This window comes from Lagopus muta, chromosome 17 (genome assembly GCF_023343835.1).
Source record: "Lagopus muta isolate bLagMut1 chromosome 17, bLagMut1 primary, whole genome shotgun sequence".
In the NCBI taxonomy this organism is placed as follows: Eukaryota; Metazoa; Chordata; class Aves; order Galliformes; family Phasianidae; genus Lagopus; species Lagopus muta.
The window spans coordinates 11,975,517-12,116,208 of record NC_064449.1 but is presented as its reverse complement, the minus strand read 5'-3'; the positions used below and the strand labels follow the sequence as shown (position 1 = coordinate 12,116,208).

At 44.5% G+C, this 140,692-nt stretch overlaps 7 protein-coding genes across 10 annotated transcripts; 3 read left to right on the top strand and 4 right to left on the bottom strand.

Annotated features, from left to right (window-relative positions):
- Positions 1–1,834: 1,834 nt before the first annotated feature.
- On the top strand, positions 1,835–17,702 carry YPEL1 (yippee like 1). 2 transcript variants are annotated; one of them, XM_048964135.1, is made up of 5 exons: positions 1,835–2,181; positions 4,686–4,968; positions 11,152–11,195; positions 12,493–12,601; positions 13,341–17,702. In XM_048964135.1, the coding sequence occupies exons 2-5, from the start codon at positions 4,852–4,854 to the stop codon at positions 13,428–13,430; spliced, it is 360 nt and encodes a 119-aa protein (XP_048820092.1). In that variant the 5' UTR covers positions 1,835–2,181; positions 4,686–4,851; the 3' UTR covers positions 13,431–17,702. The 2 variants fall into 2 exon arrangements, with proteins under 2 accessions (XP_048820092.1, XP_048820093.1); XM_048964136.1 differs by lacking the exon at positions 1,835–2,181 and adding an exon at positions 2,828–2,957.
- Positions 17,703–26,031: 8,329 nt separating this feature from the next.
- On the bottom strand, positions 26,032–81,062 carry PPIL2 (peptidylprolyl isomerase like 2). The gene is made up of 20 exons (XM_048963856.1): positions 80,911–81,062; positions 80,775–80,824; positions 80,582–80,627; positions 79,897–79,959; positions 79,696–79,747; positions 71,478–71,529; positions 69,209–69,300; positions 68,660–68,749; positions 63,157–63,232; positions 61,704–61,864; positions 60,183–60,258; positions 58,883–58,989; positions 48,573–48,662; positions 47,906–47,939; positions 40,679–40,796; positions 38,213–38,269; positions 29,696–29,768; positions 29,482–29,544; positions 28,849–28,988; positions 26,032–27,298 (listed from the first exon to the last, which is right to left on the bottom strand). The coding sequence occupies exons 1-20, from the start codon at positions 80,940–80,942 to the stop codon at positions 27,205–27,207; spliced, it is 1,566 nt and encodes a 521-aa protein (XP_048819813.1). The 5' UTR covers positions 80,943–81,062; the 3' UTR covers positions 26,032–27,204.
- Positions 81,063–81,712: 650 nt separating this feature from the next.
- Positions 81,713–108,948, bottom strand: LOC125701591 (protein HIRA). Its single transcript, XM_048963854.1, has 25 exons — positions 108,576–108,948; positions 104,851–104,913; positions 104,033–104,143; positions 103,182–103,272; positions 102,562–102,656; positions 102,145–102,240; positions 101,015–101,175; positions 99,984–100,151; positions 99,345–99,458; positions 97,552–97,622; positions 95,134–95,239; positions 94,335–94,562; positions 93,901–93,986; positions 93,339–93,533; positions 91,802–91,972; positions 90,462–90,666; positions 89,669–89,773; positions 88,757–88,905; positions 87,489–87,650; positions 86,722–86,780; positions 85,916–86,021; positions 84,888–85,010; positions 84,235–84,398; positions 83,165–83,253; positions 81,713–82,612 (listed from the first exon to the last, which is right to left on the bottom strand). The coding sequence occupies exons 1-25, from the start codon at positions 108,610–108,612 to the stop codon at positions 82,496–82,498; spliced, it is 3,072 nt and encodes a 1,023-aa protein (XP_048819811.1). The 5' UTR covers positions 108,613–108,948; the 3' UTR covers positions 81,713–82,495.
- A 165-nt stretch (positions 108,949–109,113) lies between these two features.
- On the top strand, positions 109,114–111,408 carry MRPL40 (mitochondrial ribosomal protein L40). The gene is made up of 4 exons (XM_048964575.1): positions 109,114–109,204; positions 109,453–109,536; positions 110,414–110,569; positions 110,906–111,408. The coding sequence occupies exons 1-4, from the start codon at positions 109,179–109,181 to the stop codon at positions 111,213–111,215; spliced, it is 576 nt and encodes a 191-aa protein (XP_048820532.1). The 5' UTR covers positions 109,114–109,178; the 3' UTR covers positions 111,216–111,408.
- A 113-nt stretch (positions 111,409–111,521) lies between these two features.
- Positions 111,522–112,758, bottom strand: C17H22orf39 (chromosome 17 C22orf39 homolog). Its single transcript, XM_048964576.1, has 3 exons — positions 112,588–112,758; positions 112,341–112,508; positions 111,522–112,226 (listed from the first exon to the last, which is right to left on the bottom strand). Exons 1-3 carry the CDS (start codon positions 112,609–112,611, stop codon positions 112,101–112,103), a joined length of 318 nt encoding a protein of 105 aa, XP_048820533.1. The 5' UTR covers positions 112,612–112,758; the 3' UTR covers positions 111,522–112,100.
- Positions 112,759–112,857: 99 nt separating this feature from the next.
- UFD1 (ubiquitin recognition factor in ER associated degradation 1) lies at positions 112,858–118,844 on the bottom strand. Of its 2 annotated transcripts, XM_048964568.1 has the most exons (12): positions 118,717–118,844; positions 118,478–118,610; positions 118,105–118,137; positions 117,148–117,269; positions 116,684–116,814; positions 116,208–116,280; positions 115,453–115,521; positions 114,837–114,902; positions 114,490–114,537; positions 114,052–114,140; positions 113,892–113,973; positions 112,858–113,490 (listed from the first exon to the last, which is right to left on the bottom strand). In XM_048964568.1, exons 1-12 carry the CDS (start codon positions 118,717–118,719, stop codon positions 113,416–113,418), a joined length of 924 nt encoding a protein of 307 aa, XP_048820525.1. In that variant the 5' UTR covers positions 118,720–118,844; the 3' UTR covers positions 112,858–113,415. The 2 variants fall into 2 exon arrangements, with proteins under 2 accessions (XP_048820525.1, XP_048820526.1); XM_048964569.1 differs by lacking the exon at positions 118,717–118,844 and having other exon boundaries at positions 118,504–118,601.
- A 13-nt stretch (positions 118,845–118,857) lies between these two features.
- Positions 118,858–131,463, top strand: CDC45 (cell division cycle 45). Of its 2 annotated transcripts, XM_048964562.1 has the most exons (19): positions 118,859–119,336; positions 120,322–120,381; positions 120,672–120,764; positions 121,200–121,337; positions 121,869–122,012; positions 123,086–123,141; positions 123,601–123,649; positions 124,353–124,414; positions 124,720–124,770; positions 125,507–125,626; positions 125,998–126,129; positions 126,494–126,592; positions 126,848–127,009; positions 127,202–127,340; positions 127,722–127,805; positions 127,999–128,117; positions 128,414–128,490; positions 129,245–129,311; positions 130,450–131,463. In XM_048964562.1, the coding sequence occupies exons 1-18, from the start codon at positions 119,286–119,288 to the stop codon at positions 129,307–129,309; spliced, it is 1,701 nt and encodes a 566-aa protein (XP_048820519.1). In that variant the 5' UTR covers positions 118,859–119,285; the 3' UTR covers positions 129,310–129,311; positions 130,450–131,463. The 2 variants fall into 2 exon arrangements, 1 of the variants encoding a protein (XP_048820519.1); XR_007380402.1 differs by lacking the exon at positions 130,450–131,463 and having other exon boundaries at positions 118,858–119,336; positions 127,999–128,149; positions 129,245–129,270.
- The last annotated feature ends 9,229 nt before the right edge of the window (positions 131,464–140,692 follow it).

Genomic DNA, 140,692 nt, shown 5'->3' with positions numbered 1-140,692 from the left:
AGCAGAGATGAAGGCAATTCAGCTGTGCTGCTGGAAGGGGTGGAACCTGGCTGCACCTCTCCTACGTCCCATTTAAGTGCTACTGCCACTGAGGAAAGATCTCTTTCTCTTTCTTTGGAGATCACTCCTTGTGGAGCTTACTGTGAGTCTAAAACACCTGTGAGCATTTCCATTTTTGATTGGCTTTCCATCGTGATATCTTACTAAGTCTAGCCTTTGTACACCTATTGATTGAACACCCGTGGAAATCAGTGTTGTTTTTATTGTGATCTTCTGCTCATCGCTTAATATTTCTCACTCCTAATCCACAAAGAGAATAACATTTGGAACTATGAGAAATGTACTGTGGCATGGTACCCAGAACCTGTACATTGCAATATAAATATTAACTATTATTCAAAGGCTGAAGCAATAACTTCTGCAGTGTATATATACATAGTGGTATTTTTCAGTATTTTTCAATTGCATGGCACCTGGCTGGGTGGATGTGGCACAGGTCACAACAACAACTACACAACTGGTCATGTACCCTTTGACTAGGGAAAGAACGGGCAAATAAACGAGTCTTGTTAAGGGAGAACAGTAACAGGCCCCTCAAAATGAAGTGCAAGTTAAAAATATTTCTAACCTTCAGCTGGCTGAAGCTGTTGATCAACACACAGATCAAGATTTTTGTTGTTTCTGCACTACATCTGATTTGATGTGTTTTCTCTGCTCAGTTCTGCTGTTTCCCTGCTCTCTCTCCATTCCAGCCATTATTGTGTTGCACGCCTTCATCGTACGCCTTTACCACACACCTCATCTAACTCACTGGAGGCAGCAGGCACACGAAGCCTGCCGTGGTGCACTCTGAGGGGAAGTCGGGTCACTTCTCACCCATCTGCTTCTTGCAGGACTTCAGCTGCCAGCTCGGAGCTGCCATGGATGGGCAAATTGTACCTGGAAGTGCTTTCACAGGTGTGTGCCCCACGCCGTTCCACCAATACGCATTTCATTTTCACTGTGCAACAAGAATGACCATTAATTTGACTTAAGGGAAAAGCACGTAACAGCAACCAAAGTATAACATGGGAGTTACGTAGGTTTGCAGGTGTTGATATAGCCACTAACTGAACTGCAACGGATCCTAGTTGTTTAATATTCTGCGAAGTACCAAAAAACCGGTTACAACTTGGAAGAGGGAGAGCTGAGGGTGGGGAGGCAGGGAGAGAAGGCAGGCAGGAAGCGCTGGCGGTGCTGCGGGCGGGAGGCGCGGCTGGATGCCGCGGGCACGACCTGCGCAGCGGCGGCTTGGCGCGCTTAGCCCTCACCGCCGTGTTTTTACCCCCACAGCCCGCGCACTTGTCATCTCCCGGAGCTTTGCCTACTGTCATCGGAACTGAGACACAAAGCCCCAGGAGAGGAACGAAGGCTTGCGCTACCTCGCCTCGTTGCACCGCCTTCACTCTCCTGTCTCTGTAACACCCACAGAGCTGACAGAGGCGGTTCCGACCCCTCGGCGGTGCGGTGCGGTACGCACACTCCGTTCCCGCCGTCGCACCGCCGCACCCCGCGGTCCCTCAGGGGCCGCCCGCGCCCGGCGCGCGCCGCGCCGCTCCCGCTTCACCTCGCCTCGCGCCCGAGGCGGGGGCAGGGGCGGAGGCGCCGGCGGCACGCGCCCAGCGACCCGCGGAGGAGGAGCAAAGAGGGCGGGGCCGTGGGGGCGCTCGCCCCGCCCCTCGGCTTTGTGGAGAACGGCGAAGGGGGCGGAGCCGCGCCGGATCCCCCCCACCCCCTCCGGAGCCCCAGGGGGGCGGGCCGGAGAGCGAGGGCGCGCGCGCGCGCACGCTGATTGGCTGCCGGCGGCGGTGGGAGCGCGTTTAACGGCCGCAGCGCCCCCGAGCCGGGGGAAAACAAAACAAAGGCGGCGGCGCGGAGCGGTGCGCAGCACAGCGCGGCTCTCAGGATGCCTCGGCCGGCCCGCGGCTCTCAGGCGGGGAGACGCGCGCCGAGCCCCCGGCCCGGCTTATGACCCCCGGCCGCCGCCACGCGCGCACGCAGCCCTTTGTTTTCGCTGCCCCTCGCTGCGGGCCGGGCGGGAGGGGCCGGTGCGGGCCCCTCGGCGTCCGCCGCGTGGCGTCCGCATCTCAGTGCCGCTACGGGAGCGCGGCCCGCGGCGGTGCTGCGCCAGGAGCGGAGCCGGTGAGTGCTCGGCGGCGGCGGGGCCGAGGGCTGCGGTTGGGGGGGTGGGAAACGGCCGGGGCCGCGGCGCGTGGGGAGCAACTAAAGCGGGGGGGGGGGGTCGGGGGGAACGGCGGTTAGTGCGCGCGGGGCGGGGGCCGCCGGGGCCGCTCGGACGGGAGGAGGCGGCGCGGCGCTATTTATAGCGCCTGGAAGTGACGGCAGCGCCGCTCGCCCGCGGCTCCCGCTGCGGGGCGGCACTTTACATAACGGGGGGCGAAGCGGCGCTGGTGCGGGGCCGCCCGTGGCCGGGACGGAGCTTGTCGGGGCCGTCATCCTCGGGGCGGGGGGAGTCTGGCAGCCGGAGCTGCTCTGCCTCGCCGAGAGCCGTCTCCGTTGCGCCGTTTCCTTGCAGTCGGTTTCCGGACGGCGGCGATTTGGTAGCGCTCTTTTTAGCCCGGCGCGGGCCGCCGAGGAACGTCAGCATCTCGGCGGGCTTTGCGCCCTCGCCTCCCCGCGCCGCCGCCCCCCCGCCACGCTCGCGGGTGTTTGTTTACACATCCGGGAGCCGCGCGGGACGGCCCGGCCCCGCCCCCGGGCCCACAGACCACGCCCCGCGTGACGTCACGGGGCGGGGCCGAGGCGGCGGGGCGCCCCGCGCCGGGTGGGAGGGCTGCTGGGGGCGCCGCGAGTCCCCGCCTTTGCCTTCCGAACCGCGGACTGGAAGCGTTCTTCAGAACGCCCTACTCGAAAGTCTTTGTTTTGCTGGCTGAACTTCTGCAGGCGCTGGACTCACGGTGTGTGCTGATCTGAAGAGTCTGAGTCAAAAATATCATTGCGTGTGGCGTCTGTCGTCCTGAAACCCTGCCTGATTTTGTTCCTTTTCTGTGCGGCTAAACAGCATCTCTGCCTAATGTTGTCATGGAAACTGGGCTGAGTGCGACCGGAATTCAGGGAGGGAATCCAGGGGGGCTTCACTCAGCTCCCAGCGCTGTGTTCTGTCGCTGTCCTGCTGTCAGGGCAGTGCCTGCTGTCCTACAGAAGCCAGCTGTTGTCTGCACGTGCTGTGCAGCGGTCTTTCCATTGCAGTTCTAATTGGATGCCTGTTCTCCCAAGATAAAGCCATATTTCTTTAAATTCCTTAATTAATAATTAAGATCTGCCCTTTGTGCTGACTGGGTGAATGTCTCAAACCTGTTGTTGTATCCCTTAACATTTTGATGGCTGTCCTTCTGACCTGCGGATTCGTGCTTTGGAAGGTGGTTTGTTCCCGTTGCTCTGTGTTTGTGCACTGCACGTGTTCTCCTATGTGTCCGTTCCTGTAGCTTTATCTCTGTCTTTACCATTGCCTTTTTTAAGAAGGCTTCTTAGTCCTCTGGTTGTTGTGGAGAGTCATCTCTTGCTGCCTTAACTTTGGCTGTAGCTCTTGTGTGCTGAGCCTACTGTATGGGTCACTTTCTCAGGACTTCTTTAGAAGCGCAGTGACAGCTTCCTATAAACAGTTCCTAATTTGTGGCTTTTGTTATTTTTCTTTGTGCTAGCAGTGCTGGAATAGTGGTTAACTCTGCACTGTGCGCAGTTCACAGCTGATAAGTGTTTTGTGTGCCCATTTCAACAGCTGCGTCAATGCTGTAAATTCTCCATGCCACTTTCATTGCTGTGCCTGTGCTATTGACCTACTCTGCCAGTCACCTGATAGCTGGTGACATAAGTGCTGTGCTGTGTTCGTGTTTGGGTTACTCATTAGCCTGACACACATTGCGTGCTGGCTGATGCCCTCTGGCAGATCAGTGGATGTTATGAATATTTAGAATCTGTGATTTCCAGGCAGGCTTTAAAAGGGTTTCCAGCACAGCAGGAAGGCCTGGCCTTCTGTTTATGTGTGTAATTTTTCTTAAAGGTACACCAAGGCTTAAGAAAGCAGTTGCATATATTCTTTGAGTTCAGCTTTTACCCTCTGAATGGCTTCAGTAGTAACCATTAATAATGTCAGGGCAGTTGTCAAAAAGGACTCTGTCTAAAGGCACATTCTGCACAGGGGTGGGGAGGATGCACAGCTCTTGGCAAGGGTGGCAGCAGCCGGAGGAGGTGCAGCAGGGCTCCTGCAGGTGTCTGCTGTTTGTTTATTGCTGGTCGTAGCGAGAGTTTTCCAGGATACCTCGTCACTTGTTCTGTTGGAGCCCGCTGCTGACTTAGATAAATGATTTTCTGGTCCCCTGCTTTGTTGTTGTATGTAACTGCTGCATGCATTTATTGGAGCATACATGATGTGTTATAGAAAGTATTTCTACATTTGTATCTCCTTCACTGGAAATGGGGTGGAGTAGAAGCCACTGGTGGAACAGAAGCTGCTTGTTGCTCTGTTAAATTGAACTTGAGTTGAACAGCTTCCCTGAAAGAAGATGACTGTAGCACAGCCAGACATTTGCTCTTAAATAATCCTTAGTTTAGTGCCTAGTATTGTTGAGCAACAAGCTTACTGTGCCTCTGTAAAGCTGGTAACTTTCTGCTCTTTTCGCCTACAGGTTGTGACTGTTTCTCTTCTGTCATTTGTGTGGAAAGTGCCACACACACTCCAGAACAACAACGGCTTTTGCTTGCATATTCCAGTGTTTCTTTTGTCAGCGAGTTCAGCAAAGTTGTAATTCTTCAAGTGCCAGCCCTGAGCTGAGTGAGGAGCCACCAGCAGAAATGGTGAAAATGACAAAATCAAAAACGTTCCAGGCTTACCTGCCGAACTGTCATCGAACCTACAGCTGCATCCACTGCAGAGCCCACCTGGCCAATCACGATGAATTGATCTCCAAGGCAAGTGGTTGTTTACAGGCTTCACAAATAATTTCTCAAGCAAATTGGATCCCCTTGTGTCAAGGCTCCCAGTAGATAAGGGATGCAAATTCAGTGCACGCTTCAAAGCATCTTTCCTGGGTTCACTCCTGGGTCATAGGTGTTGTGTACTGAGGACTAGATACGTTCTGGGAACTTAGATATATGTCACTTAGTGACATATTCTCATACTTGCAGCCTCCATCTGCTGTCAGGTAGGTATTACCTGTGAGATGTTGTATTTCAGAAGTCTAAGGAGAACTACTGGAAGAAAGCATGGATTTCAGGAGGGAAATGTTCTGGTTATTCCAGGTAAAGGTTATTTGACCCATGGTCACAAAACTTGCTGTATCCAGAATGTTCCACTTGTTATGTCATCTGTAAACACTTTCTGCTCTATACCAGTCCCTAAAGAATACAATTAATGATATGTTCAGAACATTTGACTGTCTAAACTTGGAAGATATGTGAATTGTTGAAATGGGCTCGGCCTGTCCTTCACCTGTTGCTGGGAGAGACCACGATTTGTAATGTACAGAATGCATAGGAAAACCTGAAGTTTGGGGAAAATACCTAAGGGACTGGTTTGTTTTTTGCTTCAAAATAAGTTTGATGGATTTGCTCTTAGTGGTATCTGGAGGAAACAGCTGCTCTTCAGACATCTTCATATTAGTGCTTTTTGTATAGTTCTTTTGCAGAATAAAATTTTTAGTACCTTTGTAACTGACTTTCTCTGCCTGTTTTTAGCAGCAGCAGTCTGGTACTGCTAAAGAGATGGGAGTGAGCTGCCCCTTCAGCTGAGGTTTTCTTTGGGTGGGAGGAAAGTGTGCTTGTGCACTCACCCTTGGATTGTTATCACAAAGTACTTTCTCCGTTGTCTTTTGTGTTAGTAATACTTTCAATCTTCACTTACATATCAGGACAACTTTTTGACTCATAGTAATTGGTGACTGTTTTGGACTGCTATGTTGCTTACTCTTCTGCTCCGCCTTTGTTTTAGTCTCCTAAGCAATTACTTCCCTCAATTTAGTACATGTATGAGGCATAGAACTGTGAATTTAACTTCTTGAATAAGGAACAGTGAGCTGGCTCCTTGTCTTAAATAGAATGAGGAAACTATGAAATGGGAGAAGGTTCATAGTTTTTTCCACAGTGATTGTTCTTATTTCTTTTTAGGATCAGTGAAAACATGGGGAATTTGCAGATAGTAACATGAATGTTTGAATTCCACTTGTTTCTGTCTTGCCTTGAGTCTAACCTACAAGCTTCATTCTTCACCGACAAACAGTAGGGAGGGGTTGCATTATTGAATTTCAGATGCATACAGGAAGAATCCGCTTTGCTAGCTGTATCTCTTAAGATATAGATTCATCTTCTGAATGTATTTCTAAACACGTTTAATAGGAAGCTCTTCTTTCAGAGGACTTCAGGATTTTGTATGCTGACCGAATTGCTGCAGTTACTGCACACACTGGCTGCCTCCAGTGGCTTGAGAGCCTGGGTCAGGAGAATGCTGAGTAACAAACGTCCTGATGTTACAGCTCTAAAAATAACTTCAAATATTTAGAACTTGAAGTGAAAAGCACGTGGAGATGGTTCTAAAAAGTTGCTCTGATAGATCCGGGAAGTTTTGGATGAGGATTCTAATTTAATCCTGGTTTCTTTAACATCACAGTGTCATGCAATCATTCAGGTCTTGCCTGGCAAGTAGCTGAAAGCACTGTCTTATCTGCAGTATTGCGGAGATGGATCTGAGAGATGATCTGAGAGAAATAGTAAATGGAGCAAGTTTCTTTTCTGCCTTGATAATTGTTTAATCTGTGTCTTATGTTGCATCATTTTCTTTTAAAATCCCAAAGTGGAAAAAGAGCCCTGCAGTCTGTAGTGCCCGGTACTGTTCAGGTATCAGAGCACTTGCACGTTTCTGATGTGTGCCAACGATGCTGTTTTTATTACTGAGTAATAATTATTTGACTTGGGTGTATGTTTAATATAGTAATGGAGGGTCTGTCTTCACTTGTGATGTGAGATCCAGCAAATGAAAGGAAGCCCTTCCAAATGAGGCACAAACAAAACTCCTTGCTGTCCTTTAGTTTCTTTTTTTTCCAGTGTTATGGTTAGCTTGCAAGCTTTGCTTAAGGAAGGCACTGCTCATGCCATTCGCACTGGCTTATGCTGATGCCTTTTAATACACGTTAAGGTAGCAGTTTAGGTATTTTCAGTGAAGCATCTAATCTAATCCTGTCTGCAAGGAATGATTAATTACATTATGAGCTTTTTAGTAGCTTCCCTTCCCCCACCCACGCTCGTAGGTATGCCTGAGAGCAATAAATGCATGTTCTGTTTAACTGGTAGTTCCTTTTCTTCTGGGTGAAGCAGCTAATCGTGCTGTTGGAGCTAATTATTGTTTAACTTAGAAGCATAGCTTGTACCTATTTCTGCAGGTATGTACTAGTGTGTAAGCAAAACATTTCTAAACCTTCTTGACTACAAAATGAATTGATAACAGTTGTGTTAAATGACTGAAAAAAGTCATAATACCAAACAGTTGCTACAGTTGACCTTAGTGTAGTTCCTAAGCACAGTTTTTCTTATGATATCAGGCATTGTAGATACTTCCAGCTTAGCTGAAATAGAAGGTTAATGCTCTTGCAGCCCTGTAGAACTAGACATGTAGATTTTCTAGGGAGGGAGCAACTCATTAAATCAATGCTGTGCTACTAATTGAGGACCATCAAAAGCCAGATGCAAAGCAGATTTGTTTTAAATGAGAATTTTGGTTAAACTGGTAAATTGCCCAGCTTGTAAGTAACAACTGTGATTGCTCTGAGTTCTTATTGGTGACAGCTGATCACACCTGCTGCTGTCTTCTAATTCACCTCTCCTGGGTGAGGCGCATACTCAGGATAATGACAGTTCTAATAGGGCATTCTGCTTTGTTAGGATTTGTGTAGTAGTCCAGGAAGTGCTGAAGAGGTATTTTGAAGTCTGCATTTGCATAGGTGATGTTTGCTCTGCAGAAAATCGGTTTGTCTGGAGCCTGGCTGGAACAGTTGTGCCTGCCAGTCCTTGCACTGCCATTTAAGGTGCTCCCTTCTCTTCCGTTTGCTTGGAGGAGCTGACATGAGGAGCTTAACCTGTCAGCCTCTTACCTTTTGTATCAGTATGAACTGTACAGTGTCGAGTGTGAGAAACTTGATGCTGGTAAAAGCAAATGTTTGTGCAGAATAAAATCAGTCTGTTTGTGCAAAATACTCTCTTTTTAGCCAGGTTACAAGCTTAGCAAGCAGTTCAGCTGCCACTGTGAGCTGTGCCTACTGACAGGATGCAGCAAGAGGTAGAATTCTGATCATAAACCTTTCTTATGCCCATTAGTGGATGGGAGCCCTATTTGTTCATCAATACTGTCTGGTCAAGTGTGTGTTATGTGACAGATGTGTGCATTTTTGTGCTGTTTGAATACAGCTTTCAGTAAAAACAAACTCCTTAGCTATCCATGTGAACAGAAAAGTGTGACAGCTCAGCTCTGACAAATGGAGAACTGGATTAGAAAAAGGACAGGGCCCAGGAGTTTAAAGACTTACATCTTTCCAGTGCTTTTACTTCAGTCAGTGTATAGAAGTTCTGCATGGATGGATTGCAGAGCACTGAATGCTCAGGGGCACGTTGATCTTGTGGTAGGACACTGATTTTAAGGGGAGACTGCTGTGAATTGATCATACCCAAGTTTTGTATTTGAGAACACAGCAAAGCAAGCTGTCACAGGTTGTTCCAAGTCATCTCCTACTGATGTGAAGATGGAGTAACTCACTCTTCTGGCTGGACAGCAAAACAGTTGTATGGCATGTAAATACTGAATTTAGGCTCTAATCGTGTATGCAGGTGAGAAAGATGGTATCAGTCCATCACCCAGACTCTGCTAACAGGAGACCAAGAGAAGGAGGAAATGGAGGAATTTCTCAGGATGGGCTTTTCTTTTCCAGAACTGCTATCATGGGGAAAAGTTCTGTTTTGTCTTCCTTCAGAAAAATGCATCATCCAGAAAATTAGAAATGGCTGTTTCTGAGAGAAGGGAAAAAGCCTAGAAGAGTATGGTGTGTTCAGAGTAAAAAAAAATAATAAAAAAAATTGAAAAATATTTTGAAAAATATATCAGAATAAAAGAACAAAACACTTCTAACGTCGCAGTTTGTATTTTTCTTGATTAGAATTTTGTGCAGTATATGGAAGAAGAGGGGAAGGGCTGCTTTTCTGCTATTGCTGGCATGTTACTGCTGTCCTCCGTTTCATTTTGAGAAATGCAGGGTCAGGAGAGTGTTTATTAGGTGATGCTAAGTCACACCAAGTCAAGACTAAACACAAACTTGGCAGAAAAACAGTACGAAAGGTCTCTTGGCTGTTAATTTGTTCTGGAGCCTTTTTTCTTTTCTTTAGCAGCTAGCTGGGGCCTTTGAGGATGGTATGTGTAGTTTAAGGTGTGATTCTGTAGGACCAGCCAAAAAAAAAATCAATGTGCAATTTCATGCACACCAACTGCATGCATGTAAACAGGGGCAAGTTACTGTGCTGCAGGAGGCAAAGAGCGCGGCTCATTTGACTGGGGGGTGCGTTTGATCCTGGTGTAATCTGGAGAACATTTTGAATTGTAATTAAAAAACAACAATGCATATAAAGGAAGGAGAAATAGCTGCAACTTCCTAGCAGCTGAATTTGTACAGTGTTGTAACGAGGAAAAATAATGGTCATCGTTGAGTGTGTAGTTGTCCTTCAGCTTAAGGAGTGAAATGCAATTAGGAAACAAACACTGAAAGCTGTTACAAAAAGGTTCTGAAAGTTTCTTTAATTTCAGATGTGTGAAACAAGGAAGTGCTGTGATTCTAGGTTGTAGTGCAGGTTTAATTCTTTATGGTTAGGAGGGCCTTCAAAGCATTTTGTTTGCTTTATAAGAAAATTGTGATTGCTCAACTGCAGTTTTTTCTGACTAGTCTTGAAGCTGACTCAGAATGGTTCCTCCTTTGTTAGCAAAGCTTTTTTAATAGCATATATGGCAATAGATTCTGTTTTCATCTGCAGTAAGCATGCTTTGTTTCCGCACTGATTGTGGGACACGGCTCTAAACTTGAGTGCTGCTTATTCTGTGGAAGCCACAGACTGCAGGATCTGCACCATTCCTCCAGTTTGAAGTTTTAAGCATCTCGGGGGCGGTGCTGTGTTTTGCTCTTAATGGAGGTGTCAGGATTACTTTCTGGCAGAGCTGCTCAGGCTGTCCTCAGCAGTCTCTCTTTTCAGGGTCAGTCGTACCTCAAGTTTTACCTTTCACTGCATGGCATTAAACTTTTTTTTTTTTTTCCCCCTTACTTTTCAAAAAGCCAGACTTGCAGTTCTGGGTATTGGGCAGTGTACCTTTTCTCTCATCTTTGCTGTGATCAAATTAAAAAAAATCAATTTTCTAAATAATTGAGATTTCCTTGACTTTTAACTAGTTAAATATTAGCACTGTAAGCTGCTCGGTAGAATTTCTCATTTTAAAGGGAGATTTTATGGGTAGCTGAAGTCTGCATGTAGCTGCACTGCTGCTGGTGCTGCATACAGCAATCACAGTGGTGGTTTCCTTTGGTGCTGTATGCAGTGTGGCTTCAGCTGAACACTGAGCTCTTCTATGTACCGTTTTCCCTTCTGCGCTTTTTTGTGCACCATTCTGAGTTTGCAGTCAAGATGTGACAGTTGCTGGCGTGTTGCTAATCATTAAATTAGCACAATATCATCTGGTTTGATGTCAGATGCCTTCTGGTCGTGTCACTGTGAATAAGTGTCAGAGGCATCCATTGCAGGATGGACATTCTGCCTATGGTTTTTGCTTTCTGTTACTACAATCCAATTCTTAAAGTAGCTTTTGTTTCCAAGAAGTTCCCATGTTGCTGTACCATGGCTTTCAGAAGAGTTGGTGTTTGATCTTCAATACCAGCACTTCAAGGATTTTTGAAGCATTTCAGAACAAACGTGGGCAAAATGATTAACTTTCTCTGATATACTAAGATGGGTGAAGAAAACTGGGGGGGGAGGGGGAAGAGGGGGAAGGTTTTTTTTTTGTTTGTTTTTTTTAAATGCAGCTCAGTATTACTGATTTTTCTTTAACAAACCCAATGTTGTCTCTTTTAAATACAGTCCTTCCAGGGAAGCCAGGGACGAGCCTACCTCTTTAATTCTGTGTAAGTATGCTGTTACAGTTATGCACACTACCTACAGACAGTATTTTTTTTTTTTGTATGCTTCATAAGCAGAAAACAATAGCAATTTGCCTAAGTTCACTTTGTCCTGTTCTTTTTAGAAGCTTTCTTTACTCACTGGCAATGGTTATTAAAGAGCCACTGAGCTGATGAACACTCCAATGCAGATATTAATTTCTTACAGTTCAAGTAGTCCTGCTAATGGCTGAGAGTTTAGAGAGCAGAGTTAAGGAGAAGTTCCTTTTGTGTAAGTAAGGGTAGCATATTGAACAAAAGTTGCCATTCTGAGATAACCCAGAAATCAAAAAGTCTTGCACGACTGTGATTTTACTTTGGATGACTTTGCTGTCTAACATTTTCTGTCTCCTGTGATAGATGCATTTACAGGTTAATGTTCCAGTACTTTGTACATTGTAAGTGACCTTGAATATTGCAGACCTGCTAGAGGCCAAAGGTATCTGCAATTTGGCACTTTTAGGATGTGCCCTTATCATAAGATAAGGGGGAGTTCTTTGAATTTGCTAATGGATGTATTTTGAGTTTATAGTACAACAGATGGAATTTTTGTCTTTATTTTTATAGCAGCTGATTATGTTGCAGCATTTTTGGAAAAAGAAATGCAATTAAATGTCTTGGTGTATTTTAGGTCAAGATAATGGAACCCTAACTGCAAACTCCTTATTTGTAGCTGTTTAGCGAAGACTTCAGACTGTGACTCTGACAATAGAACAGCAAAATTGGCAACGTTTGGTCCTTTTATAATATCTAAAAACTTGGTTTAGTCTTGCCCAATCTTTTCTGCACAGACTCGTGTTCATGAAGAAGTATTCTGATGCAGTACTTCATGGGATAATTTGTTTTTGTAGTTCTGTCTGTTCATCGTGACTCAGTCTGCTGCTCTGTGGAGCAAAAGGAGATTTTGAGCCTTTTTCCTTGCTGCTGTTTTGGAGTTTGTTCTCAATTCTGATACTGGTGCTGATGCACTGATGCAGACCATCAGAGCCAAGGTCACACGCTCTTTTCTGAAGAAAAGCACAAAATTGGAGGGGTCTTCAGTTAGTGCTTTCTGCTCTGTTCTTAAAAGGTTTTGCTATTTAGCATGTAGCTGATGGGCGTAAGTGGGCATAACTGGCAGTGTGATGTTGGGGCAAATAACTTCAAAAACAGAAATAAGAACTCAAACGTTGTTTTTGTCTTCTTAAGAAAAGGGGAGTGGCAGATAAGAAAAGTGCTCTTCTGCAGTTAATACTGAGTCCTTTCTATTTTTTTTTCTTCCCAGGGTAAATGTGGGCTGTGGTCCAGCAGAGGAGAGAGTTCTTCTGACAGGTTTACATGCTGTGGCAGATATCTATTGTGAAAACTGTAAAACCACTCTTGGATGGAAATACGTAAGCAATGTATTTCTGGCTTTGCTCGGTTCAAACACAAGTACTTGAGCAGCCTAGATATTTAGTTGATGTTACTTGTCACATACAGCTGACAAAAACATAGTTTTGCTTCCTTACATCTACTGGAATGCTGCAACAGATGACTATTTGGATGACAGCAAAACTAGCATGAGGTATTGGTGTTATTACAGCTATGCAATACTGCTGTAATAGCTTTTTTCCAGTGTTACAGTGTATTCTAAAACAGATGGAAGAAATTGACAAAATGGGTCTTAATGGTCTTGATTTCAAAAGTCGGTTCATACAGCAGAAACATCTGATGTGATAATGGTAGCAAACTTTTTTTTGTTGCTCACAAGTAACATGAACTTGATTCTGGCTTTGGAACGTTCTGTAACACAGAAAACACTGGGAATGTTAGATCATGGATGTTGTAAGTAGGATTCTAATGAAATGTATTTTCTGATATCTAATATTAACCTCACGCTGTGACCTTAAGATGTAGAGGTAAGGATATGCCTAGAAATAAATGCAAAACAAGAACAAGTCACCATTTGGAAAACTTGTAGTTCACACAGGAAGGAGAGAATAAATACAGAGGAAAAAAACTTGCATTAGCATCTTCAGTTTTTGAAGTTGTTTATCTAACTTGTGTTTTTAATGCAAATTTGATGTTTAAATGCTGTATTTCCCCAACTTATTTCAGTATCTTGATTTCATTTTTTTTCTTCCTGTCTAGGAACATGCTTTTGAGAGTAGTCAGAAATACAAAGAAGGAAAATTCATCATTGAACTTGCCCACATGATAAAAGACAATGGCTGGGAGTGAATCATAACCTTTTTCCTTCTGTTTGGACAATACTCTGTGGGATGTTTTACAAAGACTAATGCAAAGTAAAGGAAGAGCTTGGCTAGAGTGGCCCTGAGAGTATCACTGAACTCTGAAACCTCACAGATGAGTAGTGTAGTGTAAGTGGCTATTTCAGGCCATGTTTGCCTTTTCTCCTTGTGTAAGTTCCCCTTTTTTGTACGTGTATTATTGTGTGAACAGTTGTTTTGGAACATTTTGGATGACCTTTTTCTAAACTCTCTCAAACAAGAAACAGTTCACTAATTGAAAATGGATTTTACTGGCTAGCATCTGTCTTTGACCTATGCCTTTAATGCTACCTTCTGCTGTGCATGCTCCTTGCCTAAACACCTACACTCCGATCCTATAGAACTTCTGTATCTGAGATGTCTGAAAGAATGTATGGGATGGGGTGCAAATTTCTTATATGTAGCAATTTCTGATGTATTGGCAGCGCAGGGGGTGCAGTATTGTAGTTACTAACTTCCTTTTAAAATTTGAGCGTACCACAACCTGAGTACATCTTGTAGGTGGGTTGGTTACAGGTGCAGTGCTCAGTTTAAGAGTATTTCAGTTGCACTGACTGAAATGAGCAGATCTTCAGTTGTTAGGATGAGTAGTAGAGGTTTGGTACCTTAATGAAATACCTTAGAAGGATTTTAAATCAATAATGCTGTAGAACGTGTTCAACTCAGACCAGCACATCCCCTGAGGAGTTCCCAGGATAGGAAGTTTATAAAGTGTAGCTTGCAAGATAAAAAAACAGAAAAATATATGCATCTTCTATTTTGGGAAAAGATTAGTTGGTGTATTAAAAAAAATTGGTACTGTACCTTTGCCAGTAACAGGGACTTGTGCATTGATAGAGTTCTGTGGCTGGTTCCATGTAACTGTGTAGTCCTAATGCACTGGACAAAGAGGTTGATATCAAGGAAACTCGTTGGAGTATTCTTCTGCTACGTTTGAACAAAAATATTTATTTTTATGTGAAATGGTCAGAGCCTATGAGATGAAAATTAGTGCATGTAGAAAGAGGCGGTAAAAGGAGGGAAGGGGGGTTGGACTCATTTTTTCATAAAACAAATTAACAAGGTAGTTTTTAAAATTTGAGGGCGGGGGGAAGGGGTTTCTTGGTTTGCTGGCTGAATCATCCCCAGGAACACTTTTATAATAAAAATTTATATGGAACTTACCCTCTCTTTTGATCTCCCACTATTTCTTAACTGGAACAAGTTAACAAGAGAATCTCCTAGAAGGTGTATGTATGCTATTAGATGTTGGTGTTTGTGCATGCACATTCTCAACTTTTAAAGAAATGCTCTACGTGAATTTGCTGACTTTGTTTTCAAGCTGAGCAGTCTCTGAAGACTGTTTGAGTTTTAATCCTCCTAATGCTCGTGGACAACGTGTTTGGGGAAAAAATCTTTTAACACTACGTGAAGACCTGAACAAGACAGAAGCCTTGCAATACGAAATTGTTCTCTTTCAAAAACATTTCTAATATGGCACCTGCGCAGTTCAGTCCGAGGTGCCATTGCTGCTGTCATGTTTTTGGGAATCTCTAGGCTTTCTGAATTCTGCTGCACTTTAGAAATTTTGTCATGCATGAAAAATATGCCAGTGGGTAGGGGCAATACAGATCTTCAAAACCAGCCTTCCAGTCCTTGTGGAGAGGAGTGAGAAGAGAATTCTCCCATGTGTAAACATTCTCTGCAGGCTGGCTAAACTGCATTCAAGACATTGTAATGATCTATCTATACCTGTGAGTTAAGAGTGTAGGAATTAGGGAAGTAGTTGAAGCTGTTGGGTTTCAGTCCAGAGACCTGAGGTGATTCGATCTGCCTGGATTTTGTGGCTTACTTGTTGTTACTTCATGCTCACAAATGAGGTCAGGCTTCAAAGTCTAATTGTAACAGTGTCTTTGATGCAAGATGGACTTTGGTGTTGCCTGTTTCTTGATGTTTTTGACTTGGAGTTCTTGAGACTTTTTTCCTCCACTGTAATGTCTGTTGCCAAAACAACAACAAAAGAAGCACTAAAACTTCTATCTGCAGAAGTTTGCGTTGGCTTCAAAGTCCAGTTGTAATGTTAGTAGTTGTGAAGACGCTTATGTGAAGTTTGTGCATCTTTGAGCTTCTTGTATTTCCTGGCTGCAGGCTTGCTGAAGTACACTGGACTGAAGGCAAAAAATAGCTGCTTTTCAGTAGAGAGTTGAAATTAGAGGAAGTATGTAAAGTATTAAAGATTTTTCTCTATAAAATCGGGGGTTGGCTCTCTTAGTTAATCCTGTCTGTAGTACAGTCCGATTCTTATTTAGAAATTCAACCTCTTTCTTCAGTGCATTGTTTATATTTTAGACTGGACTTTTTCACCAAAACCTTAATTAACTTTGATGCCAAAGGTTGAGACTTGATCGAGTGCTTTTAGCACATAGAGCTTCACACTACTGGCATGAAGAGTTAATGAAATAAATGTGACTTTTGTGGCTTTTAAGAGAACCAAACAAAGCAGTGTTCTTCTTGGTCTTTTAAGAGTGGATGCTTAGGAGTAGAACTAACACAGAATTGCTATTTCATGCTGCCGTGTAACGGTCGGTTGGATTCATTCTATTGAGAGAACATGTGAATTTTTCTTCTTGTGTTGCTTGGGCAATGTCAATGATTATTTTCTCCCCTGGTAAAGATGTAGAGTGTTCTTGTTATTGGTTTTGGTGAAAGTAGAATCCAGATAGCGATGGCTGCTGGCTGATGTGAAGAGGTCAGTCTGGTCACTGAACCCTCCAGCAGTCATTTGACAGAAAAATAAACTTACTTGAAAAAACATTTTACTAAAGCATTTCCCCTCTAACCAATTTTTGTAATATATTAAAGATTATATTTAAAGTTTGTATGTGTTTGCTCTCAGCAAGTTTACTTCCCCTCCAACTTGAGCACTTTTGTTACTTGTACTGGTTATTTTTATTGTTGGTCTTAACATTTATTTTGTATTTTGTTTTTTACAAACTGTAACAAAAAGCTTTTGTGAACCTTTGACTCTTGCTGGCTCTTTCTTGGACCAAATGAACTGACTATGAGCTGGCTTAGAAGAAATGTTCATTGGGATGCATAGGAATTTGCTAGCAGAAATGTACACGTATTGAAAGCTTTCTTCCTCTGAAATGCTCAAGCTGCGTCAGTCAGAAAGTAATTAATCACATGGCTGTGATGTGACCACGCTTCCAGTCTTGGTCCAAAATAATGGCTGGAACAAAGGTGTTCCAGGACTGACTGCGAGCACCAGAATGCTCTCTGGTCCCCCTGACCACCTTTTTGATTAAGGAGGGGCGGAAATTTCAGTTCAATTGCAAGTTTGCTGTGACTTAAGCTGCAGAACTTAGTGAGGGATTGCCAACCCATCAGTCTAACCACTATTGCTGCGTGCTCTTAGCAATTTACTCATCTAAATTGTATCTGCCAGTTCAAATGGCTCTTCTCCTTTGGTGGTTGCAAGCTGTACAATGACAAACTGTATCAACTGTGCTGTCATTCAGTCTTAGCTTCACACTAGCAAGGCCTACAGGTGTCAGTGTGAGCAGTGCACCCCTTGTGCTTGCAGTCTCTGGGAATCTGCAGGAGCAGAGAGGGAATACAGTTGATGAAATTCTTTAAACTTAGATCTGATCTCAGAAGTGCTGACGAAGTCATCGCTGTGCCCATAAACCAAACTCATCTGTAGCTCTTCCCAGTGTACCAGGAGTGCAGGAGCTCCTCAGTGCTGTGTCCCATCTCGGTGCACGTGATGCTTCCTCTGAGCAGTGCCTGTACAGAGCTGTTTCTGCACGTCATCTCAGCAGTCAGATGGCAACAGCAGCGCCCTGGAGAGTCACAGACCAAACGTCTGACATCTCCATTCTTTGCTAATGGAGATGAGTGGAAGAAGCTGACAAATTGTTGTTAAACTTTTTGGACGTTCTGTTGTACTTCATTTAGACTCGCGTTAAGCCAACAAGCGGTCTGAACACTTCTGTGAAAGGAGCGGAGGCTGCAGAGCTTCCTTCCAAAAGGACTGCTGGAAATGGTTTCAGCCCTCAAGCACGAGTCATCGGACGGCGCTGAGCTGTGCCTCATTGTTCCTCAAACTCCTTACAGTGCTTTCTTTTACAGGTGACATGGCTGTGTTGCTGTTTTGTCCTAGCAATACTGTACATCATTTGTTGTTTCACTATATTGTATCTTGAGGTATCACAATAAAAGCTTTCAATTGTTTTGTTGAGTTGCTTGCTGTTTTTTGTGCTCTTATTTTTTTGGTTTAGGTTCTTGGTTTTTTTTCTTTTTTTCCCCCCACTGATAATACCAGAGATGAAAGCCAGTGCTCTTAGTAGCTCAAAAAACTTGTGGGCATGGGTTGAATCTGATTAAGTACATACTTGTAAGATTGTCACTAAACGTGTGTTTTGTTTTTTTTCCTTTTGCTAATCTTTCCAGAGTTAAGATGCTTTCCTACTTGAGAGCTCCAGCGCAGTTAAAGCTAATCCGTGAACCTCATGAAAACAAAGCTTTTAAAGGGAGAATCAGCCTGCACACTCCAACAGCAACCCTCCGAAGTTGGAGGAGGGGTGGCTGTGCTGTTTGGTTACCTTGGTCACCTGGAGAGCAGAGCGGAACTCTGAGCACAGGCATTCGGTCTGTTCTTCCCTGCTTGGGCTGGGAGGAACTTCTCCAGTTGATGCAATTACAGGAACAGTTTTCTCATGTGTTTGTGGAAGACCCACTCTTGAGTAGGCAGGTAGGACGTGCTGTTGACTGGTCGTTAACAGGGCTTTTAAACAACAGGCTCTGCACTGATCTTGAAGGTGCTGTGCTTGTCACCAGCTGCTTGTTGGACATGGAGCTGTCAATTACTACAGAAGCCTCCTCAGTTCTCAGTCCAGCAATCCGCTTATCCAACTGTAATGTTCTGTGGAATGCTTTGGAAAGTATCCACAGTCTCACTAAAACTGAAGTGTATTGCATCAACCACTCACCGAGGCAGTTGGTCCATCGCCACAGCAGTGAGTTGGTCAGGTGTGGTCCTTCCTTAAGGCAGTGTGGATGACTCCTGCTTACCTTCCTGTCCTCCACGTGCTTTGAGACAAATCCCACAAGGACAGCGTGCTCTGAAATTCTCTGCCCATCCCCGCAGTGCATCCCCAGTGATCACTCTTCTCCCTACCTTGAGCATCCCATTAAGGAAGTCCAGTCTGTGGCACTCATGGGTTCAGCGAATGGTAACACCAAGTAAAGCAATGTTTTCTTCTAAAGATGAATCAGATGGCTGTATTTATCTTCACACTTGTCTTCGTTGATTTGGAAGACTAATTTTAAAAACTTCTCAATATTGTAGCAAAGGGCTATTGCAGTGATTTGGTTACTTTCCTGTATAATGCAGGTGTAGGATCGTCCTTAGACCAGCTAAATATAAATGACTTCAAAGGAAATGCTTTGCGTTAGACTTGCCTACTTTCACGAGTCGTATGTGTGTGTTAAGCACTGAAGTGTTAATGAAATGTTCCTGGGAGTTCTGTGAACTCCAAGGCAGGCCAAATGGTGTGGCTGTGATCCATGGATTATTTTAGGGTGGTTCATCAGTGGAGTCCATAGAATGTAAATAGAAAACGGTGGTTTGAATTTGAATGCTTTCAATGAAGTCAGAACTCGTTAGCCAAGAGGTGTGGGATGCGGAGGGGGAGTCAGGTTTTTATTTGGTTAGCTGAGTGTGCGGCGCTGCTGAGCGCTGGCGAGACGGCATAAATGTGAGCCCTGTAGACTGAGGTGGGGAATGAAGTAATTCAGTGTGTGCTTATTCAGTGACTGCAGTAATCCACTGCTTCATCTCACAAGTAAAAGGGGATGCTCCACATGAGAGATCAAACGTGCTATTTCCATCGTGAGGAAAATTGCCTGACCGCAATTAGATTGCAGGAAGAATTCTGAAATTGTGAACTCCCGTTTTGTCTCTTGCCAGCTGGAAAACATCTTGAGATGGATAGAAGTGAGCAGATGCCTTGTCTAGGGGTTGGGAATCTTCCATAAGAAGATCTTTTTGTCTGCTGAAAGTAGGTAAGTGAATACCTGTCCTGGTTGAGGGCTCTCAGTTGCGCTGTATTTTTAAGCACTGTAGCACTGCAGTGTGACATGCATGGCCTCGCTGCCAATCGTGGTTAGCTGACAAGGGAAGGTCACAGGTGGAGCTCAGCTTAATCTCTAAGTAGGGCCCTGGTGAGACAGCTCTGTCCACATGGGGCTCCTTCCTTTTTTGTCCCTTTCTCCACCTCTCCTTGGCTGTCCCAGCTGGTGCAGCATTGAGGACCTGAGCACAGCCAGTGGCTGCTGTTAGCTGGTGCTGCACCACGCGGTTTCCTGGCTATGATGAAGCTCTGCTGAGCCATATGACTGATGAGCCTTCACTAGTAAAGGCTGAGCTAGTCTGAGGTTCTGCCTTACTCATTTCTGTGCACTGACAGCAGCTAGTCCTTCATTCAGAATGGAGTTTGCATGCAGTCATTTATATATATGTATGCAAATTCCATCACAGCACGGCTCCTCACCTTTTACCATAAAGAAGGGTGCAAATATGCTTTAACATTCACTTAACATTTTAACTTTGTGACTCACTTAGAAATGATCCTTCTGCTTTGCTTTACAACTGAAGAAAGTTAACTTAGTTTTCTGAAATTATGTCTGAACAAAACCTCCCAGGTTGGGCCCAGGAGCTGATGGCAGTCCAGTGTTGTTGGATGAGCTTCTGGAAAGAAAACGTTTTCCTTGTCTGAATGGTCTGTGTGGCACAGACACAACACTTTGGTGGTTGGATGGCTATTTATTCTGCTAGCCCTTCTGTTCAGTGCAATATACGTGAAGATGCCGGCAGCCTTGTCTCTTACTGCAGAACACAGCCCGTTGTGGTTCTAGGAGAAGATTACAACAAAAGCATCTTTGAGTTTGGCTGTGCCCATTACTCAGCGCACAGTGGCTTGCTTTAAGTCATCCTGTTGGTTCTTTGTCCCTAGGAGCAGGAGTGCACCTGCACACAGTGCTGCTGCTGTGCTGCCAGGATGAAAGCGCATCCTTTCAGTGGGAGAACAATGGAGGTGTGTTTCTGGCTGCTGAATGCTTCTGGTTTTGTGCTTTGCGCTGGGGAGTGAAAGGCATTAATAGCCAGCTCTGCTAGAATTGTGGTTCAAGTTGTGTTTGCTTAAAAGAGAAGTCAAACAAGCTGTATTCTGCAGTAAAGGTGATTTAAAACTTACTGCTGTATCACAAAAAAGCAATACTCGCCCAGGGTGCAGCACTTAGAGTGAAAATTAAGAGCAGAGGTTCTGTGCACCGGCTGTGCAAACACCGCTTTTCAAAATGAAAACCCAGTAAAGCCAGGGATCTTGTGACACGGAGTGGGGCTGCCAAGGGTGAGATGATCTGATTTTGCAATAGGGCCCGGGCAGATTGCTACATCTGGAAAATGGGTTGCAGATGTAAACCATGTGCTGCTGAGAGCTGGGGGTGAGTGCAGAGCTCTGTGCTTCTCCTGCAGCTGTCCTGCTGATTGAGTGCAAGCACAGATCAGTTAGAAAGAAGTCTCATGAGGATTAGCACCCCACAATCCATCCGTCTCCATGCACTGCTTTATGGTGCCTGGTGTGGGGCTGCCAGCCAGGGGCTATGCTGGGAGGAGCAGTGCTTTCCCTGAGGTCACTGTGCTCTTTCTTATACTGCCCTGGCCCAAGCTGCCCAAGAAAATCACAGCCCAGCTTGCCCCTGCTCTGCTTCACTGTTTGTGTCCTTACAGGCCTGAACTAGTTATCTGTTTCCCACTGATGGTTAAGTGAGCACTGTTTTGATGGGCGTGTGGCATGCTCCACTTCTTCACTAGGTAGAACAGATACAACTGTAAATCTGCTTCTGCTTGCATTTTCCTTCCCTTTCTTCCTCTTTAAAAAAAATCTTCCTCCTTCCTGAATTCCCCACGTGATGTGAGATCCAAAGCAGCACAAGGTTGCTGTGCCTGCCTGTTGTCGCCCTGCCCTGAGCTGCTGGCAGTGCAGGCGGTTCTTGCTGCTCCCCTGGTGCTGAACTGCTGCCTCCATTCAGGTCTAAATACGGTGCTTTGTGACAGAAGGTTTGTGTGTGTGAACTGCAGCCCTGCAGTGAGGCCGTGCTCTGTGCTCCACACTGACACACCAGATGCAGTTTGTGTCACTGTAACTTTCCCTCCCTGTCTTCTGGTTCTTGCAGCACAGAGGTTGCAGACACAAATTAATGCCCTGTAATTGCCTACCCATAACACAGAAACAAAAATGTTTTGCAGCATTCTTTCAGTGTTTACTAAAAAGCAGACTTTGCTCTGGCAGTGCTCCCTGGCAGCCCAGCCCTCGCTGAAGGTTAACAGCTCCTCCAGTTAATGATTATCTCCATGTGCGCAGTGTTTCACAGCTCAAACATGTAATATGTGGCCGTGCGATGGCTGCGGCACCTGGCACAGAGCCTAGAGCACACAGACACAGCCATAGTGGGCCAGGGCCTGTCTGGAGTGAGCTAGGATCCCTGCCAGCTGGGATGTGGGGCTGTAGGGGACCAGAGGAGGACACGGGGATGCTCAGAGGTTGGAGCAACTCTGCTAGGGAAACGGGCTGAGAGCTGCAGGTGTTCAGCCCAGAGAAGAGATAGAAGTTGCTGATAATAACACAGCTCCTGGCCCCACAGCCCTGTCCGGCTGCTGCTGGAGTGCCAGGAGAGATTCCAACAGCAGCTATGGGGACCAGGGCTGAGATTGCAGTGGGTGCCAGGAGACAGCCGTCCCCCCGATGGAAATGCCACAGAGAAATGCAAAGCAGCACAGCTGGGGCACACACACTGCTCCTCAGGACGGGAATTTTACAGGCATTGTTTACCCTGGGCGCTGTGCTGGTTCCCAGCCTCCGACACAAGGCAGCGGTGCCAGCCCTGTGCCAGGCAGCTCTGTCTCCCTCATAGGGAACCTGCAGCTCCCAGCGCAACCCTCACCTTTGCCTCCCTGGCCCAGAAACCCATCTGTGAGGGCTGAGCCTCCAGGCCCGCGCCAGGGACTTGATCACAGCCACAACCTCCTGCACAGGACAACACTCCAGAGGCACACAGCCTGAAGGGTGCTGGGGCGGCTGACCCCCCTGCACAGCTCTGGGAGGGGGCTCTGTGGGGTGGGGGCCTGCAGCCAACACGCCTGTGCCCAGCAAACAGTGCGGACAGGATCCGGGCAGCAGACACCCTGGTTTATGCGCTCACCCATTGCTTTACTCCTGAGGCCAGGGCCATGGAGCATGGAAAAGCTGAAAAAGCCTTCTGTGGAACAGGGAGGGTTTTCTCCTACACACACACACATGCACACACACAAACAAAATCCTAACCCAAAATGTGTTCTGAAGGAGAAGCAAAGATCAGAAACACTGTAAGCAGTTGGAGATGAAGCACCAAAAATAGCATCCGAAGTTCCCTCTGCGCTCCCTGTAGGCAGCCGGCTCTATATTTGTCTTCACTTGCCCTTCTGCTGCAATCAATTTGTAGTTGCCGCTGGCGAGGAACCCATCTATTAAAAGCCTGGCTGGGATCTGCAGAGAATGCCTGCAATAAAATATTTGGCCATTTTCATAGGAAAACCCAAGTGTCTCTTGCAGATCCCCCAGCTGCAGCCATGCAGCAGCCCAATGCATGGGGCCATCGTGCAGCTCCGGCCGTGCCCCACAGCACTGCTGGCACCTCACCTGTGCCCCACCACGCTTTGGTGCTGGAGCCTCCAGCCAAGGTGCAGCACGTGACAAAGTCTAGGGAGAAAGATTTGCTCTGCAGCTGCTTGGAGGTCTGTGTGCATTTGGCATTTTCTGTCTGCTGGCACCTTACCTATCTTGGAGATTTGCTGCCAGCAGCGCTGGGGAGGCAACCTCCTCAGGGGTCCGTTGCACTTGTGGTCAAAACAAATGTTTTCTATCATCCCTTTCATCACGGGATGAAAGCACAGACAGAAATCACACAGCTGCTCCCTTGGTGGGCTGCTGGGAAGCCACTCTCACTGCCCCAGAATGCCTCCACCTGGGGATGTGGAGATTGGCAAAATGAAGCAACAGCACCATTAGCAGAGGGCTGTGCTTCCTGGAGGCCAGCAGCAACCCCAACCCTGCTGAGTGTGGATGGGGGCTCTCACACATGGGGATACTGCACGCAGAAACCTTCATCCCAAGGGTTCCACAGTACAGGATGGAGCCACCTCACTGTCTCCAAATCCAGCACAGAGCTCTTGGAGCACAGGCAGGGCGGGAGGCACGCAGCATGGGCAGCCAAACACGGCAGCAGAGAGGGGACCAATCCCACCTATGAACAGTGCAGGGAAGCAAGCATCAGGAGGGAGGGTGGCCATGCGAGCTATGGGACAATGCTGGCAGAAAAGCAAATAGATATAATTAACCATTAATAAATGGAGGCCGAAGATTAGAGAACATATCTACTATCAGAAAAGGGAGACCTTGGGAGGCTTTCCAGGGCAAGGGCTGACGACAGCTGGCTCTATGTTCCATGTGGACTGTGGCTGCTTTTCAGGAGCTATGAAGCTGCACGCTGCCAGCTCCAGCTGCTGTGAGTGCTCATGAGCCCTTTTCTGTGTGAAAGGGAAAATTCAGCTGCTCCGTGACGTCAGGAACACTGAAAGCTCACGTGGGATTGGGAAGCTGCCCTGGCACAGTGGGGCACAACGCAGACCCCAGGGCCTCAGCCTGCAGCCCAGCCTGGGCTCCTCAGCCCCAGACATGACCTGCAGCTGTTATCTGCTTGGCTGTTCTGAAGAGGGGTTGTGGTACACACACGAGTGCTGCTGCCACTGCTGGGGTTTGCAGGGGCACAGCAACAGTGGGAAACACTTCACTCCCCTCTGCTTTGCCAGAGGTTGAGGTCAGAGAACTGCACGTGCCCATCTCAGGGTATCCAGTGCTGGCCTCGCAGCACTGAGCCTTGCAGCAGCAGCAGCAGAATCCCTGCGGGTGCATCCCCACCTCTGGTCCCTGCCCCACAGCCCGATCAATTCCCCACTGCAATAAATCTGATTTACAAAGAAAGTGGAAACAAAAGATCCCAGCTATTGCACAAAGCCAAGGGGCCGGCAGCTGCCAGTCTCCTTCCTGCACAGCCCATGGCCCATGTTATCCAAAGCAAACAGTGCTAAGAAGGTGGGGGGTGTTGACAAAAGCCATGCTAAAATCTCTCCTCTAACAAGCATCAAAAGCAAAGAGAGCAAAAATCTGCTTGCAAACAGCACCCAGCACTGGAGTTCTGCACTAAGGCTGCCCAATTCCTGCCAGTCTTTTGGGGCACAGCAAGGACCGGCGCAGGTGCCCCCTGCAGCACGGTCCTGGCTGCAGAACCCTGGGAGCTGCAGGGCAGAAAAGGCTCAGAGAAACCTCTTCTCTGCTTTCTCTCAACTCAGGTAGTGGAAACTCTGCAAATGGCCCTGCAGTGAGCCGTGAGCACGAAGGCTGCACTGCCCTGCCCTGCACACCACCTCGTGTCCTGCCTGTCCGGCCAAACATTCTGACTTGTACTTTTAAGGAGAGCTTTGTCTCTTTGACCCTGCAATTTTGCTTATCAGTAGAAAAGCTGAAGTAAAAAACAAAACTCAACAAACCGACCAGCTACGCATACATCCAGGTGATGGAGGGAGCAGGCAGGTGGGGGTCAGGACAGAGGCCCAGGGCTGCAGTGCCCCACACTGGCCCACACTGCAGCCCCACGGGCGGGTAGAGCCAACAGCCACCGAGGGCAGGAGTTTGGGCAGGAACAGCTGGGAAAGCAGAGCCCTGAGCCATGGAGCTTCCACTGCTTAGAGCAAAGCTCCAAGGTTACTCTGCCTTCCCGGAATGCAGGAAGTGGTGGCTGCTCCTGCCTGTTGGCAACGGTGGGAAACTGTAATGAAATGGGCAGTGCAAGGCCGGCAGCCCCACAGCGATCAGAGACTTCTGCCAGAAACCTCCAGCAGAACGGGAAAGCGAGCACTTCTCTTTGCAGCCTGCTGCTGCAAAAGGAGCCCGTCTTTGTAGCACCTGCAGCACAGCCCCAGCAGGGCAGCAGTCCTCACCACACCACTTCCTTGTAATCAAAAGCTCCTTGCTTTCATAATAATCTCCATTCTAATCTATTATGGAAAACCATTTCACTCTTACGGAGTTCATTAAACTGCAACAGCTCCAGCAACACTGTAAATTTTGCAACTTTAGAATGCACTGAAGCAGATGGTGCATAAAAGGGATCGATACCCCTTTGTGAGGCAGAGGCCAGCCCAGGAGAAGCAGCAAGCTGCAGCTCAGCTGCAGGAAAGCACCACACAGCTCCTGGAATTGTGTCTGGCTTTGTACCCTGCAAACGCTGCAGAAAACCCCTGCTATTCTTTAAATGAATTTCAACTTCCTATAGTTTAACAAGGATGGAATCATATCCGCAAAGATCCCTGAGTTCCTCACAAGCATCTTAAAACATAGGAATGAATCATTTCCTTGCACAACAATTGATGCTGTAATGCTGTGATCCTGGAAATCACAGCTGAGGGTAAAACACAAGCATTCAAAAGAAAATAAAAGCATTTAATTGCAAAACTTGTTACCAAAACTTTTGTACAGCTATTTCATATAAGGGGAGACTTTAATCTCTTAAACCACTGATATCAATGTATTGGTTACAAAGATGACTACAAAACCACCTCCTCTGCCAGGAAGGGGAGGGTACTGCTCTGAAAACACCCGAGGTGAACTGAGAAGTCACGTTCAGGATCTACTGCGCCACCTGTAAGTGACAGTAACACAGGTTACATTTCCCAGGCTGGCATTTCTGCACTCAGTAAGGCCTTTTGTAAGCATCCTAACAGTGTGGCTATGTAAGGAAATATTTGAGATGCCTATGCAGGGAGCAGCCCTAGGGGATGGCTAAAAAAATGCTGTGATGCTGTTTCTGTTCCCACTCAACTGCTCCAGGCTGTCAGTTCTGGACCCAGAGGGCAGCTCTGAGGCAGGGCAGCCCGGCCCCCCAGCTGCCCAGGGGCTCCAACGAGGCCAGCTGCCAGAGGAACACACGGTGCAGCTGCAGCAGGCACACTGCTCGCTGCTCAGCCTCACTGCTTTGCAGGCTGCTGGAGATCACATGGGTGCAGACACAGCTCATTTCAGAGTGAGCGAGGCCCTGTGGAGACGGACAGCAGTCAGTCCAGCCAGGAGGCAAGAGGAAAAGATGGAATTAGTCCTTGCTGAGAACAAGCACAAGGCAGCTGGAAAGGAGAGGCAGGAGGCTGCAGCCCTCTTCCCTCTGCAGAGCCTTCCAGCAGCTCGGGCACTTCCCCAGCACACCAATCCATCTGGCAGACCCGGCTTGCCTGGAAACGGTTACCTGCAAATGAAGCTCTTTCACAATGTAGCTGTTGCAAGGCTGGGTTCTGCCTGAGCTGCTGCTGGCTGCCCAGAGAAAGGCTCCAGCTAATCCCCAGCAGAGCTGTGGTGTCTGCTCCCTGCTCAGCTGAACAACAACAAAAAGGCCTTCGAGAAAGATGCAGTTGTGGGAACGCAGATCTCCAGAAAACAAAGCCTATTAACCAGCCTTAACAAAGCAACAGTTTTCTTCGCAGTGAATGCTGGTGCCTTCCCTCTCCCCAGGACAGATTGTCTTTCGGGCTCTTCAGGGACACGTGGGAGGCCTCCTTTTTGCCGTGCTGCTCCAGTGCTGGGCTCTCCGCGCTGCTACCAGGAGCTGAAGTCCCCAAAGCCTGCACTCTTTTTCTCTTTCTTCGCAGCTGTGCTTGTCGAGGGCCCGTCATCTTCCATGCTGCGCTTCCTGGAGCCAAAATGAAAACACCCCTTAGGGACTGTTTGCTGCGCGGTGGGAGCGGGGCAGCTGGCTGCCTTGCCCTCCCTTAACAGCTACACCGGAGCCAGCTATGAATCAGAGAGGAGCGTGCGCCCTGGGCTGGCACAGCAGGGCTGGGGCTTCTGGCTGTCTGCAGGGATGGCTTGTGTCAGGCTTGGAACGCTTCCAAAAATGTGTTCAAAGCCTAGCAAGTTCTCCAGGTCAGAGCAGACTATTCAACAGCAGCACTTCTTTAGCACTGAAAGTTTGAGCCATAAGTGCTCCCCACACTTCTTACCCATGCTTGTGGTAGCAGAAGGATTTATGGGGAACTGGGTGTAAAGCAGCTGAGTCTGCTCCTTGTGCGTGGCATGCTGCACTCACCACTGCTATTCGCAGCTCACCTTCAGCAGAGCTTACAGCCCCATGGAAATTTTACACGGCCAGGTTCTGTGGTTTCATTGTCAGATAGCAGCAGGGAGAAGCCTGAGCCAAAGGGCTGCTGTGCCCTCCTGAAGGCAGGCTGCAGTGAGTGAAGGACCAGGAAAGAGATGTCCCTTCTGTACAGCTGGTAACAGTGAATGACAGTTTTATGCTGAACGTAATATTTTAAGGTCCAAGCAATATTCTGTAACCAAAACGTTTTACTGAGATGCACATGGAGCTGACCTACATGGACTGCCATATTTTTGTTCTCACAGTTACGCAAATGCCTGTAAGTCACACAGGCACAAAGAAGCTGACTCAATTGCTGTCCAAATCTGTGTACACACAAATACATGTCTGCCTTTATGCAGTAGGCAGACAGCAGTATTTTTGCAAATGCTGTTACAGAAGTCTGCTAAAAATCAAGCGGAAGGCATTCATTGTAATTTATCCAAAGCTGATGCTAGGCTGCAGCTGAGGCAGCATTCTGTGCTGTCTTTAGGTAAGCAAGAGATGCTGTCAACTCCGGTGGATGCACAAAGGGTATCTGGGAGCGGGTGCTTTGGGACAAGCCTGTGCAACCTGCCAGGTACCCTGAAGCTCCCACAGCGAGCCTGGGAACCTGCTGGCTGCACAGGAATCAGATCAGAAGACTGATGCAGGCTTAAGGCAGCTTCTTTGTGCTCAAGAAAAGCTGCTAAAGGAAAAGATATCCATGGGACAGTGGCCTTAAGAAATAGCTGGAGAAGGGGAAGAGACCAGAACAAAAGGTGGAGGAGGAAGTGACTTTTACAGTTCCTGCTTAAGAACTTCTGCATTGTAGACACATATCTACAATTGTGAAGTCTGCAAACACTGCTGAGGACCAACTCAGCCACGTTCAAGTGCTGGAAAAAAAAAAGCTCACAACTTTCGACTTTGAAAAATAACAACTAGAGGGATCTCCAACTCCTGCATAACAGAGTCTTTGCAAAGCTTGCTGGCACTAAGCAAACATCTGGCCTGTTCCAGAGCTCTAGCAGGTAGCACTGAGAAACAGCAATGGACAGGGTCAGCATCCAGCCGGAAAGGCAACTAAAACTGAACAAAGATCAGCTGGGCAGGGAACTTACGCTGCAGCCATGTTAATGTATTTTCCAATCCCCTGACGGTAAGTTTTAGGAGTCTGAACATCTTTCTTCAGTGGGACCACCTCAGCTTTTGTTTTGGCTGCTTCTTCTTCCAGCTGAACCTTCTCTCTTTCTGCAGCAACCTATGGGAAGCAGAGTGCAATCTGTTACAACAGCTCATCCAGAGAAAGGAGACCATGACTATAGTTCTTTGAAACTCTACAGCACTCTAAGACAGCAATCTGCACTGCAACAACAGGGTTGGCTTTAGGAAAAGGACCTCAACCTGCTGTCTGCAGCCAGTACAATAAAACTTCTCTTTGTCACCTCCACCCATAGTGGGCATTTGGAAAGGAAGCTATTGCTAAGGGTGAGGAGGGGAGCCATGCCAGACTGAGCTCCAAAGACCTCTCAGCTGAAACAGCAGCTGTGCTCCCTGTGCACAATGCAACCTAAGGAGCAGCTGTGCTACCTCACCTTGTGCTTGTGTGGGCCAGGGACTTCCACATGCAGGGGGAGGTGAAAAGAGGCACGGGAGAAGTATATGGTCTCCACAAGGGATCAACTGGGGCAAAAACTGAAGTCACTGAGCTTCAAAGTTCTCCAGCCTATCAGATGAGAGAAAGCCATACTCACCTGTGCATCTGCCTCCTCATACGGGTCTACAAAAACGGTTGTTGCCTGGATTCGTATTTCTTCCTGTGAGCAGAAGAGGAGAACGTTGACTCTCTGGTTGAATTGCAATGTCTGCCCCAGGTTCTGCTTCGGGGAAGCAGCAGCAGGGTGATCATGCTGTGCAGGGCCAGAGATGCTCGCTATCCCCACACAGCTCCCGTCACTTCCCACCTACCTTGGGACGGTCTGTCTTCGGGTCACTTTCCACGTTCTCCATAGCAGTCAGAGTCTCAAAGCCACCAACCACTCTAAGAGAGAAAGACAACTTCCAGCTGTCACAGCATCACTGGAATATTCCCACACTCTCACATCCAATATCATCACTGCCCACCCACTCTACCAGATTTTTATACCAACTGTGTTTAGTGGAAGGGCAATCAGCAACTGTATTTGGAAGACTTAAGATAACGTCATTCAGGGTGGAAGGTAAGAATTTTTTTTCCTCAAATCTGGGATTTAAGTTTAAACACAATAAGGAGAAGTCAAATATTCAGAGAGAATGCAAAGACATCTCCCCCCAGTGCGGCAGCCTTTTGGTGCACATAAACCAGCCAGATGGAGAAGGAGCAACTGTGGGCAGCTGCCTGTGCAAGAAAAAACAAATCCAATGCAAAACGGGTTCATTTGCTAGCTTTACATCCATAAATTTGTATCTCATTTGTTACTACTATGAGCTTTGAAAACTAAACCAGACTGGGTCAAGAAAGCAGATGTTTTCATTAACTTCCCATTTTTTGCTTGCAGCAATGAACCTGGGGGAGGCTTTGGGAAAACAGCAGAGCATCACATTGTGGACACCCCTCATCGTAGGTTGTCCTTAAGAGGATCCTTGGATGCTTGTTTTTCAAGACAACGTATCCAAACATTTGCTTTGAAACATTAAAAAAAGGCTGAAGACTTCTGGACGGTTGTTGGTGCTTTTTTCCTACCCTTCCTCACCCAAAAAAGAAGCATGGAACAATGGGAAAATTCCAGAAAAGGATATTTAGAAAGGATAAATGGGGTGATCCAGGTAATTATAAGCCTGTCTTCCTGGCATCTATCCCAGCAAAATAATGGAATAGTGGAGACAGGACATGATTGAGAAAGAAAGGAAATAAGTAACGGCAATCAACAAGGTTTTGTGGAAAACAGTCTGCCAGACAGCCTTCTATCTCTCAGCCACCAGATGTGGTTAATAGGGATAACAGCGTCAGCGGAACGGACTTCTGGAGGGTGCTGACATTTTGATGGAGAAACCAGAAGGATGCGAACACGGCATGCGTTAAATCAAAAACCCGCTGGCAGGTGTGAAAATCTACCTTCAAATAGGAACCACTGGGTCAGTGTTTTTCCAAGGGGTCCTGCAGGGATCACCTCTCAGTCCCAAGATATTTACTGGCTTAATCCATATCCCTGTCCCCAGTTAAATGTGAAAATGGCTATATTTAGAACAGCAGTAAATAAAGCCCGCTGATGCCGGGGGATCCAGAGCCTTTACAAATGCAGGCTGTAGGTGGACAACATCTGCGTTAACACAGCCAGGAACCAAAGCCACAGCCCATACGAACGTCTGTGGGACAATGAGGAGCAGCCCTAATCCTAAACAGCGCTGCTCCCGGAGCCAGAGGAGCTCAGGAGCTGCACAGTGAGAGGGCAGGGCCTGCTGCCCAGGGAGCCCAGGGCTGCTCCTCACTGCACCGCCTGGCTAACGGGCACTAAAGATGTCCAACAGAAAGATCCAGCTGCAGAAAGCCCTGCTGAGTTCCAGAGGCTGCTGCTAAGCACCTGCCTGAACAGACGCGGTTCCTGCAAACACTTTGTTGTTGTTTGAGCATTCCAAACTTCTCCCTGTTACCCAAGGGTGTGTCAATATTCTGTAATCAGGCCGTAACTTCTAAAAAAACACGTATGCAGGCTAGAACAGATGCATTCGTTTGCAGCTGGAGATATCGCATGGGGGAGCTTTGAGAGCAGAGGGGGTCTGACAGCCCTGCATCGGCTCCAGCAACTTTGTAATGAAAACTCAATTTCAAAACTCTCCTCGGGCCAATATCAGATCCACTTTTAATACCAGTGATTAACACACAGCCTAAGATACATTCACTGTATTTTAATTGCCCCTAAAGGAAACTTCTGATTTAATATTGGAGGATTTTCTAGCCAACAGCTCCATTCATTATCTGCCTGTGTGTTTCCATTTAATTAGGTTCTGATAATTTAAAATAGTCAGATCAGCTGTGCACAAGCAATTTAATCGAGTAATCCCTTAGCCTGTAGCTAGACTTCCCACAGTATTACCCCTAATGCATTTTGGCAATGCTCATGAATCTCCACTCGCCGTGCTAATTAAACATTACTGGGAATTCTTTGTCACTTGTACATTTTACATCAGTGGTAGATGTGGCACTCACAGGTCAGCAGTGAAAGAACGAGATACCACCTGCTTGACATGATTAGAAAGTGTTAGAAGACAAGGATATCATCCTCGGGATGGCTTGGTGGCTTTTAGATCCACTGTTCAGATGTCAACAATAATCCACCAGAAATTGCTAGTCAGCACTTCTCATAGGACCTTTGTTGTTTTACTGCCTCCTGTCACTTTTCCAGTTAGCAGTAAAGACTGCATTGAAATAAAAGAATCTGTATGACACTGCAAAGTTCAGACCCCAAATCAACTGCACTCACAACTGTGGATGTGTCCTGCAGGGAGGCAGCTGCCAGCACTTCCCTTCATCTGCAGCACCAGCAGCCAGCTAAACATGCCGGCATTTGGTGCTTTGGTGTTGGCACCCCCAGTGACAGGCTGGTCCTTTTATGCCAACCGATGCAAACAAAAGTCAGTCCTGGTTCCAGACAGCAGCTTCCCTTCATTTCATGTTCCACTTCTAGCAAGGGTGCTCCTCATTCACAAGCGCTGGCACAACGTTGTTCTCACCTTGCTGCAGCTGTGGGCCTGCACAGCAGGTCATTCACTTTCCTCCTTCAGCTTCTTTTCCCCAAACTGTGACAGAACTGTGTTCTTTCACACTCCTACCTCTAACGCTTTCCACAGAAAGTACATCCATGCACGTTGCAGCGTCAGCACGGTGAGCTCTCAATGTTGCTTTGTGTCTTTCCATACTGTGATAAAACTGCTCATAGAAATTAATTTGAATACAAGCCAGGAGCTGAGATGAGACAGCCCTGACCAGAAGAACTGGAAATAATTCCCAGGGTGAGTTTTGGTCAGGAACCCACGCCAAGGATCGGGCCCTGCTGAGGTGCTTCCAGAAAGGACGAGATCTGACCACACCGCACAGCCACTGAGAACTGGGCTACGCATCCGTCAGGAAACTTGTGGCTAGCTGCAAACAGTTCTGCAGAACTTTCTTTGATTTATCAAATGGAATGCTGGCACACACGTTGGCTCTCAAAATACGACAAGTCGTTACTGTCAAACCTCATGACGTTACTCTGCAGTGCTGAAAGCAGAGCGGCAGAATGCAGTGTGTCTCAGGGAGCACACCGCCATCGCTGCAGCAATTACCCCACAGCCAACAACCAAACCAGCACACCGAGGCACTTCTGGGGATTCTCTCCAGCCCCACAACACATGCCCTGGGACGTGGCCAAAAAAAAAAGCCTACGTAAGTTACATGTAGGAAAGACCATCAGATCAGTACATTAAAGCACTAAAAAACCTTCTAAAATGAGAGCAACTACTTAGCATTACTCAAATAACCCACTAACTTTGAAGAGATAAAACCTGCAGCATGAATAACTGTGAGTCTCAGCATGAAGAGCCCTGCAGACAGTTTTCATTAAGACAGAAGGTAAAGGCCGTGGGCTCAGCTGTACGTGCAGCAGTCATGGAGCACTGAGCACCGCTGCCAGCCGGCGGGTCAGCAGACAGGGGAGGCAGAAGGGCAGAACCGACTTTCCCTGCTGCACCGTTTGTGGCTCAGTTTGCCCTGCTGCACCGTGCGGCTCCGTTCCTCAGACAAGGCCACGCATGCTTTGTCCTAAACAGACCGTGCAAGTTTCTGTGAGGTTTAAACAGCAGTTCAGATGACAGCCCACAATGGAAAAGGTGACACCTTCAAGACACCATCCACATGAGAACAAGCAGCGAGACTGAGGGTTCGCTGTCTGTCTCCAGCAGATGCTGAACAGAGGAATGATGATCTCAGCAGTATATTTAGCTCAGTGTCCCCGTGACAGCTAGCTGTGCTTTTGGAGGAGCTTGACAAATGTTGCATTGCATTCACACGTGGGGGATAAGGTAGGTACATTTACATTTTTTCTGTTAAAAAAGTAATGAAAAACACGGTCTTATCTACGCGACACTGTTTTACTGACTACTGAGCTAAGCTAGCACTGGAAATCTTTGCATCTCAAATTTAGAGATGCTATTTAAAATCCCACTTCATGTTATGGCTGTTTTATTATGCAAACCAGTAACTTTGTCTGGCAGTCACTGCCAAAACCTCTGCATGAAGTGCAAGAGAAACACGTGGAGAAAGCTCCATTCATTTGCAATATGCCAAGGAACTCTCACAGCTACACCAGCATTGTTCCTACAGAGCACTGCAGCTCCCAAGCAGCCCCACAGCCATTCACACACGGACTTGCTTGTTCTCAAACTCTTTAAGGTACAGTTCCTGTGCCTTATGCAGTGCTGGGGTGGCAGTCCTCCAGGACGATGGGGTTTCCTGACCAGAGGACGAAACAGGAACAATGTCTGGGCTTTCTCAAAAAAATGAAACACCAAAGCTTTAAACCAGGAACAGAAGCCACAAAGAAACTCTGTTTTGTAAATACATTCTGTACTCAAGCTTATTTTTATATTAAAACAAAAGAGTACATGCATTTATATAGACAGAGAACAATATATACAGTCACAAACACACACACTCTCAGGACAAAATGTTTTCTATGTATACACCCAACCCAAAACGGAGTGAGCAATTCCAACCAGCCACAAGGATGTAATCAAAATACCTCCATCTCTCCTAAGGGATTAGGATGGGAAATGGGACACAATAATGGAAAGCAACGAAACAGTAAAGCAACCTGGAGAAGAGCATTTGGAAACCAAACTCAGCAGATGAACCTGGCGCTTCCCAGCTCAGCAGCTGTGGGGTGCACTGATCCATAGCACACAGAAACAAACACTGCACCACCAAACCATTCCTGGGTACCTCAGTGCACTGTAGCAGCTTTACATGGTTATCGCTTTAGAGGACAAGAGCACTAAGCAGGTTAGGGGATATTAAATGCAGTGATGCTTATCCAAGGGGAGTAAACTTTCTGCCACAAAAGCATCTGACAAGGGAAGCAGGAAAGGAAGAGAAGGCTGAGCTGAGCATGTCAGCTACTGACAGGTGACACTTCTTCCTTTGCTCCCTCTTTTGGCCTTCCTTTAATCTTGCTGCATACCTGCAGCCTGCGCTCACTGCCCCCCTTGTCCTTTGTTTCACCCAGTTTGGACAGCAAACATTTCTCCCCTCCTGCTGATCACAACAGTTCAATCACTTTTCACTATCATTCCAAACATGGACTTTCCCTTTGGTTTTGGAATGGGCTCCCCAGGATACCAGGAGGCATTTCATTTTATTCAGGGCATTCTTCTTCCTTGGTTCAAAAGAAAGTGCAAACTGTTGGTGAAAGGTAAGCTGAAAGGGCTTGGTGCAGTAACACCCTGCACCTGCGTGCACTCCGTTATCTCTCATGCAGCCAGCTGTCTGGCACAGATCATGTTTCTATTTCTACTTACAAAGGTCAGATGAACTTGGTGTCTGATCCACGGGAATTACGAGCCACTGGAGTAACAGAAAATAAAAATAACGCAGATATGATGCGCTCACATTGAGATTTTATAAGGCACGTCAGACACATTGTAAGGAATGCAAGTCTACGCCGGTGTTCCAGCAGTAGCGCATGCAGCTCACGCAGGTTGAACTGACCGCAGCACGGGCTGGGGAGCTCCCTCACACAGCAGCACAGAAGTGCAGCAAGGAGGACCTTCCCTTTGCAGCAATCACCTGGAAATACTTACTGTCCTTTCTCTGGATGATACACAAGAGCAAGCTCAAGACAGCTGCTCTACATTATCTGAGTTCCTAAACCTCTTACTAGCCAGCTAGAAACCAACAAAAGCCACCAGTTAGATTTCAAGTTAATTACAGCACTCTCTAAATTGGGAGAAATGGTAATTACTAGAAGTGGTAATTACTAAGTTAATTGAGGCAGCTCTGCTGGAGCAGGAAGTCCACGCAGCCTGTAGTGCACCTCCTAGGGAAGGCTTCCTTCTCTTACTCAGCATTTGGTTTTACTCCTCATCTATGCCAAATGATCTCCTTCAGTTTCAGTAACAACTGCCCTCATTACTGCCACGGCGGGCAGCACTCGTGTGACAAGATGCTCCCCAGTCCTCCAGCCCCAGAACTGAACAACCCCTGTGCGTGGGGCCAGGCCGTGCCTACAGAACTACAGCACTACCTACAGAACCTCGCTGCTGCAGCTGGCATGTTTGAGAAACACGTTGACAGCCAAACATCCAACTCCTAACAGCTGCTGCTGTGCAAACACTGTGCTTCAAACCAGTGGGGGCATGAACAACAGGCAGCTCTCAAGAGAAAGAACGTCAATGCTCCATCCCACATAAAAGAAAAAAAAAAGGGTAAGTATGAAATTCCTGCTGGAAAGTTCTACACAAATTACAAACAGGTCAAATTCTGCTCTCAGAGATTTGTATGTGATACTTATTAACACGAACCAAAGATGTACAGAAATGGTTGAGGTGACAGCTGAGTTCTGGGTATTTAGGTTTTACATTAACTGAAATAAGTAATCCTCAAGTCTATGTGAAAGTCACAACAGGCCAGTAAACAACCAGTTGAGACAGTCCAACGTAGCATTATGGAAACAAAGACTTCTGATTTCATGGGTTCTTTCTATTCTTATCCTTACATATCATTCCTAGATATGCTTTCCAGATATTATTGTACTCTACAGTCTAAGATCAGATACAGTCACCAAATCCTGGAAACACCCAGGATCTAAAATAGCAACTTCCACTAGAGATACAATCGCTTCGATCTTTTGGCTTTGATGGTTTTTCAAACAACAAATGAAGGTAAAAACAGCTGAAGGAATTTGATGACAGAATACAGACCTTAAAAGCTGCATACATCAGGCTCTTTTATTACATTTGTATGCCAATTCAATTGTTCAGGTGTTCAATCTGTAGATAAATAAGGGGAGAGTGGAATGCATCTAACCTGGCATCCTTACCTTTGTCATTCTTCAAATTAATCATTTTTTAGATGAAAGAGAATCCAGAGTAAAATTCACCCACCCTGTGTTCAGATGAAAGTGCCACTCTTTTCTTAAGTGGGCAGAGAAATGATTCTAAATCAACATCAGTGCAAAGGTGTTTCATTTGTATTTCAGCTGAGAATATCTGCAGCGCTCTGAAATTCTGGTAAAACCAGAGCATGCTGAGGAGACACTGCCTGAGACACGAAGGGCACACAGGATGCTCTCTGAAGCCATGCTGCATCCCAGACCGAGCAACAGCCACGTTTTCTGCAGAGCTCTACTAACCCACACAGACCTGGGGAAGTGGTGAGCTCAGGTTAACAGCATTATTATATCAGACTGAAGGGGATTTCTGCAAGGAGGACTCATACTGTAGCTTTAGTGTACCGATTTTAAGATATAGGTAACACAAATCTACCAATATATCCACTTTCAGAATTAGAATTTGCTTTATTTATCAGCTTTCACCAAAGGAAAGCTTGTCTAGGACAGACTTGAGAAAGGAAAAAGAATATATTCCAAAGGGTGCCATTTCTGCAGAATCAGTATCAGAACTAATGGCACTAACATAATTGTTTAAAATGAAGCCAGCTTCTGGCTCAAGAACTCCTGGCAGAGAAGATGGATTTAACTTTTACTACAGAGCACTACTGTGTAACATTCAACCGAAGCAAACTGTACATGCTCTGACTTTCAGTTGCTGCCTTTCACAAAGATAAAACCAGGAAAAGAATGCAACAATTCTTGATTATAAAGAGACTGTAAAATCCTTGGGAACTACCACCAAAGCAAACCAGAACAATTCCCCTTCCTGCCATTTGTAGCAGGGCATTTGTTAGAATAGCTGCGGCGACTTCGTAAATAGCATGTACCTGCAGCAGAGAAAGCAAGGAACGAACAAACACACTCATCTCTTTGTGAAATGCCACATGTCCTATCATCTATACCCCCACTTTTATCATGCGATGGCTCAAATGGAAAAGATTTTTGGAAAAGGCTTCTTCAAGAATGAAGCTCCCTCGCTATATTAGCATTGCTAGTATCTCATTTGTCTGTGTATACAGATACACACACACACATAGAAGTTACACCAATGATCACTGTCAAACATAACATAGTAAGAGTGAAAATGTTACATGAAGGTGATTATTTTTTCTTGACTCCCTAGACAACTACCCACAGAAAGGAAATAAGGTAATATGTAGTGATGGAAGGAGGGAAAAAAAGCAGAGTCTGATGGCTGGCACTGAATTGATACTGGCCACCTAATCACAACCAAGGGAACTGGATTGAGAGCAAGGATTTTGCTGCAGTTCAATTGCAAGAGTCAGCAGATTCCTCTCTCTAGATTTTGGACACACTGGAAAATACATCTGTTACACTGCTTCTCATGGTATCTTCCACTTACCTTCCAAACACTGTATGCTTCTTGTCCAAATAAGCACAAGAGCGGAATGTGATAAAGCTGGAAAGAATAAAAACAGGGGTTAGCATGTTATCTCATTGAGACTCAGCGATAGCCAGCTTAAAAACAGAAGGTGTATGGAACAGTCCTCTACAGAGACAGGGATCTCGCTTGCTGGGAGTCCCACTGGGTAAACACCCCTTAATTCCTCCGTTCTGTGGGTTTTGTCTTGGATTTGTGAGTTTGGATTTCTCAATTTGGTACCTCACCAACATTCCCAAACAGTACTCAAAACACACTGGTTTGCACAGTGTCCAAAAATAATGTGAGCATCTGCCTCCCTGGCCAGGCAGGCTTCAGAACGTTCACAGCAGGACAGTGACACATGGCTGCAGCTCAGTGAGGATATTTCTTGTACATGACTGGGAGTTTGTACCAGCAAATTCAGTCATTTAACACAGCAATCTTCTGCCAGTGTAAACTTTTACCTTTTTGAACACCTAATATTTGCAATTTCTTTTCCGTTGCATTGCCCTGTCTGTGATCCACTTCTCCTCTAGATGGAGCAGATTTGTGCTTCAGGTACAAACATGGCACTTAAAAGTGTCAAAAGTGAGGAAAACCTGTAAAACTTGGGTTTTTAATTTATTGGATTTTTTAACCAGGCAAAAGGGCATTTTTGAACATAAACTCAGTAACTGAAATACCAAATCCAAAACAATTCATACTACAAAAGCCTTTCTCTACAGTTTGATGCTTTGTTAGAAGACTTAGACTACAGGAGTATGAGACAGAGGTTTCCACTTCATGCTCTGCAGACCATAATAGCCCATGCTGGCCGGGCATGCAGCACTGGCTCTCCTTTCTGTCTCCATCTGTTACACTACATTAGAGACAGCTAAAAATACATAAACATCCCAAAAGTACTTTTCCATATAAGTGACTGCCTCAGGAAGTTATATGATTGCATGCAGGAGGGGCTGCAATCTGCTAGATAATCTATTAAAACATAGCTTGCCCAGAGGAAAGCTTTGAGATGCTGTACAAATGCAAACTCCCACATGGGGTGTATGTTACAACTTAGCTTTGTGCAAAGGTTCTTTGTCTCACTTTGTTCTCAGATATTCAATATGTAGACCATCAGTTGGTCAGTTAGATGCACTACAGTAATAGGAATTGTAATAAAAGAAACACCTGAGCAGCAGTAAATATGCAGAGAAAGCTTTGTGAATGTCACTGCAGTTAAGATAAAATTAAGGACAATGGAATTAACACCGGGTGCCAGAAGTCTCTAAACACTGCTTAGGAAGCTTTAAAAATATGGGCAGCTGGAGTCTTGCAAGGACTTTATGGGAACTTCATATTTCATATGCAAATTTTATGGAAACATACAATCACCTCTACAGCTGTGGATGATGAGACTCAATCCGGCACCTCATTCATGTGGTCTCTCTTGTATCTTGATCCCCCGCCTCTCCTTGTTAATATTCTTTTAAGGCCTCTGCTCTTCCCTAATTTAGCACCTGAGTGCTGGCAGCAACATTCAAATCCAAAATAAGCTTCACAGCAACTGGACCCTGCACACGTGCTCAGGCTTCAGCACGTGAGTAAAGCCTATTAAGGGCCTCGAGACAAGCACCTGTGCTTAGTTAAATTTAACCACGCTGCTGCATGGCGTACCGACCATACTCGTGCAGACCAACAGCAAGGCTCCCCCCCACCACCCCCAGCCCCAGCACGCAGAACTGCACACGCACACTTTCCTCTGAGGTTCCCAACAGAGGTACAAGTTTTTCTTAGAGAGCGAGGCGCAGTTGGCTCCAAGTGACGTGGGACATTTTCTAAAGACTGCAGGCAAACCTCTGTAACTCTGTCACGCTTAAAGTACGTTACTACAACTTCAATGTTTTTAAATCTCATTTGTTGTTCTTTCTCCTTCTTTCCTTCATTCATTTTGTCCCTCATTTTAGCCCTCCCTTTGTTTGGTACGCTGAACACCAAGTCCTTTCCCCAGACTCTGCGCTCCACCATTTTGAATTCCACACATAAGAGCAGTGCAGAACTGTTCTTATTTAGAAACGGGCCAGCAAAAAAAGAAGCATTGTTTCTAAGGTGTTATTGGTTCATTTCATTAAAGCCTTTCACAAAGTCCATATGGGACTAGATTTAAATAGAGTGGAAAAGTACAGTGATTTCACAGGAATAAGAATGGGGCTGCATAAGAAAAGATGAAAACTGCAAACCATGAAACAGAGAAGGCAAACTGATGATGCCACGAGCCGACAAGTTCACGCTGCTCTTAGAGTAACGGCAGCTGCAGCCACCCTGACTGCACTGTGCAACACCTAACAATATTTCACTTGACTGAACTTTAAGGAGCAGCCCAAAAATGTCATTTATTTTCTTCACAGCACAAGGCACAATATCTGGAGGGAAACAATAAAATACAAAGTGCAAGCGACTACTTACAACTGTGATTTGTTTGTGTTAGGTCCTGAATTGGCCATACTAAGAATACCACGCCCGGTATGGGACAAGTTGGGCTTGAATTCATCTTTAAATGGCTTCCCCCAATAAGATTCTCCTCCTGAAAAAAAAAGATGATAGATAGATGAAATATTTGTTTTCATCAGCTTCCCAATACATCCTACATCAGACACTAGCAGTAAATTCCAAGTTTCTGGGGCTTCTGATAGCTGTGTTTGTAATATATCCCCACCTCATCCCTAGGACTAGGCCAGGATCTGAGCACGCCCTTGAAATCAGATGTCTGTAACTGGCAACACAATTCTGTGCCTCCACACCACTATCATCTGCAACAGATGAGACTGTTTATCAGCAGCATTATATATCATGTGGCAAAGAAATGCCGAGCATTCATTTATTTTTACTGCTCATCCATCATAGTTTTTCTTTTTTGAGACATTAAATCTTCAAATGTGGCTGACTGAAAAAACACAGGGAGCAAAGAATTACTAATTTAACTGCACTCTGGATACAGCAATGCTTCCAAAAATATAACATCAGGGAGAGGAAATATGTTTACAGCATCAACTAAGAATAGGAACTACAAGCTCAAAAGCTTAATTCCCGGATGAACAATGAAAAATGATGATATATATTCCTTCAAAATAAATAGATATCTTGGTCTAGATACACGGATGATGTAAACACTTAAATACAGTTTAGTCCACGGATGACAAAACTTTGCACCAACCACAGACCCAGCCCTCCAAGACTGATTTCGGGGTCTGTGAGGGTCTCTCCTCCTGGCTGTCAGTTTTACATTATTTATGTCAGACCTGACATTTTCATTTGCGCTTTCCTCCAGAATCATTTTTAATAAGAAAAACGAAGGCTGAGATGAGTCACAGTTCTACAGTCAAATCCACAATCTTGTTTGACAAGCCATGAAAAATGTATCACCTTAGGACAGGATTAAAAATAAAACAAACAAAAGTACCCAGACAGGCAGCAAAGACTGGTCCATCCGCAGAACCACGCAGAGTCCTCTTGAGTAACTGCATCGCTTACAAAGCAGAGCTCAGTAAAAGACCTGCAGCGTGCAATGGCTACTTGCACAGGTAACACAAAAGCTATTTGATGACACAGCTGCATGGACAAGCAGCAAATTAAATGAGAGCATAACACAAATTCCTACTGAAAACCATATGTGGAAAATCACAAGTGTGCATCAAACAAGAGCAGAGTTTCAGATGATACTACGAGAACAACGAATCACAGGTGGACAGCTGCAAGTGGAATTAACTGACCCAGCAATTTTGGAAGAAACTGACCCACTTAAAAATCCAATTAATCATGTTCCAAAGAACTATTAATAGAGCAGAGCGCTGCCTGCTCTGCAGTTTTACAAGAGGCAGCCAAATGGAAAAACCCTGCAGGACTTTCTATAATCAGGAGAGAAGGAGATTACTTCAGTTCAGCTCATTACATCAGCGTGATTCCGTACGACAACCTGCTCCCACGGCGGCTGGATGGGGCACGGTGACGCCGTCACAAAGATGGTGCCCAGCACAGGCTCTTCTGGCCAAATTGTATTCAGCCTACTACAAACTGCCAACATTCCTCTTTGATAGCCAACATCCCTGTGTGTTCCTGTGGGACATTACTCGTGTCGTGCCCATTACCTGCCTCGCTCTGTAGTTGTACACAAACAAGCAGGGATAAGAATGCAGCAAGCTCCATGTGCTGCTCCAAACCAGCAGCATACTTGCACAGTGTGCCGGCCCCACCAGCTGCACTGAGCATTGTGCACTGCATTCTGCTCCCACTTTCCCTTCCTCAGCTCCACCCGGCCCACTGCAGCCATCCAGACACATCCTGCAGCCCTGCAGCCCCATTCCTCACCAGCACTGCACATCTCACAAACCTGCACCCCCGGACATGCTCATGTCTCCCTTCTATAAATAGGTAACATTGCTTCAAAGGATCTCCTGAAGGAACTCGTCATTATTTGCAAAGTAGATGCACTATCAGTCCTAACCCAGAGGAGTGTTTGTTGCCTAGAAATTCTCAGATAACATACAAACATAAGCAGATGCAATGGAGATGGCACGTAGCAGCAAGTGGCCAAAGCCCTGAGCCTGCTGCACCCCTAGCAGGCTTTCAGCAGACGCTGGAATGCCAGCCTCATCAGGATGCTGGAAGTGGGTGGAATGGACCCTGCAGCCTCACTGGTGAGAAAATAGTTCAGAAAGCATGAGAAAAACAGTGCATGACACAACAAGCAACCAGACTCCAGTGCTCACAAACAGGAGCAATGAACCATCATCTTTTGGTCTTGGAATACTTATTTTTGCACGATTTGGTTTCAGATCATACTCTGAGGGTCAGAACTAACCTCGTGCATACGATGGCTAACTTTGGTTCACTCCAGTTCTCCAGAAACAAATGCTAATATTTCAGCAGACAGTTCCAGACCCAAGGCCTGCGTGCTCAGCAGCTGCAGGAAGAGCAGAGGACAGAAGCACAGGTACCCTGCAGGGCAGGGCTGTGTGCACGAGGCCTGCGGCACGGGCTGGCACAGGGAGGAGGGGATGCAGTGAAGATGCTGGGAGAACAATGGAATAGATGGAATTGGAATGATTTTATTTTATTCTTCAAACACAAAAACAAATGTTTTCCCTTTAAATTAAAAATAGCCAATTAGAAACTGCTGCTTGTCAAACTGTTCCCGACCTCTGGAATTGTTCCAAGCTTCAAACATCTGCATGAAGAAGCAGGCTAGAAGATGGTGAGTTAAAAGGACGATGTTTTTAATTACTGAAACCCAGAATCACTGTCTTTCTCTCTGAAGATTAAGCACAAATCCCTCATTAGCCTATTGGCACGGCAGCACAGTGCCTAATGCTCAGCCAGCACAGCCTGGAACAGGAATTTTAGACCTTTGCATTTTGCTTTGTATAGGAGAGCTCAATGTAAACTTGGGAAAACAGCTCACAGGCCGCAAGCCGACTACTAATAAAGATGAGGCATTCTGAAGTATCAAACAGATTTTACTGTGTTTATTCTCAGCACAGTTGGGAAGTGTGGATGTGCCACCTCCACTGCATCTGAAAGCAGAATGGCTGCAGCCAGAGCAGGAGGAGGTGGAACCATGTGGTCATTCCCTGCACATGCCATAAGGAGAGCAGGCTCCTCCTTTATCCCCCAGATTTTCCTCCGAGGGAGGAATCAGGAATCACAGATCACCAGTGACTATATATGGAATCACTATGATGCAAAATCCGAACCCAAAGCCAACTTCCCAGGGCGCAGGCAAAGCCTGTGGAAAACAAGAGTCGTGTCTGGGTGTTCCATTCACATTGGGCAGTGCTGCCTGGCACTCACCTGGCTCCTGCTTTTCACCCAGTGAAGATAATCTTCTGTCAAGAGTGGAATCCAGTGCCTACTGCACTTGAAAAGTTATTGAGCTGCTATTACAAGAAGTGCTGTAAAATATTCTGGGGACTTCTGTGCTAAAATCAAAGGGGTTCACAAGGGAGCAGACAGGGTCTCACTCTGGCACTTTCTGGACTGGGATTGGAAATGTGAAATGGAGCAGTGCTGACAACTGCAGATGTGGGTCCTTTGCACAAAGCTGGGAATGGGCCTGGGATCAGCTACCACAGGAGAATGGCCTTCCAACAGCAGCACGCAGCCAAGCTGTGACTGTGCCCTGGAGCATGGTTAGTTATCCAGCCTCATTTCCACATCTTGTGCTATAGGAAAGGTGAACAGATATCATCTGACAACTGCAGCGAGCACACCTCAGCAAGTACAAAGAAAGAAGTCATATTTTCAGATTGTATTTCAAACTAAAAACAGCTTTGGTAGTTTTTCTCCTTTCAAACAACTTCTTCAGTAATCATCTATTTCATTATTATTTTTGATGAGTGTACAGAACTTGTGTAACTTTTATGCAAAGAGCTGAGGGATGCACCTAGGGCTTCAGAAATGTAACATTCCAGAAGCCAGGTGTGGGCTGGGAATCATCATTCATGAAAGCTGTGATTTTAAGTAAATCCTTCCTTTTTCTGGCATAAAGATTGCTAAGCAGTGGTAAGGAAGTGGGAGGGCTCTGATTCAAAAAAATGACGGCTTACTCTCTGTAATGTTCTTGTCATTTGGAACAGCGAGGTACATAATAACATCTGACACTTCCATAGAGCTTTCCAAGAGAGATTCTTGAATCATTGTGCAAATACGAAAGCCTGAGTTCATCCAGTAAGTGCTTCTCTCCTTCCAGACAAGAAGACACAGTACTTTTAACCCTCATATCTGAGGGGCTGCAATCGAAATGGAGGCACTGCTCCAGTTAAGAAGGCCCCACTCTTATCCTTTGCTAAACTTCAGGCATGCAAGAAAAGAGTTCTACAACTGGTGACATTTTAATATCTTTCCCTGCTAGGAAACCACACTGCAGAACTGACCAAGATTGACCACAGTCTCTGTGCTACTGACAGTTCAGAGGAGGGGAAAAAAGTGCTTTGCTCTGTTCCACACAAAATGCACTACTACACTGTTCCACTACCAAAATGCACTACGAACCTCCTTTGTGCCTTCTTGGATTCAGCAATGGACAGAGGCAAACTCAACCTGATTCATTACATCTTCCAACAATGTGAGTAGCTGAAAAATGCCTGTGCTGCTTTAAAAATGGAATGTCCTGGATATAGTTCTCCCCTTTTCATACAAGGGGTTTGGGATATTAAACCTGTTTTTCCTACATGCAAATTTTCTTCTATTATTTGGAACACTGAAACACCGAGCAGCTGTTCCATTTGCACTACTGCGAGCTAGACCGAATTACTCACTGAGTTCAACCACTTTGTTGTTAAGAACAGCAGGGAAAGATACATCACAAATGTAAAATTCGTTTTCAAATAATTAATCACTACAAAGAATGACCATGACTCAGCTTATTGCTTTGAATGCAATAATGAATAATGAAATTGCTTTATGGATGGTTTGTCGCTTTTTATTGTTAAAGAAAAAGAAAGAAGCCACTGCAGCACAACACAATTTCTCCCAGTAGTCTTATGAAACGTGAAGTTTATGGCTGCAGAAAATTAGTTTGGTCCTCTAAGTCAGTATCAAACTTACAGGATAGTGCATCTAATGCTTTGGCAATGCTGCTGAGTAACCTAAATTAAAATTCAACTCCTCACTCTTTCTAACATGGTATCAACTTCCAGATGTCCCAAGGTTCTTCCATCCCAAGGTTAACTACTGAGTACCAGCGATCAGCCCCTGACATGCCAACCAAGTTGGGACCATTCTTTTGTGACAGCTGAATAAGAGATTCAAGGGCACACCATGTGATGCACAAAAAAAAACCACGAAAAGGCTCAGTGCTGCTTCCAGCCTGGGGAGCTGTAGGGACAGCTGGTGACAGCCCTTCCGCAGGGTGTTTTGCTAAACTAAAGCACAGTTACCCAGGAGAGCCGAGCACAGCTTGTGCATGGCTGAAGTCTTTCTATAAAAGGCTCTGATGGAAACAGCTCAGCAGTTTAAAATAAAATTTCAAGGATAACTTTTGAATAGTCTTCACTATTTCCAGTTGAAATACCTGAGAAGAAAGCCCTGTTCTACAGAAATGCTTCCCTGATACTACAGAAGTCAAATTATTTACTCTCTTTCCTCTTGTTTACTTTAAGTGTTCACATTGTTGTAAGTCACTCGTCCTAAGCAAAGCGTTAATTTACAGAGGGGCACAGAGAATGGTAAGGGAGATGTCTTCTCTCCTTTTCTCCATTCTATAGTTAAAAATAAGTACTTCATTTAATTTACAGGGTTTAAAGAATTGATACCAAATTAAACGGCAAAATTCCAGCACACAACTGGAGATGTTACAGTGGATCCCAGCACAGAATACTGGCTAACTGAGGTACACACATCTGTACGTGAAGTTAGTGCTGGCTTGTAGACACCTCACAGTGTGCAAGGTATGCCAAGTAACGTGGAGCAAAGCCTGACCGACTGCCTACACTGCGAGCCGCCTAAGCTGCTCATGTAAGCACTAAGCACACAGGCACAGGAGTTCAAGAGAAGTCAGGTAGCTCACCAGACTGCCTGTTTAGTACATTTTCTTGCGACGCTACTATTATCACATTAGATAAATAATTAATAAGGTTATTTAAAGTGCAGTTATGTTCAAAACATCAAAACCATTTAGTGACCATAGCGTCAACAACTGTGCAACGCTGTCATATTTATTTGAGTATAAACTGTTTGCTTTATTGGAACTTTAATAGCCTTGACAGTTGTTTGCAAGACACCTTGTCTACAGCATACTCATATTTAATTAAGAATGACAAGGAGAAAAACAAGATGGAGAAGTCTAGAGGTCATTATACTCCTTTTTAAAAATAACTCACAGATGAGTTGTTTCTCCTATGGTCTTCATTGGCTTTCTTCCCCCTTTGGTCTTACACTTCCTACTCCCTTTGCCAGTAGAGCTGAGCCTTGACCTTCAGAACAGCGGCCCTGCCAGCCTCCTGCCAACCATTACTCGTGCTGCCTTACAGTACTTCTGCCATTTGCACAGCGACAAGAATGACACCAACAAGTTCATTTTTTCACAGCAAGAGCTGAACCCACCCTACAAAAAGGCAAAAGCTGCCTGCATCAATCCATTACGTTTCTCTGGTCTCCCGACATCTCTTTAATTTCTCGTTTTAGAAGATGTTCCTAATTATGCCTTTTGGGATTTGAACTGAAACTTTCCCTCTAACAAAATCAAACCACAATTCTTTTGACAGTCCATGCAAATACAGCAACAAAGCCTGTTAACAGGCTTTTGCCATCAAGACTCAGAACATTTAATTCCTGTCTCAGAGCATGCAACTGTTGAGGATTATGTGTTGGGCAACTCACACTAACATTATTTACAAAGTAAGCAGTGGTAAAGAATTACAAAGACATGCTATTTTCAGATGGTCTGTGAACATGCATAGAAGAATTCAGTGCTTGCATATACAAGTGACCTATGTGTGAACTAGAATAAAAAGGCACAAAACTCCACAAGGGCGTACAAGGACCTGTGGAGGCTGGTGACATCTACAAGCACATAGGTAAAATGTACAAGTGGATAACGAGTAAAAGTGCAGCACTAAGTGGAATTACTAGATGACACCAATTAAACAACACAGTGCCTTAAGTGAAAACAGCTTACTTAACTCAAACACAGCTTACCTGTTCCCGTTCCAGTTGGATCACCTCCCTGAATCTGCAGAATTACAATAAAACCAACAGGTTACATGTATATCTGCACAAAAGACATTAAATACAAGCTATAAAAGTCAATTCTGCTTCACTTTTTTGTCCTGCACTAAGTAAGGTTACAAGTTCCACCGTCTCCTCATCACCACTGCCCCCACCAGCCCTAAACCACATCACGCAGCTCCTCATCCGGACGCCTCCTGAACACTGAGCGCTCTTGGGAAAGGATGATGTGAGAGCATCCAAGCACCACAACCTGAATCAGAAATTCAGCTTTTTCATGCTTCATCTGAATGAGATTTCAACAGGATGCAGAATTACATATGCAAATTAGCATCTCCCTCCCTTTCTGTTCATTAACCACTCACCTGCAGCTTGAGGAACAACAAGAGCCTTGCCAAGGCAATGACTCTCAAAGTCTTTGCCTGGATGCCAGTGATGTTCTCTGATAGTATTAGTCAGAAACAGTTGTTAGTAAGACTTGTTAGATTTGTAACTACAAATTTAGTAAGCTGGGACAATCCCAGCTCTGGACGTATATTTTAATATATTTCTAATGCAAAGAAGATACTAAAACTCAAGCTCAGTATTTTGAGAGCACTGTATACTGTGTATTAAAAAGGATTTGGTCAGTACTCACCACAAAATTACGAATTGACCTGTGAAAAATTGTCCCATCATAATAGTTCTTTTTGCACAATTTGATAAAATTTTCACAGGTTCGAGGTGTCTGAAAGACAAACAGAAGTTTTAATTAAGCCACACATTTAGACAATGAAATTGGTCATCACACTGTTTATGAGAGTCGCCCTCATTCGAGCCTTACAAAGAAACATGCAGGACTCCTGAAGAACGAGTCTGTCTCTACAGAAAATAAATACAATATATTCTTTTTGTTTTTTAAGGATAACAGGCACACAGTACTTAGAATAAATTAAACCCAGGCTTTCCAACTAACACAAAGAACTGTTGAACACTAACTCAGATAACACGGACTCCCAGCAGACATCATGACAGTGAAAGCAGGCATGCTCAGACTTTCAAGTAACTTAGTTCCATGGTAATCCTGGTTCCAGTGGGCACTAATCTCTCAAACTAAGAAAGTACCTGGCTTCTCTGCTTCACTACTGCAAATGAGTGCATTAAAGTTAACTGGAAGAGAAGCATTGTGTGCTCCTCACAACTTAGGACTAAGAATGGGACTGATCCCAGAAGACACCACTTTGAACACTGGTCTACCCACAGGAAAAATAATTTAAAGGAGAAAAATCTTTGAAAATCTGGAAAAAAATGTTGAATATCTTGCTCACTTCTAATTTCCTTTTACAGTGTAGATTAGAGCATCCAAACATACCTTCTGAAAAGCCCTCCTGTACACCAATTATCCTCCCTCTGTAATCGTACAGATGCTCTTCTCTGCAGGATTAAAATACCTTCACACATACAAACAAGTGCAAACTACATACATAGGAACAACCTGTTTCCTATACTTGGAGGTTTTTTTTTAGCTCCACAATGGAGTACGTTCATAAACACGTCCCAGCTTTATCAAGTAAAGCCCTAACATCTAACTAATGTGAGTTGTTACAGACTTTGAATATGTACTTATTGTATGTGCTTGCAATAAAAGCCCTCACGAGTCATGACATCTGCAAACAAACATATTCAAGACTTGAAGTCTTGTTTTGAAATACACTGATTCATTTTGCATTGATATGAGACTACTCTTGGTCTTACCACTAGTCTGAAACCTGTACAAAGACAGAGACTCAGACATACAATGTGAAGTGGCTTAAAAGCAAAAAAAGAAAGCCCAGGATACATTTTTAAAATAAGGCAAGTCTAATCACAGTCTTTTAAGAGCAAAACAATCTCCATCTTCTTAGAACTAGATCCATATGGTCATTCATCCTGAATCATCCATAACTTTCTTATCTAGAGCACAGTCATTCTAACCCCTCTATACACAGAAACATCCCTTAATTATCCAAACTGTACCTCTCACAGCATTAGGAATTCTTTAACAACTTCTTCTTAATTATTCTGCAAATAGATAGGTAGTTCTCAGGTAACATAACTGGACAAACAAACAAGTTCTAATCTTACACCAACTATAATCTCAGATTTCTTATGTACTTCATTACTGGGTTGCAATGGCAATGCTTTATAGCAGACTGACACCAAGACACACATTCTGGTAGTATCCCAGCAGCAACTTGTGAGTAGAGATATTCCATTACAATTGTTTCAAATAACAACATGTTTTCCCATAGTCGCAATGTTTATGCAGCAAAAGACTGAATTTAAAAGCTTTTATTTGAACTGGACACACACACACTGGAAAATCCACTTTGTCCATAATCTTCCAAGTCATGTTCAACCCCAGAAGAATCATTTCTGCTGCATTTGCTTTCCTCACAAAATAATATTGCAACAAGCTCGAAACTACAGCAGTGCTACTAGTGATCACTCACAAAAAATGTCAGAAGGGATAAAAATAAGACTAAAACTGCTCTTTTTGAATTAGAAATGGGAAGCAGCAGCTTTTAGCCCAGGGCACTTTACCTGATGAGAACCGAGTGTTCCTTGGAGAGAAAGACACAGTTAGTAAGTTCTCTAGGGGGAATACAGCAACTTGTAATTAATTTTTTAAGAGAAATGAGATCAGGCATCAGACTAAGTCCCTTGCTGATCAGTATCAAACAGCTTTAAATGCATACAAAGTTGATAACCTAAAACAGTACTGCTGTTTATTTTCAAACGCGATCTGCAAAGCATACAATAAAAAGCATTCACCACGGTGATGTGCTTTTCAGGCAGTACCTGTGCTGACCCTTCTCTTTAAATTGCTTTCCAGTTACATCTTTTTCTCAGAAATGGGCTTTTCAAATGCAACTACAGAAATACTTAGTGTACATGCAATGCAATATCATTTCACTGCAAGGTTTTCTTTAAATAATTCCCAAATTGGTTCCCATGGTCACCACAGCCATCATCCAGATACACTTGGCAGGTAAGCAGCTCCTTAGCAACATCACCATCATCTTTTGTGGTGCTCTTTCATAGAGGAGTGTATGTGCTTTTTGTTGGTTTTTTTTTGTTGAGTATGTAAATAGACCAAAGCAAAACAAAAATTGCCTAAGGAGATCTATGTTAAAAAAAAGAGAAAAACCTACACTTAGCTTGAAGCCTTCAAAATTTCTGTCACTAGTTCACGCCTCTTAATAGCAGGATTCTGGCATTTGTATGATAAGATTTTAATTCATGAGGAATTGGCTTTTCATTATTTCAGATTATTTCTGCTTTGACACATAGGATTAATGGAAAAAGCTCCGTATTTTAGTGCAACTACAACAGTTCTTCCAATTTAGAGAGACAAAAAGAAATAAAAGGGAAATGGCATTAGTGCAGGGAAATTATACAGATGTGCAAATGACAGCTTCTGAACGCTCAGTGTGAAATTTCTCCTCCAAGGTTCATGCAGATCCTCGAGGGATGAAGCAGTTTGAAATGATTAGCTCTTCACATGGCAAAGCCTTCTTCCTTGCAGCCATAGCAACAACTCAGTGGCTCCTCTTTTCCCCATCTCGTCTACCTTGGCAACAGGGATGTCGCAGGTCTTCAGTCTCCCGGTTGGCTCTCAGCTGTCCAATACCAACTGTGAGTTAAGCTGACTTTTACAAACGGAGTGACCCATTTTAACTGATGAGAGAGGAGACCTGCAAAGTGAGAATCATTTCAGTATAAGCGTTCTTTTCCTTAGTGTTTGCCACTTGGAGAGAGTAGAAGTGTCTTTAATTCGAAGGACGCGATGCAGAGGCAGATTGGCTTTTGTTCTCCTGTTAGGACAAGAGGAAGGGAGGGTTTCCCAGCTCCGTCCTGCCACACTCTTTGGAGAGAAAAGCATTCAGCAATTTTTCAGTTTGGCTTGTTGAGAATATCATTATGGATTTACGAGAAACCATTGGAGGTTATGAAGAAAACATAACCGTTTTCCTGTTGCTGACTTTCAAATCAATGAGATTACAAAAGAAGGTGATGTTTTTGCCATGACTTTCATACATGTATATCTAGATCACAGCAGGATAAAATAATGTAAATAATAATGCAAAAAGAACAAAAAGGGAGACGTTAACTGTTGCTTTTGATGTTGAGACAAGAATGGCCAGAAGTGGGAAGAGCTGGAGTCTGTTGTCAGTAATGAGCCAACAAGAAAGCAGCTGTGCCTGCAGAACTTTGCGCGATCCCGAGTGCCATCCTTCTGCCTTCAGCAACGGGCTGAGGGATGCAGCAGGGAGGAGCTTCTGAACAGGTGGGCACACTGGGAGCCCACGACTGAGAGACTCGCATTTTCCACAAGATCTCACACTCAGGTATCAAAGCTGGGTTTGTTTACACACATTTTTCACCAGTCTTTGTAGCTGGAACAAAGGCTTCAAAGTCCAGTTATGTTTGTGTGGTTGGTGCAGAATGCAACTTTGTTCTGCACAGTCCCACAAACCTCGAGCCCTTTTCTTCTCCTTTGGACAGGATACTGCTTACAAGAGCTGCTGAGACGCACTTGGTGTGGGAGATTTGGCATTGACTGCTTTGGATAAATTCGATAATCTGAGCCTGATATGAAGACAACTGTATGACTGAGTCTGAGATTTACTGCTGACCGAATGCAAAACTTTCTGCTTGTGCCTCTAAGAAAAAGCACCACAAAAGATAACGGTGATCCTGTGGTGACAGGTTATACCAACAAACAACAACTGCCTGCTGTGGTTCAATTCAGAGATGATGCAGTTTGTGTAAGGGAGACCAACTTCAATTTGGTCGTTGGGTCACGTTGTGTTCTGTGATCAGAAGAGATCGGCTCCAAAGAGGTAGGAAAGGTAAAAGCATCACGGCACTGTGGAGTAAAACCATTGGCAAGACTCTCACGGATATTTCAGGAATCAGAACAAGCAAACTCGTCTCAGATAAAAGACTGCTGACTTGACAGCAAACATTTACCTATTTTGCTACCTCAAAACATCAAAGTTTTCTTAGAACAAACAGTAGAATGATAGCATTCTCATCACACTGAAACCTACTGTAATTTAACGAGCTGTTTAGCAAAGGTTATAGCAGATTGCTAAATTTCACTTTTAAGAGGCACTTTTCGGTTCTGACATTAACAATGCTACTGAAAACTTTTTCAAATCTGATATGCTTAGCTTAGACAAGTTGCCAATAAGAAATGACATGCTCCAGTTTCAGTTTTCACAATTTTGCAAGTACAGGGACAATCAATCAGTTTAGCAGAGAACAATTCAAGCTAAACAGGGTACCGAATTCACTCATCTAATTTGTCAATGTTAACTGCTAGCTCTCTGGAGGCAGTCGTCATTCCTAGCTGCAGTTATTACTTTTCCTCTAACTTTAATTTATCATAGAAGAAAACGGCCCTTCCCCCTTCCAATCCGTAAGCCACAAGAGTGGAGGAGCTTGCCAGACAAAGCAGAAGCAGGCTGGGAGCCAGCAAATAAGACACAGAATCACTAGGTACAGTTTCAATACAGATCCAATTTAAATTGCTTAAGTAGCCTCCAGCAGCTGTAAAGTCTGGAGCATCACAAGTCCTGCAGCAGCTCCCTGGCATTTCTTCAGTCTGCAAATAGCACAAAAATTCTACCTTCTAAGAAAATGCACCCTGTAATCACTTGCATGCTACACAGTAAAGCTCTGGTAGCTGTCAGCCTCTCAAGGTCACCCTGCTCTCATCAGTGCCAAGGTACAAACAAGAAACGTGTCAGAAAGAGATGAAGAGCAGCAGCTGTGTAACTCCAAACTGCCTGCCTCATCCTCAGGTTTGGGATCACCAAGTGGCAGACACAGCTGGTATGGGATTCCTGCACCGTCAATTGTCCAAAAGCAGAAGAGAATCCAACAGCAACCAATTCCCTCTGCCAGATCCCACTTGCCAAGGGTGCTAGAGGGCCAGAAAGGTCCAAATGTGAAAAATGCATTCCCAGTTACCTAAAGCCAGAGGATATCAGGAAACTGGGCGTAAAAAGCCACGGGCAGCAAGGTCCACAGTGCAGGGATAGGCATGCAGGAAGCTGGCTGAGCACTTCCCACCCCCACTTCTGCTACTGGAAAAGAATGGTTTGAATGATTTGTTTTCAGTTTCTGTTAACCAGAACTTTCAAAGCTAAAACTTGCAGCTCTTTCTACAATTACATAATTTGATGAAAATAGGCCAAGCTATTTACAACCACTATACTTCACCCCGACAAGTTACTTAGGGGAACTACTGAGAGAACAAGTAAACTGGTAAAACATCAGCCATATATTTGCCATACAGTTGGCAGAAAGTGAGTAGAACAGGTTTTAACAGTTTAATTTGGAAAGAAAATGAGACATTCAGGAAGCCTGGAGGACCTGGTCATGCAAGGAGGTCAAAGGATTTTCTAAGCAACTCACTTCTTTCCCATTGGAAATGGATAAGAAGTTCATAAGCTTCTGATCTTTGGAATAGTCCCTCACACAAAAGGAAAGATGATTTCAAAGAATAGGGGCTAGATTACACAGTTATAGATCACAGGCATATTTAATAGGTCAGAGGGCCTTGAAAGATTAAAACATCGCTATCTGTAGAATAATGGCTTCTTCAGATAGCTATGCCAAGACATCATCATTAAGTAGAGTTTGTCAAGTCCTAAAACCTCAAAAAGCATTTGTGGAGTGCTGGATGGGGCTTTGAAATCCATCTCACATTCTTCTTTGTTACGCCAACTTGCCCTTAAAGCTTAACGTATTACATCAAAGAGACACAAGGGAATTAACAAAACCTGACGTGGCAGTTACAGATTACCATTCAATTACTACAGTGAGCATGTGTTTAGCCACCAGCTCTCTAGTGACAACTTGCACAAAAGAGAAAAGGGAGACAGCACACCAAACCACCTGCTCATCATTCTGACAGGACCTTCTGGAGTGCTTTTTAAAAAAATCTACATATATTTCCATGGTACAATGAAAATTAAAAAAACCACAAGCCTCAAAGCAACCTGTAGGCAAAGGTATCTGTATTCCCTTTCACAGGTACAGAGACTAGGAGTCCAATACGACCTGTTGTCATGAAGGACTGCTGGTCTGAACTGGCAGGCTGTCCATGTTGCTGCACTCGTGCAATCAGGCATCTATGATTGCTTATTCTGGAAATTCTGAATAAGAAGAAGGGAAAAAACAAACAGCAACAAAGAGCAACAGGCACACCACCACAGTGCAAAGAGAAGGCAGAACAGCTGAGGCACAAACTCAAATGGGTGAAAAAGGTCCAATTTATCTTCCAAAATCTCAGTTGCCTTTTCTCAGGTCACTGACTTACACCACACATCACTGTTCCGGAACATAAGCGGCTTTGAACAGACACAGAAAGTACCTGGATTCCAGCCCTGTTTCATGCTCTCTTTCTGTATCCTGTCACTAAGTAGCTGAAGATGACTTCAATCATACCGCAGAACTGACTTCCTGCCTTGGATCAGTACAAAACATTTCATGATTAGGCTTTTGGAGCTTGGAAGATTCTCATCACTACCAACCTTACTGACTGGCACCTTTAAGTACTACTGTATGAAGATGCCTCAATTTATTTTACAGCAAAAGTTTCCACACTCGTGTGAACTGAACTCCAAGCAATCCACACTGCCAGTTCACTCACAAAACCAGGGAAAACTATTTCTCATCCAAAGAGAACTGGAATCACAAGAACTGAGGGCAGAGAGAAAGAATCCAAGGTTGGGGGGAGAGTGTTAAAAACAAAAATGATACCCAGTGGACTTGAGCAGCAGTGCAGACTGCTCTGTTTAGAGATGCAAGAATATATATTTTTTAAATAGGGAGCCCATAGCCATGAAAATGCAACCAAAGACTCCAAAGTAGAGACACACTCTATGACAGCAAGTATGTCATTTGTGGTTCTCTATTTTGGCAAAAAGACTTCACCTCAAAATGTATATTTAAGTCTTGTCCATAAGACTATTTCAAAAAGCAATTTGAATGTTCTAAATCCTACCTCTAGACACAGGTACTCATTTATCATACTTATATAGCAACTTAAGAATTAAGCTTCCTAAAGCATTTCACAATCACATGCTTGCAGTACCCTACAATTTCAAGCACTGCTAGCATGTCTTCCGTAATAATCCGAGCACAGGATATCACCCAGCAGTTACAAAAAGGAACCTGTGGTCAGGTCAAGGGAACAACCAGCCAGATAATGCCCAGTTTTTTAAAAGAGAAGCTAAGTAGCACTGTAATATAGCTCAGAAATCATATGTTTGTTCCCGCAGTTGCACTGCTTGAGAGAGAGAGCAGATAAACGAATTCCCCAAATTATACACATTTTGGCTGAATTCAAACAGCACTGACAGCCTAATACTGTTATCAACTCTCCCATTCACTCAGGCAGCACAGAACTGTGTGATGAACCCAGAGGCCCCAAATCTGCTGGCGTTATCGGTGGGTATCAATACAGTGCTTTGAGCTGAAAATTGTTTCTCACTCCATTCTTTCTGAATAGCTGTTGCTACCCACACCAGCTACACTGTGAGATCATGAAGGCTGAGAAGTCAATCACCAAAAAGCCCATGCAACATTATTTGGGCAGGCATTATGATTCACTCCAACTCCCTCAGACTGCATTCAGGGGAGTCAGCCCCTGGGTCACAGAGTGCCTTACCCACATTCTACATGTCTGCAGAGAAACAAAATCCTGCATACAAACTGATTCACTATACAGTTCTAAATACATCTCAGAACTGATTCAGCTCATGTACTGAACCAGAAGAGAGGATTAACAAAAACATCATGTGATGAAATACTGTTACTGTTATTACCGTGCATATTCACCAGCAGAGTGAACAGAGTGTTTAAGGCCTTGATTTTGGCATTTCCCCATTTTCTGTTATCTGCCTTTGCAATCTCAATAGATCCACTGTAGCCGATCCACATATAAATGTGCAATCTATTTATGTATTACGTGTCTGTAAGATAATTGCTCTGCACTGAGCTACCTTATGTGCCTAAGTTCAGAGCGCGTCAGGAAAATAGAAGTTAAGGGCAAAAGCTCCTTATACAGTAAGGGGAGAAAAATAAGCATCTCCCGGAGGAACTGATTTAATAGACGTTGGACAATGACCTAAAGTGAACATTGTGAAAACCTCCCTACAGCAGTCAGCTCTTCTAACTATTCTAAATAGATGTATCTTCCACAAATAAGCCAAAGGTCTGCTTAATTCATACAGATATGTTTGACAGAGAAAAGAAAGAAACAGATGGCCAGTGTTCATGCAGGTCTGGTTGTGCAGAACGGTACACAGCGTGTACATAATGAAGCAGTGTGTGAAAGGGAGATAAACAGGGATTCATCCAGAAAAAAAGGAAACAATGGATATCACACAGGAAGTTTATAATGGGCGATTGAGCCTGAGTCCTCAGTACTGAGTGATACTGGTCACACGTGTGGCCAAAGAAACCATGCTGACAAGAATAGCTGCAGTCAGTCTGCATTAGCCAGGAGCCAGTTTCAGAACATACGGCAAAACAAATGATTCAAGGCAATCTGCTTGTTCTGCTGCTTCCCCCAAATATTGCTGTAGTAACATCCTCTGCTTTTTGCCTTACCACATAATGTTACTATTTCAGAGCATGGAAAACACCTGCACGGATGACAGAGGCCTACAGAATTACTAGCACCATAAGCTGTTGTTGGGGAGATTCTCATACTCTTTGTATAGATCAGCTTGAAAAGTTTGCACATATCTTGCTCCTTGCTTGTGAGAAAGGAAGAGAAGGGAAAGCTGGCAGGAAAGCTTGCTCATTTTCGTATCTCCCAGCTGTTCACAAAGTTAGGCAAAAAAGCATTCATTCTCCCAGTGCATCTCTGGATTCTATACCAGGCACCCCAAATCACAGCCAGCATCACTGTCGTTAGCTCTCAGAGCATCCTGACAAGGACATACTTGTTTTACCATTTAAACCCCAAAAGATCTACTTTCAGACCTCTGATTTCCCAAGCTAAAAATCTCAGCGTGCAATGGATGGTTTGGGCTTTTTGTAGTAAAAATATTTTCCTTATACAGATACGCCTCTATAAATGAAAAAACAAGCACAGTGGCACACAGTGTCATCTGAGACGTCAGTGTTGCCATCATTTGTCTAGGATAAGTCTTACCACATTTATCATTTTAAAAGCCACAGATTTCCTGCAGAACCAAGCTGGACTGACTATTAAAAAAACTCCAGCCCACTGACTTTTAAATGAATGTGTGCCTACCTGTTTAGGTTTGTTCTGTAAAGCCCAGGATTTAGAAACGAATCTAACAGTTCCTGGGGAACTTAATCAGGTGTATTCAGATTGCTCTTTTTCATCAAGGTTCTTGTCCTGGTTCTTCCAGTTACCTGCTGAGCAATCTTGTCTCCCTTCTCTGTGCTCTTTCTTCTTTTTTATGTCTGCCTTTCTTATCCAGTCACTACTTGGGTCACCGTACCCTCAACCCTTTGAAGCTCTAAACACACAGTTTGACATATTTGAAGTTGCCCTGCTAAAATGTGTGACATTTCTCAAGAGCACATTGATACACACAGTAGTACAACATATAAAATAAAAGACATAAATATTACAGCAGATCACCCTGTCTGGAACCATAATGGATACAACACAGCTATTACATGCAATTCATGTGTTTGAATACATTTGACACTGAAAAAAAGCTTTCTCTTTGAATCACCTTTAATATTTTGCTTGAAAGATGAAATTCCATGCAGGAGACACAACAAAATCACCAAGAGCTGATTACTTACCTGTTTCTATTACAACTACACACTACTCTTCATCTCTGGACACTTCCATTGCCAGCTCCTGATGCATTTGTTACCTAGAGATAAGTTAGAAGTTGCATCCTACAGGGCATACAGTACCATGTCACAGTGCAGCTCCAAATTTAAGTCTCCTTTGTTAGTGTGAAGTCGTACATAGCCCTTCTTCTTCACATACTGGTATCTTACAACATCATCTTCAATAGCAGCTGTAACAAAGCAAAAAAGCAGTAAATAGATCTCTAGAATTTTATTCATTGATCAGCAAACAAATTACTAGATTCTGCTGTCTGGCTTGTTCCTCCGGAGTACGCCAGGTCTTCAGGGACTGTACTTGGTAATTTATCTCTGATAGCCCCACGTTAACCTCTTTGAGCAAAACGCTTTGTACTACAGCAAGCTAACTCCTTGAGAGCCAACAATATAATATAGATACTGTATATCTGTATTTCTAAATCACAGGAACATTCAATGTTATATACTATAATTTTCAAGTAATGTCTACCAATCACAAACATTACTTTGAAATGAAATAAATTCTTACTAAATTTGGAAGTTGAACAGGTTGTCATCAGCCAACCACAAACTGCTGACATATGAGGATCTCTACAGTTCTGAAAACAAATGAAGCCAAACTGCTGGAAACATTACCAGAAAGTCAAACCAAGGGATCAATCTACAATATTTCCACTTCTATTGTGTTGAAACATCCAGTTAGTCAAACACTTTCAGTGCTCAAAGATTCACGTGTAAATCACTGTAATTCAGGAACAGAACCTAGTAACCATGTCACCTCAGTACTGCGTTCAATCTTTGTCCAGAACTTGAACATTTAAGAGCCAAAGGCCAGACATCTCTCCACACAGACACAGTAACTGCTCAGCTATTTAATCAATGTTCACATTTAGTAAGGCCTACAAATTTATACTGAGGCTAGAAAATGAAAATCTTCATATTATTGAAAGGTACTTTTGGATAGAGTATAACTTTGAAAAGCAGTAAATCACAAGTCATCATCAAAAAAATTGCTGTTAATCTAACCAAACTAGGTTAGACCAAAAGGGTGGTAAAGATTTTCTTGCAATACGAGGACAGATTGCACTTCACAGCTAACTTATGTAAGCAGATACCCCATTTTGTGGGTCCCAGGCATAGAAACACATCAAACTGAAATTAATGATGTCAGTAACTGCCATTCAGAGATTAATTCATAACTGCTCCATTATTTCCAGAATGAGATCACTGGAAATACATAAATATCTGCTTGAGGGATACATTTGCAAGGCATCATCACTGAACACTTAGCAACGCATTCCTTATGCCAGTGGAAGTGCATGTCCAAAGGAGCACACCTTAAAGCTGCAAGGTAAGCAAACAGCTCGTAAGGACAGAGTTCTGGTACCTGCTTCATGGGTAGTTTCAGGTACCATCGCAGTGGAGGTGAAGGAGGCACTTACTGCTCCAGTAGAATAATGAGCCTGAAGAAAAAGCAAGGGAAAAGACATTAGATCTTAGAATGTATCTATTTTAAACGCCATTTAAGTTCTGCATACTGTACAAGCAGTACAAACACACAAATAGCATTTACATCATAGACTTCCTGCTCTAGCTCCTATAGAAAGGGACACATACGTGACGCAGTGGTATTTCTCCATCTGTTCCCTATAACATTTCTCCTCCAGTTAAGGCTGCCCAGGCACTGAGCTGAAGGGGTTTATTCCTTCCACAGTAATTTATTACACTATTACCCAAAGATTTTATTGTCAGAATTTACTTGTTTGTCCACAGGTGGAGGTATGAAAGGAGGACTGCTGGCAAGACATCTGTAAAATTCTGCAACACTGCTGAGTGGAAGGAAAATCCAGTGAACCACAGAGACAAACCAACCCCTCACATCCATTGGCTCTTCCTGTCCCATGGCTCTGATTTAAGCTTCATAACTCTTAAACGTGAAAGGAAATGTGAGCATCACACATGGATGTTAGAGTAAATTAGAAAGGCTAAGAAACAAAGAGGTACTTTCAGTGATGCTGGGGCAACGCTGATAGAATATAGGCCAATGCTCTGTCCATCAGGTTATGCTGCCTACTATGCATGTTCATAATTAGCTCATTTACATGATGATCTGACTCTCCAAGCAGAGTTCATCATTATCTCTTACCTCTTTTTTTCTTCTCTAAATCTTTAACTTTTCTATAATGCTATGACACTCTAAAAATGGGACACATATGATACATCACATATACTCATTAAGAAGCTACCTCCAAGCCTCCTCATAAAAGGCCATATGCTGCATTACTACTCTTTTTTGTCTAAGTATAGTCAAAGCACGAAGACACAGACATCCCAGAATTATAAAAGGAAAGAAAAATACTCTGCCTGGCTGGAGGAAATCTACATGCAGATGAACGTTCCTTTGGATAACCATGAACACACAGCAACATGCACCTGGAAGAACTTCCTTTAAATATTCCACAGAAAATCCTGCATTACAGTGGAAAAAATGGGGAAGCAACTAAAGTTGATTTATGTATTTGCCCACACCAGAAATGACTCACTTGTACTGCCCTTAAGGTGTGTTCCTTCTGCCAGTAACTGCAGGAAGCAATGATAAACAAATTCAAAGCAGGAGATTGCAAACTGGGAAAAAAAGATTTTCCCAGCACATATGTCATGACCACATAAGAAAGATTCCTCCTCCTTGCTCTATTTCTAAAGTGTTTAGGTTCATTCATAATGAGTCAACAAAGAAATTCACTGACACACACAATGTATTCCTATGGAATCTCAGTATGATTTTCATATTCTCAACTATGATAAACTTCCGTGTAACTGAAAACACAAGGGATGGTATCTGTTTATCCTGCAATATTCTTTCTTCAAGAACTATACTGGTGCCAAAGTACATATTGCATCAACTTACAGCATTCAGCTTATCCACTTTCTTCTTTTCAGGAGCCTTCATAGTGGCTGCTAGAATCTCATCACCTTTGAATTCCTTATAAAGCTCCAGCAAAGTCTCTCGGGTCTCTGTATTTGTATTTTTCAAGTAATAAGATGGATCCAATTTTGCTTTTTCTTCATCTAGATAAGACAAAGTTAAATTCCAAATTAAATTAAAATACGTTCCAAATTAAAAGAAAAACTCTGTTGTTGTCATTCAGCTTACTACATTCCTTGTTACACCAATATGTTCCAGATATTTCTACTTCTTTAAACAAGTCCAGTGACTACATCTATTCCTGCAGAAGCAATAACAAGTAGCAATGCGGAACACTAAAGACATGGTAACCTGAAATACGACACAATTAATGCTGATATGACTGTGTATAAGAAAAATCAACGTGAAATCAATCGCTGCAGAAATCTCTTTGAAACCACTAGAAATGATCCAAGTTCATGCAGGTCTCATCAAGTTACTTCTACAGAACGATAAAGACAACGGCCTGCTGGGTACAACATCAAACCCTGCCCCCTGGCCGCTGAATGACCGGGTCTGCAATGCAGAACTCCCAAGATCAGATCTTTACTGTGACACCAGGAGGAGGAAGCTGATGGGGTAGACTGGAGAATTTCGTTTTTTTAAAGCAAGTTTTATTCATGTTGGCACGCCTTCTATTCACTGAAAATTAAATATTCCATCCTTCAGATATTACCCTCTAAAAACAAGTAGGTAACAGAGAAAGATGCTTGCTTGAAGAGTTAGCATTAAGGAGCTGAGCACAGTTAAGACTCAGAAAAACACACCATGCTCAGAATCAGCAAACAGACCTCAGCAGAAACAGTTCTAGTGGAAACCCCACGGACACAGGAGAGACTTTTCCCTCCAGTTATGTGATATTAGCAGATGTATCAGTAAGCATTTACCTACCAAAGAATCACAAAATAAATAAATAAATAAAATTGCAAAGCAAATTCCTCAGCTGTAATATCCACAAAGAACAAAAAAGGATATTTTATTTTTTAATGAAATAATTTTAGGAGTATTTTAGAAAAACAAATCAATTTCAGTTTGGAAGGTATCTACTGCCATCCCGACAGAAGGATGAACAGCACACCGTCAGTGCAGTTCCATGCATGAAAGTGCCCAGCACACCGCAGGTGGGAGCAACCTGCGACAGGACGTAGGTCTGCTGCTCTTAGCTCTGGTACGAGGCTACTGGCCAATTATTTTTCCTCCTCTTTTCAATTCTCTCTCTCCACATTCTCTTAAAGGACATGGAGAACTTTCTGTGTCTGCACAGCACTCAGAGACAGTTCACGATTTCCATACAAACCACACCTTTGTTTCAAAATTTGTCAACATTTTTGATGTGAAAGGGCCAGTTCCAAATTCGGGCTGCTGTTTTCTCAGCCTACCTTCAGTTCAGCCTTACCTGGATCAACCACTTTTATGTTGTTCTTAACATGAAAGAAGTTAGAGACATTGAATTTATCCAGGTTTGTTGGATCCTGAAAATAAAAATTAAGAAAAATATCAGAGAGCTCCACAGGCACCCATTTCATGCAACAGATCAGCCGGAAGGGCAGACACCCCTGCAACAAACTAACATGAAAAGACAATAAGTATCACACTTCCCAGATCAGATTGATTGAAAAAAAATACACAATTTCTTACACTAATCCAACCCAATAGGTAACAATCAGCCTGCTTAGTAGGCTCCCTGGGGAGCCTGGAATTCAGTCCCCAACATAGCAGCACACACATTGTGCCCACAGAAGCTGCTAACAGACCTAAGCAGAGCCTACCTTATACAAGGGAGAAGGGTTGAGCAGCTGCAGCCCCATCCACTTATCCCATGGTTTTGTTTAACACCTAAGCACATCACATCAGCTCTCTCCCCCATTTGTAACACTGTGCTTGATTTACTTGTGTTCTGTGAACCTTTGTAATGTGTTTCAGAAACACAAATAAGCTTCAAAGCAAGTTTCTGCAGTCAGAACTGTGCTGGTTTTCATAGTGAAATCTGGGCTTACAGAATGACTTCAAACATATATATAAAATACTAAAAAGGGCAATGTGAAGTGGCCTTGTGAAAACTGTTCAAAGACCACTCAAGAAAAAAAGCAAAAATAAACAGTCCATAATTGTAAGTCTTTATACCATCCCTTGTCAAGTGTCAGCACGACTCTGACCTTCTCTTAGAGAGAAGGACCAGGAATGCCCCCAGTAATCTGGGGTACCCTATACTGTTACTGAACAGTTCTTAGCCTCCCTTCTACAGCCATCTTAGGGTTTTCTCTTCAAGCTCCTCTACAACAAAGAAAGTCAAAGCATCGGCCCAGGACAGTCCAGGAATTTCTGGAAATTCCATCTTTCAGAAGATAATTTAAAATCCATAACACCTTAATATACTACAGTTGTACGTTCAGAACAACACTGCAACTTGCTAAGCACAGGCCCATAGCACTGACACAAACAGCATTATCCCAAATAAATTTAACAGAACCTCTCAATCCGGCTCTGTTGTTAAGAAATTCCGACAATTCCATTTTTGCTAAATGTAATGGTTAACACAGACAGAGTTGGTAGCTCCATCCCTTGCTAAATAATCCAGCTATGCCTTCCATTTATAAAATCAAGCTATGCCAGTCTGCACCCTAACGATGCCCTCCTGGCTTTCTTGTGCTCCCTTCAGCAGTCACACAGTCATTTTCTACTGCCTGCTGCCCGCCCTGCTATACCAACTCTGACAGATTTTCATCTGAAATGGACAGACAAAAAAATACATATCTTATCTTTAACGTATTGCATTAGAAGCTGATCATCCTTAAATGAACCTCGTGAGGAACAGAAGCCAGGGCTGCCCTTTGGTGCCCATCGCAGCACTCAGCTGAGCTCAGCGGTGGGGCTGTGAGCGCCGATGGGCTGCGGGGTCCCGGTGTGCTGCAGGGGTTTGGAGCAGGCAGCCTTTACAGCTCCCTTCCCAGCTCTAATGATTCTATGATTCTATGGTTCTTTATCCATTCTTGTATCCTCTGACTCCTGCGCTCACGTATATTTTTTGCTTTGTGTGAGTAAAAATATGATCACCCTCACATACATTTATTTCCATGTGTATACAGAGATAATTCCAGCCTTGCACTCCAACAGTCAGTGCGATACATGGAGAAACCCAGACAAAGGGCTCAGCATGCTTCCAGAAGACACAGCTTGCCTGCTCCCTCCCAGACATTCTTCACTTATCACAAGCTGCAGCTTTTCCTGACAGGAATCACTGCCTTGCATATCAATGTGCCACCACGAGGAATGAGGTAAGGAAGACAGCTTACCCTTTCCAGGAAAGGAGGAAAATAATCTGCATATTAATATTAATGCAGACAAATGGATTTATAGCAATCCACATTTCTGCCATTGGTGGCAAAGCTGAAGGGCAAGACTGAACCCAAAACAGACTTCTCACGAGGTACAGATGGGAGGGGGGAAGAGGTCAGGAGACAGCAGGGAAGACGAAGCAGATAGCTTCACTGCGTTCTAAATAAAGCTTCTAGATTTACTGATCTGTACATTGTTCAAAAGCAACCAGCAGCACACTGTAATTATTGCTGCCTTAAGAAACCCAGTGCATTGTGCTCAGGGTAGCATGACTCAGATTAGCTCAAACTGTTCTGCAGCCACAATTCATTCAGATGTTCACCAGCTTAACTAGCCTAATTGCTGGCACAGAGCAACTCCACAAAACTGTTTGTTCTCTGCCTCCATGCACAGCACTGGCTGGGGCATTAACCCACAGACAGCTCACCCACTGCAGTACCAGGGCTGCTGGAGTGCACCCACAGCTGTGACAGCCAGCACAGCCCCACTCCCCAGCATGGAACGAGGGCCCCATGCTGTGTTCTGCACTACGTTTGGCTGGGCTGCCCTGATAAAAGGTTTGATGCGTAGTGTTTTCTTTTGGGACTCCACTCATCAGGAGTCTCACCATGCACTGTGAGGCAGAAAATCCATGTCTACTCCAAAACCAGGAACTGAGCGCTGCACAGAGACCAGAGCTGAGCCGAAAGCTGAGACAAGGAGATCGGCCTACTTACACACCAGTGTGTTTAGAAGTATGTACTCCAACTGCCACGGCAGCAGTCTCGGGGTCTCTTATTGAGGCTGTGAACTGTGAACTGAAGTTCAGCACTTTACTAACACAGACACAGGCTTCAAAGGGTTGCCAACTATAATGCTCATTTGATGTTTTCCTGAAAGCTGAGCTCTGAAAACAACAAATCTCAAGTTTTATTCCTCTTTCTTTTGAATCCTACCCTTTTTCTGCTTCACCTGCTTAGGGAAACAGCTTAAAGCCCATCAGTGTGAAGCACCATCTGCACAGCCTTCTGAAGCACTGCTGAAGCAGCACTGCCCCACGATGCTGACCGCTCAGACGCCCAGTGCCCCTCTGACAGTTCAGCTGTGCACAACATTTACCTGGTTATCTCCAGGAACATTACCTTCAAATGACAAAATTTAGAAGCCCACAACCCACATTACCTTCCTTGACAAAGCACGATTCCAAGCACGTTAAACTTCATGGGAGCTTTCCACATGTTTTAATGAAACGGTACGAATGCTTTCCAAACAATTCCCAGGCGTCATTTAAGTTCTGAAAATCGTATTTATGGATAAGGGCATTCACCCCACACTGGCAGCCTCTCAATGGCCACAAGAAGCCTTGGATGGGTGGATGGGTCAACTCGATGGCTGTGTGTGGACTGGAGAATGATGGCAGAACAACAGCACTAGCTTCCCTCTCCAGATGGGGCCATACTTGCCCTCCTATCCACTAAGTTGAGAACACGCAGTTTGCACAGGACAGTCTGCTGGGCCACAATCCTCTCAGCCACTCTGCTAGTGCATTCGTGCAGGATCTGCCCTCAAAGAGCCCTCAGCCACAACTGAGAGAAAGGCTGCTCTGCCCTTCTGCCACACCAAGAGCAAAGGAGAAAAGAGATGAGGGAGTATCAGTGAACAGTGTGCAGCTCAGCTGCCTCCAAGTTAGTTGGTTAGTTCTGCTTCCTGCCACAAATGCCGATGGTGTTTAACAGCTCGGCAAGAACTACATCTTGACCAGGGCTGCTTAGGTTGTACAGAAACTGTAAAACTGACACAAAAAATAGCAATACCCCACATGAAAGAGGTACAGACCTGAACAGTTGAGAGAAAAAAAAATATCAGAAATACTGATACTAAAGAGAGAACTTGAGGAAACAATAACACCTGCACTGCAGAAAAATGGAAATTTGAGTGCAGTTTGTGGCAAGATCACACCACTAAGAAAAGGCAAATACAGCTTGGAGGTAAAGAGCTGCAGTCTAAAATAAACAGCAATGCTATGACTGACAGAGTACAGGAAGGGGTTCAAGCACCACGTGTTCTGACATCGTCAGCAAGATACAAAACCAGAACAGGTGCCATCTTTTCCCTGAATAACTACATCAAAGTTTATGTCAATGCCATGTTTGGTAATTATCTCACACACAAGGACATGGTTTTATACTTTACATCCTGCCCTGAGTGGCTGGAAAACATTGCATAGGTTGGTGAAAAGCTGCCCCAGGACCTCTGCATTTCAGCAGGGAGCAGGGCAGTTCTGCCCGTGTCAGTGCAGGAAGCACCGCAGACTTGCTCACAATGAGAAGCGTGACAGAGACCCAGACAGTGCTATTAACCATTGAAGAAGTGCTGTTGTTGCTTTGGGCTTTTTTTAGTTCCAGATCCAAAATAAGTTGTCATTTTTAAAAAGCACACTAAAAAGCAAAAGGACACAAATAACTGTCACTAAAAATGAGGTGGTGCTCACCAAAAAAGGCAGCAGGGAAGGGCTGTGATTGCTGTTTGAACAGCGGTTAGCACTGAGAATGGAACAAAAAGAATTTTATGCAATTATCTCTCTCGTGAAAAGAGCAATTTTTTTTTTTTTAATTACATGCATTAGGAGACAGAGGTCAACTCTGAGGTCACACGCTGTTCTGCTAGCAGAACATCCCTAGCAGCTGCAGCTTTGCCCTTTCCATATCAATAAGGAAAAATGTGACGGCACAATCCGCGATCGTACATTACTTGGATTTTCACCCACCATCTACTGCACTCCCTAGCACAGGTACCTCACCTGCTTCCTGGGACATTCAGAGTCAGACTCTGGAAACATCATTTTCTATTAGTAAACAGAGCTATTACAGACAGTCCTATTCAGCTGTTGTTTGCAAAGCAAAGGATGCTTTTATAGCAACTTTCTTTATATTTATCTTTTGGACAAACAGTTGGGTCAGTGCTACCCACTCATTCCAATCCCAGTACCGTCAGACACCACAGCACTCAGCTAACAGGAGGCAATGGGAAAACACTATAATTTTCAAGGAATTTAAAGATTTTGTTTGTTTGTTTGTTTGTTTGAAGAGAAGCAGGATTTGGGACAGAGCTCTGGAGCTAAAGCACAACAGATTGCAGTCACAAACTCTGGCCAAGAACCAAAGCCACAGGTGGCAGAGCTTGGCAGGGCAAAGCCAACAAACTGCACACAGTGCTGACAGCAGGAGAATTTAGGGAGGAGACACTGGTTTGTGTTCTAACAATTCACATGAAGAAAATCACAACAGGATCTTACACCAAACACACAGCAATACTTGGAACAGCCAGGTCCATACCATTTCAGGCTGTGCTCTGCCCCCAGCTAATCAAGTTGGCTTTGGGTGGCATTTGAGTAGAATAAGAAAAATCTAGGTATGGCTGCAAGCTGTCATGCAGTATGTCCTTTGCATTCTTTGGGTTAAAAACACTTTACTTATAAAGCTTCTCTATTCATTTAGTGATACAGCACAAATAAGGATATACATAATGTTTCACTTCTGAGAAAAAAACAATATCACCACCTGTATTACAAGACATAAGCTTACCTGCAGTGTCACAATGTCTTGCCGGGTGAAGGGCTCATCTGTCAAGAGATCCTTGTAGCACTTTGGTTTTATGTTCAGCTGCTCAACTGCCTAACAGCCAGGTGAAAGATACAGGTGTTAAAAAATGAATTCTAATGCGTAAACATTACAAGTAAATACACGATACCACTCAAAAAGTGCAGGTGATAAAATAATTTTGCACTTCATTCTCAACTGGCAGCTGAAATGTTTTCATTGTATGCTTGAAGATGAAAGCCATTTAATCCCTACAAAAGTCATCAGGTTTTTCCTGTGTCTTTAAAAATAATAATAATTTTAACCAAATTCATCACAGAAGTACCACAAAAAACAAAATCTCTGAATTTTCTACAAGTATTTTACAGATGGTAGAAGACACAGAGCTGACATCTACCTGCTGTTAGCACAGGTCAGACAGCAGCTTGTGAAGCCAGTCCATCTCCTTGATCTTCATTTCCTTGGCCATAAAACACAACAATGCCTACCTACCTTTCTGAAGTGGAAAACAACAAAATGCAAGACACAACATACCTCATAGGCAAACACATTTCCCGTTGTCTTGATGGCCACAATATGGGAGTTATTGGTGAATACAGTAAACAGCACTGGACAGTGGTATTTACCTGAGGCAAAGAGTGTGCATTTAGCATGGAGCCCTTACAACTCATTGGAAATAGCTAATTTCTGTTACTTCTGTGAAGGATATTCACATTTCTTTCTAATACAAATTGTAAATTCAGCACACGTAACGGTGTTTTAACTGCTTTGATTCTTCAGCACCAAAGAGGAAAAAAAAAAAGTGAAAAGTGACACCTCAGAGAATTATAAACCAGGCAATGGAAGTGCGGTTTTGCAATCTACTTTTCTAAGGACCCTCAGTCTCCCAACACAACTTTGTCCAACATGCATGGTATCAATGAAGTATCACATTATAGCTGCTATTGTTGCAATTAAAGCTCTGCTGAGGGCATGGGCCTCCACCTTAACACACCCAGAACTCTACTTCTGGTGTCGTTCCCAGAAATAAAGTTGAGCTCACACCCAGTGAAAGCTCTTAGCGACTGCTGCGCTTCTCAGAGAGGAGAGTGTTTTGCATTCAAATGTGGCAAGCAGAATGCCATTAAATCTGAGCACGTTGTTCGATAAGGAACGCAGCTTCTGCTCTCAGCAAGCTGTGAATTTCCCGGAGGGTCAGCATAAATATTAAGCATGTCAATAACAAGCACACTGATGGAAGCCAGCGTGTGAGGGAGAAGAAAACGTCGGGATGAGCTGCACAGAAGCAATTAGAGAAGGCTGTTAATACTTGATTATTTTGCTAGACCTGAGCGTTTGGGTGAGATTCTGAAATAGGTTGGGTCTGTTTGGTTCTTTTCGTCCTAATTACCATCTGAAAATCAAAACCAGCAGGGAGGCCGGAACAGAGATTGCTCACAGCACCAGCAGGGACAGGAAGGGAAGCACCTGCGGAGTATTCGCCGATTAACGGATCGGCCAGAGGAGGCACTGATCTCCAATGTGGAGAAGCAAGCAGCAGCTGAGGACTATTTCTGTTGATGTCACTGGGTTGAAAATGAAAGATATACTGAGGAGAAAGTTCAAAAAGGACTTTCTAGCAGAGGCAGCGAGGTACGGCCCAGCTGACGGGTGCACAAACACACCAATGAAATGGGAGGCCTTGCTCTAGCTGTGTGCAAAAAGAACAAACCACCATGATGCCAATTCTAGCAAAAGCACAGAGCCTGAGGTGGCACTGAAAGAAGGAACTCCACTAAGGAGGGATCATGAAGTGGAAGGGACTGCTATACCTGAAGACATAGCAAGGATTCTACATGTAAAGATTTAAATAAAGGTTTAACTGAGGGACGAGAAACATAACATTTTAGTCTCCCTATTTCACTGTTTTTTCCCTCAATTTGTTAATGATACAGCATTCACCTTTGTATGGGAAAGAACTCTAGGAGTGTATGGCTGCTGTCATTCCACCGCAGCATTATGAACTGCACTTCTTCAAGCAAAGTACACAATGTCTTTCAAGAAAGTTTCACAATGTCTTTCAAGAACCTTGGCTACAGTTACTACTGATCATTTTTAACCCCCTGCTCTTGGGACAGAGGGAACACAAAACACAGAGGAAATCCATCAGGCAGAGAACAGACCTTGTGATCTATGGACCCTTGTAGGATAAGGAAACAGACACTCCAGAATTTTATTCCCACTAATCTTTGCCAGTCTCCTTTCGAAGAGGTCATTATCTGTCTTGAAAAAGAGAAATTCATCTCCACTGTTCTGCTTTGTTCCAAGAATCCTCACTCTGATGGCAGATTTTATACCTTTAATCCTGCAGAAATACAGCTGGAGGCTGCTTTCTCATGTGCCTCTAGTGACAAAATCCCTCATGTTCATTTGAAACCAATTCTTTATGTAAACAAAAAGTTGCTCAAAACCAAGAGAACCGCAAATAATGGCATATGTAAGTTGGGAAAAAGAAAAAGAGAAAATACAGAAAGAGCCATTTCTGAAAATTTCCTTAAAGTAGAAGTTCCCTTACTCCAGGGGTAGCTGTATTACAAAGGAATTGCTGAATTAATTCACAGCTCCCCTGAATAGAGAATAACAGAAATGGGGCCTTAAAGGAACACACTGATTACAGCAAGCAGTTATTCTTCTAAAAAAAACCATTAAACCAAGACAGAACACAAGCTATGTCACTTCACCATGAGTGAGACAAACTGGGATTTATTAAAGCATTCATTAAGAAAGAAGCAAGCCAACAAGAACAGAAAGTTAGTGTACTTACCTTCACTGTTCTTAGCAAAATTCAGCTTTATAAGGGATTTGGCATCTAGTTTCTAAAGGAAATGAAGCACGAGGAAAATTAACGACAACAGAATCTAAACATGGAAATAACAGAAATGGTAACATCAGTGTCAGTATTTTAATAGAGCATCATATATTAACACTATGTTGCAAGTTGTCTGGATCAAAAAAAACCCTGGGAATGTAGGTTACAGCTGCAAGAACAAGGCTCACAGTGCATGGGAACGGGGACACGGCCAATTTATTTATGGCACTGTAGTCTGACACAGCACAGGGCTGGGCAAAGCCAACGGGCCAGAGAGGTGACACGGCCCTACCCTAGCACCAACCGACCAGGGACACGAGAAGCAGAGGCAACCAGTGCTGCTGCCCATCAGAAGCGATGGTTTGGAAGGGACCTCTGAAGAGGGTCACACAGCAGTGTGTTACTTTGGCAATCGGGTTCACTGCCTGTCCTAAGATAACTGTAATTTTCCTTTGCCTCACCCCTTCAGGGGCAATGTGCCCCCAGCAGGGCAGCACCCAGCAGGGCAGCACCCCATCCAGAGCTGGCCCTGCCAGCCTGCACTCTGAGCCAGCACCTCAGTGGGAAAAAAGCCCTCTGATTGTATCAGCTATCAGAAACGGTTTTGCTGCCAAATGGACTGTTAAAAGCACACAAAGCACAGGGCCTTTCTGAAGAAACAATCAGCTCTCCCAAAGCAGGCACCTGAGCAGCTCAGGGAGATTTTCATAACGCAGCCAGCTTTTATAAACAGACTTGAGCAGAGATCTGCCAGCTGTGGGGCTGGCTCTGCCAGTTCAGTCCTGATGGCAAACGGCGATAACCACACCAGAGAAACCCTGGCAGTGGGAATTTCTACTTCTGGTTCAGGCAGCACACACCATGGCAGCTGGGCTCGTCTGCTTGCAGGAAGGCACTTCTCCAAGCGGTTTTGTCCACTGGTCATCTTAATCTTTGGTAATGGGCTGCCAGAAAGGTAACCATCTCTCTAATGTATCAGCCAGAAGTGCAGTTAAGAGCTAACAGAAACCAGATGGAGGAAGGAAGAGAGAAGCCAGGTTGGGTGACACTGTTTTTCTTAAAACACACCACCAACAAAATGAAAGCATCGTCTGCATGCCGCTAGGTTACAAAGAAAGGGCAAAGGAAACAGCAAGTCCGAAATGACTAACTGAATGCAAAACCTTATTTATTTACTCATTGATCTGTTTACTAGAACAAAACTGCCAGAGAAGCAGAGGGGGACAGCAGAGCCACCACAAGAACATATGAACTTAAACAACTTCATAACAAAGCAGCATCCATCTGCTGCGGGGCAGCCCAGGAATTATGTTACCAAAAAACTTCTTCAGAAATACCTCTGGAAACACTGATCGTTTAAAGAAAGGCCTTTACATTATCTCCCCTGCTCACTGGATCAGATCGTCGTTAAACAAAAATGAAAACAGTTTCCTAAGAAGCAGCATAACGTGGTTGAAGATTCAGGTTTATAGGTTGACAGAAATTTAGTAGAAAAGAGAGACTGAACTCCTGAACAGATCTTAAAGGCAGCAAAAGCTGTAATGCTCTGCTTCACCTGCCAAAGTATGAAGTCTGTCAGAAGTGCAGCAAGCCCTTACTAGATACCCAGGGGAACTGCATGGTATTTTGGGTCACATCTTTCCATGCTACACAAAAGGTTCATTCTCAGCAGCAGTTACTCGTAGTGCCTCAGCTGCTCGTGCTGGCATCTGCTCCTCACCAAGACCAGCCCGTACAAGTCAGCAGTAAATTAAGAAATAACGCAGCAGCGATGTTCGTGTAAGATGTGAGGCACACGTTCTGCCCGGAGCCGCTCCCAGACGAGAGCTGTGTGAGGAGGTGCTGCGCAGACACGGGGGCGATGGCTGCGCTGTGCCAGCCCTGCCTCCCAGCAGCCCCACATCTCAGGGGGCTCCTGCTGTGCCACCTGCTGCGCAAAGTGGGCTGAGAGCTGCCCACGAGGAAATGCGTGGGAAATGCAGGAAGTCCAGCCCAGAGACACAGAGAGAAGCCGATGGGCACATCTAATGCATGGAACAACAGGAGGGGGAGTTAGGCGTTTGTCAAAGGAAATCTCTGGAGGGCCAGGATGGCAAAGCCAGGCTCTGATCCGCTACAAAGGACGGCCCTGCCTGGCCCTGCCTGGCCTACAAAGGCCGCTCGGTGCTGGGACCCAACTGTGGCATCACACAGCTGCAGGCGGTGTGCCTGGAGCAGAGCACAGCCTGCACACTATGCTTCCAGCAGGGCCGGCATGGAAAACCCATGCTGATCTGCACAGAAACAGAGATATGTCTATGAAACACGTTACACAGCATACCATGAAAGAACATGATACAAAGAGGGCATATTTTATGCCCTCTGCCCCAACCCACGTTCTTCATTTCATTTGAAAACATGGTTATCTCGCACGTGGGTGAATCTGCTATTACCTATTCTCTATCAAAAAAAGGCAAAGCTTTCTAAGCACCGTCAGTTTGTTGCCATGACAATGTCCAGTATGCCACAAGCAGGCACCGGCCTTCCAGAGACAGAGCAGTGAGTGAGCCCTCACATGAGTTAAAGTGCTCATTGCCATGAATTTCTTACTAGCAATAAAACACAAAGGAGCACAAATACTGAATGTACAGCTCAAGTTCAAAACTGTTTCTGACCTGAGCTCCCCCCACACACTTATCACCCAGTTTCAGTCAACTTCCAGTGAGGAAAGGAAAAAGCAATGTTAACAAAAACCACTTGATCTAATTGAAATTCTAAATTCATAACAAGATGAAAAGCCACAAGCACACATCTCTCCCCCTAAGCAGGGATCAAAGCTGTATATCCATGGCTAAAAGCATCTGAAGCAAGAACAGGGGAGAGCAGGCGTGCTTAATGGCATGTGGTACCAGATGCTCCACAGCGAGGAAGGGCCCAAAGCAGCCCCCAGCAAAGGCAGGCGATTCTCTCCTCGCTGCCTCCTCTTGCAGGCGACTTTCAGCCACCAGGAGCCCCAGCACCCCATCTGTCGCTGACCCCAAAGGGCGCTGCCTTTGTTGGTGGCCACGCAGAGGTCGTTAGGAGCGCAGGTTAACGAGCAGCAGCGTGCAGACGGGCATGGCGGGGCTGTTTCAAACCGAATCATCCTTTGTCACCGTCGCGTCTCTCGTGAAGACATGGCCTACAATCCTTGTGCTTCAGTTACACTCCCTGAATCCCTCGGTCTGAGGCAGCACGTTCGTTTTGTTAATGAGGCTGTGACCCAAAGCGACACAAAGCCAACGGACACATTGGACTCTCCAACCACACGAGGCCAGCTGGCAACACAGCGAGAGCTGACTCCTGTAGATCTGCGCAGGAGAGGGTTCTCATCCCGCCCAAACAAGCAGTTACCCCAAATACAGGAGAGAGCCAAACCCAACTGTAATACTGAACTACAGCATTGCCCACCAAGCACCAAATCTAACTTAACACTGGCAGATGAATTTTGCACTAAATTCTTTGGAGTCTACACTTGTTATTCATTGCGCACAACCTCCAATTTCAAGAAGCCCTCACACCATTTTTCATGCTATTATTCTTCAAGAAATACCACAATGTTATTTGAATGCTAGAATATTATTTGAATAACTCCATGTATACCGTCGCTTATTTTAGATGCTGTAAATGAATTTAATGATAACAAAAAGCATTGGAAATCCGCAGCAAGTCTACACAGCATGGGAATGCAATGGGAAAGAGCAGGGCTAGTTTAATAAGATACGTTTCAGTCAGTCAGTGTTTCATGGGAAAATTAGGATGAGAGGCCAAAAAAAGGCAGAACGGCCTCCTGATTCAAGCTATGGTTTCTATGTTCAGTTTAACAGCATCAACATGAGATGTGTGTCACATGAACAACTACTGAGTGTGTGTGGCTTCCAGCCCCCTACTGAACTGGTATGAAAATGGCACAAAAGGTTCAAAAATGTTCTATTACCCACCTCTTTTGTATTTCCACATTTAAATCTTAATTAAACTGACACCATATGGTCCCCAAAACCTTGTCCACACAATCATAAAGGTATGCTTGCTAACACGCACAGCTTGCAGATAGCAGTAGTGTTGCTGTACCAAAGAGCACATTAACATGAATTACCATGAGAAAAAGACATGCAGTTCCATATGTAAGACTAAACCCTCAATCTTAATGCGCTCAGAAGCCTATCAGTCCAGAGATCCAGAGATGCAAGGATCTGAAAAATAAACTCACCTTTCAAGATGGATAAAGGCCAGCCATTAGTGATGCTGCAGGCACTACTGCAAAGCACAGCTATGGTTTTGGAAGAGGAATGACCAACTATCCCTTCGTTTACCAATAAGAAAGGAGAAAGTTTTGGAAAACGCAGCAAAAAAAGCAGTCCTTTTTCTGGTTATCAGCCTCAGTGCCATCCTGGGCCCTCCTGTTTTGTATGACCATTTCCAGTTACAACACACCAATTCCCAACTGCTCCTCTGGGCAGGAATCACACCAAGATGTGCTTCTATCCCAAGGCCTTGAAAATTCACAGTCACAAGTCAAAATGCGAGCTCATTCAAACTGCTGACTAACAGCTGATGATCCCTGCAGCCAAGGTGGCACAGCTCTGCACAGCACAGAACAGCACAGCTCTGCACTGCACAGCAGCTGCACTCAGGGCTCCCTGATAGAGCTGCATGGGGCAGCTGCTCCTACTCACAGATATCAATGGGCCTCTGAAACCCAGTGAAAAGTGAAGATCCTCACGTTCTGACAGCACCCTCACATCTCAGCACAAGCTCAGGAAACGTTTTCTGTCTTAAACCAACATCAGTAATAAATCAAAGTGTTACCATGTGAATTTCAGGAAGACAGCAGACAGCACTCCCATTGCTTCAGCAGCAGTCACTCTGTGTGATTATGATTATCCACGTTCAAAGAAGATAAACTGTAATTGAAGAGGTGCAGAAGATGACTGCGACCATATGAAGTACAGAGAACTTAAAGGCAAGAACACCTGACAGGAAAGGACAAGTCTCAGCAAGGCAACGTCAAGGAAGCATTACATTCCACTGCCCTGGGTACACAACTGTAAACACAAAGAGGGAAAAGCAGAGTTCTGGCATAAATAAAAACCAGAGTTAGCTGGTCAGACCCAGAAGCGACAGAAGACCTCTCAGATGAAAAGCCATCAAAAGGATCCCTCACCAGGAAAGCAAACAGCAGGTCAAGGCAGAGCATGCTGCCTGCAGAGCAGATGCCAGGAAGCAGGAGACCTGAGCCAGCCCTCCAGGATTACACTGCTGATGGTTGCACCCTGAGCTCCACAACATGACAGCGTCTGAATCACTGCAACAAAGCCTGCCTTGGTTTTACTGCTGTAAGCTTTGTTCTCTGCTCCTTAATAAGCTGGTACTCACTAAGCTGTATTCCCACTCCAGACGGAAACTTTTACAGATAAATGAGAAAAATGCTTCTTTCCTTCATTTCAAACATATGTGAAAAAATGAGGAAAGTTTATGTAAATTGAAAAAAAAGAAAAGAAGGCAACTGGTGTTTGCACCCATGCAGTGGGGATACGACTGCGATGCATCAGAAAAACTAAGAAACAGACTTTGAATTTTGCAGTTGAAGAGCTAAAAAGCTACAATTCCCCTTTTTGTATCCATTGCACTACAACCAAACGAGACCTGGAGTCACTGTTCCAGCCACCACTCATTTCCAAATCCCCAGTAAGGCAATGTAGGACACTACTTTGATCTCAGGAGCTGTGCTCAGACTCTGAGAGGAAAAAAACCAACCAAATGTATGGAAGGGTCACACGCCATTCATCTGAAGTTTGCTGAGTCGTGACAAATATCTCACCCAGCCAGATAATCTCCCTCTCAGTCCAGCACTGACCATGGAATCCTGCCTTAGGGGCAGCCTGCTCTCTAGCACCACGCAGTACTTTCTTCCCAGCGTTGTCCAAAGAACCAAAACACCCAGAAGGGGCACCACTCTGTTATGGGAAAAACCTTTTCAAGAAGAGAAGAGCTGAAGGCAGCTGAAGGTAGATCTGAGTGGTGCTGCAGTACACCGCGCTCTAACAGCCATCACAGCCCTCAGACCACGATGCTGCGGGCAGGTGGAGCTGTGCTCTGGAAACGCAGCATACAGAACTCTGCCAACAGCAGCAATGTTTCCCTGACAGCCCCAGGAGCCACACCAGCAAAAGGTCACCTGCAGACCACAGATCCTCTGCACAGATATCCATCATCTGCTGCTCATTAACTAGAAACACACCTGGAATAACACGGCTAAAACCACAACCTACAGTAAATAACCACATCTACCATGCGAGCCAGAGCTTAAAGCCACCACGACACTGATTCAGCCCATAGGGGTCATGTGAAACCTGAACTCACACATGCTCAGCTCAGGCCGCAGTGCCTCCCAGCCCTGCCAGCACTGCCCAATGCCTGCCCACAAGGCGTCGTGCTCAGCACCCTGCCCACAAACACACGGCCGTCCCAGCAGCGGGCTCTGTAAGGAGATACTGGCACACAGCGCTGAACTGCAGAGCCAGGTGGGAATTCCAGCTGTGCTTTAACACCGCACCCTTCAATCCACGCTGACATATTTCTTATTCTCCAATACAGTGCGGCTTCTCTATTCGTAATACTGTAAAACAAGAACATATTCTCAAGCCCTCTTCCTCACTGTTCATTTCTGAAGCGAAGAAACAATAACCAGCGCTATCTGCCTCTGTATCTGTGCTTTCAAAACATGTACATGGTAGAAACACTTCCAGATTAAGGAAGTTTCAACTTTGCTCCACTTTCCACATCCTTTTGGGCAGGATTTCCCGTGGTTAGACAGCCAAAGGCTTTCTGAGCGCAGTGAGAAGTGTTGATTTTCAAACTGGGACTGACACAATTGGTGGTAATGGCAGCCTCCTCCTTCACCTGCTCAAAAGCCTCTGCCACCCCAAGACTGGCAGCGCATCTTCACGAGACTGACTGAGACTGAAAATACTTTCTAATGCCCTCACAATAAAGTTCAGTAACACCAGCTGCCAACACTTGGGAGAACAAGTAGCTACAAATGTTTAGAAAACGCACCGGAGAATGACTTTTCCAAAGCTATTAAATAACAGGCTTAGCTGCAATATTTTATTTTCAAGGTATAAAGTCATCGGCTTTGAGAGTGGCTGTAAACATTCAGGCAAACATCACGTTACCAACCCTCCCCCCCAAATGATTTAAGAATGTCTGCATTCAGACACAAGCAGTGGACGCTCACTACGTGCTGCCAGGGCAGCTCAGCCAGGCTCTGCACACGAGGTGGCACCTGGCCGGCCCCCGCTCTGCCCCACACCATCATAAACCCACCCTACCAAGCTCATCTCTAGGCTTCTCATCCATGGGCACAAGCTAAGCCCAAGCTAAATTACTTTGCCTGAATACTGTTATAGCCTCCTTGCATCCGTCGGCTGGGAACACCTTTAATCAAACACAGGATGTTTCAAAGGAAATCACAGCCGAACCATAAACCAGCCCCAAATCCCGTGCCACGGCTGCCGCCTCGTGGTCAGGAAAGTAACTGCGCTCGCTCAAGGAAAGGATCTCGGTAAACCAGCAACGTCTGTTTAAAACCTACATCTTCAGAAAGAGCTCACTCTCTTTTAACGTATCAGAAGACAAAATGATTTCAACAATCCATTACTTCATATCTGTCTAGTCCTCTAGAGCTTCACACAGAAAGCAATCCCTTCAAAGTTACCATTTACATAGAAAAAGGGGGTGGGGACAACACTACAGCACTGGCCACAGTGTGAGATCTGGTCAGTTAACTATCATGGCAGAGAAGCTGTCTGAGACATATTGTCAAGACAATTCCAGCAATGCTGCAGATTAAACTACAACTCATCCGCACTAATATTCAGCTGGGAAAGTCTTTGCAAGTCTCAGCATAGATGAAGAGATGAGCCAGGCAGCACCCTGCCCGCATGGACCAGAATTTGCTTATAACAAGGCAGCAGAAAAGCTCATCTTATAAGCCTGCACTTTCATTTTAGCAAACCTGATGCCAAAAATTTCATATTTTCACTACTGTTCAACTTCATTTACTTTCACTGAAGCACTTTTTTTCCACGTGTTAAACAGGAAACTGAACGTACAGAAAGTCAACATATCAGTGAATATAACCATCACTTACTTCTCCTGTGATTGGATTGGTTCCATACTTTTTTATCCAAGGAACAATGCTTCTGAAAATAGAAGGGAGAAAATTATGAGATAAGCACCACTAGAAACCTCTATTATTTTAAACAGGCACAATAAATTTCTGCCAACTTGCTTGGATCAAAGGATGGCTACACAGCAAAACAAGAAGAGCTAAGAACAGCCAGGAACTTACAGTATGTCAAAGACCATCCCATCTGGTGTACAAACTGGGTATTCAAATGGCTGCAGAGACAAACTAGGAAAAAAAAAGACACTTTTTTTTAGCAAAATCAGCTGGAAATCATGATGACAACAGAAGTTAACAACATTTTGCTGATTGCTGCATGCTAAAGAAAGGCCAACACCAATGAAAACACAGCAGTCACCAACACCCACTGCCTGCTTCTATGTAAGTTCCATTAAAAACAAAGTTTCTGAACGGCTTTCGCAGCTGAGCACCCACAGCCACAGGGCAGATGCTGCGACGCTCCCTAAGCACAGCAGGTTCCATCAGCACTTCAAGAAGTCAAGTCAGCAGAAAACAATACTATAACCGTCCCTTCAATCTATTTAATGGCAGCCTCAGCTTGCTGGATAGCCACCCAGTCACGTTCTGACCAGGAAAAAAGAGATCCACGTTCTGATGGGCACGCAGGCAATAACCGCTCTATTTTATCACACGCGCACTCCTTCAGCCACGGGATGCAGTCCCAGCAGATGTAGGAGGCGCAGTCATCATTTCAGTCCTCATCTGCACGTTTCTCACCGCAGTGCCGTCAGGGCAGGCGCGGCCCGATGGAGCTCCTGGGGGCCCTGAGCTCAGCGCAACCATTGGGCCCAAACGTCGGTTATTTAACAACGATAATGTGCCGCCTTACCTGCAGTGATCAAACGATATCCGCCTGAAATTAGCTCGGGGATGGTCTGTTCGTGAGAGAGAAAACACGGCGTTAACGTGCAGTTCCGGGATCTGCCCGTGCCGACACGGACGCGCACGGACGGACACGCGAACGGACACGGACAGACACACGGACGGACGGACGGACGGACGGACCCCCGCGGGGCACTCACCCGCCTTCTTGCCGCCGTAGAACTGCGTGTACTCGGCACACGTGATGTACCTGCGGGCACAGCGCTGTCAGCACGCCGATCGCGCGGTCCCGCCGCCCCCCGCCCCGCCCCGGCGCTCGGCCCCCGCCCCGCTCACATTTTGTCCTTCTGGTGCTGCCGTTTCCCCATGGCCGCGTCCCGCCGTCCCGAAGCAGCTCGATGTCCCCCGGCGCCGCCGCTCCTTCCGCCCTGTGCGGCTCCAAACGGCTCCGCAGGAAACGCGGGCGGCGCGCGACGTTCCGGGGCGGCACCGAGCGCGGAGCAAAGCGAGCGGGAAATTCAGGCCGCGTCCGACGCGGACGGCTCTCGTAGCGCTTCGGGGACGGACTTCGGGTTTAAGACTTAGCGAGGAGGGCTTGTCTTCCGCTAGCTAGCCGCCTTCGAAGCGGAACGCTGAGGCGCCGTTAAACGGCGTTACCGGAGAGCGCGGCGCCGCCTGGCACGGGGTGCGGAGCGAGGGCGGGAAGTTCCGCTATGGCGGCGGGGCGCGGCTCAGCCTCTCGACAGGAGCGGCGCGCGCGGTGCTCGGGGAGAAAACGAGCCGAGCGAGTGAGGTTGAAGGCCGTTCTGAAACCACTGCGAAAGCGAAGTGCGGGCACCGCGCAGCGCCGTGCCGCCGGGATGGAAGCGCACGGAAGGAGCGCGGCTGGGCGAAGCTCAGCCCGAGCCGCGGCGCCGATCCCTTCCCGCGGCCCCCGCTCCCAAAACGCCTGGAAGGGAGAGCGCCCTGACGCTCGGCTCCGGACGCGATAGCGCGATTTAGCACGCGGCGGCGGCGCTAGAGGTGCCCGCGCCCCTCGTCACGACAATTCAAGGCCGCTTTGTTGTTTTTTAAACCAATGCAGTCTTCATTTATTTTTGTACTTACAAAAAGAGCCGTCCCGTCGTTCCCCCCCCCCGCCCCCGATGCCGTTTACAAATATTGAAAAATTAAAAACCAGATGAGGACGAGTTAATTTGGTTGAATTATTTTGAAACGTAGCTTTTGTAATTAGAGTTAGATTTCCTACCAGATGACTTTGTAGAGACAGCCTGATTATTGGCCAAATAAAATTCCATATCACAAGTTAGCAAATTCTAGTACAAAAATAGTCCGTGTGTTAGAACAGCCTCTTATTATTATTACTATATTCACAGGAAAATCTATCGGCTGCGTAATACCGTAATATTTACGAAATTTCTTTTTATGCGGCTCATTCATCTAATTCAATATAGTGTTGAGCCTCAATAAATCCTTAGGCAAAAAAACCCTACACAGGGTTAAATACGCTGTTCAGTGTACTCTGAAGTACTGTGCTTTTCACAGGACATCCAAGAAACCCCATAAACAGTTCTCAGCTAATTTCCGTATTAAAATGCGATCAGATCCAAAAGGACCCCCCCAAAGTACATACGCGCACCCTTCCGCAGAAACAGAGGCCACAGCTTTGATGGTCACGTTTCACTCGGGAAACTGTGGACGCTCGTCCGCTCCTTTCCACAGATCCGCTCGTGAGCTTTGAAAACTAACGCAGGTCACCCGCAGCGCCGGCACCTCACAGCACCGCCACCTCCGCACTCCCACACCAACCGGGCTCCCGCTCCTCTCCTCTCTTCTCCTTTCCTCTCCTCTCCCGTCCCCGCGTTATGCTGTTCAGCAGTTTCTCTCGGACCAGGCCCCTCAGGGAAAAGCTGGGGAAATGCTACTTGTCTCTCAAGATGTCTAGCTGCTCTTGATATTCTGTGAAAAGCCTCTGGAAGCGGAGGTTCTGTCCAATAACAGGAAGAAGTTCTTTCAATAGTTCTCTCTTTCGTAAACCCTGAAAACAAACAAACAAAAAAACAAGCTACACAACACAAAAGCTTCCTTAGAATGCGTTTCTTTATATTGGGAATGTAATCCATAGGATTGCTTCAGATTCATGCATTTCTTTTCCTGACTGGGAAGAGCTATGCATTTTAAGTTCTTACTCTGCTTGCCTGACTAAAATAGAAGCTGACTTCACATTTGTGTGCTCATGGAGCCGCTGCGGCCTCTGAGAAGGGAAGGCGTTTCATCAGCACACCGCTGTCTCAGAGCTGCTCTCTGAAGAATGTGGAGGCCTGCACTTGCAGCTCTACTCCGTCTGATCAGTGTTTAAGACTAGTGCAGGGACTGGGGAGCTGAGCATTCATCTGCTGGTTCGCCCGAAATACATATAAGTGCTATGGGAAGAAGCCTTCTTGTGGGATAGGACTATAGAGTGAAAAGGGTTCCAGGATTAGCAAAAAAACATTTTAATCTATGATTATATTAAGTTCAACCACATTTTAAGATACATTGTGTACCCACATCCTGTAATTTCCATGGGAAACTCTCCCTCAAGACTCACCATTACTGTTGATTCCCATTGACTTCCAGCTGAGTAATGGACTGGACCCAGCAAATCCTTGCATAATTCTCGCAAACGATATTCAAACCCTGAGTATTATCAGAATAAGATCATAAAAATTTCACTATATAATTTAACTGACAACATTTTCAAGAAAAAGAGTTGCAAATATCTAGAATAAGGTAAGGCCAACATGCAGATTTCTGAAAACGTAGATGTTTCTTCTCAATTAGTGAGGACTTTCTCACGCGTAACTGTTTTTAACATGTGTCCTGACTCTAGATGGACAGAGAGAATCAAATGCAGCTCACCGGGCTCTTATTAAATGAAGCAGGGGGCAAGAATCAGTGCTTGTTTTTATTTTTGCCAACACAGCATGGGTGGCCTAACACCACTTCATTCCCCTCCGTGCAAAATGACTGCATGTGATCAGGAGTGGGGCTGAACAAATACAGCGGGAACTACTGAATTTGTAACACAAACAAGCAGAGATGCAGAGAATCCCCAAAACCACAGCCAACTGGTCAGCCTTGCTTAGTATAGCAGCATAAAGGGTATATTCAAATATGAAATGGATTCAAGCAACCGTCTCTGCGGATTACTTTCCTCACAGAATTTAGTGCTGATGGAGTGTTCAAATGCAAAGTGAGGTATAAAGAGCAAGTAACAGAATCAAACTCTCCACAGTTGGGTGTGCTCTGGTGTATGTATCAAAGGCAGCAATTCTGCTCCTCAGCACGTATCTCACATTTTGCATGGTGCTGCCGCTGCTTCTGAAGCACCTGTAGCTGCAGCCATGTAATGCACATGATGCACCCTCATCACCTCGCTGCTCACTTTTTTGCCCATGCTCAAGGCCGCACAGATGGCACTGTTTCCCCAGACCACAGTTTGTTCACAGCATGCGAGGATTCCTGAGTACTGAAGCACTACGGGAAACAAATGCTTCATCTGGTTGGGCCGTCCGTGAGCAGCGAGTCCAGGCACCAAGTGCTGAGCAAGTGAAGATGAAGTGCAATCACACATACACACAAAGAGTTGCAGGGGCAGTGTAGCACGCTGGGTCTCACCTTCATTAACCAGGTACCGTGCATAGATAAGGAGCCAGTGGCGATATTCGTGACTGGATTGTAACGTAAGCGCTGCTGCTATCTGATTCTCCAGGTATGCAAGCGTTGTTTCTTGCTGCACTAAGTGAGGCATGGAGAACAATCTGGCAGCTTGCCTTCCTGAACTACAAACCAAAGAAAATTTAACATGGCACCATAATATCAGATGCTATTTTAAGACAAAATTCTTCTTGTAACACAGTTCTGCACTTCACTTCCAGAGGCACCTAGTGCTTTCAGGGTTCCAGCCCAGAGTGACAAAGGCAGAGCTTCACTGCAAACTGCCTTACCCTCCACTGCTATAATTACAGGCGTCACTAATTGCTAATTAAGATATTACATGCACAGAATCAGCAAATACTTCACCCATTCAATAAAGAGGAGACTCAAACAAAAATGTTAATTTTGGAGTATGCTTTCCTGCCCCCCAAATAACTTCAGAGCAGCACTGCAGTACAGACTGCAGGTGTGCGAAGAATACAAACGCTCCAGGAGCTACTGATACATATCAGTGCAATCAGCGTCTCAGGAACATCTCACTGATTCAGGCACATGCTCAAGTAATGGGAAGAAAAGGACAAACATGCTGGTGAAATGAAGCAAAGAAGGCATACTTCGATGTTCGTCCCTGTATTACAGCTAAGGGCCCAGAACACAACATGGCTTCTTGGGATGGTAAACTACTCCTGAAGTCCGCGCATTGCGCCAAGGAGTCCTGTTTGTCAGAAACAAGATTCCTGGAAAAGAGAAACAGAGCAGAGACAAGTTTGAAGAGAGCAAGCAGTGATATCAGCTGATGCAGCTTCGTTCCGCCTCAAAGCCCGACTCGCAGGCTCACAGATTACCAGAAGTGTATCACAGAGATGCTCCGCAGTTGGACGCTGAGTCGGAACAGCTGTGGTCTGTGCAAATTCCACTTGTCCTCTCATGGAAACATCCCTCCCACCCCCAGAGTTGACAGGGTTGATCATTTAGTACAATGCATTTATTTTGAAAAGCACAAGGAAATCCACTGTCTGGCATTTTAGAGCACACACGACGGCATGCCCATAATGAAGACTGGGGCAAACGCACGAAGTAACGACTTTCACACTGTGAGTTTGGTTTGAGGGAGGGCCAGGTCCCCCCACCCCCTGGACAGGTCATCACAGACATTTTGACACTTCAGACTTTAAGCTATTCCTTCTTACCCAGGTTGCTGACAGCTACAGCTGACATTTCCACACCTAATCAAGGATATCATTTTCACTAAGTTTGAGATGCCGAGGGAATCAGTGACTCAAAACAGCGCTAAGTTTAGACCTCCAGACAGCTCAGAGGTAAATGGCACAAATATTTAAAATAACCTTCGCTGCTTTATCATGTTTAAATTCGTACGATGACTAAAGGGATCACTCTTTTACATGTTTCCAAAGCTTTAGTACAAACAAACAAAGAGGCAGCGGGGTCAGAATTCTGCCTGGAAATCCATCCCCTGCTCCATGGTGCCTGGGAAGTTCTCCACACAATTTCTCAGTTTATCTAAACAAGTAAAGCACACTTAAGCCCCAGGGCACTGCTTTAACTTTCAAAATGTGGAGTGAAACAGTAAACCAGAATATATGCTTGGCTATGCTGTAAAAGGCACACAGGTAAAACGTACCATGTAGAGAGAGAAGGATTAAAGCAGTACGCCTTCCCATCAGACATGCTCATCACAGGAATGCCGTGCTGAGTCAGCAGGATCTGAGACACGGTTGTATCGCTTCCTACAGATCAAACGAAAGCCAGGTATTACTTTGAGTCCTGCATGCATTCATCGTGCTAAGTAAAGTATGCTACCACTGCCAACTAGTAGTCTCAGCAACCAACAGAGAAAGGTGAACAAATGGTTATTCCCAAAGATTAATAGGACCATTAAAAAACAATGGTCAGCACCAGGCTCAGAGCCGTGGCATTAAGATTGTTCGCCTGCAGAATCCACTGTCAATCTCGATGTTGCCATTTATCCACAACATTTGCTTAATTAGAAACATTTTCTGTATCTGAGTGAAATTGTCAGCAAATCTGCCATGCCTTTTGTAATCCCCAAAGCCTTTATCTTTCTTCTTCCATTAAGTCAAAATTCTAAAAGGCAGCATCTTTGAAAAGCTGCACACGCTATCAACATTGTGTGAGTGAGGTGGCTGGAGTCTTGCCTTTCCTGGAACATTTCCGTCCCAGGATTTGTACATCTAACTTCTAATGAAGACTTTTGCAAACTGCTGGAACAAATACTTGTCAAGTTAGTTATGGTTCGTACGGAGATGATTAAAGCTAAAGTAGAAGACAGTATGCTCTGAGAAACTGCCTTTTTTCCCCCCTTTTTCTTCATCATTAAGATAATACACTTGCAGAGTGTGCAGAGTCATGAATGTGACTAAATAGCATGGCAGGGCCTAGAGGTTGGCAAATGACCTCCTTTATTACCTGATAATATTGTTTGCAAAGACTCGTCTCTAACAATAACTGTCTGCTTGTGAACATCCCTAAAAAAAGAAGCACAAAAGGAAAAGTTTGCAGTTTACACACAACAGAAACTTCCAAAATCATTTAACAAACATACATTTCAATTTCAATGCTAGTTACTGGGGGGGCTTTGTTTGTTTGTCCCATTGCTTTAAGAAAATTGTTTTGGCAAACTCAGAGCTCTTGTATCAGGGCAGAGAACAAAATTTATGTCCCTTTCTATCAGGAATCCTCATTACAGCTAAGCAAACTGAGGGCCCCAGCAATGCCTGTAGGAGCTCTGACTTGTCTACAGTTGTATGAGGTATTAAATTTAATTTAACAAGTACTGCAGTTTCTACCTTCATATCTTAAAGGATGCCTTGAGCACTCTAAATCCCATGCATTTCATTGACTAAGCAAGACAGAAGACAGAAAAGGCTGCCTTTCTCCCACCTCACACCCTATTCATTCCATACATACCCTAGGGAATCTGTTCAGATTCATGGTCTGCATGGAGTTGCTGTCTATTGCTATCTCACTCATAGTATCAAACTGAACGTTAAGTTCCCTCCTAGAACATAGATTGGGGATTCAAGTCCTGCCCAATTATACCTTCATCCTGTACTCAAAATGGGACTCATGTTCGGATCTGGCTTTAAGGCACAGTTTCAACAGGACCGCATCAGCTCCACCATTGAACAGAGTAACCTATCACATCAGCCTCTGCCAGCAAACACGGCACTTACCAAACAGAGAGCGTAGCAGCGGTGGTGAGAGTCATGATGTAAGAACCTGTGCAATGCAGGGTGGAAATGGGCGTATTCAGTATTATGGGGGGAAGAAGGCGGCGACCACAAGCCGAAAATACCGACAGCGTTCGTTTCTCACAGGCTACGCAGACAATCTCACTAAAAAAGAAAGTCCAAAATAAACTCTTACGTTTCAATACACGAGAGCTGCATAAAGCCACACTGCCTGCTTGGGTTGCCATACCTTTCAGGGAACTAGCTCCAGTTGTAACTATTACAGCTTTTAACAAAATCCTAGGTACCAAAAGGAAAGGCCAGCAGTGGTCAGATTATCCATTTTAGGTGCATTCCACATCTCCTTTGTTTATTTTAACCACAGTGATGGAACTCTCTTGTAATAGGCAAGAGAATGTTTGCAGGTAGAGGTGCTATCTTTTATTACATTTAGTGGCATAGTTGGAAATACCAGTAAAACTCTGGGATATACACAAGGTCTTCTTCAGGTCTGAATTTTTTATTTAACTTAGAAATGTTGCTGCTTTTTTTTTCAGACCTCAAGAAAAGGTATTGTGTTTGCAATACCTTTTTTTCAACTACATATGGCAGCATCATAGGAGATACTGCTACTAACTACAAATATCAGTAATCTCTGGGTGCCATCAGAAAATCAAATGCTAACTACTACGTTATCATGATGTACTTAGCATTAATGAAGGAAGTTCAAGAGCTGTAAATATACAATATTTCTTATCAGCTGAGAGTCCACAATGCTTCAAGATTCTGTAAACAAAACTAACATTTGGAGTGAAATTGGTCTCAAGACTGAAAGCAATAGGTATTTTTGTCCACAAAATATTTATTGTGAAACAGTGCAAAGACTGCAATGGCTGAGGGAAAGGAGGAGGTGGGGATGGTTAAGACAGGAAACAGCAGTAGCTGACAAAATCCCCTCCAAAACTTCCACAGGATGAGAGATTAAGAGCATCAGTGCAGAAGAGCAGGTTAGGTGGAAGACAAATAGGACATCCTGAGCCAAGCAAAAATCGTCACATAAATCCCTAACAGAAGTGATGCAGTTAATCAAAATTTCTAAATTAGTGGATAAAAATTCTTCTAGAGCCCCCACCTCCCTGTGAAACAAAAATTTATTTTACATGTAATTCACTTCTTCTCAAGTGTACTTTTGTACCTCCAAAACATTTTCTAGCCCTCAGGACTATTTATTGCCTTCAGGCTTTCACTTCCTCAAAAACAGGCTCTCTTACCAGCTTCCTGCTGCTGTGAGAATTCGACTGGTGAGGACTGTCTCCCATTCCTTTCCTTCCCGATTACACTTCAACCTGCTCAGCTTGGAACCTCCCACTGTGGTCATTTCATTCTCCACTTCAAGGTACATGGATGGATCTGAACTTACCTGAAAAAAGAAAAATATAATATTTCATGAAGAGAAAAGCATCTCCTCACAGAAAGCAACAAATGATGTTAGATTCAAACACCGAAGTTAAGAAAGTACTGAAGTATGGCATTCTGCTTAAAATCACTTCAAAATATACTGCTGCACTTTACAAGAAGCAGACCTCTGAAAATCAGCCGTGGCTACAACACAAATGCCCTCTTTGTATTCTGAGAGCTATGGACGAGGAAAGGCCGTGCTCGTCTGCACCACCTAACTCAGGGCATTGGCACCTCCAGCCGTGCCAGCTCTCCCTCAGTTCTTGAGATCAGCACCAGACTGCTGCGGCCTAAGCATGCAGAAAAACCGTTTCATAAATACTATTTGTCAGTCTCTTCGAATGTGGAGCACCTCCAGAGATGTCTCAGAAAACAGCTGTCTTTTCAGCCATGTACCACCAACACAAGCATAATAACAACGCAGCAGTTACTCTGCTTGGAGACTCATCTTTACGATACATTTTAATTAACCAGGAGGGACTGATGAACCAGAGGCATTTCTCACTGCAGTTTAGCTAGTGCAGAAGTACCCACTCTTAATCGATTTGATGCTGTTTTTTCTCACAGTTATGTTCTCAAAGGCTGAAGTGTACATTCTTATCGAACACACATGAAGACGCTCCTTCATCAAAAGATCTTAAATATCTTCTTCACTTTTGTTAAAATATATATATATGTATATACATATTTTAATAGTAGGCTTCTTTTCCTTGTAGACAACTTACTTGCAAAGTAAATGATTTCTGTGGGATTGGGGTTGGCAGCTTAAGTGCTAATGCTGGTGCAGAGATGCATGCAGCATCTTTTTCAGAAGCCAGTGCAGCTGGGGACTGGAAAAAAATGCAGAGTGGTTACATTTTTCCATTAAGAAAAGGTTAAAAACAAAGATATGTTACAACATAAATGGATTTGAAAAACTTTTTAAAGATCCCACATAACACTCATCTAAAATGTTCTTTGTCACATTTGTTACATAAATGTATTTTTAATACAGCTCCTGAGACTTAAGTGCAAACTAAAGTTAAAATTTAGTTGGAACTAATTAATGGAAGTCCTGGTATATTTCACAGAACAGCCAAGCTCTGAAAATTTCAACTAGAAGGATACATATTTCCTAAAATGATGGAAACTGCAATGTAACTTGCTGCTTCCCAATTCCTAGGGAAGTCATAAGCATTTAAGTTACATCCACACCAAACTCTTGTGCTCGGGTCTCTCCCCATGAAGAAGACCAAGAACTCCAAGAACTAACGGAGTTTCTCGTGATTCCATACAGTGATCTGGCAGACTATCAGTACTTAGCACTGGTTCCATTTAATGAGCATCTCTGCTCATCCTTGTAAAGGATAGTGTTTGCTAAACCATGTGAACCTGCTAGTTATCTTAAATCAGAACAAGGTTCAAAGTGGGAGAGCTAAAAAATCTGAGGAATCCTATAGTGGTGGCATTGACTTGATGGAACAAGTGACATTTTCTTACACGAACACTGGAAGTCATAATGAATCTCACTTATTTCACCTGAACAGTTAAAGTTACTGGTACAAGTCTGGAGTCTTTTCGAGGTCTTCCCTTTTTCTTCTTTTCTACCGTTTCTCCCTCAAGTTCCAGCTTTCGTTTGGGTGCACTGAGTGGTTTAGCAGCTGGAATCTTCTCTTCGCTGTCACTGCTACTCTCCAGAATATCCTTGGGCTTATTGTCTTTAATTAAATTCTGATCCTTCAGTCTGTGGAAGTAAACACATTTCATATAAGCCTGTTCCAAAGGCTGTATTTTATTTTAGTGCTAAATTACAATTACAATCAGCCCTCTTCCCCGGGTCGATACAAATAATCCAGCACTTTAAAGTATAAGAGTTTCTCATCTCTTCGCCTCCAACGGATGTTACACTTTCTGCTTACTCAAGCAGGACTTCATTTATCATTATGCTGCCTTTCCCCAGTTCAGTTCTGACTAATGTAAGCTGCATGTCTACAAGCCATTTAAGTGCCTGCAGTGCTCCATTCCGTATTTGAGGAATACAACAAAAGTAAAGGAGAGAGGGTACAAATCCCTATGACCTCATTAGACATTATAGTCTAGAAAAGATCCTCCAGCTGTTCTCTCCCCATTCCTCTCAATGGCCAGTTATTAACTCACAGCGTTTCGTTACTTATTCCACAATCACTCCTTAGGAATTCCTTGCATAAGCCAAACCTTTCTTCTTGGGCATTTGAATTCTGCCAAACAACTTCCATTTATCCATAACTTTACCAGCACACTGGAAACAAGTATGAGAGTAACCTAATACTTCTCTTTTTAAACCATGGCTAGATGCTGACTAAAACTGTTGAGGTATTTAATCAAAACACACTTTGTCAGTAAAGAAACACATTATGTTACAAAGCCCCCCCCCCTTTTTTTTATTTTATTTTAATAAAGATCATGGGAATCCAAAGTCAGAAAAAAACATAAAATCAGAGTCTTCTCCACATGCCTTCAAGGCACAACAGGTCCTTTGCAGAGACATCTTGTCATTTATCTCAAAGTAAATCTCACTCTTGCACATGGACACAGGGTGGCTATTTTTGTCTTCCTAGGAGCACAGATGCACATATCCACAGATGAAGGCATGAACATACACACAGCCTCTTGTAATGGGAGCTTTAATACTGAGTATTATGAAGAGTCTGCTCCATGCCATATGCCAGAGAATAAATGTACAAAGGGATAATGGTAGCAAAGAATTCACCCATTTCCACCTCTCTCCTTCATTCCAATTTTGAAAGAGACCCAAGAATTTCCACAGCATTAGCACCATAGACAATCAGCTTTTAAACTCTACATTACTGTCCTTTTTTGTCTTTTGGGCTATTTCTTACCTGTCCACAACAGTCTGATTTGTATTTGTTATGACAGCAGTCCCTGAGGTGGCTTTGGATCGTTCTGTAAATCTAGAATCAAATGCTTTCATAGGTTCAATCTTGGATGGAGTTGTCAGTACAGAGGAAGATGATGCAGGAGGAGCAGTTGAAACAGAGGTAGCATTTACACTGCCAATAAAAGGGATGTGAGAACAAGGATTGAAAGAAATTTAGTATTTGTAACCCACATTGGAAGCATTCATCATCTTGGCTAGAAATCACATTCAAAACTTTTCACTGGTAGATGTGAGAATTATAACACACTTTTTCACCTTTCACATGTCAGTATATTCCATGCTTTGTCTAGTGTCAAAAACTGTTTGCAGCGCATCTCTGAGGTAAAATCTTGCTGTTTAATCTAGATCTATCCAGACTTAGTGACTTTAATTAGCTCATTCTTTAAGTACTTTTAATTCAGGAACTAAATTTTTAGCTAGTTCTTACATTCCTAATTGGAAAGGTTTGCTGTTTTAAATAACAACTGGAATTTCTGGTTTTATCCATTCTTCCTGTTATCAAACACTTTCCTTTATAGGATTATATTCCAGTCCATGCCAATCAAAGAACTTGCACCGAAACATTCCATGCCAAGTTTTAATTTTGTTGTTGAAGAATCCAAACAATTTATTATGCCTTTTCCAAGCATGACTAAGACATAGGAATGTGTTTTCCCCACACGAAAGCATTCCAGGGATCTGTTATTTGAATAGCTGTTTACTTTAGAGATTTTTCAATCCATTCAGGGGAACAAAGGGCTCTAAGATAACTGATGCTTGCACTGAAGAGCAGCTAGAAGCCCAATTTCTAAAGAAAAGGAGACTTAATAATTTTGTCTGTCAATCGTTCCTCACAGCCTACCACTCATTCTTTAATTTACGACCAATTTCAACTAAATTTAATGGAGTAGTAGAGATTTCAATGACATGCTCCTACAAATGCTGTAAATATATATATAGGAGGGGAGGGAAGATCAGCATTACCACTGAGGAAAAAGTGAGTAAAGTTTACTTGTTCTGCAATTAATCTGAAAGACACGCAGTTGACTCAGTGTATGTGCACTGACAAAGCCAGTCACTGTGCCCTCTCTCATCTGAGTTGTTGACGTAGGGAAGAAATATTACTGTGCTTGAGGAGAGGAGATCTAGGGGACACGGGACAGAACTCGAGGGAAACAGACTTCATTACTTTCATTGCTGGAAAATTCATTTACTAATAACAACTCAGAATTCTGTTAGCAAGCCACTTTGTCAGAGCATCAGCACACAGTCAACTGTATCTTGTTGCACTGAATTCACCTTCAGAACCACGCACGTGACATTTTTCACTACCGATTTATCGCCTGCTAAGTAACCTAATGCTAATAAACCTGCAGGAGTGCTGGATTCTTAAAGCTCTGGGGTAAGGAGATCAGTGTAATGACTGACTGATGACACAATCACAAACAAGAACTAAACCAAGACCATGTAAATGAAAAACAAAACCTGCAAATACTGACCCATCCTTATTGGCTGCATCATCTGTTGGTTTTATACTGGCTGCTGTTGGCTCTGCAGAAGGCTTTGAAGTATTAAGTGAATTTGCTGCATTAGAATCTAATGACATGAGCTGCTGGTTGTTTTGAGAAGACATTATTGAGCCAGCCAGTGTGCCAGATATTGGGATGCTATTGAAAAATGCTGTAGAAAAATCCCTAAGTAAAAGACAAACAACAAATAGATTTCTTCAAAACATTTTGAAAATAATGGAAAGAAAACCATTCTAATTAAAACTCATCCCATTTCTCCCTCTGCTGCACGCAGAGATTTTCATTACACGTTCTGTATGTATACACAACACATACACATAAAGGGACACACAGCCTAAATAAACCACCAATCACTGACTTCCCAGAGCCCTTCCCCATACACAACTGAAGATAAAGCCAGCATTAACGCAGAGATGAACCCACAGAACTTTAGCAGTGTTCACTCGTCTACAAGGGCAGACAATGAGAGTTAGCTTATCTATTAAGAAGATATTATATCTCTAGTGCTTTTAGAAACTACTTCCAAATGTACCCAGTGTCCAGCTGAGCTATGCAGAGAGGTGTGATCCTCCTCCGGCCATCTGCTGTTCGTGTTTCAACTTGCTTTTTTAAGAGATTCTGTTGGGAAATATATGTAATCATTATTTGTGATAGATAGGATGCTACTGCACACGTAGCAGTTGAATCTACAAGAATATTTCTGTAACATAACCTCTTTAAAAAAAATTAATCAAAAATCCTCCTTAAGTTCATATGTTACAAAATACAACGGATTCTAGTTCTGATTACTGCTTTCAGGTAATAACATCGCATGAATTACTTTTCATTTTTAATTCAGGCACAGCCATTTCCAATTCCAGACCTATTCAACACGAACAAGGCTGCAGAAACTTCTTTTATCACAAACATCTGCTGTTTGCTGACTTCCTACTCGATGCTATAAAGTAACCACCCAAGAGCACCTACCTTTCTAATGTCCTCTAAGCTCTCCCCATTGACCATGCTTGCCACTTTGGGAGCTGTGGCCGCAGCCCCAGATGCTTCCCTCATCGATGCGTTCTTCTGCTCCGCCTGCTGCTGCTGCTGCCTCTGCTGATACTTGAGCATCTCTGGATTCTCAATGATGGTTGTAGACAATTGAGCTTCAGTCATTATAGCTAGGCTTTTACCATACGTGGACTGATGGATGTTGCTCTGCGAGTGTCAGAAGTGTACCACACAAAGAGTGACTACAGCTGCCAATGTGACATCACTAGTTATGATGCAGAGGAACCACACAAATCTAACAGATAGAAGATTCGATACGTGTCCTCCACCATTTATAAACTAATCATTCTTTTTCCTTTCTTTACATTGTGAGCTAATAATAAATCAGTACATTAATTAGAATTCAAAGCTTTAGTTGCTAATAGCAATAAGAGTTAAAAACAGCCAACAGCAAATCAGTTTAAAGAGGTTTGCATACAAGCAAGTCAAAGAGTAATTTTAAAGTGTTCTGAAGCACCCACTCTTGGTTTCCCTGGTCAAATAATTACTTGTAACATATAATGGTGTGTAAGCAGGCGGACGTTTTCCAGCTACGCTTTCTTTCCAGAATAGAAGCTACCACCAACAATTCATTTCTTTGTACTGTTTTTAAACAACAACACATTTTTCTGCAACATGAAAATCAGTCACTGCATACTTCTATAAACATTCCAGTACTTTAACTGAATCAATACACCCCTTACATAAGATCACAGATTCTCGGGATTGCTTACTGTACCTTTTCCTCCTCACTGAGTGGATCTCCAAGTTCATCCTGGGAAAAGTCTAAAAACGCCACAGATCCATCCATGGAACACACCAAGATACCGAGTCCATTGAGGGTCCTGAGGGAAAAAAAGATTCATCCTTGGTTTTTCTTTTTTGTTGATACAGTGGGGCCATACAGCGAATTTCAGAATTAAAAACAACATTTAGCCTAAGGTATATTATCACAGTGAACACTGAGAAATGGAACAGCCAGGAGAAAAGGTGTCGATGGACAGCAAGGGTCTGTGTGCTCATCCTTGAAAGAAGGCAAATCAGAGTGAATGTGGGAAGGTGGCTGTAGAACAATACATCCCATGGCACCACGGAAAGCCTTCTGTAGGGGTAAAAAAATATCATCTGAAGCACTCACTGTGCACAAAGAGAGAAAAACGTAGGTATATTTGCTGCAAAAGATGCACAGAGAATTTGTGTGCTAACAGAACTGGGTGAAGAAAAGGGACTTCAGCAGGTAAGCTGACACACTTCTTAATAGAATTGCCACTTTGCTTCATCGTGCATGGGAAACAAATTACAACAGATTGTCTATTCCCACAGAGAGCTTGCAGTCTAAATAAACAAGGTAGGAGGGAGAAGGGAAAAGACTGTAAGAGAGAAGCTATGTGTGTTGGTTTAGCACCTTTTCTCAATCATCTTTATGTGAAGTGACAGCAATAAAAAGAAAGCAAGATGTGTGTTTGAGCAGGCCTAAAATCGCTGCACTAGGTAAGAGCATGTATTGGAGTTCACTGCTTGTTTCTCTAAGCAAACTGCGTGTGCTGTTACACAGGGGAAAGTGTTACACTGCTCTTCTGGAGGACAAAAAGGTTTTCTTGGTGGGAGCACAGAGAGAGGATATATTGTTCCCGTAATGGCACGGCAGCCTTCCTGTATTGCACGTTTAGAAAAAAAATGAGTTTTGACTACCAAGCCAGTAACACACATTCACTGACCTAACAGAGGCAGTAAGGTAAAGTAAGATGGCCTTCTATAGAGGAAAAGAGAAAAAAGGGAAGCAGGCAGAACTCTTTGCTCCTATCCAAACTAGTCCTGCAAGGTTTAAAAACACTGCATGCACGACAGCTGCAGGTGTTTGAAATGGCTTTCTTCGTGGTGGCTGTACATTGGTAGCATCACGTTCAGAAGAGTCAGCATCAGCACCATGACTGGGCTAAACAACAGTTTCCAATTAGTGATATAACTTAGTGGAGAGTTTTCTGCTCAATTATCAGATAAAATTGCTGAGCTCCTACTGACATCCAGACCCCAGCAATTATTGTGTAACATCGTCATGGCACTCAGATGTTGTAACAATGGATTCAAGCCCACAGCTCCAAGCCAGAGCCCAGGCAGCTGTAACAGTGTAATAGTTTCAGATTCCTTTGAATTTCATCAGTCTGTTTTTAGAATTGGGCAACCAACTGGAATGCATTTCTGGGAATATGCCATAATATTGGCATTTTAGCCATAAATTTGAATTTGTAAACAGGATATAAAATAATAAGCTTCCTGATGAAGCTTTGTTTGCCTCATACATCCCACAAAACTACTTCCTTTTAAACAGCAAAACGTTAACCAGCTATTACTCCCAATGACTTTATGCCACTGAAAATGTGCAATTTGCAGATGGAAAATTAAAAAGCACTACAGGAAAACAAAGCTATTTGAAGCTATTGTCCTACAACAGCAGTTCCCAGGAAACATTCTGTTTTTTGGTGTTTATTTATGAAAGCAAAATGTTTTGGATTTGAATTTTTCATGTGTTTCTCTGAGCTTCATGGCAAAATTCATACAGCACATAGAAAATAGGAACCTACAACAAATGTAAGCTTTAAAATTCACTCCATAAGAACACAGCATCACAGCTACAGAGGTCGAATTTCAAAAGCTAGGAGACGCTCAAATTAACACAACCTATGTAATCAGCTGTGTGCATACTGTGGAAAAATACTTTTTTTTTAATAACATACAAAGCCCAAACTCTCAGTCACCTATTGCATAAGTGCAGCGCTGCTGGGATTTTTTGTTTCTTTATTTTTAATACCACTTGCAGAGTAGTGTCGTGTTCACTACCTCCTCATTTTTCAGGTCTCACTATGAATGAAGAGCTGTTACCTCTTGCCTTCCTAAGACCTCGGCCTTTGATGCTGGTTGTCCCAACAGTGAGGCAGACATTCCTAAATACAGGAGGTTTTGTTCAGTTCTGATGTCACGCATGCTGAAGTGATCCCATGATAATAGCTAATGTCACGACACCAAAGACGATGCAGCAGAACCGAAAATCAGGATCTATGATTCCAACAGATACAACCTGCACTATTTCCATGAATTTCCAGTTAATGTGCCTACCTAAAGCTGACAACATTCTGGCTTCTGTAAGAAATCAACTTACCAGGAGATATCCATGATAGACTTGTCGAACAGCTCATGTATGACAACTAAAGGTCTTTTCAGACACGTGAGCTTAAAATAGAAAAAAACAACACTCAGAAATTCAGAAGTTCTACGCTACCACAAATTTTACCACATTAATACTTCCCCATAGTCTAACAGCGTTCTCCAAACAAGACTAGGCCAAGAGACAGCTGCACCCTTGACAGTGTGATGAGATCCAAAGCTATCTCCTTACTAGCACAGAAAGCTCCGCAGAAGAAAGGTTGACATTCAATCTCCCCCTCCCTTCTGAAACACAAAATGTCTTCACCAACTTAGTCCTTCTTCTGCACTCATGGAGCTTTCTACCACTCAAAAGGTAATTCCACACATGCTAAGACAGCTTTCTATTCTAAGCTTTATTGAGATAAGGATGTTGCAAACTGCCAGCACAAGACGAAGACAGATTAGGTTTCATGTCTTCACCCAGACCACCTGCCCGAGCAAGTGATGCCTGCCAATAGCAGAGGGAAATTCACTCACAATTATTCATAAGGAGGATTTTTCTATACTTACAGATCAGCTTAGTAATAAAGAACTGGACATGAAAACTCCAGTATGCTGCTCAAATCAGAGATTCTAATCTCCTTAATGTTAAGCCAATGAACTTGATGTTTACAGCACAAGTACAACACATAAAACAAGCAGAATGAAGCACGAGAAGACAAACTGATCTAGAAGCTTCATGCTCGTTGGTACACAGAGGTCGTGTGTCGTCTTCAGCAGCTCCTTTTCTGTTTCCCTCCTTGGCCTGTGTTGTATACATTCCTACAGCTCTTTGGGGGTAATGACTGCCTATAACTGCATCTCTACAATACCGAGCGAAACTTCAACAGACACCCTGCATGAAGTCACAGTACAAATATAGAATAAAGCAACCAACAGTGGCGCTTGGATACGGGTAAGCACTGGTAGCAAGGCGAGGAAGAGATTTACTGTTATGCATTTAATGACTGATGAATAGATACCACTCTGGAATCTATAAACAGTAGCTGTGTTCTGGCCCACATTCTCATTATAAAGCCTTACAGTTAAACTTATTCTCTACTCTTGGCAGTTACCAAACAACCCCTTGCATTTGTAGATGTGAGAACAGTCATCCTCTCTCAGACAGAATAACAATTTGAGTTCAGATTTTTGAAGTAAAACACAAACTAGAAATTAAAAACTTGAAAGTATGTTTTAAAAGCTCATTTACTTTCACACTGATTTTCACAGCAAAGGCAGAAGCCAGGGATTGAAGCCAGAACAGAGCACAAAGATGAGACACACACGCTTAGAAACAGCTGTGCTGTGCATGCTGAACTCTCCTTGCACGTATAAAAAGCAAGACTATCAAAACTAGACTCTAAAAATGATTAAAAGAAACAGGTGGGCTAAATATGGAGTGATAGTACAGTCTTTTTCTTTAGGACTCACATGGAGAGCAAGTAAAGACACTGGAAGGAAATAGGGCTGAATTACGTTCGTTAGCTGAAGTAAGACATAATTTCCCTTAACAGTTCCTCCCTTTACCACCACAACATACTCTGTCATTGGCTTCTAGTTGTTCTTGGCTCCAGAACACTGAATTCCTGAAATAAGCTACTACCAATCCTCTTCTTCTCTCCCATTTAATCCTCTCATAACCAAGAATAAAAAAATCTGAATATGAATCTAAGTAAAAGACCTGATGCTGTACACACAACCTCTGTGCAAAGCCCTCAAGCTATCCAAATGACCACGTTAATCACAGAAGGCAAACACACTTACCCAGACAGAAAGAGATCGATCCTTACTGCCAACAGCACAGCAGCAGTAGGGACAGCTTGATTTGGTAGAGCTCCCATTCTTTTGCTTCTTCTTGAAAATTTTTGGATTGAATTTCTGCACAAGTGAGAGGCCACAAATTTTATTACAGCAATCGTATTTTAGTAGATCTGCCTTAAAAACAAGCTTTCCAGTTACGAGTGAAAAAGAAAAACACCTCATGGAAATGAAGTCCCTAGCCAGGCTTTGTCAGAGCACAGAAAGAGCCCCACGTGCTTACTTAATGGACTGTCTGAACACCTTACCAGCTATGCCAAAGAACATTAGTTTTACTAGTGATCAGGAACCCAACAGAAACCCCAGTTGCTGAGCAGCTAACAAAGCTGGCTTTTGACACTGCCAGCCTGCTCCTGTATTTCCCCCTTCTTTTCACGTTCACCTGCATCCAGCTCTCGTATCACAAGATCAGGCTGGTTGTTTCCAGCATTAAAGTTGAAATTTATTCAACACCACCACATTTTACTTCACACGCTTTACTAACCTTGCCATCCGTCCCCCTCTCTCGTCCCTCTGGCGCATACAGTTACCAAAAAGCACATCTTATGATTTTATTTCAGGAATAAATCGTTGTCATTCACTCACCACTACCGTAACTGCCTTCCGATGCCCCACAAAATCCATGTTGGTTTTCCATCCATCTCTCTCGATGATCTGAGCAGTAGGTCCAGAATTATTCATGGCGTGAGCAGAAACAAGATAGTGACCATCAGGTGACCAGCTGAGACGCAAGACGTGTGTTGTCCCTCCACACTGACGAAATGAATAAGAAAACGTACTAGAACTTAGAGAGTGTCTGGCAAACTATATTTATATTTTTATATATAATCATTATTTTTTAAACACACAAACTATTTAAATTTTAGATTTAGGAAATATGGTTACAGAGTCTCTTGTGTCCATACAAGAAAGACAATGCATACACTTCTCAGCACTTTAGCCACACTTATGCAGCATGACGTAGGAAGCTCTAACAAGAGGAGGAAAAAGGCATCCAGAGAATTAGTTTTAGAGGAAACGAAACACAAGTCTTCTTGCACCCAGCACACTCAGTAACGATCACAGTTCAAGCCAGTCACAGGGCTGCAGCACATCAGCTGCTAACAGTGAGACTTCAGCTTGCCACACGTTATGTGTATTCGGACATTTACAGTCTGTTACTACGAGTGCTGGCACTGACACCACCATGTCCCTGTGCAACACAGCCCACTCACTAAGCGTCAGTTTCTCCCCAGAAGTCTGACCTCCTGATCAAAGTCAAAGTCAAAGTTTCTGATAATGGCCAATAGAAGATGCATAGGGAAGAATGCAAAAGCAACACAATTTCTTTGTTCCAATTCTTCCCTGAAACAACCTCCATGTTTCCAGGCATCTACTTGCTTCCACGTCCATACACATCTTTGGCATGAAAGAAGTTCAGTGGCAAGAGCCTCAATTTAATGACACGTTGCATGAGAAAGTTTCCCTTCACATCCCCTTTAGAATCTACCACCAGACATTTTAACAGCACTAACTCAGATGGCACTGCCCAGTGCTTCTTCAGAACCAGAGTTAATCTAACAATTTTCATCCACTCTGCAGGAATTCACTTGGAGTGGTCACTCATTCTCAAGTACCTCATCAAAGGGTTTTGTGATGCTAGTTTCCAATTGCCAGTCCATTGTCCGCCACACTTTCAAACTCCGATCATCAGCCTGAGAGGCAATATATTTTCCAACAGGATCCCAGGTCAGCCCTTTCACCAAGCCAGAATGTCCTTTCAAAGTGGCAAGAATTTCTGTTCCAACAACAAAAAAAAACTCTTTAAAGCAGCAGTTTAACTGGAACTTTAGTTAAACATTCATCCTTTCTTTGGTACACAAAGATTATCACAACAAATTTGGCTTCTTAATACCTGTGAGTGAAAAAATACAGAAGTCTGCCTGAAAATGGGCTACAAGGTCTGCCAATCTCCTGCTTATCATCCTGTTAGAGGAGAGGCTGAGAGCACTGCACAGCCTACAGATAGCCTGAAAGTGTAACACCTCCAACAGCCTTGGCAGCAGCCCTCAAATAAATAGCGGTGCCCAGACAGCACACAATGCGAGTTTTGGCTTACACCAAGGTAAGTGAGGAGAAGCACCCAATACAGGCAGGTGCTCCTTAAGTGCTGCAGACCCTCTAGGTCTGCTGAAGGCTGCAGGACCAGTGGAGCTGCCAGCGCTGCAGCAAAAGAACAAACATGGCCATCAACTGCAAGACTGGAGAGCTTTGGCAGCAGTGACAGAAGAGGATGCAGGTGGTCCCTAGCCCTTCTTTTTCCCCTTCGTTATGTAACGGCACGCTGGTTATTAAACAGCAACATTTACGGTGGGGTATATCAGGAAGCGGCTCCCCAAAGGTGAAGGGATGGGAAGTCCTGTGGGTACAAAGGCAAGAAGGAAAAAACACAAACCTAAGTAGAAATACTTTAATATCAAGCTGAAATGGTATGCAATTATGACATTGCAGAGAAGGTAAAGAAAATACATGTAATAATGACTTTCCTGTAAAACCAGGAGCATAATCTGAGTGTAACTTATCTCCAGCAGCATGGAATCCAGTGATCATCAGTAACCAAAGTTGAAAGCAGAAACTCACTGTATTGCAGGTGTGCCATCTTGAAAGGCAGGCAACCCATTGCCACATGGGCACTGCCAGTGAAACACCCACAGAGCAGCTTACTGCAAAGTATTACATGCTTGCACATCTGAAACAGATTTCTCACCTGGAAATTTGACAGCGTTCCAGATGACAACAGTGTTATCCACACTACAGGATGCCAGCCAAGCATCATGTGGAGACCATGCTACGTCCATGACATCTGTTTAAAAAAAGTCTCTGTGTAAGGCACCACCAGAGAATCCAAAAATCTTTTTAAAGGAACTTGTGGGGCAACCTTTTTTCCGTCATCAAGAAATGACGACAGTATCACAGGAGTGGGAGTGAGGACAGAACACAGCAAACTGAGACTGAGGCCAAACAAGTTGAAAACAGAGAAATGCAATACTTAGTGCCTATAAAAGTAGTAATGCATGTATAGAGTACTTGCTCTGAACAGGGAAGTAGCAGCAGATATTGCACACACTCACTTCGTTCCAAAGCATGCGTACAAATTATGTTTGCTCTGTGCCTGTTAACTTACCCCCTGAATGGCTTCTGAGAATTGATACACACCTCCACTGCTCAACATTAGTTAGTTTGCTGCTAGAACCAAACACAGTGCTGGGTCCAATGTACCTAGTTAAAATAGAAAAAAAAACAGTTCCCAACAGAGCCACCTCACATTTTTCACACTCTTTCTAAGGAAAAACCAGCTGCACAGTACGCTTCCATTTCATGTTCAGGTATTTCTGCAATACAAAGCTGAAACAAAAACGTGTTTATAGAAAGTAATTCCAGTTATTAAAAAAAAAAGAACTAGCTTCCATGCAAGTTATACTGTCCAGCAATAGCAAAAACTAATAGCTATAATAAAAAACTAATTATTTAAGGAACCCTTCAGATCTCATCAGGAAGTTTTCCTCAAGGGCAGACGCTGCCTTAACTCACAGCCAGGAGCACAACTGCCCAGGTAGAACAGCTCCAGCCCCAGAGATGGGATAAAGGACTACCAGTGATTTATATCACAGCTTTCAGCTCCACACACACCACAGGAAGCAGTGAGCTTTCCAGATGCTTGCAGAGGGAAGAAACACTAATAGACTTGATGTTGTCACTTACTTGAAACAAAACACAAAACCGAGAAGGAAGAAACATGCTTACGCGGCTCGTTTCCACACCATGATCAGTTTGTCGTCTCCTCCTGAAGCCAAGTAAACTCCATTGTTTGACCATCGTACACAGTTCACACAAGCTGAAAATTAAGAAAAAAAAGCTTGTCAAATGAAAACTGAGAATAGAATCTCCTAGACTGGGGGCAGAATAGATAAGAAGTAAAGAAGACCAGAAGACCTTATGGACGACAGTCTGGTTTTTCCACTCAAGGCACTCTGTCTGCTTTAGATAAATGAACTGGGACTTATCTTTCTTTCAGTGGCAGTAGAGGAACTCCTTATTTTTTAAAAACTATTCATTGTTTAAAAGAATCTTCACTAGATGCAACTTAAAAGGTGAAAGATGTATATTCACCTAACAAAGGAAACTGCCTGGGGAAAACTAAGTGGGAGTAAGAGGGCAAAGAAAAAAACATACATCTTGACAGAAAGAGAAGGGATAGCTTGTTCAGGTAACCATAGTTGTTCCAATTACAACATGCAATAAGCGTAGAACAATCTGGAACTATTACTGATACACTTCATATTACATATCTTTATACCTATCCCTCACCCTGTCCTTCAGAGCCCCCAGTTTCTCAGGTGTGTTACCCATCGTGTCATGCACACAGCCAGAGAAGCTCACGGACTTCCAGCGGTATTTGTATTCCTCTATGCCAAATCTTAACAATGTTTTCTATCAAATAGCTAAAAACGCATCCAGCCAAAACACGAGACCCCTCTGCTGCATTGAATGACTCTTTACCACTGAACAAAACACGATTCTTGTAATCACAGACAGATGAACTGCTCTGGCAAATAAGAAACAGCCAGCACAAATAAGTAAGGGCATCTACGTACCTAAGTGATTGTCCATCTGACAAAGCATCTTGGGAATATTTTCATTCTTTTCGTCTTCCTCTTTCAGGACAGGAGCCATATTCCAGATCACAACTTTCCCAGAATCCTGACCTGCAGATGAACAAGAGGCCCTCCTTTGAAATGCACGAGAACGGCAAAACGGCTGCACTCAACACAGGCACAGAATGGGGCGGGGGATTCAGTCACTGCTGGGGTGGGAACTCTGGAAACATTCAACTATGGATGCCATTCTGATACAGTAGCACAGAAGTACTGCACTGCAAATTAAGTTACAAAGCTGTGATAAAAAATAATCACTCGTGTAACAACATAACTTCAAGTAACAATGATGACTACAGGCACCAACCATTTATACAGTAAAATTGTATTTAACAAAGACATACATTCAACATCTAAAAGGCAGTTATCACAGCCAACAAAATTGTTATTTGGATGACAACAGCAAATAATTCTGCACACATTTCTCGAGCTGTTCCATTTATACACATTGATTTCCCTATTTAGCTGTTCAAACACTCAGGTCCTCTTCTTTTCATCCTCAGATGAAAAAGAAATTTGGCCATTATGGCCACTACTCATCTATTGCAGCACCACCCCAACTGACATCCAAGAGGATGCACAGATCAGGGAACGCAGCTCTGCCTGCTGCATCATAGCAGGCTTTTCTATACGTCCTGAGTGATGCCTCAGATACAGACAGTTATGTGATGTGTTTGTAAATGGGTTGGGAAGACAGAAGCACTGTGAGGCCACAAGGTCATTGTGCCCAGGGGCCCAACCTCAGGGTGTAAGCGTACCTTGTCCTCCTGTTGCAAACTTGGTCCCATCTGGGTGAATGTCCACTGAAAATATGGGCTTTCCTGCAGAGAACAAGAAACACACTGAATTGTTTCACAGTGAGCAGAAGGCAGTCATGCCAACAGATCCACGACCCTTCAGGTTGGCAAACGGCATTTTCCTTCTAGAAGCAGTGATTACAAGAAATACAGCTGAGTAGGAGAGTCGAAAGCAATGTGAAGAAAAGAACAGCTATTAGTGTAGATGGAAGCTATCATGCCATAAACAAACCAGAGATGAACAAGGAGAGGTAATCCTGCAGGATATGCCAAATGCCTCAAGGCAAAGTAACACCACAACAGTTGCACCAACAAGGTAAAATCACACTTGGGTACGGAATTTCTTCCAGGTTTCTGCAGCTCATTAGCTGATGACCTGAAGCAAGGTTTTGGTTTCTGTCCTTTGTTGTTTTGTTGATAAATCCTGGAGAATTTAACTAGATTCTCCAACTCTGGGTTTATGCTGCAACTATACCATCTGGCTTCCCTGACGCTGAACTGTAAACAAAATCCTTGTCCCAGTACTTCTTACTGTTTGATGGATGTGTGTTCTGCTTCACGTATTTTCTTTATGTTGACTTGTTTTGAGGTTTAGCTTGTTTGGATTTGTGTTGCGACGATGACACGTGATTCCCCTAAAAAGTTTTACAGGCAGCCAAGCGAAGACCTTCACCAGATTGAGACAGCGCTCCACGCGCACTCCTTCCCAGTCACACAGAGCACAAATTGAGATTTAGCCGTGGCTTTTCTTCAGTTTGTGCTTGACTCCATTCTTCTTTCCCTACCATCTCAAATGAACACAAACGGCTGAGTATTGGAGAAGCACAGGCAGGAAGCAAACATTGATTTTGCCCTTCCCAAGGTGCAAAAGCTCCCTTACATTATACCAGCACATTGTTTAAACTAGTGTAAGCCACTGACGCTTACAGCGCTTACAGGAACAGCTCCCTTTACAGATGTTACAAGTGGAGGAGATTACCTTTGCTCCGATAACCTCACACCCGAAGTTACCATGTGTGCCGGGCCGTTAGCCATGAGAGCACAGGAAGCCTTCTAATCCTAAAGGCCTCTTTAGGTCCTCAGCCTCTGCATCACTCACAAAACCAGGAACCCGATGATTCCCCGTGAGTCAGAAGGAACAAAGCCCTCAGTAAGAGGGGAGCCGCGGCCCCCCAGCAGCACAGGCAGCGCTTCAGAGCTTGGGTGGCTGCAGTTAAACAGCACTGCAAAGAAGGAGACATTATTTATTAGCAACTGCTGCCCTCCTCAGCTCCATGTCTGTATCTGATGGTGTTGCTGGTCACTGCTGAGACACCCAACAGCACCAGGTCCCTCTCCCAAAGCATCCCAGTGCCTTGCCATGCCCATCACTGGAGAAGTTCTCATTCATACCAGTCACCAAGCATCAAAATAAGATGCACGTGATGCTTAAACAGTAACACTGCAATTTAACAGTGGGGTTTAGGACATTTTCCCCCTCTCCTAATAATTTATAAACAATTTGTTGAAGCTATTGAAGCTCCCCACTACACAGCACGAAGCAGCAAACCAGATCCATTGAAACCAGAACACCTTCTGACAGACCATATGACATCATGTGGTTTGTTACTTAATTCTACGCAATAATCACTAAAATAAAAAGACAATTTTATGCAAAGTTCCACTTTGTGAGATTCTATTTATTTTCCTCGCAGCCCATCCAAGACACAACATCCTATGTGACTCACATATCCATTTCAATATTTACCTTCCACCATTACAGCTTGAAGAGATAATAAACTCTGTGCCTACGTTTCAACAAAGTGAGCTCCAATTCCTACAAGCTGTAACACACCAACAGCACCTCAGGGGTTGCAGAGGTTTCTCAGAATCGCACAGGACTTCCTTCCAAGAGGGCTCAGCATGTGCCACTGCTACAGACCAGGGCTCTCAACCAGCTGTGTGCCAATCGTGCACATACACTGCGCTGTGTACCTTCATACGGGTACTGAAAGGAAATGGGGGGAGAACCAAACCCCAGCTGAATACCTATAAAATATCTAATAAACTGGCATTAATAGTGCAAAGAGCTTACAGAAAATCCACTTGAAGAAGTATTTCCAACAAGCACTCTGGCAAGGCAACATTAAGAACGCCAAGACAAAAACCTGTAGAGCCAAAACGTGCAAAGTGCTCTTACAGGGAGCACACACAGTCTGGGCTGAGAAGCCCAGGTGCACTGAATGTACTTGCTGCAACCCCAACTCCCATGGCTGTCATCTCACAGAGCTGCCATGCATGCCTGCCAGCATCCTTCAGCCGCTTCCAGCCCGTTCAGTAAAGCACAAGTCCTAAAACCGAGCAGGTAAAGGGGAAGGGAGGAACGACAGCAAGGAACCAGCGCACAGAGGAGACATCCTGAGATCCTGACTCTTGCTCATGCACCAACAACAGCAAGCTCTTCTGGCAGCAGTGAAAACAAAAGGAGAAAGAGCTATGGACAGTGAGACCACAGCAGGAACCATCCCCACCTCTAGGGAGGTACCAGAGTAACGTGCAGCCTGTTAAAAGTGATGGAAATGGCTAATGTGCAGCAATGCCTGCGGGATCTGGAACCCTGGTACATCAGAATCACCTGCCTGATCTCACCTGATTGATCCTGCATTCCCTGCCCCAAGAAGGAGGGAGTGAGAATGTCAGACAGCTCTGTGTGCCACAGACCTTAAAGCGCCTCGCAGATGAAAGCAGTGGTAAACGTCCAGCAGAGTTTCACCACCTGCAGAACAAACTGACTTGCACAAACTCACCCCAGCAGGACAGCAGCAAAAATGGAGACAACGTGGGGCTACCAAAGCCTTGTACTGCATCACCTGTGAGATACAGCCTTGCTCGGCAGAGGATGCTTTTCTAGAGTTCACAAGTTAATGCCAAAAGTTACAACAGTTCCCAAACACACGCCTTGGCAAAGCAGTGCACCCATTAAAGAAACACAGAGAACAGCCACGGGGCCATTGCTCTCTGCGACCTGCAGAGGTGCAGGCCAGAAGTTCGCTGCTGACAGGTGGGCTCCCGGCAGCCATCCAGCGCCGGAGAGCCCACACACGAGCGGCCAGAGAGCGAGGCGCAAACGCTGCATCGGTTCAGATCAATCGAGCAGAGAAGTAACAAACACCTCAGCGAAGCGCTTCCACTTTCTTTCCGATCGCCACGACCACACATCGCACGGCCGCCCCGCGGAGAGCAGCGCAGCACGGCCATACGGGAGCTACAGCTCCAGGCTCGGGCGGCCATTCCCAGCGCCGCAGGACGACCCGAGGCCGAGCCGCGGGCACGGCCGCTCAGCCGGTCTCACCCGGCGCCGGGAGCGGGAGCTGAGCGCGGCCGGGAGGGCAACGCGGCCAAAGCAGAGCTCTCCGCGCGGCGCTCCGTCCCGACGCGGCGCCCCGGACGCAGACACCGCTCCGGAAACCGGTTTTAAGTCCCGCAGCCGCGTTACGCCGGGCTGCTCGGCGCGGGGAGGCGCAGCCGCTCGGTCCCAGCCGCTCGGAGCGCCCCGCGGCCGCCGGCGATCCCCGCGGCCATCTTCCCCGGCCCGGACGGACCCCGCTCCCATCTCGCCGCGCCTCGGCGCCGCCCGCGGGGCCCGGCGCTCCCCGGCACCCCCGCCCGCCCGGCCCCGCCCGGCCCGCGGCACCTGCCGTTCTCACCATTGTGGTTGACCCAGGTCGGCTTCAGGAGCTTCATTGTCTCCCGCCCGGGGTCCCCCGCCGGCCTCCGCCCTCGGGACCCCAGGGCGGCTCCGCCCGGGCTGCCTCCGCGCGGCCGAGCGACCGAGCGGCGGAGCTCAGCGGCCGCCGGGCAGCGCCGCGCCGCTCTGCCCGCCCCCTCCGCCGCCCGGAGCCGCCTCAGCGCCGCTCCATGTCCTGGCGCCGCCCGTGCCGCAGCCGCCGCCGCCCGGCCGCATCCCCCGCTCTCGGCTCCCGGCGGCTCCCGGCGAACGCCGGAACTCGGCGCCTGGCAACCGCCAAACCGGCCCGGCGGGAAACGGCCGCCCCCGAGCCCCGGCGTTCCCCCGCCTTGGCCGCCGGGGGGCGAGATCCCGCGAGGGCCGCCGCTCCGCCCTCGGGCCGAGCGCCCCCTGCCGGCCAGGAGGTACCGGCGGCGGCCGCGGGGCGCGCCGGGTGAGCGCGGCGGGGCGGCCCCGGGAGGCGCTCGGGGCTGCGGAGGCGCGGCCTGCGCGCGGGGCGGGGCGGGGCGTTCCCGGCCCGGAGCGGAGCTGTGCGAGCGCGGCCCGGCAGCCGCACGCAGCCATGCTGGCGGCCGCGCGGGGGCTCAGGTAGGACGCGGAGCGGCGCGGGGCGGCGGGGTGAGGCTCCGGGCGCGGCCCTTCCCGCTGAGCGGCGCGGGGTGGGGGTCTCGTCCCCGTTTCGGCTTCGTTCCTCCGAACGGGCCGCGGTGGAAGAGCGGCTGTGTGAACTCCTCGGTCGCGCTCCCCAACCCCCGCCGTGATCCGTCACCGCGGCTCGGCACCGATGGCTCCCGCGGCCGCCCGGCCTCCCTCACGCTGTGCCTTTTCTTCCGTAGCTCCCGGCTGCCCCGCCCGGCCCCGTGCCGCGGCAGCCACTGGGACACGGCCGTGCTGGCCGGGACGGCGTTGCTGCCCGTGAGGTGAGCGCGGCGCCCTGCTGGTGCCTTGCGGACCCGTCGCCGAACGTCGCGTCTCGGTGTCTCCGGTTTGTTTTGATGTCATTCGGCTTAAAGCAGCCTGCCAGCTAGCAGCTGCCCTCGGAGAGGCCGCTTCGCGTCGGGAAGGTTCTTTGTGCACGTGTGGGCCTGCGGTGCTTTGTGCCTGTTGTGGGAACTGGGGTGCCTTTGCTTCGGTATGAGTTTGTGCGGCAGCACGGAGTAAGTGGCTGGGTGCTCCATGGACGCGCGGAGTTCCCATCTGCACGGTAGGAAGGAGAATCATAGAATCGTAGAAAGGCTGGGGTTGGAATGGACCGCAAGGATCAAGAAGCTCCAGCCCCCCTGCCGGTAACCTGTGGGCCCTCTGCGAGGGTTGGATTTTGGTCTTTGTGGAGCGTGGCACACGCTGTCTTGCTTATAGTAGTAGGTGTGGTAAGCACAACAGCAGAGAAATATTCACTCCCTGAATTTGCTTCCAAATGTGGAAGTGTTAAAAGGATGTGTAAAACCACCCTCTCTGACCTCCTTAATGCGAGGTGACAGGAATGCTTGTAGCTAAACACGTTACCCCTCTGCTGTGTGCTGAGTGAGCAGGAGCCAATCCTGGTTCAGTCTCAGTGGGACTTCCTCAAGTCGGAAAAGAAAAAGAAATGCTGCACTGTAGCACGGGTCTCACGGTTGGGCTTCTCAGGCAGGTATGGCTCTGTACAGAAAATCTCACAGCACCTGCTGCTGTCTCACAGAAACTACTTTGATTTACTTGTGTAAAGGAAATAACAGTTCTTAGGAACATTAAGGGATGTTAGATTGGATTCAGTGAGAGTGATATCTTCTTTTATTCATGTAATTATCTTGCTAGAGCACAACCAAAGAAAAAAAAGAAAGTGGATCCAAAGAGAGAGCAAGCACAGAAGGATCGTGTGAAAAAGAAGATTAAAAAGTTGGAAAAAGCTGCTCCAGAACTGATTCCCATTGAGGATTTTGAAACCCCACTGAAGTTTTCAGATAGCAACAGGTAAGTAAGACTGCCTGTCACCTTGAGCTTGCATTCGTGGTGCAAACACACCTCTATTTCTTTCTCCACCACACTGCAGTGCAGTGCCAGCCTTTGTGTGAGGTGCTGCTGACAAAAACGTGGAAAGTAAATGTCATTTGTTTCTGCTAAAAAACTGAAACATAGTCATGTGAATGTGCTGCTGGAATGCCTGTGGAAAGCCTCCAAGACAGGCACAGTGTGAGAGAAATATATTCTGAGTTTTTTCAGATGTATGGTGAGTGGTGGTGGTGGTTCTTGTGTTGCTTTTTGAGGTGTGGGCACTTTCCCTATTAGTGTCACACTCCTCCCCATCAGGGTGCGAAGCCTTCCTCCTCTCTCATTTGAGGAAACCGAAAGAAGAGTTTTACTTATGAAAAAGTGGTCTCTGTATAAGCAGCAACAAGACAAGGCAGAGAAGGAAGCAATTCGGAGCCTTGTAGAAGCTCAGCAAGAGGCACTAAAAGAACTGCGCCTGGAATCTGAGGAGCTCTACCAGGCAGCCATCAGACGGGACGAGGAGCTGTTCCCCTTTGAGAGAGATGGGCCTGATTATACCCCAGCACTTCCTGGTTATGATCCTCCTGAAGGAAAGTGCATCGATATCACCAAGGTGTACACGCAGTGATGGGGTTCGTTGTTCACCTGGCATAAGTGCTCAGCTGACTGAAGAATGGAGTGAGAGCTACTGGTTCCTTTGGCATGCTCAAACACAGTAGGTGTATGACTGTAAAAACAAAATTCTCTAAGTGTATTTGATTTTTTTAAAACTGCCAAGCTATGTAATAAAACATCGAGCAGAGCTGTGCCTCATCTCTCCACGTGCTCCTGAGGAGTGTTTTGCTCTGCACAAACCACAGATATAAAGGCTCTTAAAATGCAAGGGAGGAATGTGGCAGTCACCACGAGACTGCACCAGCAGGGAGGCAGTAGCTGACTGATCACTGCCTTTCTTTGCTTCAGATTTCAGTGGTTTTTAATATAACAGAGGAAAAACTGATGGAAAGTTTTTCCCTTGACAAAGGGAAAAATAGCTTCTTTATTACCTGGTAAAGAACTGAGTAAGCCTCGGATAACGTTTGCCCTAAGCCAAAGCAGATCTCACTCCGGTCATTGAAGCCTTTATTTTCACAGTAAATAGAAGGAAGGCACGCAGCTGTTCAAGAAATGCTCTCCCGCAGCGCCATCCCGGCGCCGAGGAGCTCTCACACACGGCAGGGCCGAACCAGGCAATGCTTTCCGAACGCAGTGTGCCGGCACCGTGCCGGCGGGATGCGGCCCCAGCTCGGTTCCACGTCCCCACCTGGCGGTGCGCTGTGCCGTGCCGTGCCGGCTGCGGAGCTGCTGCAATGAGAGCCGAGCGACCGCACGGGACCCGAATCAAACTCAGCGCCTGACTCCGTACCACAGCGGGTGTTTATTAGTAAGTTTTCTGACCGGAACTGTAGTGCGGGCGGGCAGCGGCGCGGGGCGGAGCTGCGGCAGTGACGGCAGAGCCCCGCGGGCAGCGCCGCTACTTGGCCGCGCCGTGCTGCAGCGGGCGGTGCCAGTCGGGCGGCGGGCTGCTCCGCAGCGCCCACACCGCGCCGTGCTTCTTCCGCTCCAGGACGCGCGCTCGTTCGCTCTCGCACAGCGCCTCCTGAAACACACGCGGTCGCTGTGCCGACCCCGGCACCGCAGGCAGCCCAGCCCAGCCCCTCCCTTCCCGCCCCCTCTCCTCTCTTCTCCACCCCGCCCCCAGACCCAGCGATACCCGCGCGGCGGTGGCGCGCTCCTTCTCCCAGGCGCGGCAGGCGGCGTAGTCGTCTCGCCAGCGGTCGCAGGCGGGCAGCTCTCCGTGCGCGTAGTAGTGGTGGAAGGCGTGCCGCAGCCCTCGACAGTGCTTCCACTCCCACCAATAGTCCTCGCACGGCCGCGGAGGCTGCGGACAGAGCGGGCGCTGAGGGGAAAGGAGCCGCGAGGCCGAGGGGAGCCGCCCGCACCCGCCGCCCCCCGCTCACCCGCCAGCTCTCAGCGCCGGCCATGCCGTCCCCGCTGCGCGTCCCTCTCGGGGCTCAGCCGCCAATCGCCGCCGCGCTTACAGGAGCGTCCCGCGTGCCCGGCCAATGGCACGGGGCGGCACAAAACGGCTGTCGCCGCGCCCTTCGGATAATGGCCGCCCCGGGCTGCATGCTAAGCACGTGACCCCGCCGCGGCCCCGCCCCCTCAGCAGGCCCGTCGCCCCTCTCCCCTCTTTTTCCCCCCATAAAGCAGCACTCCGGCACAGCACAAACGTTATTTAGGAACCTTTACTCCAGGTTTTAAGCCACGACTAAGGAAGGAGCACAGCTTTATTACTGAGATCCCACCTCCCGTGCCTGAGGTGAGGCAGCTTTCTCCCCCCAGACTGCTACAAGAGGTTCTCTAGTTATTATGAGGCATGTTACTAATTATGAAGAGCATTAGAAACTGAGTTCCTTGGGCTTCATCACATCCCAGCACCTGGAGCTAGGATCACCACAGCACAAAGCTCACCTGCACGGTGCCTACATGGAGGGGAAAGTACCAAGCACAGAGCAACAGCAGAGCGCCGACACCAGGAGAGAAGAGGGCAGACTGTTTGCTAAGAGCTGCTTTTGCTTCTCAGACTTCTCCAGGACACACTTATCCCCTTTGCAACGCATAGGAAAAAATCCCTAGAACTCAAAGAATTCGTAGAACTTAATTTTCAAGTGAAAATCAACACCGCCTGACAGCACAGCGTTCTTGTATTGCAACTGCAATAACTAACATCCAATATGCTGCAATTCTTATTTTATTTTCCTCCTGGCAGAAGGAGGTCCCACACCTCAGGGCTTCCTTCCCTTCTTGCGCAGGGACTGGCCCTCCCCTGAGAAGGCAATGAACCGGCTTCCAGCTTCATCCTGGATGCAGAGAAAAAAGGGCATCACCTCTCTGCTCACTGCTTGAACGATCAAAGCTGAGCGATTATTATAAAAAATACTCCATCAGAGTGGCAAAAGACCGTCCATCTTTCACATCCTTAATCTACATAATTACTGCTTTCTTTCCAAAAATAAAACACTAGCATTTCCACGATGCACAATCCGCATGAAGTGTTCACTAGCTTATTCAACTTACATAAGTGCAATCTCACATTAGCAAGCAAGGACAGAGGCTGACTTAATCTAAAGCAAACTCACTAATACATCTTCATAACATAAGTGTTCTGGGAGAAATTGAGTATGGAGGGAGGAAACAAACACGGAAAACAGTTTGAACCTTCTAGTTCTGTGCACAAATGGCAGCTCACAACTTTACTGACCTCTTCCACTTTCTTAACCAGTGGACGTGAGTTTCTAATGAACGTGATTCTGCCAATCTTGAAGTCATAGTTGGGTATTCCTCTGGAAAAGAGGCATAAATACATTAAAGAAACACTGCTCTCTATCAGTTCACTTGCTGACAACTGACAGAACACATACCTTCGAATGTCTCCTGGTTTAATTGGTGACGGGCTGGGCTCAACACCTTTCTTCTTGCCATCCAACCTGTTTCCAGAGCCAGAGAATGCCTGTGTATACAAACGTGAGCTTGAATTTAATAGTACCTTGTATTTGAGAGCACAGGGATATTACGTTCTGCTAGAAACAAACAAATAAAAAAGCACCACCAAAAAGCCTTCTGTAATCTTTAGTTTGATTCAGAATGGGTTTTTTTGCACATGTAGTAAGCTGATAAACCCTGGTTATAGGGGTATGTTTCAGCTGTTTTTAGACTGGCACATTAAGGACAAGTCATACTGTCACTGGTTGTAAACACCACAAAACACCTGCAGACAGCTGCTGGTTAATGACAGCCACACCCCAACCCTCTCTCACCGTTTCACAACATTCAGAAAAGAGCAGAAAGAGAGGACTTACCCGGAATCCTACGTCGCTCACATAACCACTGTGGTCTGCTTCAACATCCTGGCAGACAAAAAATAAGTTACTTCACAGTGTTCATGTTGTGATAAGCAAAATAAATGTAAACTGCTCCATAAACTTCTGACCAAACAAAGCCTTAGAAAAATCCATTTCCAAAAGCTAACAGCTATTGAAGAACCACTCCTAAGTAACTCAAGCAAAAGCAACAGGTCAGTAAGTTTTAGACTTAAATTGTTTTGGGAAAAAGAAATATATACATATATATATAGGTACACACTGCTCCCTCACAACGGAGGCAGATTACTAGGGAACGCATTTTGCAAAACAGAAGCTTAACTTACTGTGGTCTCTTCATGTTGAGCACTTCTTTCTGGTTCTTTGTACCCCAAAGGAGCATCAAAATCCACCTATTGACAGAGGGAAAAGAAGCACAACAAGCATTTCTCTTTTAATCGTAAGCTTTATACTACTATTCCTCAGAACTCCAGAAACCACTGTTCCAACCTTAATCTAGAAATCACAAGGAAAAACTGAGGCTTTAATATTAAATATATTTATATACACACACACATATACTTAACAAATAAAATTCAGAACAAAAAGACCAAGCCTCCCCAGGGATGAATCTTAGCATGTAATTGAAACAGATCAGTAAAACAGAACTCAGTGCCGTTGGAGATTTAATCAAGACAAGGTTGTTAAATAAGACTCTTCAGATTACAAGACATGTTGAATCTAAATATAACATTCCAGGCACCAAAGTGACTTGATGGCACATCAGTGCAGCACACGAGCAGAGGTGTGGTTACAGAGGTACAAGGTGCTCTTCAATGAGTCACCTTCCCTATCCCGTCTGACGCTACCTCTCCTGGTGCCCAGTGCCACCAGCTCATGAGATGCCCTCTCCTTTTGCAGAGGCACAGTAAGACCAGACTTCCCACAGTAGCTGTAACTTACGTTCATATCACATTCTATGATGGACACTGCTTTATCTGGCTTGGTCTCCATTACCCGAAGCTCATAGATCTGAAACAGTTTTGAATATTTTCAGATTGCACATCTTACAATGGATGCATTTTATCCTACGTGTAAGAAAACCATAGCTAACTCCTTCCCTTCAGGAACCTTCAAACAAACTGAAATGCTCTGTAGGCAAAGAACTGGATAATTCAGAGTCTATAGAACACACGACAACAAAGTCATTTATTGAAGATGCTACATATATGCAATAGAGAACCTACCTAGACTCTATCGTGCTGCACTTTTACTGTACCTTCATCTGCACTTCTGAAATTAACTTCTGTATTCAGAATAATTTTTCCCTCGTGATTTGTAAGAACATCAACAGTACTCTTACCCCAACTCGTGGGTAAAAAGATGACTGAACTGACCTCTTTCTTTCTCCAACAGCAAACTGACTGCAAAATCTACCATCCGTGATTATTTGCCAATATTGTACAGCTCTATGCTGATTATTTAGCCATCAAGAATTGTGCTTAGTCTACAATCCTAAATAATCAATGTGTGTGCTGCCAAAAGCTTCACCTACTAACACATCTAAAATATACATACATATCTATCACAAGATGTAGTCAAAGTATTTATGCGGCCTCAATACTGAGCTATGGAGTACTTTACATGGAACTGAATTTGTTTCATCAGATTGATGGTATATAAATGAAACCCACGTTGGATGGTGCTGCATACTGTACCTTTTCATTGTAGTTGATGGCAATAACATCTCCAGTAGTTAGACAGGCAAAGTTTCTCAATGCATTTTCTAATCTTTGGAGTATGTTAAGATTTATTTTTCCAGTGAAACGTCAAAGCTTTACAGTTACTATGCTGTGAAACTGATCTTTGTTCTCTCAAACGTTTTAAAAGTCATCAGTAATGAAGACTGCCTTCTAACGAACATTAAAGTATACAAATCCTTCTGTAGATGTTCTTCTGTAGGACACTTTTAAACTCTGGGGACTTTCAGCCAAGGCTCATGCTTATTTGTACCTCAGGATACACTTTGTGTCAACATTCTGCAACGTAAGCTCTTTTTTCTTGTTTGTTTTTCAGAAATGGCAGCAGTGCTACCTACTACCAGAAAAGCATGAGCTGTGCCCAAAAAGATAGCTCTGCATCATTACAACTTAGGAGTAAACTTTTCTTCCCTGCTCCATCAATGAAAGGATACACAGCTTTGGGATTGGTGATGTCGAGAAAATCTGGACTCTGTGGCTGAAATTTTGAGTAAGTGGCAACTTGAAGATTAACACTCTCCACTTGTACCAGGCCTCCCTCTTCCAGCAGCAAGTTCTGCATCATCTGTGAGAACGAAAACAAAGATACAAACCACTATGTTAACACAGCCAACGTTTTCATTTCTCTTCAGTTTGCCACAGCTGCCATCTTCCCTGAAATGCACCAGATTGCTGCGTTTTAATTTCAGGAAGAAAACAGGTGCATCCTAAGTAACATCCTGCTTTGTTTTGGTTAAACTCATACTGAGAGAAACCTGAGCTGTGACTGAAAGCTGCTTTAGGATCATGACCAGCAAGGACAGGCAATTTCAGGAAACACTGTATCTCTTTTATATTACCCAGGCAGCTCCTTAATCCTGCTCTTCAGGTTCTGACAGCTCAGCGTAAGACAACTCACCCAGTGTGGTAGGTAACATATGCCCTCGTCAGCCACAAATTCGAGCACTCCACAGTGCGTCATTCGGTCCGAATTTTTATTGGTCAGCTTAAACAGCATTGGATAAGTAATATTAAGTCGGCCTGGAGAGAGAGGAGAAATAAAAATACAGCACAGTTCTGAAGCTTTCACAGATTGAATATTTGCAAAAGCTTCAGCCGTGGTATAGGAGAGGATTTCCCTCACAGCATTATTTCAGCTTCTCAAAACTACAAATCAGGAGAGAACGGAGATACATGAGTACTGTATTGCCATTGCACCTTGAGCTTAAATGCCTCAGTTTACATCCAGATCTGGGATTAGCAGTCACATCACCCTGAGCTCAGAGATAAGAGGGCACTGGGTATTATTTTAGTACAGGAATTTATTACTGTTACAACCTTCTGCTATTATCAGATAGCTCCTACCTAATCATCACCTCTTGCCTAAAGATAAATCCTGACATAATAATTTCTTTGAGAATAAGTGAAGACTACAATTCAGAGGGTGAAAAAAAGGCCTGAATTAAGTAGACCAATAAAAGCCTCAGCTCTTTCAACGTTCATTTTCACATTTTCTTTTTGAAGACAGAATTTCTTCAGACAACAGCACCCAGAAGCAACAGGCGGAGATAAGAAATCGTTGGCTGACCATTCTAACAGAGTTACCAGCAGTCCATAAATGCCGGCTCACATCTCGAGCAGCCCACCCCTCAGCTGTGTGTTTGTACGCAGCCCCAGGCAGCCCACTGCCAGCCCGGCTTCTCACCTGCACAACACCTCAAAGCTACTCCTTCTAACGAACTTATCTCACGCTCTTTATTTGATCAGGACTAAACAGACATCCAAACTGCCGTGCTATTTGGTAACGCATGTGCTCACATATTTCTGCTCTTTTCCTTTCATAAAGCTGCTAGTCCAGAACCAAACATTCACTTACTGAGTTGATCCAAAGCAGACGGTGGCATAATTACTGCAGATATGAAAAAGAAAGCAAGATCAGGAAAATTATGACCGTACAAACAAAACGTAACACAATTTCATCATCACCACGCTTACATTTGTTCTGAAAACTCGCACAGATTCATTTCTGAGCAAGAAATCACGCGGGATCACTCACGGGTCGCCGTGCTGTCACGGCCGTGCCCGAACGCGGCGGCTCACGGCCCGGCCCGGCTCGCGCTCCCCGCCCTCGTCCCGCAGCACGGACGGCTCTTTTCCCAGCAGCTCCGCGCACCCCGGCTGTGACCACGGCCCAGCGCCCGGCCCGCCCAACCTGGACGGGCTACGAGTCAAAGAAAACAGGTACATACTCTTCCCGCCTTTCTCCACATCTGACCTGTCATTAGGCCCGGCCAGCATGGATACCGAGAAGCAGCGGTACTGCGTGGAGAAGCGGTTCTGGAAGACGCGGGGGATGGGATGGTCGAACATGTTGAAGGAGAACTGCGGGAGAAAACAGCCGCATCAGCGGCGCCGCGGCCCGGGCGGCGTCACGATCCCGAGCTCCGCCGCCCCTGCGGCGCTCCCCCCGCCGTCCCCCGGGCCTCACCATGGCGGCGGGGCGGTGTGGGGTGCGGCGTCGCTGTCGCCGCCGCCGCTGCTGCTGCTGGTGCTGCTGCTGAGGGTGGGCGCGGCCGCTACGCCGCAGGACGCCGCTCCACCGCCCCCGGTACCGCCCCTCGGCCGCCATCTTGGGTGAGGGCAGAAGCTCGGAGGTGACGCCGGCCGTTGGGGCCGTTGCGGTGGCGGTTTCTAACGGCTCAGCCTGTTCGTCGGCACCGAGCGCCCAGACGGCCCGCTTCCCGTTCGTTCTCCGCGCGTTTTCGCGGCTAAGCAAGCAAACCGCCCCCAACAAAGATGACGGTAACGGCAACGGAGCCTGGCACGGTGCTTCCGGCCGAGCCGGGCCCGCTGCGATTGGCCCGCCTCGCTGTCGCGTCTCTCTTTTGCCAATGTCATCGGCGAACACCCGGATGACGTCTCGCCCAATCCGCGCCGCGAAGTGATGACGGCTGCTTTTCCATCGGCCAATGGGAAGTGGCGCTGATTTGGCGCCCACTTTGAGCGGGGGCGGCCCGCTGCCGCTGCCGTTCCCTCAGCTCTTTCTTCGCCGCCGCCATGTTCGTCACCGACTGCCGCCGGGAGTTCTACGATGTGATCGTTAGCCAGGTGCGGGTGGCGCGGCACCGGGGTCCCAGGCGGCGGGCGAAGCAGCCTCCCCCTGTGCTACTGTCCGGGGCCGCCTCGCGGAACGCCCGGCTCGGTCGGCGGTGGGGCTGAGGCGGCTGCCCCACTCGCCCTGAGGCCGCGCTCGGGAGGATACGGGCGGGCCGCGTTGAGGGCGTGGGGCCGCCGGGAGCGCCGTGCGGAAGCGCTGTGCTGCAGCGTGCGCTTCGGGCGGGCTGCACTCAGTGCAGCGCCTGTCTGCCGCTTTTCTGCTGGCCTTTTGTCTAACAGGCATCTCGACATTCGTTTAGGGTTTTTGTTGTTGTTTTTGTTTTTTTTTTTTTTTACTTTTTTAAAGTATCTTTTCAAGCACCGTAGCGCTGCACGCCCGGACGCGGCGTTAACCCCACACCCCGCAGCGAGCGCTGCCGCCCGCTCTCCTCGAAGCGCGGTTTTGCTCCACGGCCCAAAGCGGAAGGCTTTCCTTGGCCGCTCCGCCGCGTTCTGCCTGCGGAACAGTCACAGACTGCGCGATGGAAAGCGTTCGTCCCAGCTGCTCCGGCTTTGAGAGAGAAGCCTCACACAAAACGAAGCGGAAGATAAGCTGACCCGGACGTAGGCTGCGTTCCTCGGCCCTGTTTTGCCCCAGACGTTCTTTGTCGAAGGCCGTTCCGGATGTTGAGAACTGCAGCCGCTCGAGGCGCGCGCCGCCGGGCTGCGAGCAGGGGCTGCACGGCTGCGACCGCACGGAGCTACGGGCGATTTTGGCTGTGATTTCACCACGTGAAGTGGTGCTGCTCGTTATTCACTGGGATCCAAATCGTTTCTTTTGTTGCAGTGCCTCTTTAGATCCTGTCCTGTTCCATGCTCTTAGTGATCTCTGCCTAAATTTCTCCCTTTCTCATCCCACAGTCACACACTTCATATGCCAACTCTCTGAATTTGTCCCTTTCGTTAACATATTAATGTTTCTCTGTTATTTTTGCAGCGAGTTCTTCTTCTTGTGGCCTCAGATGTTGATGCATTATGTGCCTGTAAAATACTCCAAGTAAGTGTTTGTTCATTACCACTGCAAGTTAACACCAGAAAAAGTCATTGGGACTCTTAAAATGGGTTTGAGCTCAGAAAAGGATAAAAGTTTAAACTGATTTTGTGAAATGTTTTCTTCGTGAATCACACCATGGACGCTCAGTAAGCCATACTCCCAGATTTGATGTCGAGTTGTCAGCTTGGATGTCTTCAAGACAAAGATTTGTATGAGATAGAGTTATAGCACAATGCAGTAATGTAGAAGAGGTTGTTTCCTACCGTAGCTGACAGCTGTTTGCTTCATTTCAGGCTTTGTTTCAATGTGATCACGTGCAATATACGCTAGTCCCTGTGTCTGGATGGCAAGAACTTGAAACTGCCTTTCTTGAGCATAAAGATCAGGTAAAAAGAAAAGTTGCAGCTCTTTGTATATAGACATGTATTTCTGTCCTTTCCCCAACTTAAAACGTCAGCTCTTAATGTAATTATATTATTTCTTACCTCAACACAGTGGTTAATTTTTAATATACTGCTTCCAAACGTGCCAAGGTCTTTTTTATTTTTTTTTTTTTTTAATATCAGCTCATGTCTTATTGATTCAACTTCAGCTTGCACACATTTTGGGATGTGAAAGGTGGAGATATTGGGCGTCCAATGTCCTGATTAAGTATGGTCTGCTGTCTTGCACAGTTCTTCCTTCTTTGGGTCATCTAATGCCGGGAAGTAAATGCTGGTTTGGCAGTGCTGAGTGCTTAGGGGGTTTTGTGTAGGTGTCTGCAGTCTTTCGTGTTTCCCACTAATTAAAATTAAAAATGTTTGTTTTGGTTTTGTTTGCAGTTCAAGTATTTTGTTTTCATTAATTGTGGTGCCAATGTTGACCTGCTGGAGATCTTGCAGCCTGAAGAAGACACTTATTTTTTTGTGTGTGATAGCCACAGACCTATCAATATAGTGAATGTTTACAATGAGACACAGGTAAGCTGAGCGTTTCTTACAGCTTGTATTATAACAGAGTGTTTCTGTTCTGTGGGGTGGGGGGTGCCTCAGTGCTTTTCTGTGTTTTGCAGAACTGCTAGCAGTCAGGAAATGAGCATTACTGATGCAGACATCCACTGGTACTGTAGATCTGAAAAATACTGTTTTGAGTTATAAAAACTTACACTGCTGGTGCTGTGATAGCTGTCAGTAGCAAGCACCTCGATCTGTTTCTGCACGTCACGCTGGTACAGATCAGAAGATGAGCGTCCCACGATGTGTAACAGCCACCAACAGTTCTTCCATGCAATGCTCTAACTGTGATTTTATTGTTGAAGAAGAATGCAGTTTGTGTTGGATAAATCAGCACGATCTTGGTAAAAACACAAGTTTTAAAAACACTGCTTTTTAATACCAGGAATGGATAACAGCCAAAATGAGGTTTTTGCTTCACTGTTGAAGTTTCTGAAGCTTTCTCACTTGTTGTTTGAAGTGGTGCCTTGCTGAAAAATATCTTTTTATTCTTGCTAGATTAAGCTGTTAGTTAAGCAAGATGATGATCTTGATGTTCCTGCTTATGATGATATCTTCAGAGATGAAGAGGATGAAGAAGAGGACTCAGAGAATGAAAGTGATGGCTCAGAACCTTCAGATAAGCGCAGACGTTTTGAAGAGGTTCGTTTCTCATGCTTCATTTTCTAAAAAGAAAAGTAAAGCAGTTATTTTAAGTCCTTAGAGCAGATAACTGACGGCCACAACATATAAAAATTGGTATAAAATTAAGTAAATTGAGTAAAAAATAATTACTACTACTGGAGTTTCACTTGCACAGATTGTTTATCTGGTCTGCACTGAAATATTTTCTGCTTATCAAAATGTGCTAAAGCTGATTACGTATGTGACTCTGTCCTCGTGTAATTGCTTAACCGAGGAGATTTCCCTCTGGTTATGCGCTCTGGGCTTTTGAGTTCAGCAAAACAACCAATTTAGATATAAACTATTTTTTTTGTATTTTGAAATAATTGTTTGAGAAGACAGAAGCTCACAAACAATTTAGAAGTACATTTTGTCTGCCTTTGAGGCAGTAATCTAACATGAGTATATTGTGACGTAGGCATGAACAAGTCAATTTGGCGTGTTTTATTTGTAGCACATGACCTGTTTCTATCAAGCAAGGAGGCAAAGGCACAAGGCTAGCAACACTGCTACTGGATGGAAAAGCATTCTCAAACTTTGTATAGATGGTTGTTCTGTTGGCTGGTTCTATTAACATTATACATTATACACTTCCTACTAATCCAGGAGTATTTACTCAGGAAAATGAAAGACAAATTGTAACCAGCGTGTGCAAAAGCTACTTTTGAATCTGTGAAGTATTGCACGTAGATCTTTTTGATCTGAGTTTTGAAGATGATGATGCTTCTTAGAGAGCATAAATATACACCGAGTTCCTCTGTTTCCAAGCTTGATTGATGCTCTTTATTTTTCATCATGTTATAAAATGGTAAGATGCAGTGTTGGTAGTATTGAAAGTCCTCTTATCTGTGTAGATCAGCTAAACCAGTGCTAGCAGAGGAAGATGGTGTGACTTTCAGTATCTTCTAGGAAAAAGTTTAGTGATAATTCTTTTTCCCATGAAATGTCCTAAATAATTCCTCTTTTAATGAATATTCAGTCACTTAACTGGATAGATGCTAATTTATTGGAGTAAGTTTTTCTAGCATTTTAATGTCCAAATTAATTTGCAGGAGGTAATAGAGAGAACAATGAAAAGGCGGCAAAGGCGAGAATGGGAGGCGCGCAGGTGAGCTTCAGCCTGCTGTGTGCAGTGCAGCCGGCAGCGTCTTTGCATGTGTTGGTGCTGCAGGGCTTGTGTGCAATAAGCTGTAATTATAACTTGTACAGAAAACGGAGAGATGTAGTTATACATGCAAAAAGCTAAAATGTTCGTGTGGATGATAATTGGAAGTAATTGTTTGTAAATAAGAGCAAAAGGTGCAGAGCTTCACTGTTAAGCAGCACTATTGGCTTTCTATCTTAGGATGAAATTTGAACCTCTTTCTTTGTAATCTCAGTATTTTTAAATGAAATGATCAGGAAAAAAAGAAACAGAATTTGAGGAATCAAGAATCTAATAGATTTTCCAAATCTATATTTTTCTTACTTTTAAAATGAAATGAAGCTATTTCACAGCTCAGGTTTATATTTTGAATTGGACGAGTCTGGTTTTCCATGTAGTCAGACTTATTTTTTCCTCTTTTAGACGTGAAATTCTTTTTGATTACGAGCAATACGAGTATCATGGGACCTCAGTAAGTATCAGCTTGTTCTCCACAAAATTACAAGGGGCCAGTGTAATTCTGGTGTTGGATATTACTCAATCACCTTCATATAATTTGTAAATGACTGATAATACTTTACATAATTGTCTTTATTATATATGGTACGCCGAGTAGCGGGTAAGCAAGTAGTGTGACTCAGTAGTTTAGAGTTTTCTGGCTGTGCACACTGTTTTTCCTGTTAATGAATTAGAGGTGTCCCAGAAACATCCCGCTAGCTGGGAGGGCGATGCCAGCTGCATGGTAGTGTGTAATCCAGTGTTAACAGTGGGAGAAAAAAGCTGGAACAGAACTGCAACTACTGACATTCTTGTTGCTTGAATCTTCAATGTCAGTATAGAAAAACTAAGAGTGGATTTTATTTTTATCGTGGTAGAAGTGCCTCTGTGCACAGGAATACTTTTGTGAAAAGACTTAAAGATACGGGGAGCTTGTTTGCCTTTCTAAGTTTTGAATGTGTCAGAATATTTCAGATGTTACAAATGGAATGCAGACGTGAAGAGCTTCATAAAACACTTCTCTGTTTACTTGATGTTTTAAAGTAAGATGCTGGTGTGTTGCCACACTCAAGTGTGACTTGCAGGATGTTAATTGGCAAATTTAAGTTTGCTGTTTGCATAATAAAGCGAGAGCTTTGTGTTCATTTACCCTCTGTTTTTGCTTTCCTTTCTTGTAGTCCGCGATGGTGATGTTTGATCTGGCGTGGATCATGTCTAAAGATTTGAATGACATGCTGTGGTATGTTTCTGTTACCACTTGTTGTAACGGCTGGAAAATAACTGCGCAGTAAAAAGAGGCAAGGTTTTCCCAAACTGTGATTTCAGCCTGAGATCCCAGCTTGTTTCCTAAGAGAGCGCCTGTCTGAACTGGGAGGACCAGCGGCATGAACGGATTGGAAGTAACAGCATATAACCTTGTTACTGACGTCTGTGCACAGCTGATGAATTGTGTTTCTGACTTGTTCTCTTACATACTTAAATTGTTAAATATAATACACCTTGCAGGATTTTTTTTTAACTCTTTGTATGTTTTCCCAATTTCAGGTGGGCTATTGTTGGTCTAACAGATCAGTGGGTCCAGGATAAAATTACCCAGTAAGAAAGCTCTTTTCCTTTTTATTTATTTATTTATTTAGCAACTAATATAAGCAATTAATGTAAGATCATGAAATGTGGGAATTTAATGCTGCACCTATTATGAAAAATGGCATTAAATATCTTTATGATTAAAAGTAATCAAGCGCCTTATAAAAACAGGAATAAACTTCAGAGAAACTCTTTTCTGCTATTTAGAATTTGCAAACTTATTTGGTTTTTATCACATCACAAAAAATAATTTCTAATGAAGAAATGGTGCTCACTGGTGGCTTGTATCAATGTGACTGTGCCGTTTTTTTAAAGGGGACAAATCTGTACGTTCTGTAGACTCCTGCTTCCTTTCCTATTTTCCTTGACAAGTTCCAATTCTTTTCCTTTCTCAACCCATTTCTTCCCTACGAGATGCCATCGGGATTCCAGTAGTACACATGCAGACTTTACCCCTGATATTCTGTATTTACTAAAACACTGATCTCTGTAGCAAGATAATCAGGATTTGATTCATTGCTGTGTCTCTCTGAGTGGGTTTTATTTTGGCCTTAATTGCCTGGGTGTGCAGCTGAGTATTGGGAGACCATTACTTAGCAAGTGGTTTTTCTGAGATGTGCCTGCGGTTTTCTGTGCTGCTTTCTGGTGAACGTGTGATGTTCAGGGAGCATTTTGTGTTCTCCTGTTCAAATAAGGGTACAAAGGAAGACAGCCAAGCCACCTTTTTCTTTGTCTTTTTTTTAAGAATGAAGTATGTGACTGACATTGGGATCCTGCAGCGCCACGTGTCTCGCCATAACCACCGCAATGAGGACGAGGAAAATTCCCTCTCCATTGACTGCATGCGAATAGCATTTGAATACGAGTATCCTTGCCTCAAATCTGGTCAAATCAAACTCTGCCTACTTGATGCACCCCAGCTGAGTTGATATCAAGGGAAAAAAATCCCAAGCTGCTTTTCAGATGAGAACAGAATTGGAGAAAAAAGAAAATGTGAACGGCCTGTTGAATGCGAGTCTCTTTCAGTATCTCACACAGCTTCACCGCAGCTCAACTCTACAGATTTAGTTAGATGTCAGAGTTTCTTGTCTTGAGGTGTTACGTGTGCCTACATCTTTTCACAGAGTTTGGACATACAGTAAATAAGGGCAACTAAAGGCACCTGCTAATTAGAGTTCTCTAACTAACTTCAAAGAGTGTATATGCTTATAGTTATTTTCTGTAATTCCTGTCCAGTCTGCGCCTGGCACTTTATCAGCACTGGTCTCTGTATGAAAGTCTCTGTAATACTTCATACACCTCTGCTAACCTTAAGCTCTGGTCAGTACAAGGACAGAAGCGGCTGCAGGAGTTTTTGGCTGACATGGGGTGAGTTTTAAATGTTTGGTTCTCAGTTAAGGGATCGTTTTTTCACTGGATTGTATAAAATTATTCAGTCCGAGTCAGGTTGTTTAAGCTCACAGGTACTCAGTATGTTGTTTCTTAAATGTGATTGTAGGGCTCTGAGGTGGTTGTGCCTTAGTGTATGAGGAACAGTTCAGCTGTGTGCCTTTTCTGAGCAGTCAGTCTGAAGTGACTCGTGCACTTAGCCTGCTCTTCAGTGACTGGAGGAAAACAAGCTCAGTCAGACTTTGCTTGCTAAACTACCAGATCTTAATGCCTTATGAAAGCAAGGTAGAATATTTGTTTCTTTTGGCTTTTTATCTGTTGTGATTTTTCCTTCCGTTTTCAGTTTGCCTTTGAAGCAAGTGAAACAGAAGTTTAATTCCATGGACATGTCTTTGAAAGAAAACCTTCGGGAAATGATTGAAGAATCTGCAAACAAGTTTGGGTAAATTGTTTTAAATACAAGTGATTTGTCTGAAAATCTTTTTCAATTAAATTCAGATGTTTTTATATGAAGTGGATGGAATGTCTCCTTAAAAAAAAAAAAGATACGGAATTTATATTGATAAATTAATATTAGACGCTTTGCAAATGTTAGAGTGAAATTAATCTTCATGTTCTTAACATTAACGCACCAAGGAGATGATGTTATTAATGTTGACCAGATGAAAACATTGACTATTTTTATCTCATTTTACAGAATGAGGGATTTAAGAGTTCAGACCTTCAGCATTCACTTCGGCTTTAAGAACAAGTTCTTGGCAAGTGATATAGTTTATGCCACAGCTTCTCTTATGGAGAGCATAGAGAAAGAGGGGCCTGAAACGACTAATTTCATTAAAGCTTTGGACAGCCTCTCCAGGTACAAAAAATTCTCATTGTTCTTTTACAATTTTATTTAGGGAATGTGGGTTGAATATGTAAAGGATGCATCGATGCTTCATAAGAGAAAAGAAACATTGAAGAATATATCCACAGGGATTTAGAAATGTCCCACTTATGCATGGAAAAGCTTTACGTTTTTACATAAAGGCATTTTTTCTCTCTTTTGCAGAGGTAACCTGGACAAACTGCACCAAGGGCTGGACCTAGCCAAAAAGCAGTTACGTGCCATTCAGCAGACAGTAGCCAGCTGCATTTGCACCAACCTTGTTATTTCCCAAGGGCCTTTTCTTTATTGCTCTCTCATGGAGGTCAGAATTCTATTTTTCTATTTTTCATGTTTCAGTGTCGTATTTTGTCTTTCTCTGATTTGAATAACACTGTTTTCCTAACTGTTGGCTCAATAATAATGATGCCAACAGAAAGTCAGAAAGACTGTCTATACCGTACTGTCCTCTCGTGGGTCAGTATTGACATCTGCTCTGTAAATCACAAAGAAAGAATCAGTTTTCTCAAAGGAGGGAGCTTGGTCACCAAGCAGAGGAGGAGATGTCGAATTCCTTTACCATAATGGTTCTTAGTGCACTTCGACCGATGCAGAGCTTTTAGCTGTGTCGGTAGATATCAAAATTTAAATCAATGAATGGAACAATTATCTTGTGTTGAGACTGAAATAATTCTTGTTTTCCTAGGGTACGCCAGATGTGAAACTGTTTTCTAAACCAGTATCTCTGTGCCTGCTTAGTAAATACTTGCTCAAATCCTTTGTTTGCTCTGTAAGTAAATCAGCTCTAATGTTACTTTTGGCCTCAAAGTAGTTACTGTTCTGCTGGGTACTTACAGTTAACTACTAAAATGTTTTCATATTATCTCAAAAGTTTTTCTGCTGATTGTTTGGATAACTTTAGCACCTTTATGAATTCTGTTCCTGGGAAACTTCCTAACACAAAGAATCTTTCTGATTTCCAGACAAAAAACAAGCGCTGCAAATTACTGCCACTGATAATGGCTGCACCGATGGATGTTGAACAGGGAACTGTGATCATGGTGGGGATTCCTCCAGAAACAGAAAGCTCTGACAAAAAGAAGTAAGAACGTTGTTTGAAAGTTCTTACTGAAGGTATCCATGCGCTTTTCCTGTCTCTGAAACAACCACATCTCTCCTGTACCTACCTAACACTGTGTATTGACTTGACCTGCATCCTTCTTAAAAGATACTTTTGCTCATGGTATACATGAGGCTCTTAAGAGAACAGACATGTTCCCCAGCTTCCTTGTACATTTTTTCCTCCATCTTAACTATTTATGTATTTGTCTTAAAAGAGAGCCATGTCTCTTAGTGGATGGTACCTTCTAATACATGACTTTGTATTTCATCTTGCAGCTTTTTTGGAAGAGCATTTGAGAAAGCTGCTGACAGTACCAATTCCAGGACTTTACACAACCATTTTGACATGTCCAGTGAGTAATGCCATCTTTCATTTCACGTAATTCATTCACCTTTGTTCCTTTAGGGGTCAGTGTTCACACAGACTCCATCAAGCATAGTGAGCGTAGACCATTTATTCATTTCTGTGTCTTAAATGCAAACATGGAGTGTGTGTACGTGATAAGGCTACTCCTGAGTCTGGTGTAAATACAAACTGCATCTTAGTTTGCTGATCTTTTTTCTTCTCTGTTTAAGTCTCGTCTGGTACAGAAGTTAAGCTATGTAGCAGGGGCTGGCTTATCATTTTGGGACAGTCTGAAGATTGCACAGAGTAACCATTTTCATATATACGCTTCATTTACAATCTACAAGGATAGCTGAGAATCTTTGTATTTAGCAGCTAAGCCAAGCATTGATGCTAGAAGGTGTATTCCATATTGACTCTGAAAACCAGGATGTTCATGCAGTGAGGTTTTCCCAGCTCTGTGTGCGCTTCCAAAGGAGGCGCTTTGTAACCCCACACACTTTGATTCTGTTTGCGTGTCGAACAGAAAACAAACTGCTGGGGTTAAAACTTAGTGGCTGCATCCTGCAGTGAGCGCCTGGAAATGTGAGTTTGCTGGAACAAACAGTGCAGGTTGCATTTTGCCCAAACAAATAGTTTCTTTTTTTCTTACAGGCTGGTTAGGAATATAAATAAGTATATTGGAAATCAGTGTTCCTTGTATGACACGTGACATACCTTTCAGTTATTGGCATCGTGTAACAAAGTGTTTTGTATTTTAGTAATTGAATTGAAAACAGAAGACAGGAGCAAATTTCTGGATGCACTCGTATCTCTGTTGTCCTAATGGTAAGACAGTGAAAAAAGGATTAATTCAGAAATGTATTGCAGTTCAAGTTAGTAACCAAATGACATTCACATATTATCTGTAGCATGTTCCAACAAAATGCAGTAATTTCCAGTGAAAATAAATATTGAAGGTAAGGGTTTCTTACAAAGATGATTGTTCTTCTTTTGGAGAAGAAGCAGACAATGCATGAAAAGATTTTTTTTTTTTTTTTTTTCTTTTTGAGACATTTAAATTTCATAATTTCCGAGCTTTTCATTATTCTAGCTGTTGGTGGCTTTTCAATTTCATTTGTAGAAGGAGCAGCTGTTTATGTTGTGAAAGGAAATGGAGGTAGTATTACTACAGTAATAACAGTGATTGGCAGTCCATTACTGACTTCTTTCCTTTCAGTTACAATAGCTTGCTTGAGCTCAGGGCAGAATCTTGGTCACAGGAGAGCCATTCTTGGCTTTGAAGTTAAAGTGGTTTGATGATTGTTTGGGACTTGTTTTTTTTCTGTTTGCTTTTGTTTCCTATGTTATAGCTTATGGGGTGTAGTTTTTATCTGGACTTAAGATTTTATTTGTAGTTGTGACTTTTTGCTTTGCGCTTGTTCAAAGTCTGTCTTAAAGCGATTTTAGGACAAATTTTACTGTACTTGATGAGACTAGAATTTGCTGCAACTGTTTCCAAATACTTGATGTTTTTTAGTTATGAACTGTTTTCGTTGGTTTGTGCTGATTCCACAGGGAATCTTAGGCTTCTTAGACATTAAACTCTAAACTGTTTTGTGATGCTTGCTCAGAACAGCCCGTAAGATTGTCTGAAGCTATCTGAAGTACTTCCTGATTGCTTCATATCTAGACAGAGGTTTGATCTTCAGTATTCACATGTGAACTGATCCCACAGTTGTCTTTATGCTGCATGTACAAAAGCAAGGGAGTAAGATGAAGCCTTTGACAAGAGTGTGTGAATGTACGTTCACAGGCCTAACCAAATGGATGTTGACCTACTGATGGATATGAACACTAGTTTCTTTCTGTTCACTCAGCAGTGAGAAGCAGTGAGTCAATAACTGCAGTTGTTTGTTAGATAGCGTTGCCATCCATGGCTTCTGCGATTCCTACACCTATTTGTTTCTTTATGCTTTGACTACAGATTCTTTCAGATTGTCTTCTGCCCTGTTACGCAGTGGTGCTTTTCGGTTCCTTGTGCTGGAAGCTGAGGATCAGATGCTCTGAAGTTGTTTCAGATATTCCAGACTTCATAGTACTGCAATTATGTCATCTTGCTTCCAATAGAGGCCTGGACTTTTGGTTTTGTGCTTGAGAGGCTAAAGGATTTCAAACCTGAGCACACAGATATTGGATACTGCTTCTTTGTAAGGACTCAAGCCTTGTAAAGGCAAAATGCCTCAAACAGGAGAATTTGCACATGGCATTTCTGTTTGTCAAACCTGCTTTTATTAGTAGATGTGCTCCTTTGGTGTTGAGCTGTGGGCTAACAACAAAAATAGGTTTTAAATAAATTCCATACTTAAATGCTCTTTTAAAACTACCTTGAATGTTTTAAAATCATTTATAAAATAGCTTCTTGAAAACTTGTAATGAAAATCTTCTTAGGTGCTGTCGGGTTGAAGCCGTGCACTTTGGTTGAAGTAGCTGTTTTATGAGGCAGGTTTTAAGATTTTAGGTGTTTAAAATCCATGTACCAAGAAACTGCCAGTCACCAGATACAACCCGTGGAATTTCAGTGCCAGCAAAGTGCCCTCAGTGCCAGCATGTCCTTAGCCATGCGTGGTGGTGCTGCACTGTCACTTGCCGGCTGGCTTTGGCAGTAATTTTCCTGGGAAGAATCTACAGCAGTACGAGAACCGCGTGTGGGCTGCAGTGTTACAGCTGGCAGCCTCGATCTCAGCTCCGTAACGGAGGTCCCATTTCACTTTAGTTGCTGTGCATTGGGTGGGTATGTATATGCTTGGAATTCTTTTTCTCCCTGCAATGTTTGCTTGAATTCTGTACGACCTCAATATTTTCAATGTATTATAATGGATATGTAAAGAGTATGTATCGTTACATTGTATTTGGTACAGATTTTTATTACAAGTTAATTTAACACTGACTGTGATCTAGATGTAGCCAGTGGAAAACGAATTAAACGATATATTTTTATCCAAACAGCAGTAGTTCTTTAATGCTGTCTTTTATCTGAACAATCAAATCTTTGTGCCAGCTTGTGATAATGGAAAGGTGTGCTTTGTAAGGTGTGTGCTGTGTGCCTGATTTGTGGCACAGTTCTGTGACTGATGGCTGTCTTAGCAAATTATTACCACTGGTTTCTTATTTGAGGTTTTGTTATTGCTGACTGTTTTCTCTACCATCATTACAAGTTCTATGTGAATCCCTTCCTCTTACCTTACCAATTCTCATTTGCTGTTGTATTCCCCTATCTCTCTCTTGGAGCTTTGTGTATTCTGGTTCATTCCCCTGTCGGGGCATGTTTGTTTCCTACTGCTAGCATTTTTCCTGCCATCTGATAATTAGGTATTATCAGAATGAGTGAAGAAAGAGGTGTGTGTGTGTGTGTGTGAGTGAGAGAGAGAGAGAGAGAGAGAGAGAGAGAGAGAGAGAGAGAAGGCAGCTGTTGTGCACTGAGAAATGCACAAGTTTTCAGGCAAAGTGGCCCTTTAGTATGAACACACTGTGTTGTGCTGGGAGGATGAGAAGTGGGAGCTGGTTATAATGCTGAGATGTGTGGTTAAACTGCAGGTTCTTTCATCTCCAACCAGTGTGGTGCACATGCTTGAAGTTGTGGATGTATTAAATGGGGCAGAATCTTCTCTTGTGCCTCCTTTATTGGAGTTATTTGTTGGGTTATTTCCTGCTTTTGATTTTTAGGGTTCTAGCTTTCCCAAGGTTGTTTTAGAATTGATCAGCTGTTGAACTGATCCAGAGACTGTCAAATGTGGCCAAAAATTGGTCAGGAACACTGAATGCTATGTAAAAAGAAAATAGTTACATCTGTGTGGAAATCAGAATTTGTCAGTAGATAAAGAGCCTGCATGTCAGCATTTAGAATGCGTGAAGTAGTGTCAGACACTTCTTTCATAGCTCGTTCTGTGGTGTAGGATTTGTAAATGAGTGTGTTCATACTGCTTAGAGAATCACTGTGCAGGAAGATCCAACCTTCTGAAGCCCCCTGCACCCACAGAAAAGCCGCGTCCAGCAGCGAGCGGCTGGAATGGCTCAGTGCAATGCTGCTGACTGGCTCAGTGGTCACGTCTAACAGTTAGGTGTTAGAAGGAGTTTCTATGCCAAGAATTCTTAACATCTCTTCATGAAGAGATTATTATGCATTTGATTTATTCGTCCAGATAGAAAATGTGGCTCTGACGTGTCATTTTAAAAGGAATAGTTAAAGCACTAAGAAATCGGCTTACCCTCTTTAGATGTATGGTGGCATTCCATGTCTGAATGCAAACAGAAACATTCCCTAAGGATTATATTTGAGCTGCAGTAACTCTTTTTCGTCCAGTGTGTTTGCTGTAAAAATCAATGCTTTAGATTGTTTCTTTGGCTCCTGCTCTTTTTGAGTACGACAAAACTATCCTTTAAAAAGTCCGGTGTTTTGAGGGAATTAAACGTACCGAAGTGTCTGAACAAGCTGACTCAATGGTGCTGTTCTTGCCCAGTGATTCATGACCACTTAGACATAATTAAGATTGCACGGTAAGGACCTCATTTGATTGCAATTGAAGTGCATCCCCTTCCCCAGGAATCACAGGCAGTTAGCAGTCTTGTACTTATAGCTGTTAAGGTTGTGGAGTGGAGAAAATTAATTCTTATTTTCTATACTGCTCTTAAGAAAAAATAGGAAAAAGTAGTGCGGCTTTGTTGTATGAACGAAGTACCAGGTTTGTACCACCTTAAACATAAATGTAGCCATGGGGGAGACCAGAAGGACACTTAATCAGAATGTTGACCTGTCTGATGTCAAAAGCAGATGCTGGGGAACAAAGAAATAGCACAATGCTTCCTTCCGGATGCAAACACAAGGACTCTCACAGCCCTCTTTCTCAAGGACATCCTGATCCAGATGCGGTTTCTGACTATTTGGTACCTGTCAGTAGTTATCTGCAAACCAGGATGACTTCCTCCCTAATCCTTGTGAAGTTTTATCCTGTGTAATATTGTGTAGGGGGCAGACATGCTGTCTTGCCAATTGGTGGCTTTTTTGATGTTTTACAGTCTTTGCCTGTTTCCTCTGTGCAGTCATCATTTCATAAACCTCTTCTGTGTTCCCCACAGTTATCTCTTCCCAGTCCTGAATCACGACAGCCTATTTTTCCCTTTTGCTGCAGCTGTTCTGGCATCCTGATTACTGTTGCACTTCTTTAAGTAATTGTCAGACAGACCAGAAGGAAAACTGCAGGCAGTATTTGAGATGCAGGTGCACAAGACTTACTAGGAGTGTAATGATGCCTGACCTAAATCTACCCTCTTGGAGCTGGAAACCATTTCCCCTGGCTCTATCACCACAGGCCCTGCTCAAGAGTCTGTCCCCTTCTCTCCTGTAGCTCCCCTTTAGGTACTGTCAGGTCACCTTGCAGCCTTCTTTTCTCCAGGCTCCACAGCCCCAGCTGTCTCAGCCTGTCCTCCTAGGAGAGGTGTTCCATCCCACAGATGACATCTGTGGCCCTCCTCTGGATGCACTCCAACACTGTGGGCTCCATATCTGGGCGCAGCACTCCATGGGAGGCCTCAGAGCAGAGGGGCAGGAGCACCTCCTTTGCCCTGCTGGCTGCACTGCTTTGGATGCAATCAGGATGTGGTTGGCTTTCTTTGCTGCGAGGGCACAGTGCTGCCTCATACCCAGCTTCCCAGCTCCATAGGTAGAGAAATCCCAGGAAGCCTGACAGAAAAGTCTGGCTTGTCGAAGGGAAAGAAAACAGTGAATTGTTTGTTTCTTTACATGGAAAAATTAAAGTCTCTCTTGGCTCTCATGTACCATTGTTGGCTTTGAGTTGGTACTGAAAGTTCCCTTTGGATTGGATTCAAGGACTAAGGAAAAAATGCTGCCCGGGGTGGAGCTCTAAGTACGGTGCCACCTCTGCACGAGTGTGAGTTATAAACACTTTCTTACAGGAAATATTACAAAACACTCGCTAGGGGAAGAGAATGATGTGAGCTTTAATTTCAAACTATTCTCATTCTCTTCGAGCATTTTACTTTTGTTTTTTTTCCTTTTTATAGGTGGCAGAATTAGAGAAGCAAATCAAAGGTCAAGCACATTCAAAGCAGGCAAGAGATCTTTTACTCAATTACACACAACTTCATGACTGTGGGAATGTAGGTTTCCCAATCACTGCTGTTGTATGGAAAAAATTTCAGTTTTCTGCCGTGCCTGCAGTGTAGCTACTCTGACACTTGGTACTTTTTCTTTCTGTATGTTATTCAGTGATATTCTGGAACAACGTATCTAGACTTAAGAGAGATGATGCTGAAGTTGAGTAATTTGGTACCACAAACATTTATCAGTCGTGCTGCATGCAGTGAACTAAGGCTCAGAAGATTTCCTTAGGTCAGAATGAAAATCAAGTTCTCTATGAAAGATTCCACACAGCAGTTTATGAGCTCAGCTGAGTGTACCCCATGTACTAACCGAGGGAAGATGTACATGCGAGCGCAGTCGCAGCTCAGCTCATTCGCTTTCTGGATTCGGGTCCGTTAAGTCCAGGTTTGTTCTTCTTTCCCTGCCTCAACTGCAGACGTCTCCGAAGTCAAACAGCTTTGTGACTTAAGAACTGTAGGTGACTTCTCAGGGTACTCCTTGATGATGACTAGGTTATCTGTATTAGACAAGTACTGTGATATTCTGAGTCTTCTGTTTTCTTTTCAAAAACAGTTTTAATTGAAATAGTACCTTCCTGATCCTTGAAAAAAAGCTGATGTTCCCTGACAGAAAGGGGTGCTGTCTTTTTAACTGCGTAGAGCACTCAGTTACCTCTTCTCATTGATGCAGCATGTCAGTTTTTTCAGTCCTCGTGGTGTTGGTGTCTCTTTCCACCGTTTGGCTCGGCGGAATTTACTTTCATTTAATCATTCATTTGTACCATGTCAGTGGAAAATCGGAGGCACCTGCATTGGGTTGGAAAGAATTCACAGGGACATTCAGCTCTGTGTGCTTTTATTTGCTGAAAGTCACCAAAGGGCTCCTTGAAATAAGTATGCCATTAAAGATTCTCCCTTGTGTGATATGAAAGTCTAGCTAGATTGCTATAGCTTATAGATTGCTATTAGCCTGTAAGGAAGGGGCAAGTAAAATAGTGTTTTTTAAATGTCATTGTGAGCACCATTGTAATTCAGGATTCGAGTACCAGGATTGCAGAAACATTTGTCAGGTTATGTTGTCGTGTGGCAGTGATTTGCTGTTAGTAACTGCCTAAATATTTAAAGCTGCTGTTCTTTATAAGGGATTGTTGAATTTCAAAATATTCACGTAGTGTGGTATGCATGGCAGAACTGGAAGGAACAATTACTTCTGGGTCCAAGGAGATTCATTTTCAAATTGATACAGATTAGAACAAATGGAAACGGACAGGGGGCTGCAACTCCCTTTTGTGCCTTAGGAAAATCTTCAGGTGAACGAAGCTGTTAAATATTTCAGGAAAGTGGGAAATAAGCAGGACTTCCTTTACATTCTAATGGAACTGGTCAGGTCTGTGTTTTTAACGGAACTGGACTTGATCTGTATTTTTGAAATTGTGTCCTAGCTGGCTTAGCAAGCGCTGTTTTATTATCAGGAATTAGTGAGTTACCTTGTGATGCTTACCTGCTTCGAGGATGTTTTTAGTTCGTCTGCTTTGAAGGAAGTCAGTGAGGAACTTAGTGCTTTTAAGGCACTGCTATTTTGTGTCTGCTATTGCAGTTGTCAGAAACAGGTCCTGTGAAGAGGTCACAGCATTACAGCAGTATGCTATGCTGTGCTTTGCAGGACAAAGCTCTGAAGGGATGGTAAAGAAGGGAATTCTTGGTCCGTGAAAGGATGTGTGCTGCGCGTGCAAAGCGTACCGACAGCAGTGCGTGCTGCTGGTCACTGTGCCGAGGTCTGAGGTCACCTTCATGGAACCCCAGTGTGTTCCTCTCCCCAGAGTTATCAATAGGAAAATAGGTAGGGCTCGATTCTGATTTCCATTGCTGTCATCATGACAGAATAGTGCAACTTCTCCACTTCTTTCTATCCCTCAGTGAATCAATATTTTCTTCCACAACTACTGTTGTAGAAACAAACACCACAAAACTATTTCCCTGCTCTCCAGGCTACTCAGGGTATCCTGTAAATCTTAGACTACTTAGTTCATTGATTAATGGAAACAGGATCTTGACCTTAACTATTGCAGAACTTGTGCTGTAATATAATTCTGCAACTTGACACTTCAAGTAGGAACTTTGCTATTTTATGGTGTGTAGTTTAGAGTAATTGTCTCCTAAATGGATATGAATGTTATTCATTTATACTGTCTGTGTTTGACTGCCCCACTTAGATACTCCTTGGTTCTAGGTTAAATCAACATCCAGGTTTGATTTCATGTGGAACTGAGGGTTCAGGTAACTACCTATCTCTAGGCCAGCTCTCAGGACCTAATGCCAGTAGTGGTATCCTGCTTAGGGGGTTTAGGCCTTTAAAGGCAGCATCTGTCACTTTTTCCTTTCATTTTTTCACTTGACGTAAGACTTACTGGATTGTGTTATAAAAAGTAGAAAGTTGTTCTTTGTTTACAGCAGTCAGAATTCATTTCCCTTCAGTTGTAATGGCACTCTACAAGTGTATGCTCAGCACTGTGCCATTTCTGGACAGTGCTAGCCTTGAGTGTTGAGAAACCAAGCACAATGCTTTTAATACCTGTTTGGAATTTCCTAGATGTGTCATTCAAGGGAAGGAAATGTTCTCAAGCTGAGAGAGCTGAGAAAGAAAAAAACCAAATCAAATAATGCACTTTCCTTGCCACCTGCTTGTTCTCTCTGCTCTCATGAGTTATTGCCATCTGTCACCTGTTTCTAATGTTAAGCTAAGCTGCCTCCCATTCTTCCTACTAGCAGTCTAAATCTCCCTCAAGGTGAGAGTTTAAGTTTCTTGTTGTTTTACTGTTTGTTCATACCCACAGAAGCAGTATTTGCTCATGCATAGGAGTAGGTATCCTGTTACCTGCTTTGCACAGCCAGCGTGTGCTGCTTCATGAACATGAAGATGGGGGGAGAGTATTGTTTCAGCTGGTTCCACTTGCAGTGTAGCTATGTAAGTAGAATAGCCGATAGCAGTGTTAAGGATGGAGTAGTTAGAACAAGAACTTAATGAGCATATCCTCTGTGAGAGACTTCCTCCTTGCTAAAGCTGCTGAATTCTGACTCAGTCCTGCGGGCTCCGATTGTAGAATATCCCTTCAGCAAACTCTCCAGGCACAGCACACCGTCAAAGGGAAGCTTTCCAACTGTTGCTTACAAAACTGAGAAGAGAACCTGAAAAAAGACTGAAAGTGACAGGGTGAAATACAGAAATAGAAAATAAAGGCTAACAGGAAAAGAGTGAGTAACAATAGAGGGTGAGCAGTAAATCCGGCTTGCCTTTCTAGCTCAGGAAGGTGTCTTGAAATCTGTGTTTCGGGGCACCCACTGGGTGGTCATCAGAGCTCTTTTGAGTGTGTGAAATGAAATGGAAAACAATAGCTCAGCAGCAATTGCCTTTTTTCTTCTGATGAGGTGTTCCCTGAATTACCAGCATGACTCCTTCTTGATTTAGCAGTGAATACAGCCAGGCATTTCCTGAAACGACAGCACTACATGGCGCTATTAGAAATGCTAAGTGAAAGGTTCTGCTGTGAATAACCAAGGAAAGGAAATAGGATACAGGAGCACGTCCCACTGAACTGTCTCTGGAACAAAAGGGGGAATGAAATGTAGCACAGCTGCACGGGGGCTTACAGCCAGCATTAGAGTCCTCACCTCTGCATAAACGGATGATAGGAGGAAAAAGATCTGTTTGGAAGAGGAATTTATTTTTGGAATCCTTAGAAGCTGATGCCAGCATTGTGTGTGTTCACTACTTGCCCTTTTTTTCTCCTGTTATCTGCTGAGCTCTTTTACCTCCATCCTTCTCTATGTAGACTTCTCACCGGTAAATCTAAATATTGTTCACGTTCTTGGCCAAAGTCCCATTCTGATTAGCCTTAGTGCATGCATCTGCTGTCTCCAAATAACCATCAAGTGTTTCTTTTTCAGAGAAGATTTCTTCTAACCTTTCAAACACGGCGATGTGGCTCCAAGAGAACTGCACTGCCTTGCCAGAAATTACGTAAGAATTGCCACGCCTCCTCCTCCCCTGATTACAGCCCTTAGGAAAAAAATGGGATGACCTCTCACGTTTTGTTATTCAGCACATCTTTGTTGTCTTCTCTTTCATTTAATTTTGAACTGTTTTTGTTCCCTCCTCCTTTCGCCTCCTCCCTTCAGCAGCGGGGGTGTTAGAAAGAGTGCCTGTGATTGAAATGAAAAGGGGCATCCCAGAGGATATTAATGTTGCAGATCAGTTGCAGATTAGTAGTAATGAATTTTTTCAGTGATTAAGTTAGGTGAATAAGTAGGTGAGCAGCACCAAGTGTGTCAGTTGCAATCTACTTACAGCAACTTATGCTGTTTTTAATCCAATGTCCTATCATTTATTAATTACATCCTTTTGTTTTTAGGACTTGTATGTTGCTGAGATGCATCTTAGCCCTCCAGCTGTCCAGAACGCTGACAATGTCATATATATAGAATTATACATGCTGTTTTCTGGTCTGTTCGTTAAAAAATCTCCCAATTTTACCTTCTGTTTGAGGAATTTTTGGCTACTGAAACAGTCTGGTTTTAGTCCTACCTTTTAAGTTGAGCTCTAATTTTATCTGCCCTGGATATGTTCATTTGTTTCCCTTCTTATTTCTGTTAACTACTTATGTGTAGTTATGTGTTACATGTGCTGTCTGTCTTCCCAGTGACACCTCCAGGACAAGTTTCACTCAGTTTAGTACTTACATGTGTGCTAGTATCTTACCCACCTTTGCTCATGGAAGCACTTTCAATATCTTTCCTTTTTCTCTGAATTGAGACTCTTCTGTTTGATGCAAACTCATTTGCAAGATCGACAGATGACGTTTGGCAGCTTAAATCCTCTGCATCCTGCCTGCTCGTGCGGCTCTATGGTGCAGCAACACAGTGGTTATGCAGAGAAAACCACTGGTTGTTTTTCTCAGCCAGCTCAGTCTGCTCCTCACCGTGAGTCCAGGGCCCAGGAGAGGGCTCAGCCACTTGGCTGTTGGCAGTGACAATCTCACTGCAGCTCCCACTCCAACCTGCTGAAGCTGTTAGAGAGCCCTGTGCTCCATGGGTTTGATGTCTGGTTGTTCTCACCTTACTGCTCGCCCTTTTCTGAGATGTTCTGCTCTGGCTCTCTTTGGAGACTTCTCTGCAGCTTTGTCCCTCTCGGTGTTTTTTAGGTATTTCCAGGGTTGTTGAAGTGCCTGGAACATACGTGTGTCTGATGTGCCAATCCCTACCTCTTTGTTGTTGGAAGGACAAAATGTAATATCAGAGAGTCCCTACAGACCTGGCCAGGTCTAAGTAATTTTGGTTCAGAAGGATTGCTGTTTGTCCTCTTCCTTTGTACTGCCAAGTCCTGTGTGGCAACAGCTACTAGAACTGAAGTTCTCATTTCCATTTTGTAGCATTGCTCAGACTTGAGCAAGTATTCTGGGGAAAAAAAATGTTCTATCTCCTGCCATCCTGCCTTTGCTGCAGACTTGTTTTCTGAGCACCGGTGGAACTCAGTGCTAGCACTGTGAAGAACCAAAGGGCAACTTCTGCAGGGCTGTGGATTCTGCAGACGATAATCAAACGAAATCACTCATCTTGTGAGAGGAGCAGGAGACAAAGATATTGTTCCCACCACTAATCACAGCCTTTAGGTCAGAGCAGCTGTTCTAACAAGGCCTTTGCTGTCTCATTTCTTGCCGTACCACCCGATGGGACTGACACTTTCCCTAAAGGGGTGCTTGATCCGTGTTGGGTAGCAGGCTGAGATTGTCCTGGTGGAGAAACCATTTCCATATCTCTGAAATGCTACTCTTACTTGAACTGTTTAAGTTCTTCTTCCATATTGTATGTATATGGGTATGGATATAAGGGAATTGAGAACAGATACAGCGTTTTAAAACCTTCAGTTTCACATGTCAACATGGTTAAATGTCAACAGTGAAACAAAAATAAAGTAGATGTAAACCATTTCAGAAACAAACAGTGAAATGTATTATGTTGCCTGGATCTTGGCAGTCATTTCTAGTGAAATAATAGGAGGAAATGATAGAGGAAAA

What these genes read in the sequence shown, in the direction of transcription:
- LOC125701591 (XM_048963854.1), bottom strand. Translation starts at nt 108,612, where the DNA reads ATGAAGCTCCTGAAGCCGACCTGGGTCAACCACAATG. An exon ending in TCTATCATGGATATCTCCTG is followed by an intron (nt 95,240 to 97,551) that starts GTAAGTTGATTT and finishes TTTTTCCCTCAG; the next exon opens with GACCCTCAATGGACTCGGTA. An exon ending in AATGGGAATCAACAGTAATG is followed by an intron (nt 82,613 to 83,164) that starts GTGAGTCTTGAG and finishes GTTTGTTTTCAG; the next exon opens with GGTTTACGAAAGAGAGAACT.
- C17H22orf39 (XM_048964576.1), bottom strand. Translation starts at nt 112,611, where the DNA reads ATGGCCGGCGCTGAGAGCTGGCGG. An exon ending in CCGGCGCTGAGAGCTGGCGG is followed by an intron (nt 112,509 to 112,587) that starts GTGAGCGGGGGG and finishes CTCTGTCCGCAG; the next exon opens with CCTCCGCGGCCGTGCGAGGA. An exon ending in AGCGCGCCACCGCCGCGCGG is followed by an intron (nt 112,227 to 112,340) that starts GTATCGCTGGGT and finishes CGTGTGTTTCAG; the next exon opens with GAGGCGCTGTGCGAGAGCGA.
- PPIL2 (XM_048963856.1), bottom strand. Translation starts at nt 80,942, where the DNA reads ATGGGGAAACGGCAGCACCAGAAGGACAAAAT. An exon ending in CATAAAAGTGGTTGATCCAG is followed by an intron (nt 61,865 to 63,156) that starts GTAAGGCTGAAC and finishes TGTCTTATCTAG; the next exon opens with ATGAAGAAAAAGCAAAATTG. An exon ending in GGTCAATTCGTAATTTTGTG is followed by an intron (nt 47,940 to 48,572) that starts GTGAGTACTGAC and finishes GTAATTCTGCAG; the next exon opens with ATTCAGGGAGGTGATCCAAC.
- CDC45 (XM_048964562.1), top strand. Translation starts at nt 119,286, where the DNA reads ATGTTCGTCACCGACTGCCGCCGGGAGTTCTACGATGTGATCGTTAGC. An exon ending in ACGAGTATCATGGGACCTCA is followed by an intron (nt 123,650 to 124,352) that starts GTAAGTATCAGC and finishes CCTTTCTTGTAG; the next exon opens with TCCGCGATGGTGATGTTTGA. An exon ending in GAATCTGCAAACAAGTTTGG is followed by an intron (nt 126,593 to 126,847) that starts GTAAATTGTTTT and finishes CTCATTTTACAG; the next exon opens with AATGAGGGATTTAAGAGTTC.
- MRPL40 (XM_048964575.1), top strand. Translation starts at nt 109,179, where the DNA reads ATGCTGGCGGCCGCGCGGGGGCTCAG. An exon ending in GCGGCCGCGCGGGGGCTCAG is followed by an intron (nt 109,205 to 109,452) that starts GTAGGACGCGGA and finishes TTTCTTCCGTAG; the next exon opens with CTCCCGGCTGCCCCGCCCGG. An exon ending in ACGGCGTTGCTGCCCGTGAG is followed by an intron (nt 109,537 to 110,413) that starts GTGAGCGCGGCG and finishes TTATCTTGCTAG; the next exon opens with AGCACAACCAAAGAAAAAAA.
- YPEL1 (XM_048964135.1), top strand. Translation starts at nt 4,852, where the DNA reads ATGGTGAAAATGACAAAATCAAAAACGTTCCAGGCTTACCTGCCGAAC. An exon ending in ACGATGAATTGATCTCCAAG is followed by an intron (nt 4,969 to 11,151) that starts GCAAGTGGTTGT and finishes TTTTAAATACAG; the next exon opens with TCCTTCCAGGGAAGCCAGGG. An exon ending in GCCTACCTCTTTAATTCTGT is followed by an intron (nt 11,196 to 12,492) that starts GTAAGTATGCTG and finishes TTTTCTTCCCAG; the next exon opens with GGTAAATGTGGGCTGTGGTC.
- UFD1 (XM_048964568.1), bottom strand. An exon ending in TCATAGAATGTGATATGAAC is followed by an intron (nt 114,903 to 115,452) that starts GTAAGTTACAGC and finishes CTCTGTCAATAG; the next exon opens with GTGGATTTTGATGCTCCTTT. An exon ending in TGAGCGACGTAGGATTCCGG is followed by an intron (nt 114,141 to 114,489) that starts GTAAGTCCTCTC and finishes TTGTATACACAG; the next exon opens with GCATTCTCTGGCTCTGGAAA.